Raw genomic sequence first — 144,179 nt, forward strand, 5'->3', positions numbered from 1 at the left:
TATCGCTATGCTAACAAAACGGACGCATTTAAGATAATGACCCCACCGAAACGAACATTATTTTGAGCATCAGATTCAGTGTGATCCCAACGCGAAACTCAAACGCACCGAGTAGTAACGACCTGAAGCTCTATAACTGAATACCCGGTAGGAAATTCTAACTTTGTTATTCAAAGAATATTTACTAACCAGGATTGATTTAGATATTATTTTCCAGCCAGTCACACCAAGATGCGATCTCCACGTGATCTCTTCACGTTCTATGATCCCTCCACCAAGATATGGCGTGGTGCCAACACTCAACCCCTTTTCAACCCAAACCAATCGCTAGGTGCTTTAATCCTAACCACCTTGACTCGCAATCCCGCACAGGTAGTCCAAATCTGCGCAGATACTGGCGTTCGGGTGACCGGCAAAGAGATGCTGGTTCGAACGATCCGCGTAGCACAGAACCTAACACGGATGGGTTATGCTCAGGAGAACATCTTCTCCATGGCTGTCCGGAACGAGGAAAATGTTGCCCCAGTGATGTTTGCTTGCCTTGCGTTGGGGATTCCAGTCAACACCCTGGATGCTTCCTGTAAACGAGATGATCTGAGTCATATGCTCGATACTACGCGATCGCCGGTGGTTTTCTGTGATCAGGACACATGGCCGGAAATGAAAGCTGCACTGGAGATGATTAACCTCCAGCCGAAGGTATTCATTTTTGGTGACAAGGGCATTGAGGGTTACAGTCACGTGGACGAACTGCTAGTGCCGACTGGCAATGAGGATAAGTTTGTGTAAGTTCTATGAGCTCCTTGAATTATCTTAATTACCAATGACTAACTGCTTCACAGGCCAAAGCACATTGAGGACGCGGCTTCCAGAATTGCTGTTATCGTATGTTCCTCTGGCACAACTGGACGATCCAAGGGTGTATGCCTGTCACATTCCGCTATTATCGCCAATGTCATCAGTTTATTAGAAATTTCTTCGATGGATAACATGCTTAGCTTTAGCTCCCTCTACTGGCTATCTGGGTTACTTTTCCTTCTAGCTGGGACCGCCGCCGGCGCGACACGGGTCATCACACGGCACGTTTTCGAGCCAGCACTAGCACTAGAAATCATCGAAAAATTCCGAATAACGGTGGCATTCTTCCCGCCGGCTACGGCCTTGGAGCTGTTGAAACATCCACGGGCTCAACAAACTGATTTCTCCAGTATGCGATTGCTTTTCAGCGGAGGATCTGCCGTGTCCGCAGAACTTAAATACGCACTGGATAAGCTGGTGCCACATTCCAGTTGTCTGGTAGGGTACGGTTTGTCTGAATTGGGAGGTGCTGCGACATTCAGCGATGCCGATACATACAAAGGTGGCTCCACTGGATACCTTAGACCTCTGGTACAAGCGAAGATAGTCGATACAAATGGAAAAGCGTTGGACATTGGGCAAGAAGGAGAGATCTTGGTGAAAGCCGATTATCAATTTTTAAGATACTATGGGAACGACGAGGCTACGAACGAAATTTTGGACGAAGAAGGGTGGCTGCACTCGGGAGATATTGGACGGATCGATGAAAACGGTTTACTGTATGTGGTCGATCGTATTAAAGACATCATAAAGTACGGCAACTATCAGATTTCTCCCAGCGAGCTGGAAGGAGTCATCCAGACGATTCCGGGGGTGTTGAACGTTTGCGTTGCTGGAATACCGGTAACGGGGAACGATCTACCGGCTGCCCTTATTGTTCGAAATACCGGAAAGGATGTCGAGACGAAGGAAATCCATAGTTTGGTAGAACGTAGTCTGGGCACATATAAACAACTTCGAGGAGGTGTGTATTTTACGAAAGAGCTTCCGATGACGCCATCAGGGAAGGTTCAGCGAAGGCAATGCCGAGATATTTTAATCGAATTGTATAATAAAAACAATGGTGGAAATGCTTTGTCAAAACTTAGTGTTGCTTAAATATGAGGTTATAGGAGTCATAAGGTTACAACGATGTCTGGCAATAGTATAACAATAAAACAAATAAAAAATTGAACAAACTATTATACTAGCACGATGATACATTTATGTACAGGGAAGTCGAGAAAATTTTCAATCCGAAAATTCCCTAGACTGGACCGGGAATCGAACCCAGTCACCTTCAGCATGGTCTTGCTTTGTAGCCGCGCATCTTACCGCACGGCTAAGGAAGAGCCTCTTTTATCTATGATACTATTTTGAATTTTGTGTAATCCACACGAAACGGTGCGATTTTTCATTCTTCACTTTATCTACTTTAAATGTTAGCAGTTGTAAATCAGATAAATAAGTAACCATATTGTGGCAGAAGAAAGTAAACATCAAACTGCAGTTTCTTCATCCTCTTCCATGGCTTTATGTCCTTTGTGGAACTTGGTCAGCCTTTCTACATTCAGACGTTCTTTTAGTCTTATCTTAATTATTCATAACCAAACTAATGCCGGAGTGTCCTGTATGAGCAGTACACAAAAGAGGCTCTACTCATAACTGCACGTTTTTAACCAGACTGATAAAAATCCACAAGTCATCTTCCATATGATCAATCCACCTTTCTCGAAGCACACCTAACCTTCTTGTATCTAGAGGATGGTTTTCGAATAGACGGCTATCGCGGCCTAATTAACGTTTTGTAATAGTGGAGGAGAAGACAGCCAGCTGTCATCCAGCGAAAAAATAGAATCTTAGAAATTTCACATGGTGTGGTATAGTAAATGGAGTATATTTTTGTACATTCAAAGTTAATTGCCTATATGCCGGGTATTAAGCCACGCGGAATGGAAATTAATTACTATGTCTGAAACTCGATTATGCATATGTACAACATGTGATAGATTTAGTTCGGAAAAGGTATTGGAGGGTAACCGCCCCTTCGGTGGGCTTTGATCCCACGACCCCAGTACGCTAGACAGGTGCTTTTCCCTACTAAGCTACGAAGGACCTCCGTCGTCCTCCGCAGCTTAGCGGCTACTGATGAAACCAAATTCCCAGCACCAGGTAACAGCCGAATTCTCGCAAAACGTACTAACTATCTCATATGTTTTTTTTGTACACATGCCAACCAAGTAGGATGAGTATTTAGTATTGTCCGTCTCCTACACACTTGCTTCCTCAGCAACGGCGCTCAATGAAGTAGGGTTGTGTGAGGTTGTGCCAGTTGGTCGTCAGATCCCGACCCGACCACACAAGCGAAGAGCGATCGCCACTCGAGTTCAGTACATTCAAAAGGGGCGGTTTACCCTCCAATACCTTTTCCGAACTAAATCTATCACATGTTGTACATATGCATAATCGAGTTACAGACATAGTAATTAATTTCCATTCCGGGTGGCTTAATACCCGACATATAGGCAATTAACTTTGAATGTACTGAACTCGAGTGGCGATCTCTCTTCGCTTGTGTGGTCGGGTCGGGATCTGACGAGCGGTAACAATATTCATGAAGGTTCCAAATTTCATAATTAATAGGATTATTGAGCGTGAACTTAAAGAGAGAACATGTTTACGATGGAGAAATCTAAAGACCCCTAGAGTTAACAAAAGTAAAGGAGTAAAGCAAGGCTGCCCACTATCCCCGCGTCTCTTCACAATCCTGATGCACCACGTTCTCTGCAAGCTAAAGCAAAAGTTCCCGGAGATATCGTTAGCATGGGCGTAGCCAAGGGGGGGCCGGGTATTAAGCCACCCGGAGTGGAAATTAATTACTATGTCTGAAACTTGATTATGCATATGTACAACATGTGATAGATTTAGTTCGGAAAAGGTATTGGAGGGTAACCGCCCCTTCGGTGGGGTTTGATCCCACGACCCCAGTTCGCATGACAGGTGCTTTCCCTACTAAGCTACGAAGGACCTCCGTCGTCCACCGCAGCTTAGCGGGTACTGATGAAACCAAATTCCCAGCACCAGGTGCCAGCCGATCTCTCGCAACGAGAGGTCGTTGTTTAACGAGAGGTTCGGTTGGCAAGGAGGCAATCGGCTTCAGACAAATCACAGAAATTGTTAGTAATACTTTATATCTTATTCTGTAAATAACTATCAATAAATATATTATTTCAGCTTTTTAGCTAATGAATTACAAATATGTATTTTATTTGCTGTAAGCATCGGTTCGAAGCCACCAGCCAATAGCTCCCGCAACAATACATACGGAATTTCTTCCCAAAATTCTATCAAAAGTTTCTTCAAAAATTTATGACGGAAATCCTCCGATTTAGCTCCATAATTTCACTTGTAAATCTATAAGAAATTCCTTCGGAAATTCTTCTAGGAACTTCTCCGGTGATTCCTCTCGGAACTCTTCCTTTAATTCCTACGGGATTACTTCCAGGAAATTTTCCTGGAATTTTCCTCCAAACATTCAATAGCGAAATCATCTAGCATTCCAATCTGGAATTCTTTTCGCAATTACTTCAGAATATCCTTCAAGAAATCCTCTAGAAATATCTTCATGAATTTGTCCTGGAATTTGTCCAAGTATTTCCCCAGAAATTCTTACAGGTATTTCTTCGGGAGTTTCTTCAGGTACTTCTCCAGGAATTCCTTCAGGAATTTCTCTGGGAGATTTTCCGCGGAAGTGTACTAGAATTCCTTCCGGACTTCACTCGGAATTTACTCGGATATCTGTCAAGAGTTCTTCCAGAAATTTCTTCGGAACAATCCGCAGAGATTTTCTTCAGCAATTAATCTGGGAATACTTTCAGGATTTCATCTGAAAATTTCTGCATTAATTCCTCCTGGTATTTTTCTGGGAATTTCTTCAGATATTTTTTCGGAAATTCCTTTAGGAACTTCTCTAAGAATTATTTCAGGACTTCCATGTGGGAATTCCTCCGGAAGTGCTTGTGGGAGTTCCTCCGGGAGTTCTTCCAGGAGTTTTTCCAAGAAATTCTCCGGTAATACCTCCAGGAACTTTACAGGGAGTTCCTGGACGATATTTGGCAGGAACTTCACGGGAAATGGGATTTTGGAAGTTCCTTTAGTAATATTTTTCTCTTCCTCTAGGGTATTCCACCGGATGTTCCTTTGAAGTTCCACCAGTAGTTCCTTCAAGAATTCAATCAGGCTTTCTTCCAGGAATTCATTCAGCATTTCTTTAGGCATTTATCTACAAATTCCTCCAGAAGTTCCTCGGAGAATTTCTCTGGGAGTTCTTACGGGAATTCCTCCGGGAGGTTCTTTTAAGAATTCTTCCAGGAGTTCCTCCTGGAATTCTTACGGAAGTTCCTTTGGGAGTTCATCCTAGAATTCTTACGAGAGTTCCTCCAGGATTTTCTACGGAAATTCTTCCTGTAGTTCTTCAATAAATTCTTCCAGAAGTTCCACCGGCAGTTACCCCCGAGAATTCCTCTGATAATTTCTCCGGAAATTCCTAAAGAAAATCCCCCGGGAGTTCCTCCGGAAATTACTCTGGGAGTTCCTCCGGGAGTTCCTTTTCAGAGAAACACCCGGAGAAACTGCGGGTGAAACTCCCGGAGGGATTCTCGTAGAAACTGCTGGAGGATCTCCCGGAAGAATTCCCGAAGGAACTGCCGGAGGAGCTCCCGTAAGAACTCCCGGAAGAATTTCAGGAGGAACTCCTAGAAGAATTCCTAGAGAACCTCCCGGATGAGCTCCCAGAGAAACTATCGGAAGAACTTCGGGAGGAATTTCCAGCTTAATTTCTGAAGAAAGCCTAAATGATTTCCTGGAATAGCTTCTGGTGGAACTCCCGGAAAAACTCTCGAAGGAATTTTCTGGAAGAATTTCTGAAGAAACTCCCGGGAGAATTTTCAAAGGAACCCCGGGGAAACTACCAGAAGCATTCTCGGAAACAAGAGAATTCATCTTATAGACAAATCTCGTCTAGCTGAAACCTTTGTTGGGGAAATTCTCGGAGGAGCTTCTGGTGGAAAATCTATATAAATTCCTGAAGAAGCCTAAATAAATTCCAATTCTGCCGAAATTCCCGGAAGAATTTTCAGAGGAACTGCCAATAGAACTACCGGAATAATTCTCGAAGGAAATCCTAGAGAAATTCTTGGTGGAAACGCTGGTGGAACTCCAGGAAGAATTCCAGGAGGAATTTTCGGAGAAACTCCTGGAGGATCTCCCAGTGGAAATCTTGAAGTTTCCACCGAAATTCTTTCAGGATTTCATTGCGAATTAATCTAGGAACTCCTCCGAAAATTCCATTGTTGATTTCATTCCTGGAGAAATTCTTTGAAATTTTCACAAGAAATTATTCGAAACATTTCACGGAAAATTTTATGGAATTTTCACAAGAAATTCGAAGATTTTTCGTGAAATTCTTAGGAATGTTTACTAGCAATTCTGCGGAATTTCCACGGAATATTCTTTTTCTTAAAAATTATGGGAAACAGCACGAAATTATTTGAATTATTGCAGGGAATTCTGCAGAACTTATAAAGAAGTTCGTGAAGATTTTCTTGGAGTAAATAATGGTGGAATTTTCAGATCAATTCCCGGCAAAATTTATGGTGGAATTCCTGAAGACACTACCGAAGATGTTGCTGGAGGCATTAATAAAGAATCCCTGATAGGATTTCGGATAGAATGCTAGGAGCAATTGTCGAAGTAATTCCTGGAGAAAGCTTGCATATTGATTTTTCTGCCTATTTTATAATAAATATTACTTCAGAGAGGATTTGTTTAGAAATTCAGATGTATGGTTCTAGTTTTCCTAAACTTATGGAAGAATGCAGGATTTTTATAATAATTGTTATAGCCGATTTAATATTCTTTCTGAATACTAAGTTCGTTAATATTTTTCTCACTTTATTTAAAAAATCTGATGAGCAATAAATCACGCATTTTTAAATCCATTATTGTTTTAATCATTATTGTTTCGATTTGGTTTCATGAGTTAATATTCATGTGTTTTTATAAAACTACTATAAAACTACGATTTAGAAGACCAAAAGATGATATTCTTATCATCTGCAATGACCTAAAGTTGTTCAACGAAATTAGTACAGCCCTAAAGCAGCTATTGGAGGAGGTAGGACTCGAGATACATCCTGGAAAATCGGAGCTATTAGTCCTAAATGCACAAAGTCAGCGATTGAAGAAGCCTTCAGCATCGCAAGCATAGACATGAAAGCACGGCCCATCGTTAGGTACTTGAGGGCATACTGTAATGAATTAAGTTCGATTCATCTTCAATTTCCGACCCAGTGCGCATTTTGCGCGCTAAATATTCAAATATATGATTCGTAACTACTCTCAAACATTCTCACCAAGCAATCGAAACAATGGATTGTATGCGTTCAACGCCTATTTGTCTCCTATTCGTGTTTCGAGGTCAGAAAGAAATTGTCGACTGGCAACGACCTACTCGGAGCAGCAAGAAATCCGCTGAGCTGAGAATAGCCGAGCAGCCGCAGAGCCAAGGTTGAAGCCGGACAATAGGTAGCAGTGTCTACCCAGCAGGAAGGTGTTCGTCGGACTCGGGCAAGGTCGAATCGACCGAGGGCGTGCCAGCGAAGACGGTGGTACCAAAGTCTACCCAGACTGAGGCGGGTACGTCGGGGGTGACTGCTCCAACGGAGCAGACACAAAAACGGGGGAGACAGTCTCCAGGGGATGAGCTCCCTGGGGCCGCTCCAAAACGCGGAGGGTTACTACCCCGAACAAGGGTAGTGGGGCTGGGAAGCTGAACCCCGGCCAGGTACCTCCAAAACCGGGGGAGGAAGGACCTGGAAAGGTCCGTCCACTCAGGAAAGACGGTGGTAAGGGGTTACGGCAGGCTGAAAGTTCTCAGCCGCACCAGACCAGAGAAATAGAGGGGGATGACGCCTCCTGGACCCTGGTCAAGAACAAGAGGAAACCGAAGACGTCAAGGGCCGAAAAGAAGGCCCAGGCGAATGAGGGTAGCAAGAAGTCTAGGGTAGGTCTAGGGTATCACCGAAGTCGAAGAGCTCGTCACGGCACTGCGGCGACAGTGTGAAGTGGAGACGCCCACCGCATCCGTTCGGCTACGGAAAGATCCGGCAGCGACGCAGGAAGCATTGGTTCGGCTATCTGCAGCGGACGCCTCCAAGGTAGTCAAGTTAGGGAGCGTCAAGGTGGGATGGTCGGTATGCCCTGTGGGCATATACGAGCAACCCGAAGTTTGCTTCAAGTGCCTGGAACCGGGGCACAAGCAATGGGACTGCAAAGGCCCTGACAGAAGCAATCTCTGCCGACGCTGTGGATTGGAGGGACATAAGGCACAATGCGACACGAACCCTCCCAATTGTTTGATTTGTTCCAGCAAAGCTGTGAACAGCAAGCACCCCATGGGGGGTTCGATGTGCCCGGCGTTTAAGCATACTGCAAAATCACAGTGCAGGTAACGCAGCTGGCTTGCTCGGCCTCGCCCGATTGTTTGGTGTGCGCAGGTTTAGAGGAAACGGCGGAACACGTGTTGTTCGTGTGCTCACGTGTTTGCGCAATGCGTGACCACATGCTTGCCACATGTGGTCTGGACACTACCCCGGACAACCTAGTTCAGAGGATGTGTAAAGATGAAGTTGGCTGGAACGCCGTTTTATCGGCTATCGCCCAAATCGTCTCGGAGCTACACAGAAGGTGGCGCGTGGACTTAAGGATGGCTAGTTCAGGCGCAAATAAGAGGTGGTCCAAGGTATCGGAGTCGGCTTCATGGGTCATACCGGTGGTCATGCTCTGTGGTCGAACTCGATCCTTTTATCGAACAAGTGGTCGCGCGAAGAACAACATGGTATCGTCGCTTTCGCGGCGTTGGTCAACCGGGCGGGTTCCGAGCCCGAGGACGGAAAGGGGTCCTCGTCAAGGATGGGGCAGACGTAGGCACCGCGTCGGCAAGTCCCTCTGTGTGCTGGTGAATAGGCCCTATCGCAGAAAGGTCAATTTGGGGTGCACGCGGCATCATCATTCTTGATACCAGTCGTGCAGAGGGAAGCAGGCGCGAAGTCGACCCTTCGCACCTTCCGAGGACATAGGGCGTGGTAAGGCCACCTGGAAAGCCGGCAACGCGCTGGCAAGATACCATGGTGTTCTTCTAAAAAAGCGAGTTACGATGTTCGGTGCTGGAAGGACACGCAGCTAACCTCGAGGGTGCGTTGTGCACTGGCCCCCCTTTGAAGCATTACTTTCTGGTTGTACCGAAGGGACTATGGGCTTGGCGGCAATGGAAACGGTTTAGCGGGTCGGGGATGTAGTCCTGCCTCCCTCGGTGATCCCTAACTCCGCACTTCCTGGTCAACCCAGGATGTCTGTTGAGCAGATTCCCCCTCCATTGCTTAGGAAGAAATAAAAGATAAGTCACTCCCAAAGATTATTCATTCATTACTTACTTAATAATGTAACAGAGCGGTTGGTACGAGATGTCCCCGTTCTAAGTCTTAAATGGTCGGGGTTCAGCCAAATCGCACCAAGCGCCAATTACCATTACCCATTTTTCTGCTCAAACCTTCGTTTAGCAGATTTAATCGGTCGCAAATCGTATCGGATATCCCTCAACCACATAACTGAGGATATCCTACTGCAAACGTATGCCTAAATTGATATGAAACTGTTTTCGTTGTCGTTGTACTAAGGGCTCATTCACAAATTACATAACGCATCAAGGGGTGGGTGGGTACACAATATTGCGTTTCAAAATGTTACGGTTTGTCTAGGGGGTGGGTGGGTTTGTTTAGTTCTGCTACGGATAACATGAATAATAAAATAATAGTACTGTCCAACGAGCAGCTCGAAGTAGCTCGAAGTTGTTCCCGTCCTGCTCGTTCTTTTTTGTCAACAAATGGGCATGAGCAGGACAGGGAGAAACTTCGAGCTACTTCAAGCTCTCATTGGACAGCATTAATATAAAAAAAGAAACTTCTAATTAAATTCAAATTTGACAGTATTATTATGTACTATGAAGGAAGTTAAGGAAGAATTCACTAAAAATTCCATTTTTTTTTTTCATTTTTGTGAAATTTTAGTAAGATGTTATGCGTCACAGATGAGGGTGGGTGGGTATGAGGCAAATGTTACAAACGAGTCACGGAGGGGTGGGTGGGGGTTCAAATCTGTGTTTTTTTTGCGTTATGTAATTTGTGAATGAGCCCTAACAAAATATCACAAGTCAGTCAAAAAGTCGCTTGGTGCGGTTTGGCTGAACCCCGACCAAATGTGAAATCAAGTTAAATTGGTTTTCATATGTTTTATGTTTATGTTTGAACTACATCGATGTGCTCCAAACATAAATAATGACAAGAAAAATGATAGAAATAGTCGATTTTATCATTTTCCAGGATTCTTCCAAGTGATGGCTGTGTATGTGTAGACTAGACTAGACTAGAAAATTGTTGAAGTTCTAACTTACTTTTTTTTACTTATGGATCCCGTACTGCCGCTAACCGCAAGTCGAGCATATCTGTATATGGATGCCCATATACTCAACAGATATGCTCGACTTGCGGTTAGCGGCAGTGTACACCTCCGGTGGTGCAAAGGGCCGACTTGAAAGATCTCCATCCTGAGCGTTGTCCAGCTATCGCTTTAACCTGTTGCCAGGTTAGATTTCGGTCGACTTCTTTTATTTCTTGAGGTTGAGGCTTCGCCGCCATGAGCCTCTGGGTCTGCCTCTGCTGCGATGCCCAGCTGAGTTCCAGTCTAATGCTTGTTTACAGATTTCGTTTCCGCCCCTACGTAGAGTGTGGCCGACCCAGCCCCACTTCCGATCCCGAATTTATGTTGCTATTCGTATTTTGGTGCGCTCATTTATCTGCCTGTTTTTCCATATATTTCTCAAACTCGCAAAGGCAGCCCTTGGTTTCTTGATCAGTGCGCCTATGTAGATCTTGGTACCGCCGTCTGACGTCATTTGGCTACCAAGATATTGGAAGATTTCAACATTCTCCACTGGTTGTCCGGCTACTGTGAAATTGGAAGGGGTCACCGTGTTTACATTCAACCATTTGGTTTTGTTGACGTTGATGACTAAACTTGCCTAATAGGAGCGCTCGGCAAGGTTGTTGAGCTTACTCTGCATATCAGAGCGCCGTTGCGCGAGGAGTGCAACGTCATCAGCCAATTCGAAGTCATTTAGATGCTCCATGGTTATAGGCTGCAATAACAGCCCGCGGTTTGGTTCACGGTCAATCGCATCTACCAGAATCTCGTCGACTACGATGAGGAACAGTAACGGTGATAGAATACATCCTTGTCTCACACCAGCTACGACCCGGATAAGGTCGGACAAGACCCCATTGTGCAGCACTCTACACGAAAAGGCCTCGTACTGTGCCTCGATGAGGCCGATGATTTTCTCAGGAACCCCCTTGCGTCTCAGGGCGCCCCACATATTCTCGTGATTGAGACGGTCGAAAGCTTTTTGTAGTCGATGATTACCAAGTAAAGGGACTCTTGGAATTCGTTGACCTGCTCCAGAATGATACGGATCGTGACAATATGGTCTACACAAGATCTTCCGGTACGGAATCTGGCCTGCTACCGCCGGAGAGTCGCATCGATCTTCTCCTGATTCCGGGCTAGGATAACTTTGCATGGAACTTTGAGAACGGTACACAGCAACATAATGCCTCGGCAGTTATCGCATACAGTCAGGTCACCCTTTTCGGGTACCTTCACTAAGATACCTTGCATCCAGTCGACCAGAAAATTTGCGGCGCCCCAGATATAACGAAATGAATGATGCAGTAGTTGAGCGGATGTAATGGGGTCAGCTTTTAGCATCTCGGCTGATATGCGATCGACCCCTGGGGTTTTATTGAGCTGTTTGAATCTCTAGTAGTGATGGAACTTTGGTATTGCCGCGTGTTATACGTCGGATCCTAGGCAGATCATGTCGAGGTGAGCACTTTTGGCAAAAATGTGAGGCGAAGACAATATATAATTTAATTATTTTTTCCACTTACTTGCAAAAATGGGAAATTTCTCCGAATGCTTCCAAACCTCAGTTTATAATTTTCCCACATAAGCCGAGGCCCGAAACCTTCTATCACACATTCTGTAACTATGAATGGGGTTTCAATTAATTGGTCTATCGACGCTAAATATTTGGGACTTCTGCTAGATAAATTAAAGTTTAAAAATCACATTGAAGTCATTCAAGCCAAATGTAACAAATATATTAAGTGTCTATATCCATTTATAAACAGAAAATCAAAATTTTGTCTTAAGAACAAACTTTTGATTTACAAACATATTTTTAGACCACCCATGTTGTATGTTGTGCCAATATGGACTAGGTGCTGCAATACCAGAAAGAAGGCACTTCAGAGGATTCAAAATAAAATTTTGTAAATGATTCTGAAGTTGCCTTCGTGGTATAGTACCAAGTTTAAGATATGAATGCATGTATTAGATAATTATCAAACAAAATTAGTATATAAAATAGAACAAGTGTAAATTAAGTAAAATTTGATAATAATTCAAAGTCGCCAAAAAATCAGTTATGACTGACTTGCTGTGAGTGGCAGTATAGGAACTTCAAAGCTGGGAGCGAATCAGACATCACGCAATGATGTATGGGATCACATGCTGTTATTGTCATGGGAGTTATTCTTTGGACTTGCCCTTTTCCATTGCATTTTGGGAATGTCCATAAATTACGTAAAGTTTATAGGAGTCGATTCCAGAGAGCATTTGGTTCTACAGTTTCAGCGATCATCATATTGAAGACGATAAATGGTTAATATTATTTGCCGCAGTTAATAGACTTCCCTTTATGATTAACACCATGGGTATATTACTTCAAGGTTTATAATTATCCAAGAGACCTCTTGAGCTCTACAAAATTAAATCTCATTATCTCAAAACCGCTATAGTCATTGTCATCTTTTATTCTCATCCCACTTCTACCCTATTATCAGCATACTAAGCAGGTACACTCCCGGTCAAAAGTTTGAGAACACCCTTTGGAAAGCAGGTAAATGTTCTGCGTCCGTATCTCTGCACTGCATTCAATACATGACTCCAAAAGATTAACTCTCACATGTAACCTGCGCGCACCCCTCCCCCACCAAGCTCGAATGACTGATAATAAATCTCTTCGTACACAGGTAAAATATTATTAACTTTCAATGTTTTTTTTTCTGCAAATATTTGGATCATACAAATTGATGCAGTTTTCATAAATTAATTAAGGCAACGCTGGATTGTAAAATTCAATAAAGTTAAATTGTTTGTTTATATCTTTGAACGGAAGAGTTACATTTTTAAATGTCGTTGAATTTCACATAGTTTTTGCTGTGTATATATTTTCTATATATTTTACTGAAATATAGATAACTAAACCTTCGCTTACGGCTACTAAAGTTCTAGATCTCATGTTGAATGTATGGCCAATTTTTCCACAAATTCTTCTTCTTCTTATTGGCATTACATCCCCACACTGGGATAGAGGCACCTCGCAACTTAGTGTTCATTAAGCACTTCCACAGTTATTAACTGCGAGATTTCTAAGCCAAGTTATCATTTTTGCATTCGTATATCATGAGGCTTACACGATGATACTTGTATGCCCAGGGCAGTCGAGATAATTTCCAATCCGGTCACCCTCAGCATGGTCTTGCTTTGTAGCCACGCATCTTACCGCACGGCTAAGGAGGGCCCCACAAATAGTGCGACCGAAATTCGGATTAAATAGAGCTTTCATCATGTACACTTTGAAAGACATTTATGAGAATTTTGAGGAAATTTGGAAGATTATTAAAAAAAAAAATACTTTGGTGTCATCACTCAAAAGTTTGGGGATATATTGAGATACTTTTAGAAAAATGCATTTACATATACTTTTCTAAAAGTGTCCCCACAATTCGGGAACGGGAGTGTATATGGCTGTTGACTCGTCATCATACACATTGTTTGTAGCACACGACCAGATTCAAAGCATCCAGGCAGCGTGTACCTATCACTAAGTAGTAGGTTGACATTGTTTATCACGAAAGATCTGAAAAAAATCTGGCCAATGACAAACAGATAACGTATCGTTCAAGACACAGTGGCACATTTAAACCGACGGCTCTAACAAAACGCTAGTTATTTCGAAAACTACCTCCAGTGAGATCGTGAAGATCAAGACATACCACCTTGGAAAGTTGATCGGTTGATTTCGAATCAGGTTAACTATTAGTGCTTGTAAAGCTGACCATCGATCAGTTGTGTAAACACCGGCATTACGATAAGAGGTGCGTATCTAGTGATTGATTATATGTAATGAAAGTGAAACGTGGTAGTGCATGGATAAAAGTCGTCCTACACGCAGTTGGTGTAATTATATGAGACATCTCGTGTATCCGACATATCGTTAGCCACGGTTTGAAGCTTCAAATTTATGTGAGGTAATCACACAAAACACCGACCACAACACGATCCTCAATTATTTTTATTAAATATCAGACAAAGATCAAAGTGGCCAATGTCATGTGCATTGCAATAAAGTCCTTTCCGGACGATTCATAGACCCATTCAAGAATAATGTATAAACTACCTATCAATAACTATGTTTAACGAACTTGTGTTTGAAACCTTCAGCGTGACACAACTTCAATGATTGTCAATGATTGAAACCAAACCAGTAGTGTGCTGCTTGATTGCGTCACCACCGCTACAAACTCGTGGTGGAAGGCTAACATTGTCCTCTCATGAGCCTCTTCCTATCATGTACTTCGTCTTCGACTAGTCCGATCCGCTTTATTTTCCTCTTCAGTCTAATGTAGGTTTATTCCATCTTCTCAAGGTTACGGGCCATAATATCAATGTCGTCGGCGAAACCAAATGGCTGAACGGACTTCGTGACAATCATACCGCTCGTGGAAATCTCTGCCTCTCGTATTACTCCCTCCAAAGCGATGTTGAAAAGCAGGCACGGAAGATCATCACCTTGACGTAGCTCTTTGCGCGTTTCAAATGTACTCGAGCTACACACAACACCCGAATCATCGTCGCCTTGATCAACCTTCTTAGTTTATCCGGAAATCCATGTTCGTGCAGTAAATGCAATAGTCGATCCCAATCAATAAGGTACCAGTCAAAACGATTAATGCAAGAGATGGCGTTTTTTCAATGGTAGTAAAATCGAAATTTCATCACTATTAGACTGCTAATCAGTGCAAACTATGCTTTACTATGCTATGCATACTTCATTCCTTATCACTACTTTCTTCTAAAACACCACCATTTTCCATAAATTTGCAAAATACTTGATTTTCCCATACATTTTATTGATTTCCAACTACCATTCTTCCATGAGCTCATGGTGAAAATTGTGAAAATCTCAGAACATAGAGTAGCAGGCTTAACAACACAGATAGAAACGCCGGTATCGCCACTCAGTGACGAGTACCGTAAACATGGTGCACGGAAGGTTGTTGTCTTCACTTTTTACGGCTGCTGCACCCTGGTAGTAAATGTCATCGAAGTAAACAGTCGGTCCCTCATTGTATCATATGCGACTTTGATGTTGATGAATAGACGATGTGTGGACACGTTGTTTTCGCGAAATTTCTGCAATACCTGACGTACGACGAACACCTGGTCCATGATAGAGTGTTCGGCCATAAATCCTATCTGGAACTTCCCCACGAACTCTCTGGCAATAAGGTACCAGTCAAAACGATTAATGCAAGAGATGGCGTTTTTTCAGTGGTAGTAAAATCGAAATTTCATCACTATAAAACTACTAATCAGTGCAAACTAAGTGTAGGAGATAATCTTTTCACCTCATACTTCATTCCTTATCACTACTTTCTTCTAAAACACTTCCGTTTTCCATAAATTTGCGAAATACGTTATTTTTCCATACATTTTATCGATTCCCAACTACCATTCTTCCATGAGCTCATGGTGAAAATTGTGAAAATCTCAAAACATAGAGTAGCGGGTTTAACAAAACAGATAGAAACGCCGGTATCGCCACTCAGTGACGAGTACCGTAAACATGGAGCACGGAAGGTTGTTGTCTACACTTTTTACGGCTGATGCACCCTGGAAGTAAATGTCATCGAAATAAACAGTCGGTCCCTTATTGACGGTTCAATCATCGTTAATGAATTATTGGCAGTGGCTGATTTTCTACTCGCCGCAGCCACATCCAGGCGCTATAGTATATGTACAAAATAGCCAGCAAGAGTTAACCGCCAGAAATTTGTATGGCGAAAGACATCTAACGCTGGTTTTCTCAAAATTAGGAACTTTTCATGAAAAACTATTTGGTATCGGTTATGAGGGATGGTGTCCGCTACTACGCCCACCAAATATTTTTTCGATTAAAGTGCTTAATTTTGAGAAATCGAACCTTAGATGCCTTTCGCCATACTGATTTCAGAAAGTTAACTCCTAGTGTGCCGCTGTAAGCACGCTCAAAGCAGTCGATTCATTGCCTTGGTTCCGTGGATTGGACCACATAATGTACATATTGGACAATAATTTACTATGTTCTGAAAACTCATATGGCAATATGTACATTATGTGGAAGATTTTGATTTGTATGTATAAAATGTATTAGAGGTAACCACTTTCCTTCGATGGGACTCGATACACATGTGGAAGTGTTGGCATGGGAAATGGTTTGTGAGTGCGCAATGAATCGCCTGCTTTGAGCATGCTTACAGCGGCACACTAGGAGTTAACTTTCTGAAATCAGTATGGCGAAAGGCATCTAAGGTTCGATGTCTCAAAATTAAGAACCTTCATCGAAAAAATATTTGGTAGGCGTAGTAGCGGACACCATCCTTCATAACCGGTACCAAATAGTTTTTCATGAAAAGTTCCTTATTTTGAGAAAATCCACGTTAGATGTCTTTCGCCATACACATTTCTGGCGGTTAACTCTTGCTGGCTATTTTGCGCATATACTATAGCGCCTGGATGTGGCAGCGGCGGGTAGAAAATCAGCCACTGCCAATAATTCATTGAGGTTTCACATTCCAGACGCGTATTCCACCTACCAGATTTCCTTTATCATTCTTTTTGGTTACTTGGAGCCAGAGTGATGGATACTCAGGACAATATATCACCCAAGCAGCAAAAATAACTTCAAAATAAAATTCACAAAAAAATCAAAGAAAATTCAGATGGTATTTAAAAGCTGTGAAAGTTCAGGTTAACCCAGAAATTAAATAATTTTAACCGCGTAAAAAAATCAATCTGGGTGTGCGATACTTACATATACTCTTTATTTGAATTAGCATTGGTAGACTTGCAACATGAAAAAAATACACTTCAGCACGCTGCTCCTTATTAGAAAACTTGCGTATCCACAGCAGTTCATCCAGGGCCACGAACTCGGGCTCTGTGGAAGATAGTGTAACGCAGGTTTACTTGCAAGTGCCCCAACTAACCAGCCCACCGTCGAACTTCATCAACTTCATCTCCGGCCTCATCTGCTTCGACAAAACACTCCAGATCTCCGTTTCCGGATCCCAGATGGAGGCACAAGCGCTTCGTCGATTTTAGGTACCTCAGTACCCACGGTGCCTCGGTTGGTTAGCACCGATAACTTTTTGCCAAGCAATGATGTGGTGAGGTAGACTTCCGGTCGTGTGTTTGTCCGCAACGTACAGCAAACTGCCCACCAAGCTGAGGTACGACTCATTAGTTGGCAGACCTTCCTCCTCCTTTTGCTTTACGTAAGCTGGGTCGATTGAAGTTTTGGACGGTTTGGCGTTTTCGAGCCCGAACCGCTCTACGGTTTTGTCGATGTACCCGGCCTGATTAGGGGCCCTCCTTAGCCGTGCGGTAATATGCGTGGCTACAAAGCAAGACCATGCCGAGGGTGACTGAGTTCGACTCCCGGTGCCGGTCTAGGCAATTTTCGATTTGGAAATTGTCTCGACTTCCCTGGGCATAAAAGTATCATCGTGTTAGCCTCATGATATACGAATGCAAAAATGGTAACTTGGCTTAGAAAACTCGCAGTTAATAACTGTGGAAGTGCTTAATGAACACTAAGCTGCGAGGCGGCTCTGTCCCAGTGTGGGGATGTGATGCCAATAAGAAGACCCGGCCTGATTCAATGTGTAGTGGCCGTCTTGCTTTTCTATGCGTATTCCCAGGAACAAATGTAGTTCTCTCAGACTCGAAAACTTGAGCAGTTTCGTAAGTGCCCTGGCGATCGCTTAAAATTCCCTTTTCGAGTGACCAAGTAACATTTCAAGTTTTATTCAGCTCTAAGAATGGTTTTCAAGATCAATTTATAAGATCTTATAATAAAACCGAATAATACACGGCAACCTTATGATGACCACTATAAGTGTAAGATATTAGGTTAAAAGACTATTATTCTTCCATTTACTTCCACTATTAACTTTTTTATGTATCAACAAGCAGATACGTATTTCGTTTCCTACTTGGAAACTTCTTCAGTGTTTGTTATCGACTCGTCGTCGATAACAAACACTGAAGAAGTTTCCAAGTAGGAAACGAAATACGTATCTGCTTGTTGATACATATAAAAGTTAATAGTGGAAGTAAATGGAAGAATAATAGTCTTTTAACCTTGAAGCATTTCCCCTAAGACGCTCTAAAATAATTAATCATGTAAGATATTGCCAAGTGGCCCTCTCCAGATAACCACTATAAACCTATTATAAGAGCATTTAGAAACCCTTTTCAAACCACCCGCAAAAAAAGGGAATTTGGCTGCGGCAGCTGTCAAAATATTGCTTTGAAAAAAGAGAAACAAAACTTTGCAGAAAAATAATAACAAAATGAATTGCTGATGAAAATTATGATGATGACAACAAAATAATTATTTTTTTCAGGTTGTTTTTTCGATTCAGTAACATTGAAAAGGAGTGCGCGTCCGATTTTATGGGCAAAGCTGGTGAAAAAATAAGGTTGAACACCACGCGCCGACAATATAACGTAATTCAGGGAAATAAATAGAAAGTATTTTCTACCGCAACATCTAGGATGTTCACTAAATCGATAAGTAGTTTTACCCATATTATTAACAAATAAAATTATTTATCAGAAAAAGTATGATACGCGCTGAAAAATGGTGAAAATATCGTAAAATCATGAATTTCAGTGATATATTTCACCAACTGCGAAATGCTTCTCCATTTTCAATATGGCCATCATGGAATTTGATCAGAAATTTTTTGCTAAAATTAAACACCGTCATAAACTCTTCGCAATACAAACATTCTTATAAGGGTAATTCATTTGACCACGTTATGACCAAAAATTGGAGCTTTATTCGAGCGTTGAATATTGGATTTATTACGCTCTTCATCACAACCATAGATCTGTTCATATGGTCGTCGTATTCCAGCCGAATATGAATACTACAATGGTCAATAGGCATTTTACGTTTGAAGCTTTTTTCAACAGATTTATGAGAGGTTTATTGATAGCAATAAGAGCGCCAATAAAACTGAGCAATTAGCTTGGTGATTACTATCATAAGTCCGCAATAAGAATTAGATAAATCTAAGAAGCATGGAAATTGTTACTTTACTAGTGGCAGTGGTACTAGCACAAAACAGATAGGTATCATAGAACAATCTGCAATTTTCAAAGTAGGCTCTTCGTTTATCAACCCTCAACAAACAGCACTCCCGTATATCCAAGACGATAGAAAAAGACAGCGAAGCATGCGATGCTGCTCTGTCTTATGCGTGTTGTTTAGTAAAGCTTGACTTCCACCGCTAGGTTCGCTAGCGTATCAAAATCCTGGAAGGACCACATTTCACGGCAATGATGCCTATATGTTATGTGGTACTAGCTCCCATGCCTGGTACTCCTTTTATGACTAGATCTCTTCCTCCATCCCTTTCTGCCATGCTTCCTTCTCCGGACATTGAATTGCTTCGGTATAACTTCGTGGTTTAGCCACGAAATTGCTCGTCACGCCGGTGATTTCTCGGTAACGGTCAAGTAGGATTCCCTTCGTGCTTCTCGTGGATCTTCGTAGTTAAATCAGTGGTTCAACGATGACTAGGTCATCGCTGTCGGTAATCTCATCATCTGTCCCACCGACAGATGTACACCAATCGCGTTGACTTGTCCAGGTATCGATAGGCCTACGCGATACGATAGTTCAGCGTTGAATAGAAAGCACCTACTCATCCCGAAAAGGGAGCGGTTTCGTCGCTCCGTAACCCGTTTTTTTTTGTGGACAGTAAGCCACCATGAATTCTGCCTTGATGCCTTCTCGTCGTTAAAACGAACGAAGTTGGTCACTGGTGTACTCTCCTCCTTGATCGGATCGCACCACCTTCGGTTTACGACCAAATTGGGTCTTGGTCGCCTGCACGAACTCGATGATCTTGTCCGGCACTTCTGACTTCTCCTTCAGTAAGTACAAAACGCATAACCTTTAAAAATCATCGATAATGGTTAGGAAGTATCGCTTGTCACTCACTGATGGCCCTTCCACCGGTCCACACAAGTCCGCGCCTCCGAACGGGATTTCGACTTCTTGGGGATACGCGTCGTGTGCCTTTTCCCTTATCATCATTCGCAGGCATCGTTCACATCGCATTGACGGATCTCTAATCCGTCGACCAGGGGTGGCATTGCGCATCTCGACTCGAAACGAGCAAACCATGCAAACTATCATACGAAAAAGCTACCAAAGAGAAGATAAATCCTCTGTCTCCAAACGAACTGTCACACGTGTCTCAAAACGAGCATGACAACACAATTTCAATGAATATATTAAGGGTCTGTTCACAAATTACGTAACGCGTTTGGGGGGAAGGGGGAGGTCCAACATGCGTTATACTTTGTTACACTAAAAGGTGGGGGAGGGGGTGGGTACTATCAAATGTTACGCATAACGCGAAGCAAATTTTTTGTTTTTTTTTTTAATTTGATTTTTTTGAATGAATGGTTAAAGTAGCTACTGATATGTCTTGATCAAGATCGAATTAACTACAAGCATTCTCAGAACGGTAGTACACGAGTTACTCGCAAGTGGGCTCACACCAGATTTCCGAATCTTGTCGACGGATTTTGTTCTTTTGTATTTTCAAAAGGTTGGGTTTTCCAAAATTTCAGAACAGAAAAACAAAAGTTCCGTATTTTAGATACATGGGAGCTGAAAATTGGCTCTACATTTGAGAATATATTATGCTATACCTAAACCTAGCAATGTTCAAACAAATACCACAAGCCCACATGCTTCATAAGAAACAAAAAAAAAAAGTGTTACTTTTTGTTACGTAGGGGAGGGATATAATTTGTGAACAGATCCTAAGGGGTATGATGTCATTGGATAACCTCATCTCAGTCTGCTTACCCGTGTTGTCGTCGGCCAACGTGACGTGCTTGACTTCGCTCTTGTGCAGTTCCAGAAAGAAATCTCGGTTCGCGACGGTATGGCTTGTCGCGCTGGAGTCCACGATCTAAGGCTTTTTTGCGTCTTCAGTTTTTCTTCCGCAGGCCAGCGTCAGAAATGGAAACGACACGGTGCTCTCCTAATTCGGTTTAGGCGTCCCGGTTTACTCGACTTCACTTCCTTCTTGTTGTCCCATTGGTACCTTCTGAATGTTGCCCACCTTCTTGCAGTAGTGGCAGGCCAGCGGCTTCTTATTCTTCCCTGGCACAACTTTCATCGCGGAATCCGATCCGAAACCTTGCATCGTCCAGAAGTTTCCACTCGACAAGCTCCAGGGTGAGTTCGTCGTCCGAACGGCTTTCGAAGTCAGGGTACCGAACGACCTTGGGAGGTTTCTCAGAATGTTATCACCGTGGACGTCCTCACGTCCTGTGGTGCCGACGTCCACACGCCTCGGCCAGCTCACCTTGGTTGCTTTCTCAGGGTCGGCTTTATTTATTTATTTATTTATTTATTTATTTATTAACAATTACCATATAGCAACATAAATAATCACATATTGATTTTCAATGCTTATGCTACTATGCAACATCTAATACCAATAACTACATACTGAATAAGATATTTAGATTCCGCTTAAATAAAGAAAAACTTCTTTCGCACCTATGATTCCTAGGTAAATCGTTCCAAATTCTTATAGCTCGTAGGCGGAAGGAGTCTCTTAAACTGTTTGTGAAACATCTAGGAACGATAAGTAACGAACCTCGCGAAGAACGAGTATATCTGGAAAAATCTCGAAGATAAATTGGAGAGTTGTTAATAATTTTGAATGTTTGGATACAGGTTCTGAACTTTAAATGATTTGTAAAATCAGTTCCCAGAATAGCCTTTCAATAATTGGATAAATTATCAAACTTTTTCAGATTAAAAACATATCGTGTAGCAGCGTTGAATACTTGGTTTAGTTTTTTTCGTGTTTTTCTTAGTTACAAGGCCAAACAAAATATCACCATAATCAAACAGTAGAACTAAAAGAGACCTGACCAGTTGAATCCGGATATGTTGGGGAGTACACCGTCTCAATAATACAAGCGAGTGTAAGGCATTATAAATTTTACTGCACACGGCATTAACCTGAGGTGACCAGTTCAAGTTAGTATCCATCATTAAACCGAGATTTTTGACGACATTAGAATATTCAATTATATCGTTTCCCACTCTAACTGATGGTACATTCGACAAAACGGCACGTTTTGTGTGAAAAATAATCGTTTGGGTTTTTCCTCCGTTAAGAATCAGGCCGTTTTGCTCGCACCATAGCAATATACTCTGAATGTCAGAGTTCATTCGATTTACCATTTCTGATATTGTGCCAGGGACCCCAGATATGTATAATTGACAGTCGTCTGCATACAGGTGGAATCGACAATGTGACAGATTCAATGGAAGATCATTAATGTACATTGAGAAAAGTAGCGGTCCGAGAATTGAACCTTGAGGCACCCCGCTTAGAACAGGAATTAATTCAGATTGTTGGTTGTTGAAGTCAACGTATTGCAATCGGTTGGACAAATATGACTGAATTAATTTTATGGAGAATTGATCTAAATAGAAGTTATATTTTAACTTGTTACACAATTGTCTATGATCAATAGAATCGAATGCTTTACTAAAATCAAGAAGAACCAGCAAAGTGACCATCTTCTTGTCTAACGCTTCTCTAATGTCGTTTTCTATTTTAATAAGCGCGGTTACGGTGCTGCATGATTTCCTATATCCAGACTGGAATGGACATAACAGATCATTGTGTGTCAAGTAGTCATTCAGTTGCTGAGAGAGTAGTGATTCGAATATTTTTGAGAGGGCACAAAGAATACTGATCGGACGATAGTCTCTTTCAGTAACTGGGTGGTCAATCTTACCTATTGGAATTACTTTTGCGATTTTCCAATCAAGTGGGAAATCTGAGGAAGTGATACAACAATTAAAGATATCCCGAATGTATGAGAGAGTAACACTTAGACATTTTTAAAACTTGTAGTGGAATTGAATCATTGCCAACAGCATCACAAGAAGATTTAACAAACTCACTAAGTATTTCGTCATTTGTAACACACCTAAATGAGAAATTCGGGTGTGTTGCAACGTCGTCATTTTGATTGAATGAAAGTGGAGTGTAATGAGCAACAAAGAATGAGTTCAGAGTATCAGCACTTACATCCCCTCCACCCATACAAGTGCTTGTTTGTTTTAAGCCTAATCGTTTAATGTTCTTTCAAAGTTGCTTAGCAGGAAGGTCAGCTCTTAACTGTGAGGTAAAATATTGACGTTTTGTACGATTGACCTCTTGGTTTGTTAAATTACGAAGACAAGTGAAATTTTTCCATTTACGCTGATTCCCTCTATCGCGTTTCCAACATTCATAAGCCTCGGACCGATTTTAATCAATCGATGAATGTGAGTATTGATCCAAGGAGTACTTGGATCTTTAATCGTTTTTTTCTTGAGCGGAGCATGCTTATCAAGAATGGTGAAGAATACATCATTGAAACATTTTAGTTTTCCATTAATCCCCACACAATTGAACACACCATCAAAATTTACGCTACGTAAATCAGACAGAAAAGTCGATTGATTAATTTTGTGATATTCACGTGTCCAGTATACATTGGCACCAGGTTTAGAAAGCTTGAATATGTAATCAATGCAAATAAAATCATGATCGCTAATTCCTCCCACTGATGACTGATAAACGTTCTTCATGTTCTCTGTGCAATTACTTGTGAATAAATCAATGGTGGATGCAGAACCGGGCCTATGACAAGTTGGATGAGTTGGAATCAGTTTAAAGGATAATGCGCTTAAATGATCAATTAGTTTTAATGTCTTGTTAGAGTTCTCCATCATCAAATTGATGTTGAAATCGCCTGTAACCAAAATATTGGGTTCTGTAGAAAAAATTTCAGAAACAATGCAGAAAACTGTATCTAGTTTAGCAACTGCCACGTCTGGGGGTTTATAGACGACTCCACAGACTAAGTTGGCCTGTTTTAATTTGATAAACAAGTATTCAATTTCGCTTTCTTTTCCAGATTTAGTGATAACAGAGAATTTGAGATTTTTTCTCACATAAAAGGCGACTCCACCCCCTCTTGATTTGTTCTTATTATCGCGATCAGATCTAATAATTTTGTATCCCTCAAGTTCAACTGATATGCTCGTATTTGAAGGTTTGAGCCATGTTTCTACAACAGATAGAACATCTAATTTTGAATTAACAACCAAAGAACGATAGTTTTCAATGTTGCTAGTTAAACTCCTTGCGTTGTGGAGAGCTATTTTAATAAAGTTATTGGACCGTTTCTCTAGAATAGTTTTCATTTTTCCATAATCTAGTGAATGTAGCTTCAGTTTCGAATCGTATATAGACCCATCAAACCGCAAAGGAGCTGAAGAAGTATTGGAATCAGTTAGTGCATTGATATTTGAATCAGTTTGGGCATTGGTATTAGAGTTACTTACGCTAATCATTTCGGTACTAGCAGGCTTGGTACGTTCACGTTTTTGGCTGAAACTCGCGAATTTCTACACCTTCTGGCCAATAAAAGGATCGTTAATTACAGCGACAAGATCTTCAGAAACGGAAAGTTTGAACGATACAAATGATAATTCATTAATGTCCTTATTACGCGGCACTAGTTTAACACAATTTAGCGTAGACTGGTCGATGTTGATGGTTTCTCGCAGATACTCGATGATATCGTCTTCAGTTTGTTCGACGTGAAAAGGTGTGACATAGAACGCCTTCATCGTTTCTTCGTTTGATGTTCGACGCACTGGGGGTCGCAGTCTGTTTACCACCTTCAGGCGGCAATCTTGATTTGATGATGGTGGAATAGAGCGGGTGAGATTTGTGCCTTGTGAGTGGTTGCTTGGAGAGGCACTATTTGAAATACGATTCGAGACAGCAGCAACAGCATTGGCTCTCGAGGTGACAGTGGCGTAGGTGGTAGCAGCGGTGGGTGGAGCGGTGGATGGAGCGATGACGGCAGCGACGGCATTGATGGAAGAAGTGGCGATGGAGGAGGTAGCGTTGGAGGAAGCGGTGGCAGTAGTGGCAGTATTCGTCTTTGTGGTGGCTTCAGCATTCGTACCCGAGGTAGACGCGACAGGCAACATGATTTCGGTAAGAATTGGTGGTACATTTAATTCACGGTCACGGTTGTTGTTATCATCATTATCCAGAGATATATCTAAATCTCCCACATCTGCAATTGTGTTGTTCGCAGCGCTAGAACGAAGCGACTGATCGAGGTTGAAACGATCGATGCTGTTGTGAAACTCAGTTGGATCGTGCATTGCCGGACCCGACATCGCGAACTGTTGAAGTCTCGTGGAAAAGTTTGAGTCACGTCGAACCGTTGTGGAGATTGACATTAGCCCATTCAGCGTTTTCAGATTTTCGCCAAATTGACCAACCCGCAGATCCATCGAGTCAACACGCAGCAGAAGATCCCTCATCGTTTTCAAGATAACAGCTTCTCGGTCCATAACGCTCGGATGGAAATTTACTCGGCAGGTTTCACAAAACCAGAGTAAACCAACATTAGCTGCCCATGCTTTGAAGTTTGTAACATTCAACCCAACGCACCCAGGATGAAAAACCCTTCCGCACGACCCACTGCACAAAACACTCCTATCAGACCGCGCAAAATTCCTAGCGCACGCCTTACATGCCTCCATGATTACCAATTATCTTCTACCTCACAGATAAATCAACCCAAAAACTATTTCCCTACGACAACGAAATTAAAGTGATGTCGTGAGGGCAGTTTAAAACAGCAAACACCTCGTGCCCAAGCTCATACAGCGTGTTCCTAAAATCGTCCTTTATCGTTTCGCTTTGCCTTCACTTAAGCCGTTGTTGAACCAGAGCATGCACGTCGATTGAATACTTCGGCTTTTGATACCACCGATCGTACCAAGACACACTACTCTATCCAACTTTCAGCACCACCGCGAATGAAGCGTGTGGATGCGCACTGAATGGACCTCCACCAAAGCGGTTTTCAAAACAGAGTCACGCGCGTCGACTGAAATGTTTCGGCTTTTGAGACTGCCGAACGCACCAGGACCTGCTGCTCTAATCGAAAACAACAGCACCGCTTCGGGCGGGTGAATGCACAGAGCAAAACAAACCGGGGGATTTAGTACTAATCGACTGAGTGGCTGGATCACGTTTGTGAGTGCGGAGATATAACGCCTGCACGATATCACTACTGTTGTTTACGGTACTTACTTTGTATTTGGATAGATCCCGCTGAGATGAAGACAATTTTGGAATCACAATTGCACTCCGGTTTGCATAGAAACAGCTTAGCCTTCAGTTGTGTTCCGTTTAGGAGCAGTGTTTCAGGGTTTACCCGGCACAGTCTAACCGAATGAACGGGGAATACTTGGGAAAAAATAACCGAGAAGAGGATCACCAAAAAAACGTTGCGAATAGCTAGTAGGCGTTACGTTACGGGTCGGCTTTAGACCTCACGGAAGACAGAACAATCTCCTACTTACCTGCCCACCCAGCGGACAACATGCAAGGCCAATTAACTGTGGGAATGCTCTATTTCTTTTAGCAAGAGTAAAAGTTATTAATTGAGTTATTCTACGTTTATTCAAGGGGGGGGGGGGGATCTAACAATTTTGTTTTTGCCTATTCTTAATAAGCAGCTGTTCGTTGGGGCCCTTTGATGTGTTGTCGATGCGAGGAGGAGAAGGATCACATACCTGGTTGCGCACGTGGTACGCAAGTTCGCCATACAATCGGAGCTACGACGATCAGCCGTCTCGAAGCCCGCCGGGCTGTGTTCCACAGAGCCGACGTACGTTGCTGTAGCTGTGGTGGTCAGCTTGGTTCCCGCCGCTGGCTGTCAGACTTGCTCTCATTCGTACTGGGTGCTGGTTTCACCAGTGAGGGGTCGGTCGGTAGACGGCCGTAATAAATGCCGCTAACAGGGCTGTTTTCGCCACGCGTTGGTGGCACGGTTTAACGAATTCTGCGAACCGTTAACGGTAGGTTCGGGATTCAGTGTGTCCGGGTGTATTACTATCCGAGGGCACGCCTGGAAGCGGCGGGGCGTGTTCCGGAGCGTCCCGTTGAGTTTTCGCGCAGATTTTACGGATTCACTCACTATGGCAATAGTAATCCGGACCTTACACATCGAGCGCGTAATTTGCTCGGAACTAGGGAAGAATTCCCAACTTAATCTCGCACTCAACTAGTCAGTAATTCTCACACTTCAACCGTTTTATAATTGTAAGGAACTTTTTGAAAAAACGACTTAATCGCTTCCAAACCCGGACTCGAATCTCCTCCTCCTCATTTTTTCTCATCCCTTCTCTTCTTCCATCGTATTCCTCTCCTTGTCTCGTCTATTCCCGAGCTGCCTCTCTCCGGATTATGTGTTGTTGCATTTTATTTTATCTCTTTTGATAGTAGGTTGCATTTCGCGAGGGGTACAGATTTATTTTTCAGACAAATTTGAATTCAAATATAATTTCACATTCTCCATTAGATATAGGTTTTTTCCTTGCTTTTTTTACAAAATAGGTTTTGTATTCGTAAGATTAACAATAGAGGTAAGATTTAATTTTACTAACAATTCAATGTTTTTATTTATTTTAATTCACAACTTTTAGGTTTTTTTTTTAATTTTCAATTAATGTTCCCAAAATATGTTGAGCCTTATTTATTGTAACCGAAATCGTCGGTAACAAGAATCATCGCGACCATGAGATTTTCCTCCAGTTTCTGTCCGGCTACTGAAGAGCTCCTCCATGCCGAAGATGTGCCACGCCATATCCGAGACCTTCGACGTAGCCTTCTGGTGGTGGTTTTGAAGCACCATCCAAGCTTCCTTCGTGATTTACGACGATCGGATCAACGCGTATTGTTTGTCCTCGATTAACAACCCGATGGTCGCCCTGGCCTTGGCGTCTCCAGCGGCCCAAAATGCATCCGCTTCCGTTGCCGGTTTCTCCCCTGGTGTCACATAGCGTCACAGTTCTTCCCCGACCAGCAAAGTTCTTCCTTGAGGCGCCAGCTTGAGTAATTGGCGTTGTTCAGCTTTTTCAGGCGGTTGAATCGGCTTCCGTTGCGTAGGCCCATAACTTGTTGCAGGTTGCCAGTCAAAAAAAAACGTCTGGTTTGTTTCAATGACTATGGACTAAACGACATTTTGTTTTATTAAAAATTTAAACATGATTGCTTTGATTAGCATTATATGTATATTATATAGGTTGCGTGACATGGATCAACGTATAACATCGACATGAGTATGTTTTATTTTATTATCACGAAAAACAAAAAACGGCATCTCTCATTTAGGCTAATTTAACGGTAGTAGACACAAAAGAATCGCCCCGCACGAATATTCTGAAAATCATTAATCTGGGTACTGTTAATTAATACATATATCCCTGTATACTTTTAATTTCAGCTCAAAATAATACCATGCGATCGCCAAGAGACATCTTTACATTCTACGACCCGACCACCAAGATATGGCGAGGTACCAATGTGCAACCGCTCTACAACCCAAACCAATCGCTGGGTGCCTTCCTACTCACCGTGTTGAATCACAGTCCCCAGCAAATTACCCAAATCTCCGCCGATACAGGTGTTCAGGTGACTTGCGGTGAGATGCGCCTCCGAACCATCCGTGCAGCGCAGAACCTTGCTCGGATGGGATACGGTCAAGGAAATATATTTACCATGGCCGTCCGCAACGATGAGAACGCTGCCCCGGTGTTGTTTGCCTGCTTCACCCTAGGAATCCCTGTCAACACGCTGGATGCTTCGTTCAAACGGGATGATCTTAGTCACATGCTCGCCACGATACGATCGCAGGTGGTTTTCTGCGATCAGGAAACGTGGCCTGAAATGAAAGTCGCTCTACAGATGACTAAAAACGATGCAGTAGTATTCATACTTGGCGGAGACAAGGTTGACGGCTGCAGACATGTTGACGAATTACTGGAAGCAACCGGAAAAGAATATCAGTTTGTGTAAGTCTCCCAAGCAACCAAAAGTTCGGATAAGAGGGAATGTTTTGGCTTAATCAGCTCGCATTTTAAGTAATTTTTTGTATGGTGGGAGTGCAATAATAAACTTTGAAGTTCTGTTAAGGAGCTAGGAACTCAATGTGAACCAAAAGTGAACCAATTGGTTCGGTTAGGGACAAATTTAAGTAAAATTTGAACTTTTGGTTGCTTGGGCTGTCGTAATTATCGCATAAGTAATATTAAATTCAGTCGATATTGTACTTCACAGACCACAGCATTTCGAGGACGCGGCTACCCGAGTTGCCATTATTGTATGTTCGTCCGGTACCACAGGTAGGCCTAAAGGCGTCTGTCTATCTCATTCAACCTGTATCGCAAACCTAAGTACCATATCGGATATCTACTCGTCTGATGTGCTACTCTGCTTCAGTTCCCTCTATTGGTTGTCCGGATTGTTCTTCCTCCTGATTGGCACAACTCTCGGAGCAACAAGAATAATCACACGAGATGTATTCAATCCAGCGCTGGCGCTGAATATCATTGAAAACTTCCGTGTTACGATGACCTTCTTTCCACCGGCTGCAGCACTGGAACTTTTGAAGCACGAACGAGCTCCAAATACGGATTTTACCAGCATCCGAGTATTGTTCAGTGGGGGATCAGCCGTTTCTGCCGAACTGAAATACGCACTTGAAAAATTGATAACGCATGCTACCTGTCATGTGGGGTACGGTTTGTCGGAAATAGGAGGCGTTGCAACATGCAGCGATGCCGATACGTACCGCGGTGGGTCCACCGGATATCTAAGTTCACTTGTGCAAGCGAAGATCGTTGATACGGATGGCAAAGCGTTGGGTATTGGGAAACAGGGAGAGATCTTGCTAAAACCGGTCTTCAAATTCTTGGGCTACTATGGGAACGACACAGCTACGGCAGAAGCGTTGGATGAAGAAGGTTGGTTACACACTGGAGACATTGGACAATTCGATGAAGATGGTTTACTATACGTGGTCGACCGCAAAAAGGACATTATCAAGTACGGCAATTACCAAATATCTCCGAGTGAACTGGAAGCTGTTGTACAAGCAATTCCTGGAGTTTTAAACGTATGCGTTGCCGGAATACCGATACCGGGAAACGATTTACCCGCAGCACTTGTGGTTAAAGGCGAAGGCATGGATGTCAAATCTGACGATATTCATGAAGTTGTAAACGGAAGCTTAGGTAGCTACAAACAACTTCGCGGAGGAGTGTACTTTATAAAGCAGCTCCCAATGACGCCTTCTGGGAAAGTTATTCGAAGACAATGCAAAGAAATTCTAATCGAGCGGTACAACAATATCGGGAAATAGAAAACTTTCTGCTAAAAAAAGGGACATTTTAACAGGTTTTGACTTTATATTTGTTTTTAATTGTCTGTTTATCGAAATTTATCATTATCATTTTGACGTATTCACTAAATACTATATAAATAACTACAATAAAAAGTGTATTGATTTATTACTGCTTTTTGACCCTTCCTTCGGAAGTGTCTATAATTTCACTTTGTATGCGTTACGCAGATGTGTTATGTATTAATCTATCAAGAAATCTCGTGAATTATTAAATAAAATGTATGATATTTGAAACAAATTCACTTTGATATTGAAAATATAATTATAACAAATGATATGATATGGAATTATGCCTATTTTTCTTATTTGTTTCAAAGAAACAAATGATTTTAATTGAGGAACATATAGAAGCATGTACAAAAAAATCTTCTCAGAAAAGCAAAAACGTAAAATTGAAAGGAATTTCAAAATTTCTTCAGTGGAAGCTAGATAGCAAATGTGAGCATGTTTTGAGACACTAATAGACCACTTGTATGCATGTATGTGTGCGTATGTGTGCAAAATCTAAAATTCACTACCATAAAAATCTAGCTCATTTTTAAGGTATTGAACAAGTTTAGTTTTACCAAATTAAGCATCCATAAGGCGGAATATATGTTATTATTGAACGCTATTGAGTTTCGCTCAGATCAATGACTGATTTAGTTAGTTCTGGATTAATTAATATCGAGGTCTCTGTGAATTACGAGTGCAATACCGTGGACCCCCGATAATTTGAACGGTACCTCATTCAAATTAACGGGGTTCATTTTTAATTTGAACTTCTGGTTTGTTTTGATTCTGCATTCCGTTTCACGATGTTCCATTTTTCTTTTCTCGATTCCACGTGTTAAATGACGTTTGAACCATTTTTAATTTGAACGATGTTCAAACGAACGGGGTTCAAATTAAAAAGTGTTCAGATTAAAAGCGGTCATATTACCGGGGGTCCACGGTATATGCAACCAGCGTTACGATTGTTACTAACCATGTCACAATAGTTATTCAATCCGACGAGCTCCTTATAGATAGGCAGCATGAAGTACAGTACGTTATCATTCGTTGAGTTGTCACTCAATCCATGACATCCGCCTTTGGGTAGGCAATTATTTTGTCACTTTCACGGTAAATCGCCGTGGGAAGCTGAGTAGTTTTATCTCGTTTTAAATACTGGAGACTGGAAAAAAATTCCTTATAACTAAGGAAGGGTCAAAATCTCACTGTAGGTGGATTAATCTGGGTTTTTTTATTAATAGACGAATTAGCCTGATCCTGCCGAAGATCCTGCCCGGGCTATTTTATTTCCGATCTAACCGTCAATTGAGTTGATTGTAGCACCCACACCAGATCCATTTCATTGCGAGCTTGACGGCTTTCTTTAGAATTGTATTTGATTGATTGTTCAACCTCCTTTTTCTATCTTTTGATATGTATAAACTCTGCTGATCCCAAGACGAATCTGTGAATATTCAACTACTGCAAGGAATCACTCAACATGGAACATCTCTGGACTACCAAGTATCTTTGCTGTTGTCAGGATGTGAACTGACCCAAGGCCTGACGGTACTGATGTTTTGACGAAGCAGTGCCATGACGCTTGTTGCGATTGTGGAAGTGTCGATGGATGCCGATTCTTCCAGCAGACGAATAGACATCATATGCCTGGGGAAAGCTATAAAGCTATTGAATAAACATTTATTACAGAGAAAAAGATACAACAAAACAATATTAATTACTAATTACTTACTAATTCGGTAACACATTATAAGAAATTAATTTTTTCTATGCGCTATCCTATAGCAGTCAATTAAATGGCTTAGGGCTGTTCAATTTTAAAGCAACTGTACTCTTTTTTGCCACGTTCTAATTGACGCGCATTTTTATGCACAACAACGCTTATACAATCAATCTGCCATCATCGTCCTTATCCATGATGCGCGAGAAGTATGACGCTACAAGAGTATAAATCTTGTATGCACCTCACATCCCCTTTCTACTTAATAAAAAACTTCCATCATCCTCATGAGATTTATGTAATTAACCTATATGTTCGTTTTGTATAAATTTAAAAAGAAAAAAAAGACAGGAACACCGTCTTCGACCATAGGTCGTACAGACTGAACACTTAACACCTAGACAACGGACAGGACATATAACACCCAGCTCGATCACGAAAAGTTTTCTCCTTACCGGGGCGGAATCGAACCCACACTCCATTGCACATGCGTCTAGACGATTGACGTCGCTAACCGCACGACCACGTAGCCCGGATTCATCTACAGAATTTCAAAGAATTTCAGCAATGTAGGTGCCATGTCTCTATCTTAATATTCTCTATTGATCTCTAGTGCGCTCTAAAGAGGCTGCACTCATAACAAAGAGATGAAGTGTCAAAATTGGAACAGCGCATTTGCTGTCAAATCTGTTGTTCCAATCGAGCACGAGGTTGTTAAAGGTAGGAGTATTGCGTCTCTTTGTTTTTAATCCAGGCTCGTTAGTGCGCTCTACTCTAGAGTATTGATCTGTTGTCTGAAGTGCTGCTTACAACAACGGTACTGAAGGAATAGAATCTCAATTCAACGCTGTTTACTTCGATGCGCACTTGGTTTTGAAGTCAATGCCAGTTGATCAATCTGGACCTGGAGCTACTCCACTCAAGGAGAGATGTCGATAAAGCCATGATGATTGTTGATACCCTTCAGGGACGAATTAATTTTTGATTTATGCTGGAACAAATAGTGCTGGAACTTGGACGTGCAGTTAGGTATGCTTCGGAACAGGCATATGATGGAACTATTACTTCGTCGTACAAATTACGGCATGCACGGTACTAGTTGTGGCCTACATTGTCTTTAATGTGATTATACAATTTATCCCGTGATGAATTTTAAATTTATCACATGTTTCTACTACTTTTTCCAAATGTCTAAATCTGACGTAATAATATTTGTACGGTGCAGAAATTTAAGTCGCTTCTCCAGCATTAATTAAGCAAATGATCTTTACCTTGCTTTATCCTTATGCTCGTTATTGGTCTTCTAACTCTTGCTCTTTTTCTAAACGACATATGTTGATCTGCAGTGTCTAGCCATATTTCTCCACGGGGCGGTGACAACAACACTACCGTCGTTTCTCTATGGTAACGTTATTCAAAATATATAAAATACATCGAGAGGCTAAATTTTTATCTGACGGTTTTCAATACATTATATTACTTGGCGGTTTTCATTACACGCCATATTTTCCCTGCGTTGTTATTCACACGCTGATTCTTTTAACCAGCGGTTTACATTGCCCCCCTTTTTCTATATGGCTATTTTATATTCACAATTTTTCCCTTTGCGGTTTTCGTTACTCGTCTTATTTTCCCAGCGGAATATTTTACTCGCTTTTTAACGCTTGGCGATTTTCCAATAATCACCAGCTATTATCCCGGCGGTGTTCATTACACGCCGTCTTTTGCCCCTGTAGCTGAGAAAATATGTTTTCTTTCCCCAGGCTCCAGTTATAAATGGCGGTCTCCCTTACACACCATTGTTTTTCACGACAGTTTTCAATACATGCCTTTTTCTCTTGGCGCTTTTCGTAACTCGCCACCCTTTTCAGCGGTGTTCTTTACACGCCGGTGGTTTTCATTAGGCACCATTATAGGATCCCTAATTTTCATTACGGTTTTCAATACGCGCCTTTTCAAAGAGCAAAAAAAAAAGTTTTTATTACCTGTTTTGCCAATTTCTGATTGTAACGTCTTTCTTTCTTCTTGCACTCCAGAATAAACGGAATAAACACTTTAAAAATCTCCCATATTGAGTGATTCCTCTTGGTTTGTTTACTAAGGCTGTGAACCATTCCACCGGTTCGTTTAACTTTTAGTTAAAATTTGACACTCCGATGGTTATTTTCCCATCGTGGTTAAAATTTTACTCCGAAGCCGACCCATTTGAGTTTTGACAGATTGATAGTTATTCGGAACGAAATGGATTTGGCGCCAATTTTCTCGCGAACAAAGTTTAACTATCGAACTGTCAAATCTAACCATGCTCCGGAGCAGGGTTATTTTTAACCACGGCGAAATAACCATCGAATTGTCAAATTTTAACTAAAAGTTAAACGAATCGGTGGAATGGTTCACAGCCTAAATATATTGCTTAATTTTTTTTTCGTCCTATCACCGTCGCCAATGTGAATATTCAACTACTGCAAGGAATCACTCAACATGGAACATCTTTGGACTACCAAGTATCTTTGCTGCTGTCAGGATGTGAACTGACCCGAGGCTGTTGATGCTTCTTCGAAGTTAGGAGGCTACAAATGAAACCACAGCTGTTCCTTTGCCGAAATATTTCGATACGCCCGTGCGTGGCTAATTGACCGCTGGTTTGTTTGATTCCACATGGGCAGCTAAGGGCCGATGTCCACATAGCGGTTTTGAACTTGCGTGCACGCAGCGTCAACGCAATTGCGGTAGGAAGTACCCAACATCAAATAGAATCATGCACACGCACTTGCGTTAACGCGGCGTCGCCACATGTCTCATTTGCGGCGAGCGTTACCGCAAAGTCACCGCAATTCCCCACAGGAACGCAGCGTGCACGCCAGTATTTTTTTGACATTTCTCTATTCCTTTTCCTTCCAACAAGATTTCTAATGGGAAAATCTGCAGAAAGAATCTGTCAGAGCGAAATCAAAACAAAAAAAAATACTTCTCAAATCAGTTCATTTTGGTTTCGAAAATTAGTTTGCAAATAACAAAAACTTTCAATTCTAACTTCTTTAAATAATAGTACTAGTACGTTCGGAGCGGCAAGTGTTTCTTTCGTTCCTATGTTAATATCAGTCGAGATCAAACCACCTTTGGAAAGAACTGACAAGCAACCATCCCAGGCTGCCGGATAGAGTTAAAGTCAACGAAAATATGTGCCCGATAGTGTAGTGACGTTGCTTGTACCAACTTTATCAGAATAAATTGATTTCCGAACATACGGTGATGTGACAGTTTTGGACTGAATGACGGAGCAAAATTCAACCAACAAAGTGCATTCCCTGTATGGACCAAGGCAGGCGATACCAGTTCCGTAATGAGAAAAAATATTAAATGTAAGTTTGTTACCGAGGTTCCTAGATCGTAGCTTTTCTAATTTTCTATTGCTGATAGATGTACAGTCAAACCTCCATGAGTCGATATTGAAAGGACCATCGACTCATGGAAATATCGAGATGTGGAATAGAAATTTATTGGAAAGCTTTTTGAAGGGACCATCACAGCAGAGTCAATTATATAGAGTTGCGCAAAGAGGATCTTCTTACACTTATTCTGAATGATGCTCTTGTTATTATGTTTGCAACTTTCATTTTTGTTCAACCCTTCAAGTGACTTCACGGGAGTGTTCACTTCTAAAGCTTTTTAATTCGATAACCAAGTCACCCACAGAGTGCAAACACGTGAGTTTCTTGTTGCTACTTTTTTGGGGGATGTATTGAAGTCTTTTGAAGCTGTTTCTAGAACAAATCTAATACATTTCAATTCATGCGTTTCAATTCGCCATAATAATTATTAGGCGATAACAATACTTCCGCCTCTCCAACAAGCATTTGTTTACTTTGCTCGATAGGTAGACGGTTTGACAGTTCAATAGGTAGATTTGGCTTCACTCTTTGCGTAACTCTATATATAATAGACTCTGCATCACAGTAGCCAAGAAAATATTTTTAATATGGCATAATTTGCTTCCATGAGTCGATATCGAGTCATAGAACATCGACTCATGGAGGTTTGACTGTACATGTTTTTAGGAATATGAACGGAAGGATGTCGTCAAATAATGTGGATTGCAATTGCAAAAAATAAACGAGACCAGATGATGAGATGGTGGCGAGCCACAGTAAGACTCCGGGATCAGTGCGACTCTTCTAGTGTTGTGGGCAACGCGATCGGTGTTGCAGTGGAGTGAAAATTTATATTGAGTACCTAATTTGTAGGAGCGGCTGGAGTATCTGACCAAAATGTTTAATGACTTTTTATTCTGGAACAAAATGATTCGTCCCTATTTAGCCGATAAATCGCACTAATAAAAAATCGTACCCCAAACGCAAAAGATGATCGATTCAAGACAAGAACAATTAAATGCCTGGATCCACTATAATTCAAGATTAATCTCGCCCTATGATGTAATAAATTTTAGTTGGAAATCTATATACATAAAAATGAATTTCTGTCTGTCTGACCCTTATAGACTCGGAAACTACTGAACCGATCGGCGTGAAAATTTGTATGCAGAGTTTTTTGGGGCCGGGGAAGGTTCACAAGATGGTTCGAGACCCCTCCCCTTTTTGGAAAGGGGGGCTCCCATACAAATGAATCAGAAATTTCATCATAACTCGAGAACTACTCCGACAATAAATCAATTTTAAGCGAAACGAAGTTCGTCGGGTCTGCTAGTAAAGAATAAATAACATTATGAAATCGTAACAATATTTATTAATTATGAATGTAGAAAATATATTGGGATTAAGTAAAGCAATGCCAAATTTCTGCCTCTCTGTATTAAAAACGTGTTTTTGAACAATCGGATTGTGTGGCCCAATTTCATTTGAACAGCTCTACAATTAATTTCGAAAGTTTAAACTTTTCATTTAAGAAGTAATGGGTGACTTCTAAATCGACAGTGATTAATCTTTCTACCCTCTACTAAATAGCATCACTGGAACATTTTATGTTAGAATAATACTAAGTTACTTTCTCTAGTCTGCCATCATATAGGTATGGTCAAACTCATGACATGTTTTCAATAGCACTACCCATTGATTCTTGTTCGGGGCGATGAGCTTCATTCAAATCAAAATCAAACTTTTATATTTGTAATACTTTAAATATTGCACGTTTGATGTCTTTATGTGGATTGATAACTCGATTCATATTGGAAGAGAAAGGAAAATGACGGACTGACAATCAGCTGGCAGTCGGATGACATTTGGTGTGACAGATAGGTTTGACGGTAGAAGTTTTGCGGCAAATTACCGCTTGTCGTGTGCATTCCCAGCCTGATTCAACGCCGAGTAACGCTGCGTCAACGCAGCTTGAAAAACCGCTACGTGGACATCGGGCCTAAGTAGGCAACTCGGTTTGTGAGATGAAGTGTCGGAGCATTAGACCAGAGATTTTGTTAAACTAAGCTGTAATTTTGATGTCGGGACAGTCTATTGATATTACTGGGAAGGATTGAGGGGAGGATTTACGTGAGAAAGAAGGGGGTTTATAAAAGGGTAGGGATCGATTTGATTCAGCGCACTATTGGTAGCTTTTACTGTTTGAAGCAGGGATTTGCAGGCTCAGGCTTTCGTGCTCCTTACCTCCTTAACTCCTGACCAGCTGAATTTGGTACTCGACCAGTTACACGTAAAAAAAATAATGTTGTTTATTATTAATATTTCTAATACTTTTTTGCCAAAGCAGGCGCTTAATGACATGTATAAGAAAAAAGTTATACATCGCATTAGTCACACACGAAAAGAAATTTTCATAATGAATGTATTCACCAAAACACATACATTTTTGCCATTGTGGTTTCCCAATGTAATATATATCTTATTGTGATGAAAGCTACTTGGTATTGCATAAGATAATCATAACATGAAACTTATACATTTCATGTCGAATGCTAATATGCATGAATAGATTTTTTAAATAATCTTTATGGAGTTAATGCATGATTTTAGTGGGGAAATTGAAATAAAAATCATTAGGTTGATTCATATAGTTTTTTTTGATGTTGCGGATGATGTTTTTTTTTCAAATTTCAAAATAATTCAAAACTCGATATGTGTGCATATTTTGTTTATTACTATAGCTATTGAAAAGAACATCCTTACACATTCCGCTAGATGCTTAGATGATTCTTCTTTAAGACAAACACATGCAGATCCGTCATGAGAACGGAATGTCCTTCGGTGCGATGACCTTTGTACTCTGATAGAAATTTTTCTATAGTTGAGATCGGATTGATGCCGTACACCTCAAGTGAATCGGCTACCAGCTCATTTTCTGTCGCACGACAAGCGAGGTTATATTATTCAAAACTACTCGCATAATCTGGATGGCGTCTAGATTACGTGTCCCAAATCTCAACACCACCGACGAGGCTTCTTTGAATTCAACGCGTTCGGCCAAACCGGCGTATACCGGTTTTATCAAGCTGGAATGAAACATGTTATAATATTATTTTGTAGTATGACAATGAATTTATTTTTCCTTACCATTTCTAGTTATGTGTTTATTGACGTTTTTCGGCCGGATAACTATATAGACTTCGATTGAAAAAGAAAACCTACGGCAGCCGTAGGTTTACCTAATTGAATCCACGTTATGTCCAAACATCCTGCAAGCGGCGTGTTTTTTTTCAAAGCAACTCTGCATCGAAAGTATAAGTTTAGCTTAATACATTTTTGCCATTAAGCAAAACTTATACTTTTCATTGTGGCATGAAATATAATGTATGCACACGCTAAATACTTTATATTCAAATGTGACATGATGATTATTAGATGAGTAATGAAGTTCATGTTTGTATGCGTAATAATGTTTATGAATCAAATTTAATAAATAAAACAAATAAGTATTTTTACGTGCATACATTCGGAAACTTATACTTTTCATTAATTTATGAATGTTATTAGCTTTTTGATATGGGATCATTCATTAGGTGGCATAATGAAGAGTATAAGTGTTTTCGAATGGTTTTTTGCCATAACATATAAGGTTATTTTTTTACGTGTACTCCTCTCTACAAAAACATACCCATTACGTGATTCTCGACCTCGAGGATGGTAACAGAGACGAAAGATAACATATGTCGAATTCGTTTTTAAACCTGGGTCAGTGCCAACCCGAACCCTAAATAAAAAAACATTTTCAGTTCCACCTGTCATTGGATATGTTGGTGTGCGTAGCATCGTGTTTGTTTTGATTCGAAACATATGATCCATGACATCCAGTGTACTGGCAGTGCGTTGGGCTTGACCAGGGATGCCAGATTTGAAGACATGTCTTCAATTTGAAGACATTTGAATCTCTGTGAAGACATTTATTTCATGAAGATATTTTAAAGACTTTTCAAAATATTTGAAGACTTATCTTCTTATTTAAAGGTACTTGAAGGCAATCAATACGCTAGTGATGAACTTAATTTTAAAATTAAAAAATCACTTAAATAAAGGAGAAAAAAACAATAAGCCAGTGAATAGAACATTTAATTTGAATACTAACTTAGAAATTCTGCGACTTCTAAATGCAGAGTATATAAATATTACAAAAGTTATACATAATAAGCTAATGTCCCGGGCATAAAATCTTAAACGCTAAAACACATTTACACTGGCCGGTTGATAAAGTTGATAACTGCAACACATTTTAAACGTCAAACGGTTGGAAGCGGTGGCGTTTTCGACGTGTCTGTTAAAAAGTATTTCGATCATTGCATCTGAACCATTGCGTTCTGAACCAACCGATCTTATTTAATCTAAACGGCAAAAAAGACAGAATTCTACAATGACTTGATTAAATCTATATTTAACTGTTGGACTAGAACCATTTTTTTATTTCTTCATAATTCATCTGATCTTTTCGTATGGGCAAATAAAGGAATTCCTCCAAAATTTAAACGGGAGATTCATGTCAATTTCCACAAGATTTTGTCTAAGTTCTTGTGGGGAAATCATCTGAACTACCACAACGAATTCTTTTTCATTTCCACAAGAAATTTGTAAAAATTTTCGTGGGATGTACTCCGGATTTGTATATTTGAAATTTTAGGGATGTCTCTTCGGATTTTCCATGTACAACATTTTCATAGAAAGTTCTAAATTTCAACAGGAAATATTGTTTTAAATTTTCTCAGTAAATTTTCTTTAGTATCCATGATCGAAAATTCTTACGAACGTCGACAAGAAATTGAAATTGTTCTGGTGTTGGATGGCTATTTTTTCACAATTGCCACGGTAAATAATTTGATGAATAAAATCAGAGAAATTTCATAAACAAATCCGGCAGAGTGTTTTTAAAGACTCAGTAGAAAGTTCAGGGAACACTCCTTACACTTTCTCGATGAATTCTTCCTTGAATTCCTTTGGTATATTTTCTAGAAATATCATTGGACACTTTTCCAGTTTTTTTTTATCTGGGAATCCTTCTAAGAATTTCTCCAGTAAATCCCTCTCTGGAATTATTTCTGAAATTCCTCCAGGAATTCATCCGCAAATTCCTTCAGATATTTTTGAGAAGTATTTCTAGGAGCTTCTCCATAAGTTCGTCCAGAAATTTCTCTGTAAGATCCTAGAAGAATTTCGTTGGAAATACCTCCAGTCGTTTCTCCAGTCGTTCCTCCACAAATTGTTTCTTTCACGACTTCCTCCACCGGTTCTTCCTGGAATGCCTCTCGGAACTCCTGCCGGCATTCGTTCGGAAATTCTTCCTAAAATCCCTTCGGAAGTTTCTCCAGGAATTCCTCTTGATGATTCTCCAAGTATGTTGCCGAAAGATTCTCCAATAGTACCTCTGAAATATACTCCAAAATTTCTCTGTTATTTCCTCCAGCAATTCTTTCGGATATTCCTGCAGCAATACCTCAGGAAGTTCCTCCAAAAAGTTATCCAGATGTTCCTCCGGAAGTTTCTTCGGAAATTTCTTCAGGAGCTCCACTGGAAATCCTTTCAGTAATTGCTCAGGAAAATCCTTCAGGAATTCTTTGAGAAAATCCTTCAGTAATTCCTCCAGAAAATCCCTCCTGAATTCCTCCTGAAAATTCTTCTGCAATTCCTCCATGCTAATGGAACTAGCATATCACTCGGAAGTTCCTTTAGAAATTTATCTGGAAGTACCTTACGAAAATCCTTTAGATGTTCTAACAGCAATTCCTCCGTACCTTTTAGGAGTTTCTTTAAGAATTCTTCCGAAGTATCCATCAGGCAGAAATTTCTTCAGAAAATCTTGTGGAAATTCTTCCGAATACCTTCAGGGAATTCCTAAAAAAGAAACTCAGAGGAATTCCACATGGAAATTCAGTTAGAAAAATCCGTTAGATTCATTAGAAAATCCAAGGGAAATTCACTGCCCTTATTCGTGAAGATTTGAAGGAATATTCTCTTGAATTCTAACAATTTGAGTGTTAATGCTACAAAAAACAAGGAGATGCTTGAAATTACAAACCTGTTGGATTTTGAAATTTCTCATTGATAATCGTAATTTTGATATTGAAGACATTTGAAGACATTTTTACTCGACTGTGAAGACATTTGAAAATATCCCCTGGAATCCCTGGGCTTGACTAATCAGATCATTATAAATAAATATGTTTAAGTGCGTGAACTGATTTTTGCGGATAGTGGAATTTACTAAAACAAAGCAATGGAAAGAAATTTGGATTGTTTATTATTTTTGTAGTTTTTTTCAGCAATGAGCACGTATGTTGACAAAAAGAGGCGACGAAATTGGTGCTGTATTTCTTTGTTTCCCGATGAGATGAATATATGTTCAGTGAGATGGAGATCGGAACAGTTCACCTATATAATTATATTCAATAATCCCGTGCACATTTTTATACCAAGAATTCCGTATAGAATTCATGTAAAAGTGATTTTCCATTCTACAAAAATTCATCTATTTCTGCAAAAGTTTTTTTTCGGAGAAAAAAGAAGAATCATGTAATAAAAATTCTCCAGGATTCGCTAATTTTTTTTCTTCGCTACCTCTCCTGATAAAGGTAGCCTCACACGTCGGGAAAATTTTCCGCCGGATTTTGGGCCCCGTGCATTTTCAATTTTCAAGAATCTCCCGGAGGAATTGCTCAAGGTACTTCCGGGGAAACTTATGTACGAGACTTGCGGAGCAATTCCAGAAGGAAACTTTGAGTAAGTTCCTGTATTCCAGAAAGATTTCCTGAAGGAATTATTGTAGGAATTTTCAAATTAATTCCTGGAGTAACTTCCAGAGAAAATCCTGGAACAGTATTCAAAGATATTCCTAGAAGAATTTCCAAAGGTATTCATCTCGAGAGGATCCCTTGGAAAATATATGGAGGAATGCCTGAAAGATATCGCTAAAAATTCAAGAAGAATTACTGAAAGAATTTCTGAAGTAATTTTTAGCAGAATTCCCGAAGACAATTCTGAAACGCACGAAAGAATTTTTGGAAGAATTTCAAAAGAAATTCTGCATAAGAAATAATTCTATTCGGTATTCCTCAAATATATTTTTCTGACAATTCTTAGCGGATTTTATGAACGGGTTTCAAGGGGATTTCCCAAACTACATAATTGCATCCACCGACCTAATTTAGGACACAATCAGTAAGGAAAACCTGAATAAACTTATGAATACATAACTTCCCTAATAATAATTTTTAAAACTGAATCTAGACAACAGTACCGGATTAATTTCATTTGAAACTACAATAACAAATATCACAAAATTATCGAAATAACATATTTTCAACGCGCATTTTCTTTTTATAAACCGGCAGTTTCGTTTCTCCCTTCTGCTTGTTTATTATAAATTCAGTAGAAAACCGAATTATAGCCGCTATCAAAATTGGATTTTTTTTCACAATTCATACGTTAAACCTAATTTCGGAAGTGGTGCGCTGTATAGCACATCACCAAATGAAAACAGCGCACCACTTCCGAAGTGAGGTTTAACGTATGAATTATGAGAAAAATCCAACTTCATTAGCGGCTATAATTCGGATTTGCACTGAATTGATAATATTCCGACCAGTAACACCCACCCACCTGGTTTTGACAGTTGAAGTACAGTTGTATTGGTGAACCCGGTGCGAAACCGTGAAACAACACAGTGCGAACCCGACAGCTTTGGGGTTGGAACTAGTGCGAACCTAGTTCCAACCTGAGCGAATAAAAAAAAACACTTTGACAGCACTTAGGTTGGGACTGGTTCCAACCTAGGTTGGAACTTTTTTAAAACGAATTCGACAATAGTTTCGTTATGCCAAACGTATACAGCATGATTACTTTCTGGTATATGATCAACGAGCGCAACGATTGCAATATCTGCCACGGCGACGTCACCATCTTTTAAATCCTTTGATTTATGATGATTTTATTGATTATATGGCACAGTTTAACCTGGGAGCTGCGGACTCGATCGAATCCAATTTTCAAGATATTTTGCTTGAAACTCTCAAATTTCCTCTCAGTGTTCACTGTACACGTTACGATTTTCTCATATTGAATTATCATTATGTTTATCTTTAAAAAAATAATTACAAAGATTTCGTCAATTTACAGCATCGTATAAATTAACGTGTCGAATGGTTCATTAATTCATACCCTCCACTTATGTGGAATTCGCCGTTATATTTAAATTGACGCCATATAATTGAAATTTGTTCAAAATGAGCTATATTTAATATGAGTTGATTTATACGTGTCTCTCTCTCTCGTCTGCACTCAAAATGCTCAAAACTCAAGTGAATGTCGAAAATATTTTGCTTGGTCCGAGTCAGAAAAAAAAATTCAAGTGTATATTCGATGGTTGCCCTGGCTATGGCTTCACAAAAGACCATATCGGAAACTTTTCTCGGCACATTTCAAACAAGCATCCCGATATCGCACAAGTATTTATCAGCTGTCCTGTTTCTTGATGTTGATGATAACCATATTTTTAATTGCATATTCATTGATAAGGTACTTGGCATTTCAATCAAACGCAAGCCAGGAGCTCAAGATGACAACTCTGTTGCAAGAGTGGTGAAAAAGGTTATAGTTACTTTGGATCCAAATAAGTTTCGCTCTGGGATTGTTGAAATACCGGCCAAGCAATCGATATCATTTAATTTCTTCAATTCAGAAGCTTGCAATAAGACGATTGGTCCCTTGGCTAAAGCACTCGGAATAACAATAAACTCATATTCGGTATCCACTGAAGTAGTAAAGGTAGCTTCTGAAATAAGAAACATAATTTCTGAAAGAATCAAAAACCGGATGATATGCCTCAAATGTGATAGTGCATCAAGGCATGAGAAAAAAAAATCGGTTTTAATGCACAATACTTACATAATGGTATTGTGCAAGTTCAAACGCTGTCAATGCTTGAAATTAATGAAAGGCAGACTACCGCTAAATTGAAAGAACGAATCCTTCAAGTTTTGGAGCAATACCAAATCAGTGTGCTTAATATCTACGCAGTTGTTACAGTAGATAACGGTTCAAATATGATCGGATGCGTCAAACGACTTGGTGCTGAGCAAGCACTTGCACTGAACGTTTTCGATGAAGAGGTAAATATGATATTTGATGATGTACCAGATGAGAACGACTTTGAAAATTCAGAAGCAGATATTGACGAAGATTGCGATGATAACATCGTTGATGATGAAATGCAGTTGAAAGACATCTTCTCAAGCGCTGTGGTGCTCACACTATTCAGCTTGCAGTTAACGGTGCGATCAAACAAGATATATTAGCGAAAATATCTTCAATTCGCTCGAAGCTGAAACTTATGAAAACTGCTCAATATCGTTCGTTGTTCATGGTAGCGAATGTTCCTCTACCGAAGATCAGTGTAGCTACACGTTGGAGCTCCAAATACAATATGTTCCAGAATGTGAAGCATGAAACATTCTATAGAACTATCGGAAGTAGCGATGAGAAGATCAACATTACCGAGGAAGAATGGATCTTAATTGAACAGTTTCTTGAAGCATTCGAACCAGCAAACATTCTAACGAAAGAGTTACAAAAGCAGAACCTTATCGTTGGAGACATGTTTCGACTTATCAAAATCTGCCTGCACAAATTGCAGATTATTGAGAGTAAAGGAAACCCCTTGGTGCCTGAACTGAAACATAATTTGGAGCAGCGAGTGCATCAAATTTTTACCAGCAAAGCTGCCAAAGCTGCTCTTTTCTTTGATCCTAGATGGAATTTTATGGACTCTCCTTTCCTTACCAAAGACGATAAAGCAATTGCAATAGTAAGTTTTTTTTTCGTTTTCCATATTTAAGAAATTTTAATCAATTTTTATTCAACAACTTATTTAACATCAACAGGACCACATTTTAAAAATGGCAAAGATTTTGAAAACAGTCCAGGGAAACAGTAAAAATCAGAAAACTCATGAAGAACACAATCAAGATTCGCAAGACACAACCGTAGGAGATGAAGATTTCGAGAAAAGTCTGGAAAGTGAATGCATTAATCACATATCATCCACAAATTCGCCAAACGTCGATCTTAAAATCAAGCTTTTGAGTCTCGCAAACTCCAAGCAACGCATGGACTCGAAAACGGATGTATTAAAACTGTGACAATCGAGGCGATATGACGACCCTGATCTTTATCTGCTGGCAATGGTAGCATTAGCTGTTCCTTGTACACAAGTTTCGGTTGAGAGATGCTTCTCAGGCCTTAAGCTATTACTAGAAGACCATAGATTAAGATTAGCCTCATCGAAGTTAGATGATCTTATGATTATTAGATTTAACATGAATTTACTTTCCGAAGCAATTATTAGACTAAGTAGGTAATAAGGATTGCTCATCACAGATATTTGTTAATAATGAATCACTGATTATAATAAAAAAAATGTAACAATAACAATCAAGGAAAAAAATCTTATTTGCAATATTTTGTAGTTTTTGCCTTTCTCGTACAACAAAGTTGTACCGAAAGGCTATCATTTCACTCTGGAAACGAACTTTTTACAGGAACATCTGATAGTAAAGTTTCTTATACCATTCGACTCAGTTTGATGAATCGAGGTGATGTCTGTGTGTGTGTGTATGTATGTGTGTGTGTATGTTTGTGTGTCTGTATGGTCACTTTTTCAACCTCAAAAACTCACACGATTTTCATGTACTTAGACTTAACTGATTTTATCGCAACAAGTTGCATTCCGCAGAGCCACTCTTCTAATTTCATGCTATTTAATTTCATCAAGATTGATTAATGCGTTCGCAGCTGACAAGGAAAATGGTTTAGGCAGTTTTCCATTTTTTCCCATATAATCGGGACTACGAGCATTGAGCAGCTACCATGCTATGCACGCTAAAAATGAACTACTCAAAATTGAGTCGAATCCGACTCATTTTCATTAAAAACGGGACAACTCAAAATTTGAGTAAAAGATACTACTTCAATAAAATGATGATTTCGCGAAAGTTAAGCTTGGCCTTCCATCAATTTTTAATACGACAGATGCGAATCAAGTTTATCTATCTATCTAAGTGCATTTTACGACAAACAGACTCCTAGTTTAAGTGCAATCATCATTTTATTGAAGTAGTATCTTTTACTCAAATTTTGAGTTGTCCCGTTTTTAATGAAAATGAGTCGGATTCGACTCAATTTTGAGTAGTTCATTTTTAGCGTGTGATATAAATTACGTTCGCTCGATGGGTTAGAATCCTCGCTACGGCAATATCGATAACGCTAACGCTAACTTCCCCAGAGCTGTTAGCCAGTATAGTAGAGGGACTGTTTCCGACACATGAACCATCGGACTGGCCCGCTACACCGTACGAGTCAGTCGACGTGGTACCGCTAGTGACTAACGAGGAGCTTATCGTAGCCGCAAGAAAACTTAAGCTCAATAAGGCGCCAGGCCGGATAATATTCCAAGCCTGGTCCTTAGACACGCTATTCTTGCTGATCCAGATATGTTCAGGAGCTGCCCCCAAAGATGCATAGACGAAGGAAACTTCCCAGATCGATGAAAACGGCAGAAATTGGTGCTATTACCGAAGGGGACTCTTCGGCATACAGACCAATTCGCGTACTCGACACAGCTGAAAAGCTGCTAGAGAGGTCATTCTGAATAGATTGTCGGCCTATACAGAGTGTGCTGGTGGCTTATCTAGCAACCAGTATGGCTTCCGTAAGGGCCGTTCTACCATCGAAGCAATTCGAGCGGTAACGAATACGGCCAAGATAGCGAGAGGTCTAAACAGAAGAGGTATTAGGTACTGCGCGTTGATTACACTCGATGTAAAAACGCGTTCAACAATGCTAGCTGGGCAGCAATTGCTGACTCCCTGCACCGATTGAGAGTTCCGGATTACCTGTGCAGGATACTGAAAGCTATTTTCAGAATAGGGTGCTGTTATACAACACTGATGCCGGTCAAAAGTCGATCGTAGTGTCCGCGGGTGTTCCACAGGGATCGATCCTCGGACCGGTTCTGTGGAATATTATGTACGATGGAGTATTACGCCTAAGTCTTCCGGCCGGAGTGAAGATAGAAGGCTTCGCGGATGACGTAATGCTAGAAGTAGCAGGTGACACTCTCGTCGAAGTCGAACTGAAGGCTTCATACGCGATTGGCAGAGTGGAGGAATGGCTCAACTCGAGGCGGTTGTCCCTTGCACATCACAAGACAGAAGTTGTGGTAGTGCATAACCGTCATGGGCTGCAACAGGCGAGGATAAGAGTAGGGACCTGCACAGTTAACTCCGTGAGGTCTCTCAAGCATCTGGGCGTGATGATCGATGATAAGCTCAATTTTACGAGCCACGTCGATTATGCATGTCAGCGGGCTTCATTGGCGATAAAATCTTTATCACGAATGATGTCCAACAGATCGGCGGTGCATAGTCAAGTGCGTAGGCTGATAGCTGGCGTAGCATTGTCTATCATCCGTTATGGCGTGCCGGCATGGGCCGTAGCACTTAAAGCCGAGTACAATGTAAAGAAATTGATCAGAGTACACCGGCTGATGTGCTTACGTGTCGCGAGCGCATATCGCACCATATCATATGAGGCGGTGTGCGTTATAGCTGGAATGATGCCGATAGACACACTCCTAGAGGAGGATGTGGAGTGCTACAACGAAAGGGACTCGGTGCAAGTGCGACGTGTCAAGAGAGCAGCTTCGTTGCTCAAATGGCAAAGAGCATGGGACACCGCAGTCAAAGGTCGTTGGACCCACAGACTGATTCCAGATGTGTCCAACTGGGTTGAAAGGAAGCATGGTCAAGTCAACTTCCACCTAACACAGGTGTTGTCTGAACATGGCTGCTTTAAGAAATTCCTACACAGGTTTGGCTTCGCAGATTCTGCGGAGTGTCCTGAATGTGTAGGTGAGGTAGAATCGGCAGAGCATGTGATGTTCGCATGCCCGCGATTCGAGGTAGAACGCAATACCATGCTGCTTATTAGTGGTATGGATACAACCCCGGACAACCTCGTCGAGAGGATGTGCCGGGAAGAAGCTATATGGAATGCGGTGAACACAGCATCTCAACAGATCATGTCGAAACTGCAGCGGTGGTGGCGTCTTGAACAAAACCAACGAGTGCAGTAAGGGCACCTGTGATGCAGTGAACACCTTGCTCACCCCGACAACCAACATGTCGCGGGTGGGCTGCGGGGACCTCAGTATGTAGATATAGAGGTCATTGCGGTTCACGCGCGGTGGTTGATGTCGGGGTGCTCGTCTCCAACGTGAGATTATGATACGGACCGTTAGGTTACTATCATAGCTTGCGATCGACGGGTGGTGAGGTAGCCACCCTTGAAGTCGATGTTGTGTGTATTGACGTCAAGTGCGTTAGCATAGGCGTGAGCGTTCTCAATAGTCCCCCCCTGATGTATTGCTTAATTGCGGGCCGGGTTTTGGTTTTAGTGGGTCGGGTAAGAGTTACATGACATACCCATCCCCACACTACCTGAGTACCTCCTCAGGTGTCTGGTTGCAGATTTCCGTTTACCCTTGCTCAAGAAAAAAAAAAAAAAAAACGCAACGAGCAAAGCTTTTCAAAGCTTGTAATGTGGAACGTGTTGAACACGAAAACTAATCGAAGAACAACGTACGCCTTTTAAGTTTAGAGCCGATGATCTTTATTGCCATTATACTTTATCGGAGCATTCGCACCAACACATAGTTGTAAGTTTCATCGTTGGCAACAGAAATTGCACTCGATAACGACACGATTAACTGCTGGTTCGTACGCTCGTGGCCATGGTGGTGTTTGCGTTTGTTTTGTGTCATACATTGGAAGGGGAAAAAGAGGGGTTTCATTGATGCTTCAACATGCTGTTTGCTTTGGGTGGTGTGGAGTTATGGTGAAGTTTGGGTGATTTCAAGGGCAAATTTGAATATAGTTTTCGTTTTACACATCTCCATATTTCCATATATTATATTATGTAGGTAGGCGGTTCGTTCAAAAATGGCATCGGGGCCTTGGCGAAGGGGGTGGGGGTGTCGTTGGTTAAATAATCTTAAATGTATTTGACGTCATATTCTAGTCGGTCTTGAGAATAATTGGCTTAATTTTCAAAATGTTCGTGTACATTTCACTCCGAAATCGAACCTTTTATAGAAGTCTTGGAGACCCATGATGTTATATACCAACCCGACCAGTTAGTCATAAAAATTATATCAATATGTGTTACAAATAACAATACTGGAAATAATTTCTCTTTCAAAAATGGATGAAAGAAAATTTCACGATCGTCATAACTTGATTATAACATAATGTATTAAGCTTATTTTACAGAAAAACAAAATTGCCAACATTTTTGGTAGATAGGAATTGGAAAAAAACGATTTAATCAGTATATCTAGATTTAATCGAGAAAGGCATCGTCACCGCTAGGTGGATTAATTTGGGTTTTTTTTTCTATTTGTGTATTTATTAGGCTCATTCGTTTACTACAAAGATCTATGAATTCGGTAATATGAATATTTGGTCGGGGTTCTACATAATCGTGCCAAGCTGCGTTTTGACTGTGATAATTTGATCGCAGAAGGATAACGAAGCTTAATTTATATCACTTCATGTCCGGATTTATTGTAGGACATGCTCAGTTATAGGGCTGAGGGTTATCCTATACGATTCACGATCAATTAAATTTACTACACGCAAACCTGAGCAAAAATGCTCTTGGTTGACGCTTGATGCAGAATCCCGGCCATTTGTTGGAATTGCTTTCTGGATTACTTTTGCCACTTCTTCTAGCTTCTTTGCTTGCTCATTATACTGAGGACACACCTGTGGTATTTGTACCATGGTACAAGGTGACAAGAAAATATGTCCAAGACTATCTTATATGAAAGACAATCACCCTTATTCTTGTTTACGGACGAACGAATGCGATTCGTTCGAACCGTTTCTCCATTTGATTTTGCTGGCGTAAACGAGAATGCGCTTCAACTTTCGTTCGAAAGCGCGTTCGTACGTAAACAAGAATATGGGTGAATAATAGATATGGCACTAATTTCAAGATTCTTGTACCATGGTACGAGTACCACCAGTGTGTCATTAGTATTACCCTGTGAATTCCGTATCTGATGTTGGGGCCTTTTTATGTCCCCAAAGACCGAAAGCACTTGTCTTTGAGGGCGTCATAAAACATCCATCCTTTGTAGGCTATGACGTCTGTCATTTAGTGGAATATACGCACTGTCCAAGGTCGACTCGTCGAGTCCAAGGTATTGAACCTGAACCTGAAAACTTTAACAAATAATGTGATTACCTTTTTCACTAGCGCCGATAACACATAAATCATCACCATTGAGCTTCGGTGGCAGATCAAACACGCGTACGTACCGTTACATTTGCACTGCCGTGAATATGCATTTTTTATTAGCGCCTTACTTTTCCAACTGTTGCTCTCGACAATAGCATCGAGAGATCTAAATATGTTGTCGTTAATAAATCAATAGTTTCAATGGAATTGGCAAATTGCTGGAGAGTATACGAGAAGAATTATATTAAAATCTCAAAAATAGATCGAAAGGTTAAAACGCTATTAGCGTCCAAAATCTTGCCTAAACTTGTGAGGTTCCGACTTGCAATTTTTCGTTTTACACCTCCCTGATCGAAAAGGAGCAAGTTTGAAATGATTTAAATCAATGATGCAGTATTTTCAATCAAGTGTGCAAAGGAGTAATTAAATGTTGATATTCCCAAGATGAATACACAGCTAGGTGTTTCAATCTGCCCAATTTATGGACGAGAAGAAGGCGGGGGTGAAAAATTCATTTTCGGTGCAAAACATAAACAAACCAGCTGGCTCTCCCATACTAAAATCCAAGATGGCTGAACCGTGAATTTGGCAGATTGGAACACCTAGCTGTGTATTCATCTTGGATATTCCAGTGCATCACACAGTGAATCATTTTTTCAAAGCACACTCAGGAAAATCGACACATACTTTATGGCAAAAATCCATGTATTTTGAAATATGAATATCATGCGTCGGCACATACTTAATTGCATACAAATTCACACATGGATACTATGATCCACATGGATAGTATGTGTGAACACTCATGCAATGCATGTGGGCGCATGGAATATATGTGTCGAAAATATGGAATCTATTTCGCTACCCCCATTGCAAAAATCCATGTGTGAACTCATGAATATAATGCGGAGTTTTTTGTGAGTGCATACTTTTGTGAATCCTTCGCAAAAAAGGATGCTCTTTGAAGACTGGGGTAGTATACACCGCAACCATGTCGTTGATGTTGGCGTACATTGAGATATTCTTCACAAAACCAATGAATGACAATTCTTTATGGGTTTTACAGTATGGCTATGTTTCGCTCATACTCTGACAGATAGCAATGGGTTTTGCTATAGGATGAAGAGAACTAAGTTCCAATTTTTTTTTCAAACGTCTAATAGGTACTTATCACAAAGTTGTTTATAAACTTGATAGGTTTAAAATCTATCTCTTCCTATATGTGATATATCATATGGATAAATAATAAGTATATTACTAAGGACAAGCCTCCCGGAATCCAATACTAAATTCACTCGCGTTTTCATAAGTACCTACATTAGGGTGGTTCAAAAAATCGATTTTGCTCCACAGTGCTCATCTGATTCATTAGCATGTTCTGAGTGTCCTCTGAAAATTTAAGCTCATTTAAATTAAAACTGATTTAGCACAAGCCGTTTCAAGTTTGCATGCAAATTAGTATGGGGAAACTTATTTTTTCATTATACTCTTATTGACGTTTCCCCATGAGGCGCAGGTTAAAAGAAAACCTACATAGCTAAAAGGAATACTCAACAGCTTTCACCCAATGAAAACCGCATGTTGATTAACCGCCCCAATAATTAGTAATCGATTTTAGGACAGGTTGCGAATCTTTAGTCATGATCGTTAAACTTCTTTGAGGGCATCAGTGAAATGTGCAGTGCAACATAGTAGCCTGAATTTGTGTGTGCTATCTTTCGCGCCACGAGCAGCAATGTTGCCTGTTGATGAGTTATGCAATTAGCTCCAGAAAACCACGGTATAGATTAAATTCGATTACTAATTATTGGAACGATTAATTGAGATGCGGTTTTCACTGAGTGAAAGCTGTTGAGTATTCCTTTTAGCTATGTAGGTTTTCTTTTAACATGCGCTTGATGGGGAAGTATAATGAAAAAATAAATTTCCCCATACTAATTTGCATGCAAACTTGAAACGGCTTGTGCTAAATCAGTTTTAATCCAAATGAGCTCAAATTTTCAGAGGACACTCAGAACATGGCAAAGAATCAGATGAGCACTGTGGAGCAAAATCGATTTTTTGAACCACCCTAACCTACATCATTCAATACAATACATCGCAGCATGCGTGAAATAATAAACTATCAGTTATGTGCTGCTTCCGTATTGAATGGGCCCTTGAAAACGCGAGTGCATTTAGTTTTGAATTCCGGGAGGCTTGTCTAAATAAAAACACAATTCATCTAGTCATCCCAATATACATTATCCGCATCGTATTCCATATCTTGATGAGGTTCTGACTCATCATCCACTTCCTTCTCGATCGTAGGATCCACTTGATAGTACTCCGGATTCCACCAGTCCAGCACTCGAACCTTTCGAACGGGCACGAACAATATCTCGTCCACCACTCGCTGGCAATAGTTGGCCATCTGCAGTCGCACCTTGTAGTTTGTGAAACCTTGGGCCAACGTTTGCGTAAAAGATTTTACAGTCAACTGTTCATGGTACTGCGGCAACAGATGCATGGTCTGCGTCGTAATTATCAATATCTGACAGCCTTCTTCTGCATTTGCATACGTGTCTTGCAAATACTGCAAGGAATCTTTTTGTTTCTGCATTCGAGCGGACTGGTCCGCTCTACTGCCTGGGATTAATTTGGTTTTCAGCTTGAAATAATAGTTCCAAGTTGCTTTACACTTTGTATACCAAGAAAATATGAGCAGACGGCCTGTTACTCGGTGGGGGTCGGTAAAAGCGGTAGCAGCGATCCGATGCGTAAATGGTTCATAACAGTAATACAGAGATCGGATGGTGCGTGCGCGAAGGCCTTTCAGCATCAGCATAAAATCCGGTTGAAGCCTCCGCGGGAGATCTACAGTACGATCGTAGTGCCTTCGATAGATATGGTGCCAAAATTTGTCTGACTGAACCACCTCTGCTGTTTTCCGACAGATTAACGCAAAGCGACCAACATCTTCCGGTCGAACGAACTCCGATATAATAAACCATATATCGATTGTGTAGTCCGAATAGACGCCTTCCTCCTGGACACTGGGTACCAATTGTTTCCCATTTTGATTCCCTTGGACTGGGACCATTTCGTCATCCATTGCGTCATCAGCTTCGCAATCATCGACGGCAAGAACGTTGGCTTTTGGCCGACGGCCTTTCAACTGCCCTGAGTGGGCGAAATCGTAAATTGAGAAATCTGAAAAGAGAAATTTATTTCAAGGTGTGCCATGGAACAAACTTCTAATCAAGCAACCTACCTCTAGAACTTCCAAAGGACCTGGATTTAATTTTCACAGAAACGGCCATGCCGATATTGGTCTTGTTCAGGAGGAACGATCTGCTCCAAGTACGAATGTCCGGATAAGTTGTGAACTTGGAAGATATTTCATAATATGATTTGGTGCTTCTAGAAGTGTCTGAACTATGATCTTGAAAAATCGCTGTTAAATGCGCGAGCGGTCGAAGTGCGCGAGCAGTCAACTTCACCATGAGCAACAAAAAAGGGGGGCAGCATGAAAGTGCGCGAGCAAAATAAAGTGCGCGAGCAGTTGTGCCCGAGCATAGTATGACTTGCATGCAAGATGCTCGCGCAAATCTTCAAATTTTGCCGCAATGTTGAGCTAATTAAATCTAATAGGTATGTTTAATTAATAAAGAAATTAATAAATAATAATAAAAATTGGATGTAGTACAATAAAACTGAAACCCAATCATTCTTTTCTATATTATTCCTACATTTGGATATGACTGATCCACAAAAAAAATGATTGACCTTCCGGGACTCGCATAGTCCTGGATCACTCATGCAGACCTATGCAGACCGCCCCTCTTGTGAACGATAAGCGAGCTTTTTTCGAAGGTGTTGTACTTTTTACAACGAAGCGAGTCCCGGAAGTTAATCCACCCAAAAGGTGATAATGTCTTTCTCCGCGCAGCTATATGGGAAGAGGAAGAAACGACAAACATTATATTTTGTTTTAAATTTAGAACGATTTAATCGAAACAAATAAATCCAAAATACTATTAAGAATAGAAAATTTTGCAGTGATACATAGAGGTAGCATACTAGGAGTACCCGAGCAGGAGTGACGACCTCGATAGCAGAAGTTGATATGAACTAGCATTGCATAAGAGGTAAAATACCAAAAACTAATATGCAAACTACTTCAGGCATAACATGCTAAGGTATTTTAATACCCAACGAATAATAAATTGTTATATGTTTGGTATTGTAATAACAGAGTATGACTGAAGTATTCTGCCTATTAATTTTTGGTATTACTGCTAAGTGGTCATCAACATCACCATGAGCAAAAGTACTAAGTATGCCAAATCAGATTTGGATACTGTGGGATACACAAAACCAGTTTCACAGATACCAATGACCGCCATGAGTTGCGAAATTCAGACAAAAGTGCACATCATTTGTGGTCACAATCTGATTTCTTACAAAGTTGTACACTTTTGTGTTAATACCGTAGAATAGTCCTAAGACCGCAATAAACATTGGCCATTGGAACCCAAACCTGATTTGACATCCCACCTAAGTATTTAGACTTAAGTATTATTCGCAATCGATAGTTAGAGCGTTTTAGGCACTTCAGTCACCCCATGGCCTCATCAAGGGAAACACTATGAAGGTCTCAAGTGGTTTAGTTTACCGGGCTAGGCCTAAGGGGCTGAGAAATAGTCGCATAATTGACATAGCACTGGTATATGGAGATAGGACAACTATTGCAAATAATCAATAGTTAGAGCGTTTTAGGCACTTCAGTCACCCCATGGCCTCATCAAGGGAAACACTATGAAAGTCCCAAGTGGTTTAGTTTACCGGGCTGGGCCTAAGGGGCTGAGAAATAGTCGCATAATTGACATAGCACCGGTATATGGAGATAGGACAACTATTGCAAATAATCGGCAGTTAGAACGTTTTAGGCACTTCAGTCACCCCGTGGCCTCATCAAGGGAAACACTATGAAGGTCCCAAGTGGTTTAGTTTACCGGGCTAGGCCTAAGGGGCTGAGAAATAGTCGCATAATTGACATAGCACCGGTATATGGAGATAGGACAACTATTGCAAATAATTGATAGTTAGAGCGTTTTAGGCACTTCAGTCACCCCGTGGCCTCATCAAGGGAAACACTATGAAGGTCCCAAGTGGTTTAGTTTACCGGGCTAGGCCTAAGGGGCTGAGAAATAGTCGCATAATTGACATAGCACCGGTATATGGACATAGGACAACTATTGCAAATAATCGATAGTTAGAGAGTTTTAGGCACTTCAGTCACCCGTGGCCTCATCAAGGAAACACTATGAAGGTCCCAAGTGGTTTAGTTTACCGGGCTAGGCCTAAGGGCTGAGAAATAGTCGCATAATTGACATAGCACCGGTATATGGAGATGGGACAACTATTGCAAATAATCGATAGTTAGAACGTTTTAGGCACTTCAGTCACCCGTGGCCTCATCAAGGGAAACACTATGAAGGTCCCAAGTGGTTTAGTTTACCGGGCTAGGCCTAAGGGGCTGAGAAATAGTCGCATAATTGACATAGCACCGGTATATGGAGACAGGACAACTATTGCAAATAATCGATAGTTAGAACGTTTTAGGCACTTCAGTCACCCCATGGCCTCATCAAGGGAAACACTATGAAGGTCCCAAGTGGTTTAGTTTACCGGGCTAGGCCTAAGGGGCTGAGAAATAGTCGCATAATTGACATAGCACCGGTATATGGAGATAGGACAACTATTGCAAATAATCGATAGTTAGAGCGTTTTAGGCACTTCAGTCACCCCGTGGCCTAGGTGGTATAGGTGAATAATCCGCTGGAAAAATCTGAAAAATCTTAACAAATTTGGCTACGCTTCGACCTACCTTACTGAACGACGAAAGTATAATATTTTTCCCAAGTCACAAGAGTAACAATGCGATCTTGTTAAGCATTCAAAAGTTTATTTTTCAGAAAATCATTGGAATGCTTAAAAGTTAATCTAAGGTAAATTTATTAATAATCCCTTTAACAATTAAAATTAGTAAAAGCTCCAGAAGGAATAAACAGTAAGCTAACTAGCTTTTTTCATTTTATCCGTGTACACTGCTAAAAAAGTTTACACACAAGAGACTTTGAAGTATGCTCTTTTGACTATAAAGTATTCAATTATGACTTCAAAGTACGCTCTTTCGTGGGAGAATGGGACTACACACAAAAAGGAATAAATATCATGCACAATTATGACTATCTTATATTCACAAATGAATAACATTTATGCATAAAAACAGGAAAAGTGTGTAAAACTTATTCTTTTTATGCGTCAAATTTTACTCCTTTTGTGGGTAGTCCCATTCTCCCGGAAAAGAGTGTATTTCTGCCCAAAAGAGCATACTTTCAGCTGTGCGTGTATAGAACCCATACACAGAAAAAAAATCCATGGTAACAATTACTATTTTGTAGACTACGCCATGTTTTTAAAACAACCACAAATTTTCAGTTAAATTAATCATGCATTCGGACAAATTCACCACTGATTTAGTTCATGTAACAACATACCACCAGGACCACAGTTGATTTTTACTGCGCGCATGGTAAAATCAAACGGGTTTGTTGTCTGCTGAAAATCGTCGGTGCGTATTCTTAAATTACCCCCGGAATGGTAGTTTCAATCGCAACATTTTTTCGCGTGTAGCCTCTAATTATTTTTAAAATAAAAAACAATAATCGAAAAAGTCCTTTTTATAAGATTGGCCCAATTTTAAACGAACATCAGGTGAATTTTTCAGGCCAGTTATCACGTGCAGCACTTTTTCGGTTTTTGTTTTAGATTTTAAAAATAGTTAGAGGCTTCAAAAAATATGGGTTCTTTGGGAAAGTTGACCTTCACTCACAAAAAACTCCACATTATATTCATGAGTAGTAGTTTATAGAAAAGAAAATTTCCACAAGATTAAGTTTGGATTTGCCAGCGTGTGTAAAAAATGTAAATTACAAGGTTAAAAGACTATTATTCTTCCATTTACTTCCACTATTAACTTTTTTTATGTATCAACAATCAGATACGTATTTTCGTTTCCTACTTGGAAACTTCTTCAGTGTTTGTTATCGACTGAAGAAGTTTCCAAGTAGGAAAACAATACGTATCTGATTGTTGATACATAAAAAAAGTTAATAGTGGAAGTAAATGGAAGAATAATAGTCTTTTAACCTTGTAGCATTTCCCCTAAGACGCTCTAAAATAATTAATCATAAATGTAAATTAGTGTAACAGTCCGCCAAATCGATCAGCCGAATGATCGATTACCCATAGGCCAATACGTGTCTCCGCATCGCGTCTGCACTGGTTTTTATAACAGTCGAGACTCAAAAGCTTAAAACTGTTATACCGCTCAGTTCTATTTTCTGCAGATTTGAACCACAAATGAATCACGAGATTCAAATATTTTTCAATTGTTTTGGTGTATGAATGCGTCATTTTATGTACGGATCAATCCACTTTGCTTTCTTCAGTGGCAACATAATCATTTCATTTAATGAAAAAATAATCAAACATGAATAGAACACTGCTGTGGAAGCCTGTGAGTTTGTTCTATTTTGGCTCATATATGTAGAACAGTATTCGAAAATTTGCAACTAAACTGAATCACTACTGATTTCACTCTAAGCCGTATTTTAACGATTCACGATTCACCATGAATCCCGAACGAAACGAACCGATGAGCCAGAAAATCCCGAAAATCAGACAATCCATTCACAAATTCATAGACACAAACGGGTGTCCACGCATTTTTCTACAGTAAAGAAGTTTTCGATTTATCAAAAAATGATCTGAGCGCCCTGGCTTAAACTCCGTGTATCACTCACGTCACTCGCGTAGTCCGGGAATACCTTTGATTATGGACCTTGGAGGTACATACGCGATGCGCGTCCAGTAACTCAATAATGCTGTCCAATGAGCAGCTCGAAGTAGCTCGAAGTTGTTCCTGTCACGCTCATGCCCGTTTGTTGACAAAAAAGAACGAGCAGGACGGGAACAACTTCGAGCTACTTCAAGCTGCTCATTGGACAGCACTAATAAGTCACTCTTTTCTGTGCGTGATTGTCACCTTCGCATGAAGATTGTGCCGCTGCTGATCAAATCTAGTAAAAATTGCTAAAATACGGTAAGTTAACTTTCAAAATCATAATTAAAATGCAGTTCCAGCCACTTGGCAACCAAAATAATCATATTTTTCTTTTCATCCACTGGAATAAACCAGCAGAAGTCGACTGAAGATTGAGCGCGTTGTCAGCTAATAGTCAGGTCTGCTGCACAAGCTCCAAACAAAAAACAAACATGTCGGTCGCCTACTCTCAGCAGGTTAGTTTATTTGTTTGAGCAATTCAGATTTTTCAAAAATGTTGCAATTTTATGTGCTATCACAGGGTGACTTATAAATAAAAATTACTCCTGTTATTTCAGCAGCAATCTCAACAGCCCCCGAATCCGGGGAACCGAGGTGGACCCGGAGGTCCGATGAATCGGGGCCAGGGCCCTCCGCCTAGTCCGATGCACATCCAGAAAATATTGGATGAAAACGCCGGATTGATCCAAACTATTCAGGACTTCCAAAATATGGGCAAAGCGCACGAGTGTATGTCCTATCACGTTGCATTGCACCGGAATCTGGTGTACTTGGCCAATCTGGCGGATCCGCAGCATAACATTCAAGCTTTGTTGCCGGTAAGTCGTATAGGTTCTTTTCCGCAATTATGACGCTATGTTATTACATCTTTTATCTAATCAGTATCCAGTAGCACGTCCTCAAAAAAAAAAGTTCGATTTTAATTAATTTGGTCTATAAAACTACTTCATTTTTGTAATAATCGACAGCGTTAGACAGAAATCCATTTTCCCTTTCTTTTTCAATGGTTCTACATTCCAACTGGAACTTGGCCTGCTTTTCAACTTTATGTTCTATTAGCATTTCCGCAGGACTAATTGAATGTTTTTCTTTGCCTGTCATAATCAATGCACTATGCCAGGGAGTCAGAAATAATTCTTACCAAAACATTACCATCAAATACATTTAGCTCTATCCAGGATAAGGGTGAAACAAATCCTCTGCTTGTCACTTTTATTTAACTTTTTCCCGCAAATGGGGTCTGCAGAGAACCATCAAATTTTGCACCTTCCCACCTTCATCGATTTTTTACAACAAAAGTAATATTTTGTACACCTTTTGGTTTCATTAAACTGCTTATATAATCAATACTGTGTAAAAATAGTAAAACAGTAGGAAAGAATCAAATTATTGATTAACAATTAAAAACTTTGTTTTCGTGTTCCTCTAATTTTGGCTATGCCAAAGGGCCACGGATGGTAATCTTGGTAAGGTCCAATTCCCGGCAGACTCAAAAACCAAAGACAGAAATTACTATTTTGTCAAAACTCAAAACTGTGTGCTCAATTGAGAAATTACGATGCAGTTGAACCGAAACATAAAAATGCAATCGGGACTTTAGGGGGGTGTGCCGAAACGCAAAAGCCTGCCGGTAGTTCCTGACGATACCCTAACTTTTGTTGTATTATTTTTCTCAAAGATGTTTCCTCCTATTGAAATCTTAATCGGGGGTTGGAAGGGTTTAAAGAGGGGATGTTGATGACGAAAACTCTCCTGCGACATTCGCTTTTTTACCAGAAAGAGCTTGAATTCATAAATTGATATTTCCACAGCCTCCCCATGTATTGCAACACGGTAGTGGTCCTCCAATGCATGGAGTTCCTCCTAGTGGTGCGGCCCCAGGGCCAATGCCAGGTCACGAAGGCGATCCAACTCATGGCCCACAGGCCCAAACACCGGGACCGAACCAATCAGCTGCTCCGGGTGGCGCGCTTCCAGTTGGAGCCGAACAACCGCCGACAGTTCAACCAGGTGTTCAGCCACCACCTCAACCACCCACTAGCCAAGCTCATCCTCCTCCACCGAATCAGCAACCAGGCTATCGTGGAGGTCCTCAAGCGCCTCCACCAACATCTTCCGCAGGACAAACTGCCGCCAATCAGGGGCCACCGGCTCCCGGACAACCTGGAAGACCAGGCGTTCCACCGCAGCAACCACCCATACCACAACAAAACCAAGGTTATCCTCCTCAGCGCGGTCCCTATCAACAGCATGGCCACTATCCCGGTTATCCTCCACCGAATCAACCATACCAAGGCCAACCAGGCTATCCACCATATGGACCACCCAATCCTGCTCAAGGCTATCCTCCTAATGCTCCCCAATCATATCATCATGGTGGAATGCCTCCAACAACTTCTGGTTCGGCACCTCCACAAGGATCTCCGTATCCTACCGCAGGACCTCCACAGGGGCCACAAGGTGGGCCACAACAAGGAAACTACCAACAAGGGCCGCCCAATTCTCCAGCATCACAACCGCAAATGTATGGACCGCCCGGACAGTATCCACCACAGCCTGCTGGAGGACCACCGATGCCACATGCTTACCCCGGTTATGGAAGCCCAAATCCTCCGAATGCTTATGGACAGCCACCGTCAGGGTATGCACCGGCTGGTGGTCAACCAAGCTATCCTCCGCCACAACAATATCCTTCCAGCTATCCATCAAGCCAACCTGTTCCTCATGGTCCTCCAACGACGAGCGCCCCAAGTCAACCAACTTCGGCAAGCGCTCCTTCAACCCAGACGAGCGGCGCACCAACTTACACCAATCAATCAAGTCCAGCACCTGGTCAGACCTCTTCGCCCAGTCCGAGCTCGAACGCCCCTCCTGCCAGCGTTTCGCACGCCTCAATGCCACCAACCACTTCCACAGGTTATGCAACGGCAGCTCCAGGAGCCCCTGGTCCCGTACCTCCCCAAGCATACACATCTCCTCCGGCGGCAGCTGGCCAACATCCCCCACAAAGCAGCTATCCTCAACCACAGGCTCCCGGTCAACAGCCGCCGGGCCCGCCACAGTCCTACAGCGCCACGCCACCATCCACTCAGCACCAACAACCACCAGGCAGTTATCCCCAAGCAGCTCCAGGAGGGCCCCAAGGACAAGGACCACCCCCAGGCCCGGCTCCGTATCCTCCCCATGGCTACCATCAGCAAGGTTACTCTCCGATTCCTCCACCCCAGGGTCAATACCAACAAGCGGCCCAAGGTTATCAGTATCAGCGTCCGCCAGGTGGTCAAATGCCTCCTCCAGGGCCACAGGGCCCTCCGCCCCAGGGAGCCTATGGCTACGGTTATGGACAACCACCGCAGTAGAAAGCCGGCAGATAATCGCTAAGAGAATCTCAGCTCTGCAGAAGACTAAATTTTACGCAACGAACAACGCAGTGCGGCATTCGACAGGATACGAACGGGGATAATAAGTTCGATTCTCTGGATAAAGATAGGGAACGTTTACTTTTAATGAGTTTTATCATGTTTTTTTTTTTATTCTTTACAAGGACAACGTTGAGCGGAAATCTCCAAAACTTCGACCATAATGTAAGAGTTTTAGCACAGACAAACAGACATAACACGTAGAACATTCAACGATGACAAAACGACCTCTGTTGTTAACGTCGACTTACACCCTCATTTTGATTTTACTCACCAGTGATTTAAATTGTATTGCTGACTCTTTTTTCCCACGGAAAATTTTACTTTTCATTAAAAGTGGAACTACTAAAATTTTGAGTAGTTTCACATTCAATAAAAAAGTGAGTAAAACTTCGGTGCTAAAAAAGAAACGGCAATTCAATTTTATTCACTATTGGGTAATAAAATATGAGGATGCAAGCGAAACACGAACCATGTGGCATGGCGGAAGAGGGCGGTAGTAAGCAAACATGAAACCCGAGCAAAATTGAGGCGCGCTACGAATGGTTACTTGATCACAACGAACCACTATTCGAGTCGACCAGTAGATCGGTGAACGATGAAATATTTTATGAGTGCTATATTGTTATGTCTGTTTGTATGTGCTATTAGGTAAACAAGTTTCACCTATCCATTATTCCATGTAAGTGCGTATGATCGTATAAGAATATAAAGTGTAATGTTGGAATATAATATAGTTAAACATTGTGTATGGAACAAAAATGTATTTTGAGAATCAAATAAAGGCAGTTGAAAAACTGGATATTATGATTGTTTGATACTCCGAATACCCCGTTAGGGAAGATCCTTAAATTACGTAACGGAAAAATTGGTCATTTTTGACTCCATCCTATGTAACACTTTTTGTATGAATCATTTATAGATCTATCTTAGAAATTAGGAGTACAAATATTTGTTGATTGCAATGTTACACTCTTAGTTACGACTTTATATCTGAAATCTGGAAACCTTGAAGCATAAAAAGTTAACTTGTACTGATTAACGAGTCAGTCTTATTCCGAATCTACCATTCGCTTATAACATAGATTGCATTAATTAGAGATTTCATGAGTGGCCGTTATATTTCGCACGTGCTGTATGTACACTTGTGTTCAGAATAATAGCAGCGGAAGCCGTTTTCCATACAAAATGGTCAATTTTGACAAGCTGTAACTTGGTACCCCGTTGACCGATTGAGCTGAAATTTTGGCAGTGAACTAAAAATATGATGAAATTTACACATACTACGTATCATTTTTTTTTTCGAATGACGCGTTCAAAAATTACGCACTAGGTCAAATTGTTAAAAAAAAAAAGCAGTTTTAATTTTTGTTATATTGGCCAATTCATGTGAAATCCAACAATTTATATTTTTTAAATTATAAACTTAGTGTCTCGCAGCACCTGAATTCAAATTGATAACATTTCAATTAATTGTTTTTCTGATATTTCCAAAACAAAAACTGCAATTTGACCTAGTGCGTAATATTTGAACGCGTTATTCGAAAAAAAAATTTTACTTAGTATGTGTGAAATTCATCATATTTGTAGTTCACTGCCAAAATTTCAGCTCAATCGGTCATCAAGGGGCATAGTTACAGCTTGTCAAAGTTGACCATTTTGTATGAAAAACGGCTTCCGTGGCTATTATTCTGAACACAGGTGTACCGCCGCATGAACTTATGCTAAATAATTATGAAAACTGTGTCCTACAAAAGACCTGATTAGCTGTGATTATCAAAATTGAAATCTTGAAAAAAAATCGTGATTCCACAGAGAATGGCTCATATGCAAAATTTCACCTCAATCGGACTTCGTTAGGGGTCGTACACTTATTACGTAAGCAATTTTTTGGGTTAGTGCTTAAAGTGCTTAAAGCAGGTGCTTAGTGCTTAATGCTTAAAACAAGTTCAAACGTATGGTTAAGCACAGATTACGAGTTAAGCGGAGGTGAAGAAAACAGCCCTTAGTCATCTTACGAGTCATCAATAGTTGATTCCAAATTGTCAGTTCTTTGAGCTGACTTAATGAAATCAGAAAGTTTGTTCTAGAAATCCCGAAAAACTGTTAAGATGTTTTGTATCATTGAGTGAAATGGCCGATTAACATAAACACTGGAAAATCCTGTCGCCGCAATGCCTTAAACATGAAGTTTCGTAATCAATTTGCACTCAAATAAAGCATGTCGCTACCAAAGATCACAAAAAAGATTTTTTTTTTTGCTATTTTTGGCGATTTTTAGAAAGTTAATTAGATTTCCATACTAATACATATCATAAACTTAAACGTCCCATTTTTTACATGCCAACAAAAAAAAACTGACGGGAAAGGTCAATTGGTTTGCTGCTTTATTTTATTTCCATTTGCGAAAATTTGATTTCCAACAGGAAGATGCATAAGGAATGTTCTAATGTTAATAAGCCCGTAGTCCACTATTCGTCACAATGACAAATATTCTCAAGTTCCTTCAAACATCTATCTAACGGTTTAGATATGGGGCCGTACACTAATTACGTAAGCATTTTTTCAAGATTTTTCAATCCCCCCTCCCCCCATGTAAGATTTTTCCTATGCAAGTTATTTTTTAGCGTAAGAAAATGGCAGACCCCCCTCCCCCCATAAGCGCTTACGTAATTAGTGTACGACCCCTATCGACAAGTCTTAACACTCTTAACAAATATTTGTTATCAGTGGCGTAGCCACGGGGGTGGTTTTGGGCATAACCCCCCAGAGACAAAATTTTCAGAAGAAATTTTTTTTTCCAAAAAAAAATGTTCAGAAAACCCCCCCAGACCAATTTTCTGGCTACGCCACTGTTTGTTATTGATGATGATGATGATACAACCATCTATTGTAGCAAGGCACCTGCCGATAGCACTGGCCATATCTGACAAACGATTTGATCATGATTATACTATTGTTTGTATTTCATCAAACTCCTGTATGAAGGGCCAAAAATGGGTGGGGTGGTTCCATAAGCAGAAACACTTATGCGAATCCACGGGATAAATAGAGAATCTCCTTCCAGAAGAAAGTTCGTACATACAATAATATAATCTAGCCCTCATTTCCCAGATTGACCCAATAGATGGGGAGAAGAGCCCGCCCTTTATCCACGAGATGTTAACAATAGGAAGTTGGCGATTCCACTCTTCCTATCCAAATCGTTTCAATCAGGTGCCCTGCTGGTTATTTTTTTATAATATGATTTTAATACAATACAGTTTGGTCAATATATGTATATAATGGAATTCTCTCACCAAGTTTCAATTAGCATGTCCTGGATGTCTTTAACACCAGCTAGTTTTAAAAAGATGCTGTCTTCAGAGATACCAATAGTTCGTCAAGAAATGTCCTGTTTTAAATAGGAGAATATTCATCGTTCTGGTTCACAAATTGACAAATAAACTTCTAGATTTCTGAAAAGATGAAATAAAAACACGGGTGGCAGTATCATACATAAACATATGTTTGATTAAAATGAATATGTATCCTGTTTTTTTCTTGTAATATCCAGAAGTTAAAAGAGTTGGCTATAAGATTGGTGAAAAACCTGAGTGAATCGGTTGAAAAACAACTGAGATGTAGCCATTTTCAGAACGGATGAATCCTAGTGTAAATCATATAAATTGATCTGTATGATGTCACTTTATGGTCTTTATGGTCAGAAGGTAAGGGGTATGTGTTGGTTGAATCATTTTGTTTAACAAAAACTGTGCGGATAACTTTTCCCAGGCAGAAGTCATGAACAGATTAACATTGGTATAAGAGATAAAAGAAAAGGCAACAATATCAAAAATTTGCACCGAAATATTATTTAAAAATCAAGATATATTATGGATAAGAACAAACCAATTGCACATTATATTGATAACTTCTTACAAATAGCATAACTTGATCTCCTCATGATATTTTAATGCAAAATCTAATTTAATTTTATGATTGGGCTTATATTGGGTACAGGAAAAATTCGAAATCAAAATTTTTTTTTTTGGTGCCAGGTGTCTTAGAAATGCATGAAACGTCAAGATCTGGTGTTACCTCGAAAAAAAAAATGGAAAAAAATGACTGGGACTTTGGAAAAAGTCCCACAAAGTCAATTCCTTCCAAATTTTTTTTTTCTTGATGACACCAAATTTTGACGTTTCATGTATTTTTGAGACATTTGGCATCAAAAAAAAATTCCAAAGTTCAAAACATTTTTAAATCCTAAAAAGTAAATTTTCCTCAAAAAAATTTAGCCTAACTTTTCAAAAGGACCTAAGTAACATTTTTTTCATGAATTAATTTGAATAGGGTAATCAACAGAACATGAAACATGAAAGCTTTTGATTGCAGTACTCAAATTAATTAATGAACAAAATGTTACTTAGGTCCTTTTGAAAAGTTAAGCGAGAATTGTTTTTAAGATAACGTCAGATCTCGACGTTTCATATAAAAGATATTTTAGTTACTAGATAAAGATTGTCGCTTCGGTTCCCTTTGTTCTGCTGTCCGGAACATGTTGGGTAGCAAGCTGTCAAATCGTATGGATTTTCCTTCTTTGCTATTTAGCTCCCCTATCCTCGCCAGCAACGGCGGCCCTCCTTAGCCGTGCGGTAAGATGCGCGGCTACAAAGCAGACCAGGGTGGCTGGGTTCGATTCCCGGTGCCGGTCTAGACAATTTTCGGATTGGAAATTGTCTCGACTTCCCTGGTCATAAAAGTATCATCGTGTTAGCCTCATGATATACGAATGCAGAAATGGTAACTTGGCTTAGAAACCTCGCAGTTAATAACTGTGGAAGTGCTTAATGAACACTAAGCTGCGAGGCGGCTCTGTCCCAGTGTGGGGATGTAATGCCAACAAAGAAGAAGAAGAAGATCCTCGCCAGCAAAAGATGTTCCGGACAGCGACGACAGCGACAATCTTTATCTGGTAACTAAAATATCTTTTTTTCATATGCATTTCTCGCTTAACTTTTCAAAAGGACCTAAGTAACATTTTTTCATGAATTAATTTGAATACTGCAATCAATAGCTTTCATGTCGTTCTGTTGATTGCGCTATTCAAATTAATTCATGAAAAAATGTTACTTAGGTCCTTTTGAAAAGTTAAGCGAGATTTCTAAGACATTTTGCATAAAAAAAACGGTTTCGGATTTTTCTTGACCACCCCCCCTTCCCTTGGGAAATTTTCGTGTTTCAAAATAGTCAATGCCCGCTTTGGTCAAACACTTAACGAAGTCCGATTGAGCTGAAATTTTGCTTAGGGACTTTTTCCAAGAATGAAACTTCTGAGCACTACCCGTTTTTGAAATTTGATGGTAAAATTTCTCCCACACGTGAGACGACCGTGTAATTCAAATGAGAGGTATCGACAATTGTAATCGAAAAATGTCACTTCATTCGAAACGCCTCACCTCATACGAGACGCAGAATAAGCATAATTGCAATCGCTTAGGTGGCCAACTAACCGATAGCAATGCCGCTCACTTCCACACCTAGGAAGCTTTGAAAATACCAGAAATTCGTCATCGTACTCAAACTACAGTAATATCCCGATTTTACCACCCCCCCTGGTGAATTTTGGGGTGATAAAATAGGGCTTGTGACAAAATCGGAAAAAATATTTTCAATTTTTTAATTTATTTTTCAAATATGAATCAGTTCATGCCTTGGAAAGGCAAAATGCGTGAACGGTACTCGTTATTTTTATGTCGAAAATGCTTGTTTGCGGTATTATTTACGAAAATTGAGAGAACGACTAAAATTTTTGGGGTGACAAAATCGGGTCGAAAACGAGATAAAATCGAGGATAGACAAAATCAGGGAGTGACAAAATCGGGTCGACATATATCAAATATAAAGTAAAGCCTAACATTCAAGTAATTCAATACAAAGCCGGGCCATTTCAAATAAATAACGTACCCATAAAGGATGTTCGGATCCAGGAAAAAAAAAACCCTTGAGGCGGAAATTTGTTCCGAAATGCGACCATTTATTCCGCATTTTCCTCATTGATTTGAGACCACCCAACAATCCTTCGCACTGTTGTTCCTAACTATAGTACCATTCATGCTCAACACGGAAAAATGCGGCACCTACTTGGTAGTCTCTGCTCCGGCTGCAACTGCTGCTGCCTCATCCGCTTGCTGCTGACTTCGGCTTGGATCGTCCGGTTTCATGGCCGGGAACAGCAACACCTCCTTGATGTTGTTGTTATCGGTGAGAAACATGGTCAATCGATCGATACCCATACCCCAGCCGCCGGTTGGCGGAAGGCCGTACTCGAGTGCCGTGCAGAAATTCTCATCCACTAGCTGAGCCTCGTCGTCACCGGCGGCCTTGTCCGCTGCCTGCTGCTCGAAGCGCTCTCTCTGGACGGCCGGATCGTTCAACTCGGTGTACGCGTTGCAAATTTCCTTCTTCATGATGAACAGCTCGAAACGTTCGGTCAAACCGGCGGCGCTACGGTGGTACTTGGCCAGCGGGGACATGATTTGCGGGTGGTCACAGATGAACGTCGGGTTGATGCAATTTTCCTCCAAGAATTCACCGACCAGTTTATCCAGCAGTCGGGCGGTCGTCCGTGGCGGTGGACACTCGACTTCGTGTTTGATGCATAATTCGCTCAAAAACTTGTTCGTCTCCGCGGTGTTGAATGTTTCCGGGGCGGGGAATTTGACCTTGAGAATATCCTCGAGCGAACTGAGCATAGAAATACGCCTAAAAGGAGGGGTGAAATCAATTTCGTATTCCTTACCCTCCGGTCCTTCCGGATGGTATTTAATCTTGTAGGAACCGTGGATGCTCTTGACCATGCCAGAGACCATCTTTTCAGTGAGTTCAATCACATCGTTATAGTCGGCATAAGCCATATAGAATTCACATGTCGTGAATTCCGGGTTGTGAGTCAAATCGATGCCCTCGTTACGAAACTGGCGACCAATTTCATAGACACGATCCAGCCCGCCTACGGTCAACATCTTCAAGTAAAGCTCCGGGGCAATTCTTAGGAACAGATTCATGTTCAAATCGTTGTGGTGCGTAACGAAAGGCTTAGCGGTCGCCCCTCCGGCAATCATATTCATCATGGGCGTTTCCACCTCAAGGAAACCCATACCATCCAAGAACTGTCGCACGTAGCTGATGATTTTGGCGCGTACCTGGAAAATATTGCGCACGTTGCTGTTCAGAATGAGATCCAAATATCGCTGGCGGAAGCGCGTTTCCTTATCTTTTAGTCCGTAATGCAAGTGAGGCAGCATGTGCAAGCAAGGTGACAGCAGTTTCAATTTTTTAGGGATAACAGAGAGCTCGCCCTTTTTAGTCTTTCCAGGATAACCCTGGACGCCGACTATATCTCCACGTCGAAGACGAGATGTGTCTTCTACAAAAGCCTGGAAAAGAATTAACAATGAATTAAATAACACTAGTATGTACTAATTTTTGATTGTCATTAAATTGAACCACTCACAGCCTCACTCTCGTACAGCTTAGCGTTGGCCATTACTTGCAGCTTGACGCCTTCACCGCGCAGATCGTAGAAAATCAACTTTCCACCCGACTCCCGAATGGCGTGAATTCTTCCGGCCACCGAAAGCGACTCCTGCTCCAGCATATCGCCATCCTTTAGCTGGCTGTACTTTTCGATGAACGACTCCAACGAGCTGCTCACGTGGAACTTGTGCGGGTACGGATGGGTTTGCTCCGACTTTTTCAACTCCGCCACGGCGGTACTCCGCAACTTGAAATACTCGTTCGGTGAAATTTCCTCCTCGTTCAGTTTGGCTTCGGCTTTGGGCTTGGCAACTGCACCGGAATCTCCGGTGGCCGCCGCCTGTTTATCTTTCTCTTCCTTCTCCTTGGCCTTTTGTTCCGCCTTTAGTCGGCGTTTCAGCTCACTGAAAATAATTGACAAAAATACGATAAATAAAATTTTATGGGATTCAATGGTGATTTTTTTTTTCTCATAAAATTTGGACACCAAGATGCAAAATCTGTTGGAACCCTGCCGGATCCACCCAAGATGACAAATTACGTACGCTTTTTGGCGTGTTGATTTGAGTCGCACGATTTCGCTGGAGGAGAAAATCGATGTCACACATCGTTCTATCGTATTTGCTTTGTTTACTAAACAATACGAACGAATTATTCGTCTAAAAGACAACATAATTCTAAAATTACAGTTTTGTAAAATTTATCTAAATAAAGTTATCAAAATAATTAGAAAACCAGCGTATTTCAAAGCAAAACACGTGCACTTTCAACTTTTTTTCTCACTGATTTTGTCTCTTGTTTGCATCAGCAGCTTTCTGCTTGTTCCTCCGCACACTTCCCGCACAATCGCAAGCAACCCTCTAAAAATACCAACACATTCCGCTCGACGTGGAAAATTCAACCCTTTTCTCCACCTCACAGCTCCAGAAGTGAAACTTACTTTTTTGATAGCTTTTCTCCTGCTACTTCCGACATAGCTCACCAAGATTGCAAATTTAGACACACTTTCACTTAAACCTCGATAATTTCTACCGATTCCGGAAGACACTTCGTAAAATAATTTTACAACCAGCTGCTGAAAACTGCGTGCAGTCGGACTTTGAAGAAAAAAAAATGCGGCTTGAGCCTACCTGGGTTGCGTTCGCAAATTTTAGCACTGATTTCTATAGACGAATCCAAGTAAAAATAAGAAGAAGACACACGACGGTGTTAACTTTGACAGATCCTACAGCTCAGCATAGGAGATCATTTTAAAATGCTTATAATAAATTCTAGACAAAATGTAATTAAAATCTGATTGATGTATGATACGGAAAAAGTTCCGAACTGTATGATAGATACGTTTTGGAAAAAATCAAAAAATTGAGATAAGCTTCCAGATATGTAATTCGGAACTTTTTCCGTACCGTACATCAATCAGATTTTAATTACAATTTGTCTAGAATTTATTATAAGCATTTTAAAATCATCTCCCTATGCTGAGCTGTAGGATCTGTCAAGTTAACACCGTCGTGTGTCTTCTTCTTATTTTACTTGGATTCGTCTTGCTTCTATAGAAAATAACAGCTAATTTGAGTGCGCGATGATTGTATATGATCTGCAGATCATGAGTGATTTAATGACTGTAGGCTCCGTTCGCCTATTCAATTTTGACAGTTCGTTAGAAAAATAATCCTCAAACGTGTTTTGTTTAACTGCGACTTTGCTTCTTGTAAAGGACTTTTACATATTTTCTTAAAATAAGCCGTGTTTTATGGAATACTATTGAAAATTATTATAACGGCAGCAACATGAAAGTTAAAGTGATCAGCCGGAACCCGGACAATTATATGCGGGAAACCAAGAAGGATATCCACAAGGTGTTTCGAAACTACGACACGGCGCTACATCCCTTCGAGGGAGCTCGTGAGTACGTCCGGGCGCTGAATGCCACCAAACTGGAGCGGGTCTTTGCCAAACCATTCGTGGGCAATTTGGATGGCCACAAGGATGGAATCTCTGCGCTCGGTAAGCATCCGCAGAGTTTGTCCCTGCTGTTGAGCGGCTCCTACGACGGGGAAGTTAAACTCTGGGACGTTCCGAACCAGGAGTGCGTTCAGAGCATCATGTGTCACAGCGGGTATGTGCGAGGGATCGTGTTCTCGAACGATGGGTCCAGGTGAGTGTCTCTCCAATACCCGATTAAAATATTATTTTAGATTAGGCTGATATTTTTTATTAAAAACTACAGAGCCGTTGTTGCGTCTTATGTTCATCAGCTTATTCAGATTACGCCATTTATGGTTTCAGTAGAAAACCGAAATGGGCGATTAGCGAAGTTGGATTTTTCTCACAATTGGTGGCGCACCACTTCCGAAATTAGATTTAACATATGGATTGTGAGAAAAATTCAACTTCTCTGGCTGCTAATTCGGTTTTCTACTGAACTAATAATAAATATCATGATAAAGAGTTTTTTCTTCGAACTGACTGAAGGGATACAAATGTAACCAACAGGGTGTCGTATACAAATAAAGCACAATTACAAATACAAACTAACTTGATGCCAATTTTGAATGTATGGAATGGTATTGTCTGTCCACAGACAAACAGACATAACACTCGTCAAACTTCCATCGTTCACTGATTTACTGGTCAATTCAAATAATCATTAGTTGGCCAATCGATCACTCGTGGCGCGCACATCGGATTTGCTCGAGTTTGACGTTTGCTCACTATCGCCATCTGGTTCGTGATTTGCTCAACTAACTGAAATCAACAGATGTCGTTAGTGTTTTAACGACGATGAATTTGATGAGTAAATGTTCAATGTGTTATGTCTGTTTGTCTGTGGTCTGTCTATTATATGGGGCACACACTTGTGGTATTCGTACCATGGTACAAGGCGACAAGAAAATAAGTTCAAGGCTATCTTTAATGAAGACAATAATTGATATGGCACTCATTTCAAGATTTTTGTACCATGGTATGAATACCACAAGTGTGTCCCCCATATTATTTAACATTATTATAATAAAAGGCGTAAGCTGAATAGGCTATAATGATCTCAACCGTCTCAGACGAGTTTAGTACTTTCCATTTAATTCCAGTGTTTGTTATCTTTGCAGATACATATTTCGACCTCAACAGCCGTCTTACTTAAGTCGAGTCAAGTACAAGACACTGAAGCGGGTCCAACAGTTAAGGTCGAAATACGTATCTGCAAATATACCAAAAACGTAGTGGAATTAAATGGAAAGTACTAAACTCGTCTTAAACGGTTGAATACATTCTACTATAAAGAGCCTAACATATTTTTTTCTGTATAACGGTCTGTTCAAATATACCCTTATCCAGCTTTCCACGCTCGGTAATGGCGGCTTGTCGGTCGCTGTACTGTTTGACACTATTGCTGAAGGAAAACTCACTGTCGAAAAGGCCTTTTTTCCCTTCCCCTCACCCATGAACGCCAGTGGGCTTTCCTCCAGCTAGTGTCAAACAGTACAGTGACCAATTGATTTTTACACACCGATAAGCCGCCATTACCGAGCGTGGAAAGCTGGATAGCCTATTCAGATTACGCCATTAATGACATAATAATTGGCGTTTCAGGGTAAATACGCTTTATGATGTCATTATTTACGTAATATTCCATATATTAAAAGTGTTTCGGATGATTTCGGATAAGTTGCAATTTCCGAACAAGATTGAATGAATTTCAGGGCTAGTCACCAGCAATTTGGTTCTATGCTTCCTGAAGATTAAATCAAGTTCTTCAAAGGCAACTGTGAGCAACGGAATTTTCTCTTGAAGAGAAAGAAAGTGATTCACTTGATGGATAATAATGACTACCTTTATTTCCCAAACCGCTAGTACTATTTATACATGATTTGGGAATAATTCTTTACATATACATATTAATTATCCTACACGTTCAACCAATTCTAATTGGTATTCTAAATTCTTATTGTAAGAAATTCTAATACAGATGGCACTCTTATAATTTAGGTGCCGACCTCTAAAGGCACCTAGCTAAAGGACCTGCTATTCTAATTAGAAGTGCCTCAAATTGCATGCAACATTTAATGCAATTTCTCAATATGGCGACACCTATCGTGCAAATACTTATGAATGGTGCCATCTGCTTTCTTTTAAGGGTATAATTTAACGCAAGTATGCGACACTTGCAAGCAAAACGAATCGAGTGGAAAGTACTAAGTAATAAAACTGCATCTGCATCGTGGGAACGTTTTTCCTACCTCCCCTGAGCAAGCGTTAGACAAACATTCCCAGCCCGATATAGCTCTTCCAGGGAGGTAGAAAAACATACGCCATATGGAGTTTTATTACTTTGAAGCTAACATAGAAATCTAATCTTAGCCTGATTATTTGAAGCTGAACATAGAAACCTAATCTTAGGAAAACATTCCTTGCTTGATATGGCCCTTCCTGGGAGACAGAGTAAACATATGCCACAGGAAACATTTTATGGTTTTGAACTAAACATTCCTAATCTGTTATTTATCCTGGCACATGGCTCTGATGAATTGAACAAATCTTCTCTAGGAAAAATGATATAATTTGAACATTAATGTAATTTATTTTTAACATTCTTGCCCCTGTAAATTTATTTATAGATTTACACCTTAATGGTTGTTCAAATTGTTTATAATAGGGTATGTCGGTTTAAAAGGGGTTTCTGCTTCGACATCTCTTATCTGATCTAAAGGAGCACTGAGTGGTGCTGTTGGTGATACCAGTGCAGGTTGCTCTACGTCGAAATCCTGGGCTGTCGGCCTTCTAGTAGCATGACGATGCGATAAAAATTGGTGAATGAATCCCACAATGAAGCGATCAGCTGCCATCCAAATCCATATATATCGTAAAGTATCCGTCCATGAATTAGCGTGTCGATGATGAACTTCAGAATCCGCAATATAAGATATGCTCCTAAGACCGTCGACGATAGATGTCCAAACCAGTGGGACCAGGTTAAAACTTTTCCCAGTATTGGCTAACGATTCCTTCCACCATGTGTTCCGCAATCAAGGCTTCGAATCGAAATCCTTGATGATTTGGGTTCTGGTTTGTCAAAATCCGATGTATAACTGATGATGCGATACGTCGGTCTCCTTGCTCATAAATCATGTTCTTCATCTTTCTGACACTGTCCTCATCGTAAACGCCAGATTTCATCAGGTTTGGTAAAGAGGTGTATGTCCAACTAGTTACAATTTCGGTTGATAACTTTTCCGGAGCGGTTGTTTCCCGGAACTTTCCGTCCGTCGTATACCATCTTCCTCCAAACATAAACTTTGCGGGAAGCAAAGGCGTACAATCAATTTCTGTTCCTCTTTTCTGAAGTACTCGAGTAACAGGCGCAATAAATACTGATTCGTTGTTGTAGTTCGCTGGAATCTCCTGATAGCACCTATTGCTTGATCGTGGTAGCACATATACTGGTTTACATTTTAAGACATGCAAAACTTCTCCAGCTACTACGGCCGTAAATCCTTGTTCCTTCGTAATCGCTGTAGCAAACTCAGTGGGGTTGAGTCTCGCAAGAGTGAGTTTGGTTTCCATCAAGGATTTATCCAACTTGCAAATTTCTGATATGATGGAATAGTACATATCATTAATTTTTTGTCCAAAGTAGCTTTCCACAAACGTAATTTTCGAATTGAAGTATGTGAAGATGTCGTAATTCTTTGAAGAGGTTACTTTCCTGGTGAACGGCGATCTTATAGTATTGGTTTCCAATATTAGGATACGATGGTGATCAGTCGTATAGCCGTTGTATCCACAAATTCTCGTAGCATCATTAGCTTTTATTGAAAAAAGGTGAGAGTCTGAGATTGTACTGTAAACGGTTATGGAACGGTGATTTGGCTTGTCGAATTTTTCCTTTGTCTTGTTGACAATTCCTTCATAAATCACCTCAAACTCTGTATCTTCGCATCGCTTGTTTAGATCTACGTCCCATGTTAAGTAGCCTTCTTCTGCGTCCAAGCATTTTCCGGTAGAGTATGTGCAAACCAATCCTTTCCGAAGCAGGATCTGATCAAGCTCCATATCAATGTTAGCTGTATAATCGTTTAGCGTAATTTCGTATCTATAGTACACTAGAGCCTTTGTCCACGTATATGCTGGTGTTCGGTACGTCTCACCATTGCAGTTACTTCCATGCACGCTCCCGACTATCAATACTTCTCCTCGTGTAGTGCTGTTCATTTTAGCTCCTGAATAACTGCTTGTTCCGAGAGAGAAATGGTCGCCAGTTGATGCGCTCTAATGCACTCCTCCGTAGTAAACTCCTTTACTATATACGCATATCCATGTTCATAATCCGATATATGGGAATGCATACCACAATGTCGTATGAAACGCTGTATTATCACCTTACACTGCGTGACCTTGGTAATAGATTTCGCATTCCGTTGAAGCACTTGAATGGTTTCCTCGGTGGTTATTAGTTTAGAGGATGGAGGTACGCAAGATGCAACTTCTAACAATGAATAACTTGTCAGGTTGACTCCTGGATCCGCACAGTCGTAAGCTATTAGTCCAGATGATCCTAGTCCGAATGCAGCGCCAAGTAAGAAGAACAAAAGCAGGATTTGCAGCATCAGAGAGGGCGTGAATGATATTCGTCTTACTTTGCTTGATTTGAGTTCCGACGCCTCTATTTCTTGTTGTAATTTTTCCTTTTTCCTTGACCTTGTCTTCATTGACTTGTTGTCTCTTGCCCCAGTTTGGAAAACTCAAATCTACTGATTTTCGTTTATCCTGTTTCGATATATGCAATATGGACTTACTGGACTTGCCATCCTTGGTTTCGGAATAGCACAAATGGCACACTAATTGCTGTAGATTCGTTTCCATTACTGCTTTTCGTTTCATACTCTTTATTAGTTGTGAACCGTAAACTGTTCTGCTTATGATTTGCCGTGGTTCTTTTAATTTTGTTGTCTCTCTTTGTTGTACCAAATAATCACAAATATCTGCTCTGCCTCTATCGAATACAACTCGTGAATTCGGCGTAATGGAAATTTCATTGATCATAAAATCTCGTTCAATCATTTCATAATTATGATCAGAAGCATATTTTGATTTGAAAGCATAGTTCGGAGCGCCATGATTTTGTGCTCCAGGTATCAACAAGTTTTTCTGTGCTATATTTATGCCGTGGCATATAAATGCATTCTTAGCTCGTTTCATTTTGAATACATCACTTCCATTTACAATGGACTTTTTGAACTTCAGGCCTCCCCTAATAGTTCTTAATTTATTACCTCGCTTTTCAATATTAATGCTTTCTAATGTATTACTTCCAGTCGAAGATATTTCATTTTCGCTGAACTTGTTGCCAAACTCTTGCAGATTATTCGCTGCATATGCGTCATATTTCTTGTGCTGTGACGGGATAGCACAATTTGGTTTGACAGGATCTACTTGTTTCTCCTCTTTGATCAAATGTTCACAATTGTTGATGAGTATCTTTCTCTTTTTACTCTGCTTTGACTTCTTGGGTGCAGTACATTTGATGTCATTTCTGAATTATTGTTCACCTTCTTGGAGTTGTTCGAAAAGAACAGCTAAATCCTCAGATTCCGTAATTGATTGTTCTTCTGGTAGCTCATTTGATACTTCTTGTTCCCGATTAGAGATGTCGTAAAATCCCGATTAATCGATTAGTAACTAATCTATTACTCTCGATTCCTGTCGATTATTGAATCGATTGATCGTTGGATAATAATCGATTCAAAATTAATCGATTATTACAACGATGAATCGATTAATCGAAGTAATCAATTAATTTGCGACATCCTTATGATGTCGTAAAATCCTGATTAATCGATTAGTAACAAATCGATTACTCTCGATCTCTCTCGATTATTGAATCGATTAATCGTTAGGTAATGATCGATTCAAAATTAATCGATTATTACAACGATTAATCGATTAATCGAAGTAATCGATTAATTTACGACATCTCTATTCCCGATCCGGAACAAGCTTATCTCTATCGATAAACCGTTTCCCTGGTTCAACTCTACTGAGCTCGGGATCCTCATGATTACTTGATTCAAAATATTCCGCTCGATACCGATCTGGTATGCTGCATCTGGCAAGAGGGCGACAGGGTCTCTCGTTCTGATCAACTTCAATTACGCAGGAATTGCCATTATCCATTTTACCATTTTCACTAATTTCATTAGTGCATTGAGCGTCTTCTGCTCCATTCCAATCGATTAAATTTTCATAACTTCCATTGAGATATTGCTTTAAGGCATTCATTTGCTTCAGTTCCTCTGCATGTGGCTTGAGCCATGCATTGAACACATCCAATGTGGGAACAATATCTACAGATGGTTGACGAATATTTCTTGCAAATTGCGCAACAAACTTCCAAGACTTTTGATTCAAATCCGTTGGAAACTTTTCAATCAAACATCCGAATAGGGTTGAATTACAATATCGGAATGGATTGAAGCTATATTTATCCAAATAGCCTAAGTTGACGACCAGCTTATCCAACTTTTCTGATATTTCTATAACATCAGAATCTGTCGATCCTTCGACATTCATCAATTCGAGTCGTAGCTTCTCTACCTCGAATGATATTTCTTGCGGTGATGTCGTTGACTTGACCTCACATGATAATTGTTGAGACAGAACTTTATTAAGTTCTGCCAATTTGCTTTCCAATGCAGATATCTCGCTGCACTTAGCGCATATCCATTGATATCCTTTGTTCGGTTTATCTCTAATACCGACACAACATAAATGGAACTGTGCCATGCACCTGTTGCATGACACCATGTCATCTTTTTTATCCATACTTGTACACAGTGGGCAACGTCCATGTGGATTCATAATGTAGTTCATTGACGACATTTTTATTGATTTGTATTTCTCCGATACATCAATCAATCTTCACTGAATTAGCTCGTAACGGCCGATCCGTTTGTCCGAGTCCTAATTAATTCAGTGTGAAATCATTTTCCCGCCTTACTAAGGCGATCAGATTTCATAAATTACCCAGTTTTCCTTTACTGAGTAAACGGTTGATGACAGTTCGATGACAACTTGATGACAATCGATGATCCCGTTCTGCGACGCTACGACTTACGCGGCCAATCCTTCGATATAATTTATTCTAACATCCTCATTGAAAGAATAATTTTGTCACTCGATGATCCATTTAAACACAACGTCACTGATCCAATAAAGCTCCTCGTTGGAATTTTCCGAATTACAATCCGCGAAACCGTGAGTCACTTTCCTCTGTTGTCGTAGGCGCCAATTCCTTTAAGGCGGAACGTTAATCGATGATCCCGATGCGACGCTACGACTTACGCGGCAAATCTCGATTTGTTCCTATCCTTTGATGTGGTGTAATCAGCTCCAATTATCCCGAGCTGATTCCTATTGAGGCTTCCTATCTTTCCTCCTCGTTGGTCGTTGGCGCCAATTAGTAAATTCACTTTCCGATCCTCCTTTCCTCCTTGGAAAGATTTCCGAAATTCCGATTCGATCCGTTCCGCGAAGGTGTGAGTTAATTTATCCTCTCTGGAGGACACCAATATTAAAAGTGTTTCGGATGATTTCGGATAAGTTGCAATTTCCGAACAAGATTGAATGAATTTCAGGGCTAGTCACCAGCAATTTGGTTCTATGCTTCCTGAAGATTAAATCAAGTTCTTCAAAGGCAACTGTGAGCAACGGAATTTTCTCTTGAAGAGAAAGAAAGTGATTCACTTGATGGATAATAATGACTACCTTTATTTCCCAAACCGCTAGTACTATTTATACATGATTTGGGAATAATTCTTTACATATACATATTAATTATCCTACACGTTCAACCAATTCTAAATTCTTATTGTAAGAAATTCTAATACAGATGGCACTCTTATAATTTAGGTGCCGACCTCTAAAGGCACCTAGCTAAAGGACCTGCTATTCTAATTAGAAGTGCCTCAAATTGCATGCAACATTTAATGCAATTTCTCAATATGGCGACACCTATCGTGCAAATACTTATGAATGGTGCCATCTGCTTTCTTTTAAGGGTATAATTTAACGCAAGTATGCGACACTTGCAAGCAAAACGAATCGAGTGGAAAGTACTAAGTAATAAAACTGCATCTGCATCGTGGGAACGTTTTTCCTACCTCCCCTGAGCAAGCGTTAGACAAACATTCCCAGCCCGATATAGCTCTTCCAGGAGGTAGAAAAACATACGCCATATGGAGTTTTATTACTTTGAAGCTAACATAGAAATCTAATCTTAGCCTGATTATTTGAAGCTGAACATAGAAACCTAATCTTAGGAAAACATTCCTTGCTTGATATGGCCCTTCCTGGGAGACAGAGTAAACATATGCCACAGGAAACATTTTATGGTTTTGAACTAAACATTCCTAATCTGTTATTTATCCTGGCACATGGCTCTGATGAATTGAACAAATCTTCTCTAGGAAAAATGATATAATTTGAACATTAATGTAATTTATTTTTAACACCATACATTTTGCGCTGTCAAAAGATACTCGCTAAAAAGAGTCATAAAGAATTTATTACGAACAATTATTACGAGAGAGCTTTTGTTCTAAGTGGGATGCAGGGAGAAATTCAACAAAACAAAACTGACAAGCGTCACGCTCTCTTTGCCAGAGAGAAAATTCTCTCTGTTTTCATTTCGTTTCGTAGTTGACAGTCATGCTCTTTCTGTCGCAGCAGGGTCGAATGCATGTTAGATGGAAATCTTCTGAGCGCTGAAGAACAACTCGGATTGTGATGGTTTTGTGGAAAGCATTTTATATGATGAAAAATAATGATGATAATTATTTATTCTCCACTTATTCAACATGAATTGTTTAAAAACAGATGCTCTCTAGAATTAACATGAAGTATTTAACTTAAACCTAGATTTAATAGAACAAATCGAATAAATTTTCAAAGTTCAAGGGCCAATGTGGAAGACAATTTAAAACGTAGGAATGCTTGTAAAACGAATATATTTGATGAATAAACATGATTTCATAAATTGTTTCAATTCTGCTCCTTGAATGGCTTAATATACTTTGGATTTCAACATTTCTCACGTGGGACAACTGTACGATTTGAATGGGATGTATATATAAAGTAGAATAACCTTAAATCGACAGGGTTGTTTCATAAGGGCCAATGTCGCAAACGTAAACAATGCCTTTTCCTGCAAATTTCTCCACAACTAGGACCGCTCCCAGCTAACAACCACTTGGAACTGGTGGCGCTCCGTGCCTTCTATCGAACGGAAGCGGAAAATACCGCCAGAAGTCTCTAATCTTCCTGAAATCAGCAGAAGAAGTCAATGTTTACGTTTGCGACTTTTGCCCTTTTGAAACAACAATGTCGAAATAAAACATGGATTGGTAATGCATTAATTCATCCAAAATCCATTTTAAATTATATCACATTCACACGATTCGATTTTGTTAGAAGCTGTATCATTGATTGTCGAGTAGAACGCAATGGTTCAGTTTCCATTTTGGAAAAAAAAAAAATTGCTGAGTTGCCCTTCATACATGGAGATACTGGTGGAAATACATTTTAGTTCGATAATATTTCTTGAAAATTGGTCCAATAGTCCTTTTTTTATTTATTTGTGAGAATTCCCAAAAGAATCTAAATGTTTGTATCAAATCTCCGTTCGATCATAGTACAGAATCAAAATACTTTTTAAACTTAAAAATAAATTGAGGAATAGTCTGATTCCCCGAAGAACGGCGCACCCAACTAATGAATGTAGCTTCGCTCATTATCCTTAATGAGAGCTTCAAATGTTCTTCGAAAATCCCTTTTCATATATTTTTTTTATATTTTTTTGTTCGTCGAAACTTTGTTTAGAAAAAAATGTTCGATTGTCGCCACACAAATGCTTGATTTGGCAAATTAAATTTTAAAACTCTCCTTGAATTCAACCCTGTATTAGCGTGCAAATGAGAAAACATGGAAACGTTAAGGCCCGATGCTCACGTAGCGTCTTTTCAACGCTGCGTGCACACGGCGTTAAAAGGACGCATGTGTGCATCGGGAAAAAGCGGTAACGCAGCGTCGCCGCACCGATGCACACCTGCGTTTTTTCAACGCCACGTGCACGCAGCGTTAAAATAACGCTGGTGTGCATCGGCGTGGTGACGCTGCGTTACCGCTTTTTCCCGGTGCACACCTGCGTCTTTTTGACGCCACGTGCACTCTGCGTTGAAATGACGCTACGTGGGCATCGAGCCTAAGATATATTATCTTGCTGCAGTCTGAACACCTCGTAATAATTGGATACCCTCTCACTTAACAAAGTCATAAATAGCCCAAACTGAATAGGTTATTACGTAACGTAACAAAAACATTTTTGATGAAAAATCTCAATGTTATTACAATTGACTTTTTCCGTCAAAAATTAAATCTCATTTTTGTCTCAGTTGATTCTTTGACTTATTTAAGGTCAACTTTCCCAAAAAAAAACATTTTTTTAAGCCTCTAACTATTTTTAAAATCAAAAACAAAAACCGAAAAAATGCCGCACGTGTGAACCGGCCAGAAAAATTCACCTGATGTTCATTCTAAATTGGACCAATCTTAAAAAACAGCACTTTTTCGAGTGTAGTTTTAAATTTTAAAAATACTTAGAGGCGTCAAGAAATATGGGTTCTTAGGGAAAGTTGACTTTAAATAAGCCAAATAATCGATTGGGCGAATAAAAATGTTTGACGGGAAAGGTTTTGCTGGTTTTGTCGCGTTGGTCTTCACTGATTGTTCTGATTCATGTTCTTATTTGAATATTTGTTGCTTAGCATCTTTTATGATGTTTTTCATTAGTGGAGAATTATTTAATTTTATTTATTTTGTTATTGACAGCGCTGCTTACATTTAAAAAATGTCATAATTTCTTTGTTACAGATTTTTCACTATTGGAGACGACAAAGCTATCAAAATGTGGGACTCATCATTGGTGGATAGCGACGAGGACTCGCACGAACCACTTAACACCATTCTGGGCAAAACAGTAATCACATCTATTTCGCACCACTATGAAGAACCATTCTTTGCAACCTGCGGAGAAACTTGCAACATCTGGGACGAAACTCGCAACTCGCCTATCAAAACGCTTCAGTGGGGTGTGGATACCTTGTACGACGTCAAATATAGCCCTGTGGAGACTTCTCTGCTGGCGGCTTGCTGCAGTGATCGTGGTATCATCTTCTACGACCAACGAGAGGTGAAGCCACTGCGCAAAATCGTCATGAGCTTGAGGCCCAATCAACTGGCTTGGAATCCTATGCAAGCGTATTACTTCACGGTGGCCAGCGAAGATTACAATCTGTATACGTTCGATACCCGTCGGTTGAAGAACCCGTTGAAGATTCACGGTGGGCACACGTCAGCCGTGACTTGTGTTGATTACGCCCCTACAGGGCGTGAGTTTGTTTCCGGATGCTACGACAAGACCATAAGAATCTTCGAAGCCCACAAAGCCAACAGCAGAGAAGTTTACCATACCAAGCGAATGCAGCACGTGACCTGTATCGGGTGGTCATTGGACAATAAATATATCTACTCCGGCTCAGACGAAATGAACGTTCGCCTTTGGAAGGCCCGTGCTTCGGAGAAATTGGGTGCCCTCCAGCCCCGCGAAAAACAAGCCTTCAAGTACAATGAAGCGCTGAAGGAGAAATTTGCAGCGCATCCACAGATTCGACGCATCGCCCGGCACCGGAACGTGCCCAAGGTGGTATACAATGAACGCCGCAAGCAACAGGAGCAGAAACAGAAAATCAAACGAAAGGAGGAGAATGTGCGCCAGAATTCGAAACCAGGCAAGGTACCTTATATTCCAGAAACTAAGAAAAAGGTGTTGCGAGAGGAGCATTGAAGGGTTTGATATTTCTTTGAAATTTCTATGACTTTGTGAAATATTTGTTCATTTTCCATCGTATAATAAAAACGTTCAGTTCGACATACTTTTTTGTTACGTTCACGTATAGCTGTTTCTGATATCACTTCCATAAATTGTGTGTGGTTCCTTGTATCATTTTGTGTTACTAATATAATATTACGTTATAAAGCTCGTAATCTGACGGCTATAAGCACGGATGGATTGGATACATTTAGCTTACAGCGTACCAGGCGAATATAGCATTATGTATATACTTACTTATTTTGATATTTATCTGGATATTTCAAGACAATAATTGGTATGGCATTCAATTGATCTTTCTCGTTCTCGTCAAACATTTTTATTCGCTTAGACTACGTTCAGACAGGTTCAGACTGGTGATATAGTTACTTGATATAGGGAATCTTGACATGAGATGTCATATCCATTATTTGCAGAGAAAATAAGGTATGTGAACTTTGATGTCAAGCTACTCTATATCAAGTGATATAGCAAAAGATATTTTAGTTACTAGATAAAGATTGTCGCTGTCCGGAACATCTTTTGCTGGCGAGGATAGGGGAGCTAAATGTCAAAATAACCGTCGGTTGAGAACCCGTTGAAGATTCACGGTGGGCACACGTCAGCCGTGACTTGTGTTGATTACGCCCCTACAGGGCGTGAGTTTGTTTCCGGATGCTACGACAAGACCATAAGAATCTTCGAAGCCCACAAAGCCAACAGCAGAGAAGTTTACCATACCAAGCGAATGCAGCACGTGACCTGTAACGGGTGGTCATTGGACAATAAATATATCTACTCCGGATCAGACGAAATGAACGTTCGCCTTTGGAAGGCCCGGGCTTCGGAGAAGTTGGGTGCCCTCCAGCCCCGCGAAAAACAAGCCTTCAAGTACAATGAAGCGCTGAAGGAGAAATTTGCAGCGCATCCACAGATTCGACGCATCGCCCGGCACCGGAACGTGCCCAAGGTGGTGTACAATGAACGCCGCAAGCAACAGGAGCAGAAACAGAAAATCAAACGAAAGGAGGAGAATGTGCGCCAGAATTCGAAACCAGGCAAAGTACCTTATATTCCAGAAACTAAGAAAAAGGTGTTGCGAGAGGAGCATTAAAAGGATTGATGTTTCTTTGAAACTTCTATGACTTTGTGAAATATTTGTTCATTTTTCATCGTATAATAAAAACGTTCAGTTCTATATACTTTTCTGTTGAGTTCACGTATAGCTGTTTCTTATATCACTTCCATAAATTTTGTGTGGTTCCTTGTATCGTTTTGTGTTACTAATCTTTCTTATACAGTCGCCTCTCCACATCTCGATATTGAAGGGACCATCGAGATAAGGAGCGATCGAGGAATGGAAGGAAAACTTAAATGGGTACTAGATTGAAAAAAGCTCGTTGCTATGAAAAACGACAACAAAACAAATGTCATCACTTGTTGTTCATGTGTTTGTTATTGTCCAAAAATGGTCTAGTAGCCTAGAAATATGAATATATCGACATAAGGAGAGAGAATCCTGAACAAAATATCACCAGAACACATCGAGATACAGAGATATCGAGATAGGGAGGTTATCGAGATGTAGAATGCTCAAATGTATGTAGATTGAAGGGACCGAGAAAACCATCGACATGGGGAGAGATATCGAGATATAGAACATCGAGATGTGGAGAGTCGACTGTATATAAAAATGAAATGGTCTGTGTTCGTATCCGCATAACTCGAAAACGGCTGGATGGATTTTCTTCATTCTTTCAGCAAATATGTTCGTTATCGTTTCCGACGGGTTTATATGATATTTTCTCATGCGAAAAATCATGAAAAACTAAAATTAAGAATCGTATGGAAATTTCGCATGGGTAGTTCACAACGCGCATTTTCGCCTACTATGCAGGACAACGTCTGCCGGGTCGACTAGTTACGTTATAAAGCTCGTAATCTGACAGGCTATAAGCACGGATGGATTGGATACATTTAGCTTACAGCGTACCAGGCGAATATAGCATTATGTAGGTATACAGTAGACGTTCGATAACTGCAAGTCATTTAACTGCAATGCTTTTTAACTGCAATTCGATAGGTGCAACAGTTTTGCAGTTATCGGACCGCTAAACTTCAAACTGATGTCAGACTCAATGACAGCTGCATTGCGCTGCACATTTATTGCATCTGACGTCGATTGACAACCGTTTGACGTCTAGAATGCATTGCAGTTATCGAACGGCATTCGTTAACTGGAAAGTAAACATTTTGCAGTTATCGAACGGCTACTGTGCTTACTTATTTTGATATTTATCTGGATATTTCAAGACAATAATTGGTATGGCATTCAATTGATCTTTCTCGACAAACATTTTTATTCGCTAGGGGTGATTCAAAATTTATGGCATGGTCTGTGTAAAAAGCTGGAATAGGTTCTGAAATCCAGAATGTTTTTAAGACTCACTTCTTCGAGACATATTTCGATCCTGGCCATGACCGGAAATACGCTGACAATCCGGTATTGAAAATTAGCTTGATGTCCAGCATATGGAAATCGAAATAATCCTCCGCCTCGTATGCTGCTCCACCCCCTGTCGAAAATATCGGAATTTCAGCGACTCATCGTTCTTATGATTTCCTGGACAACGGTTTTCCGAGCATGCGAGCACCATCCAAAACAATTCCTTCCTTTCCGAAACAGAAAATTTAACAACATACCTATTTAATATGAAAGAATTTTTTTTATCACACACGACAACTCCGACTTCACTGATGGAAAAACGGTTATGAATAAAATATTTCGACGAGAAAGCGCGCGAGCAACTAATAGCCTATTCAGATTGGGCTATTTATGACTTTGTTAAGTGAGAGGGACCAATTTTCAAGAAATATTATCGAACTAAAATGTATTTCCACCAGTATCTCCATGTATGAAGGGCAACTCAGCAATTTATTTTTTTTTCAAAAATGGAAACTGAACCATTGCGTTCTACTCGACAATCAATGATACAGCTTCTAACAAAATCGAATCGTGTGAATGTGATATAATTTAAACTGGATTTTGGATGAATTAATGCATTACCAATCCATGTTTTATTTAAGGTTATTCTACTTTATATATACATCCCATTCAAACCGTACAGTTGTCCCACGTGAAAAATGTTGAAATCCAAAGAATATTAAGCCATTCAAGGAGCAGAATTGAAACAATTTATGAAATCATGTTTATTCATCAAATATATTCGTTTTACATCCATTCCTACGTTTTAAATTGTCTTCCGCATTGGCCCTTGACCTTTGAAAATTTATTCGATTTGTTCTATTAAATCTAGGTGTAAGTTAAATACTTCATGTTAATTCTAGAGAGCATCTGTTTTTTAAACAATTCATGTTGAATAAGTGGAGAATAAATAATTATCATCATTATTTTTCATCATATAAAATGCTTACCACAAAACCATCACAATCCGAGTTATTCTTCAGCGCTCAGAAGATTTCCATCTAACATGCATTCGACCCTGCTGCGACAGAAAGAGCATGACTGTCAACTACGAAACGAAATGAAAACAGAGAGAATTTTCTCTCTGGCAAAGAGAGCGTGGCGCTTGTCAGTTTTGTTTTGTTGGATTTCTCCCTGCATCCCAGTTAGAACGAAAGCTCTCTCGTAATAATTGTTCGTAATAAATTCTTTATGCCTCTTTTTAGCGGGTATCTTTTGACAGCGCAAAATGTATGGAATATTACGTAAATAATGACATCATAAAGCGTATTTACCCTGAAACGCCAATTATTATGTCAATAATGGAGTAATCTGAATAGGCTATAAACCGGTTCGACTGTCGCGGGCGTATGACTGTGTGTGGTGAACAAATACTTGCAAAATTCGTTGACTAAAATATGTACTTGATTCGTGTCCAAGATGAAGTTAAAGCCGGACTAGGATGGTTTGTGTCAAATTTAGGTAGCTTCCTGTTCGCTTTTAGACATCCTTCCGAGTGGGTTTTATCTCGTTTTGTAGGGCACTGCACGGAAAAATCTTTTCCTTATTCGTTCTTCATAAATTTTGACATTTACTAGCCTTGTTGTTACAGCAACCAAATTGAGAACCGAAAATAGTGACCGATACGGAAACGAGTGACAAAACTAAAATGACAGCGCTGCGCACGAGGCTGCGCGGGTGATTAAAATGCTCGCGACCGATAACGATGCTATAATTTCTTTGTAGCGAGAAAGAGAACAAAGCAGCCCGTGCAGTGCCCTATTGTCTCAGTCCATTCTTTGGCTTATTTAACGTCAACTTTCCCAAAGAATCCATATTTTTTGAAGTCCCTAACTATTTTTAAAATCGAAAACAATAACCGAAAAAGTGCTGCACGTATGAACCGGCCTGAAAAACTCATCGTCCGTTCAAAATCGGGCCAATCTTAAAAAACAGCACTGTTTCGATTTTTGTTTTAAATTTTAAAAATACTTAGAGGTGTCAAAAAATATGAGTTCTTTGGGAAAGTTGACCTTGAATATGCAAGAGAATCGATTAGGCCAATAAAAAATGTTGAAGGGCGAGGTCGATTGACCTTTCCTTGTCCAAAATTTTATCTCGGTTCATTGTCTCAGTCGATTCTTTAACCCAACTTCCTCAAGATCCAACTTTTTTTCGAAGCCTCTGACTATTTTTAAAATCGAAAACAAAAACTGAAAAGTGCTGCGTTTTGTTGTCTCATGTCTATATTCTTTGATTCATTCAAGAAAAAAAAACATTTTTTGAAGCCTCTAAAGTCTGACGTTGCAAACAAATCACTCGCAACGAGCATTTTGCTCGCAGCACTGACATCTGTTAAAAAATTGCACACGGTGGTGCAATCTGTTCATTTTGTAGCGGCAGTTTTTGCTTATTGATTGGACTTTGACAATATTAGCAAGAAAAATTTGGAATCCTGGAAAATTCAAAGCGCCTCCAATGAATATTTTCCGCGGGCTAATGATCAAAGACAGCTAATGTAAAATTTTCGACGTTTTATTTATATTTATATTTATGACATTTCTAGGTACACGTGTAAACACAAAAGATATTTTAGTTACTAGATAAAGATTGTCGCTGTCGTCGCTGTCCGGAACATCTTTTGCTGGCGAGGATAGGGGAGCTAAATGTCAAAGATGGAAAATCCATACGATTTGACAGGTATGTACCACACATGTTTCGGACAACAGAACAAAGGGAACCGAAGCGACAATCTTTATCTAGTAACTAAACTATCTTTTGTAAACACGCTATCCAGCATTTTACGAGCGCTAATGGCCGCCACAATCAAGCTCAGTTTTTGGTAGGGTGGAAACAGTTTGAAGTTTGGCTTGTGTCGTTTGACACAAAAACGATAAGTTTCCATCATCAAAATGATTGAATCACGATGATGATGATTGCTGCGATGTCAAACGACACAAGCCAAACGTCAAATCGATTGCACCCCACCAGAACGTGAGATAAATTGTGGCGGCCATTAGCGCACGTAAAATGCTGGATTCAACTTATTGGGCTTTATGACAGTTGATTTGATTTGAATTCAACGCACACTATGTATGATTTGTTTTATGCGGGGATTGTCTTCTGCGTGTTATTTCCGCGGAGCCATAAAAATTATTCTTTTTCTCCGTAATAACGAGACACATTTAATTTTGATGTGCTGTGTGTGAGTGCTAAATGAGCATTTTCAATGAATTCATATTAGTGTGCATTTAATCGCGTCACTCTTTTTCTGAACTTATGAACGTGCATCAGATCTCTCAATTCACTCACAAGTTCCGTTTCAGTCACAGGGCGCAGAGCGCCATTTTTGAAGCCACTCTCCAGTTCAGCGAAAATCGCGACAAACGATCGTCAAAAACTCGACACCACAACGGAAAAAAAGTTGTTGATTTAAATATTCGCAAGTAATAAAACAATAAAAATTGCATTTTTGTGTCACAAACCGTAGAAAAAGAAGTATTTTTGGTGCGCAAAACCACCAATAGTAATTATTGGTAATGATTGAAGTGTAGTGTCAAGTGCAGAGAAATACATTTCCGTTGGCGTTAGAAACAAACATGGATGGATTCCGCTGGTCCCGAGTCCTGCTGCAATGGGTAAGAAACAATGGAAATTAGATTAAAATGATGACTATTAAACATATTCTACGAATCAGGTGAAAGATTCCGGCCTCATTCCATGTGAATGTGCAACAATCGAACAGTGCAGCGTCGATGATTTCTACCAGCAGTTCCGATCGCGGATACATCAAACAGTGGCCCTTCCGCAGGATGGCATTATCAGTTTTCTCAAGGAACACTTTCCACATTATGAACTGTACCTCACGGAAACGGGCCAGATTGCTGCACCCGATCATTTTTACATTTTTTCCCTGCTGCTGTTTTTCTCGTGCGTCCGACACCCGGAACGCTTTTTTCAGCAGATCTGCAACGGATTCGATAAACCCCAACAATATGCCGTCACAGCGTTCCTTAAATCGATGCTGGAAGGCAGCCACTTACGCAAGGAAATTGACCGAATGATGATCCGGCGGGCAATTCAGGACGCTATACCGCAAACCATGTTGCCTCCGAATTCGCCTCCGTCGACCCATCAGCAGCAACTGCTGCAGCGAGAATCCTCGCTGGTGAACATACCTTCTCGTCTTACCTCCTCCGCCAGCGGAGGTGACACCATCGACGGGAGTCCACTGCGGTTGGGCAGGCAACCGCCGAGAATTTCCCCTCCGACACCGAAAACGATTATTTTGGACGAACGAACCAAGCAGCTGAAGGAGCTCAAAGCACAACTGGAGGCGGAACGCTACGAGAAAGGTTACCTGGAGGTGCAGCTGAAACAGCTGCAAGACAAGAACGAAAAATTTTGTAAGTATTGGTTGATTTGCAGGGTTGGTAACGGGTTATTTTCTTTAGATTTAGTATTAGAAGATTTTTATTTCGATTCATTAATGAACAGCAAGAAACGAGTTTAAAAGACAATTCATACATCATTTTGCAAGTACCTTTATCAACAAATTTCGCTGAAATGGAGAGGCTCCATTGCGTAGCGTTTTGGTTCATCGAAGTAAATTTATGAATTTTAAATTCATTATAAACACCGTTATGAGTTAAAGTAAAAAGAGGTTATAAATTATAGAGAAAGATTGTCGCTTTGCGGAACATCTTTTGCTAGCTGGGATACACTCTGAAAAATCTTCACGTCATGTTTACCTGAAAACAAATGTGGTTCTCATCCACCACACTTTTCACGTAAGAGTGACCTGAACGGCATGTAACCTGAACAAAACTTAGCTTAGGTGAGTTACGTGATTTATCAAGTGAATCTGACTGGATTTTCCAGTACTAATGACGTGAAGTTTGAAAGTAGTTACGTGTTTGATCAGGTGAACCTTACGTGAATTCTACGTACCGATTACGTGAACTTTTAATGAAAGCTACATGATATCAGGTATGCTTTGAAATATATTACAAAATTGTTTTGTTTTAAATGAATGCAAAATAAGTTAGTAACTGCCAGCAGCCGTAAATAGGAAACCTCTTCGCGTTGCTGATGCGCTTGATGCGTTGAAATGCATTTGATGCAAAATGATGTATTTAATATTAGACAAGGAATGCTGTCAATCGGCAATTGCGCTTCGGAGCTACAACACTGTTGGAGAATAAATCAATGAATGTCGAATGAAATTTATCAGATTTGGACAGAAATTTTGAAACTAGATTCTTTCTCAAAAATTGCTGCTATTTCCGATGTTGAACCAATCAAAAAGTACTCCATCCTTGGACGTTAAAATCTGAAATAAAAATTTTATGCTAACGCTACCGAAAAACTGTAGTTCTGGACTTCATATAGCTTAAACTTCTTCCAAATCACTTTTCTACGAATCTTCTAAATTTCATGAGACGTTTCCGTTGATATTTTTTCCAAGAAGGGAACTGCAGGTTCGGAAAATTCTCGCCTAGTTGCACCTAAAATATCCCTGTGCCTCTGCGAAGCCTAACTATGTTTAGGTTATGTATCATTCATTCTTACGTGATTGTCAAGTCACTTCCACGTGAAAAGTATGGTGGATGATAAACACGTTTGTTTTCAGGTAAATCTGACGTGAAGATTGTTTACAATGCTGGTTTTCCGTAAATGTCGAAGCTGCAATCACACTAACACAATCTCACTTGAGTTGTTTACGAGTACATACAAACATATTCACTAAGATTTTTAATAAAAGTTACGTGAATTTCAGGTGAGCATTACTAACGTCACGTAACAATCGTCGTTTGTTCAAGACAGTTCAGTTACGTGATTTTTCACGTGAATATGACGTGACGATTTTTTAGAGTGTAGGCACAATGATAGGGTTGTTACGACTACGCGGATTTCGCGATTTTCGCGGATTTGGCGCGGATTTACATAACGATTTTAGGGCTTCGCGCGGATTTAGTTTTAGGTAAAAATTTATTTGAAAATTAGTTTTATGTCAATCTAGATGGGCTTTTTTTTTCGTTAGCAAATGTCGTTGAGAACAAAATTTTCGTTTAAAGAAAATTACTCACGTTATTTTTCGGATATTTACATTATTAAACGCCCTTATTAAACGCCATGATTACATTCTTGAGCATTCATTAAACAAATGTTATGAGGAGAGGGGTGCCACTTGTCATTTTTGAACCATTCTAAAGCATGGCGCATACAAAACATGTCTGCTGAAGGACATGAACACCCAAGATATGTGTCAGTCTCTGATTCATTATCTTCAAAGGGATCACATAGCATGATATATCATATCATTTTTCGAATGTTTTTTCGTCAGGAATTCGGATATAGTGTTGGACATTTTATATTGCTTTCATTGTATTCATCAAAACGAATAACAACAAAAATGTTCCTTAATTTGATGTAGATGCCTAATTTAAATAAGTACTTCAGCAGAAATTCGTTCAAACATAAAAATGTAATTTTCAAAAGGTATTTCTGAAAAAAAAACGCAGTAATTCTAGGAGCATTTTTTTTGCGATATTTTCAGAAAACTCCGATGGTTATTTCGCAGGAATACTCACCGAAACATAACGAAACCTCCTGAAGAATTTTTACAATAAGGAATTTAATGAATATATTTACGCAGCCTAAAAGGGATTTCTTCAGCATTTTAAAACAAAAAAAAATATAAAGGAACTTGTTGAGGAATTTCCGCGGAAATTCTTAGAGCACTGACCACAGGAATTATTGTGAAAAATCCGCTGCAATGCCATCTTGAATTTTCGAAACAATTCTCGGAAGGTTATCCACAGGAATTCACCAAAGAATGTCTGCAGAAATTTCCAAAGCGATTTCCACAGGAATTCATGAAGGAAGTTCCTGTATTTCCTGAAGAGTTTTTACAGATTCTGAGAGAAATTTCCGCAAAAATTCACGTTGCGATTTTCTCAGAAGTTCCTGTAGCGATGAACACAGGAATTTCTTTAAACAATCCTCAAATATTGCGTCTAGAAAGATTTTCCGGAAGTTTGTCCGCAAGAAGTCTCCAATTATGAATTAATTCCTGCATGACCATGACCAAAGCGATCTCCGCAGGAATGATTGAAGGAATTTTTACATGTTGTCCCTGAAAATGTTCAATAGGTTTTTTTTGCGAGTATTCCCGAATGAATCTACGCTTAATTTCCCAGGAAAAAACTTTTGCAAGAATATCCGGAGGAATTTTAACAGATGTAAACAATTTTGGTATGTCTTCTGCAGAAGTTGCAAGAGCAGTTGGAGTACTCACCGTACATCATTAGATACCGACAGAAACTAACCATGTACTAAAAAACAAGTAATTCGGTTGTAATGCGCTCGAGTAATGGACGTTGCTGAAGGGAGAAGGGAGTGCTGCCCAAATGGTTCTAGTAAAAGACGACACAGGAATTCTTGCAGGAAAATTACGAAAAAATTGGTGTTAAAAATGTAAATTGGCGGAATTTCCTTCATGAACTCCTAGACAAACTTGTCACTAGAATTGAAGAAGGACTTTCCGCACAAATTCCGGACTAATATTTGCTGGAGTTTGTGTTAATTATTCTACAAAATGCCCGAAGAAGTTTCTGCTGATTTTTTTATTTTTTGTTTCTTTGATACAAATTTAAATAAATGAGATTATGCTTAGTTAATTGTGGTAACCAAAATTTATATTTCACGTATATTTGAAAAGTCAGTTCTGGGTCGCGCGGATTTGGCGCAGAATTGATTTCATGTCGCGCGGAAATGGCGCGGATTTGATTTAAGTCGGCGCGGATTTGGCGCGGAAAATTTTTTGAGATCTCCGTAACAACCCTGCAATGACAAAAAATAAATCCATGCAATGACAGTTCTGTACATGTTATAGGAACCAAAGCGACAATCTACAAAAACTATGGATTATACCCTCTCTGAATAAAAGATTCAAATTGGCCCTGACGAAAGTGAGAAAACAAAATGGGGGCCGGCTGATGCTTTTTTATTTCACCCAGCAAGGGATATAGGACGTCAATTTTAAAATGCTTATTAAAGCGTTAAAACACATTTAAACCTAAAATTGCTTACTTTTTTGGGTTAGAAATTTAATTTACTTTTATATAGGTAACATGAAAGTTGAATTATTTTGATTAAAAAAAACATGTGTAGATAAGGAGCCTAGCATGTAGTTTTTCAAAATTCTAACCCTACGTATTTAAAAGTTTTCAACATATCACTGTTAATAACATTTTAAAAGCATTTTAAAATATACTTCCTATACTTCACCATGTTAAAAAAACAGTGATTTCACGCACACGTCCGTCGCCGCTAGATGGCAACAGCGCGGCTGCGTCAAAGCGAATTATATAAAACAAAATAGTTGCCTATTTTTCGGGTATAAGTCACCCGACATAGTCATTAATATATCTCAAAATTGAGCGTACAGCATGGATTAGACGAATATATTCGAAAATTCCAAAGGAAATGTAATTGTTGGCTTGGTTGTTGCCTTTCTCGTACAACAAAGTTGTACCAGAAGGCTATAATTTCACTCCAAAAGTGTGTATGTGTGTAGCCCATAAATATTTTTTTGTTAAACGTGTTTCATATAGAAGGGCTTGACAGATTCGACAGTTGCACACTCATTCGACGGAGTAAATTTCCTAGTTGGACACTATTGTTTTTGTTTTTTAATAAATCAAGCAGTTTGGATTATATTTTTATTTTTTAATCAACATAAACACAAATGCACATTGAATCATTGATCATTTTAGCCGTGGCGCAACCCACGGTAAGTAATTTTTAAGCAACGTACTAGAATCGCACCAAATCTTTTTACCGCCGAAATGTAGGCAATAAGCACTGCATTTACAACATTATTTCGAATTTAACATATTGAATCGAGAAAGGCATCATCACCACCGGTGGATAAATTTGGGTTTTTTAATACATTTCAATTTCCATCTCTTCCTTTAATGTATGCGTACATAAAATGGTTGAAAATTTTTCTCCAATGTTTATTTGTTTGAAAATAATCTCAAAATACGCCTGTTACAGGTGACAAAATTGAGCGTACAGCGAATGTTTTTGTCGCGGACGAAAGGACTAGTGTACTTCTAATTTGGACACCACCGATGTAGCGTCCAAAAGAGTAATTGATGGTTCAAGACACGACTAACGTCGCGTTAAAACTTATTCGCGAAGGATGACCTTACGTACCGGGACTTTATAAAAAATGGAATTCGCGTAGAGAACTAGCGCCTTTACAAGCGACAAAATCCTTTCCTCTTAAGTTTTAGAAGGAAGTTTAAAACTTAATGAGATTACCGTCAAACGGGGTGACTTGCAACACTTGGGTTTTCCACAAGTTTTTGATTTTTTACAACAAAAATATACCCAAACATCGACCTATGTCGTTACGCATCCCTAGTTTACATTGTATTTGTTGTGCCTAGTTGGTATTTAGATGAAAATATAACTCATTGTTGTTTTTTTGTATTATTTTGTGAATCTGTTTCGTTAATGGAAAGTCGAACGTCGAAAATCGTAAGTTCGTGTAGCAAATTAAAAATAATTTCACCAAAATCGATCCCCTCTCTAGTTACAGTACCTAATTAGTTATGTAATTCCGCAAAAACTATAAAATAATAAAATTGTTTGTTTTTGAAGTATCAACTTTTTTGAAATTTGCCCCCCTGCGGGGTGACTTGCAACAGTTGATACACGATAGTTTATTTTCCAAAAACTGCTGATTCAGTTTTTAAACATTTTTTTTACAAACTAGCATTGATTTTATGTTACAGAATTCCTTTATCATGCCACGAAACTACAAGAAACTTGCAGGAAGTGGCATGTATGCTAATTTTTCAAAGAAAACTTTGATGAAGGCAGCGACAGAAGTTAAAAAACAAATTGTTTATCTGGGAAGCCGCTTGGCGGTACGATTTGTCCCTAACAAAAATTTTACATGATCCTAATACAGAAAACAGTGAAACTAAGACTAACGGTGGTCAAGCAGTGTTGTATCTCCAAGAAGATCCAACACTTGTGGATGTTTTACTGCTTGCTGCGAAAATGCTTTTTCAAAATAATGATCTTAACATAATCGTGGTAATTTGGCGGGGAAAGAAAGGAAAACCGTTTTAAAAACAACTAATGGTGCACACCATTCTTAAACCGACATAAAGCACTTTCAAAACGGAGACGTAAAAATATCAATCGATCCGTTGAAATCGTAAAAAAATCGGAATGATAGGAGGGGGGGATCCCTCAAGTAAGGCCCCTGCATTGACAGTGTTGAAGAATGACCCAGGATGAAAAATCACTATGATTAAGTTGTTCTAAAACATGTTAGGATTGAATTCGATAAAGTGTTGCAAGTCACCCCGCAGTAGGGGTGGCTTGCAACACCCATCATTTTGATATTATTTTCATATTTTTATTATTGTTATATGTCTGATTATATGTCTAATCACTAATATTAGGACACATTAAAAGTATCATGTACTAGCAGAATGAATAAATCCTTTTAATTCAGAATTATTGAGAGAGAAACTTGAAAAGTGTTGCAAGTCACCCCGTTTGACGGTATCTAATAAACAATAAACACTGGGAAGGGCCTGAGTATCGTCTATGGAGCGGTGTCAATATCCTCTTCCGAGAGTGTTTGCAATTTACTTGGATAATGCAGTCAATCCTGCATATGACATAAGTACTGGAAAGGACCTGTTTACCGACTATAGAGCGGTGTTAATATCTCCTTTCAAAGTATTATGCCAAAGGCTAAGGAAGTGAGACTTAAAGAAATGAGACACGTTTAGATCCAACGCACTACAAAGTCTGGTAAAGTCTGTTTTATTCAATGAAATGATTTTCCTTATATACCTAGGTACTAGATTGAGTCCCTACTGGGCTCCTCTTAACTCTAAGGCTAGAAAGAGATGTCATTTCTGACGTCTCAATTCCTAAAACTATCTCCCCTGGAATAGCTACCAGAATAGAACACGCGTTCCAATTTTATTACTTTCTTAAGTCACGGAGTCTAATCGAACCTGAGAAATGCATACACGGTACTTCATTTAAATTCTCAGTTGCACCCAACAGCAGTAAGGCATATTCTAGCTGCATTAGGAACGGGAATTTTATTACCCTGCCGGGTGATCGTCCCTTGGACTGACGGTGCATTTTCTCGGGCCCCGTTACATGGAACGGTAGCACACAAGATCAGTTTGTCCCTTATAATAAACTTGCGGTGGCAGTTGTTTACTTTCCACCAAAAACGAGACGTACCATAACCTCCGACGCAAGAGTAATTATGGTCGAAAATGTATGACCCTTTTTTCCTTTCCCATCTTCTTATGCGCTAGCCGCCTAAGCAAAGCAGGCCCAATGCCTTGTATGCACTTATCAGCTGGGCGCAACCGCTCACGCCTAAGCTTGTACGTGCTTGTTGTATTGCAAGCGCATTGCATTTCTCCTACGATCTCTCCCTATCGTATTCCACTCGAAGTGGTTTAAATGCCGTCACCCGGTAGCTATTTCGGGGAAGGATGAAATTGAACCTTTTTCCTTAGCACAAATTCTAGCGCACTTGTTGCGCTCGTGTAAGATATGTCCCTTTTTTTGGGATGTGGAGATTTGGGTTGATGACCTTTTCGTTTGTAATAAATCAACCCATAGAATTTGCGAAAAGGAACGCTGTGTCGATAACAGTTTTTCTATAAAATTCCTTATTATAAAGGCGATTAATGTAATATAATGTTAGTTTTTCATGGTTATATTTATAATAATAAATATCCGCTACTTAGGCTCTGTCTCATTTCCCGAATCAAATTTAATTTTACTTAAAACTGACAGTTCGAAAATTTGAAATTCAGCCGGCCATAAGAATGGCTGCGTGCTACCCAGCAATTCCAATAAGACATCGATCAATAATGATTCGATATCTGTCAAAAGTAATCCTGCTCATCCAGCAGGGTTATTCGATAATTTTTGAACTGTCACTTTTAAGTTTAATTTGAGTTTATTTATCCAATTGAGACAGACCCTTAAACATTCAATGTTTTGAAATTAAACCATGTTTTGGTCAAAATTACGAAAAAATAAGATATATAAACAATGCTATTTAACAATTCAATGCTGCTGGGCAAAATAGATGCATTAAGATATGGACTTCACCGGCATCGTGACTTATATATGATAGATATTCGAAATCAAGCGAGACAAACGATAAATTAGGGAAAATTCAGTCGGTAAATGATGAAAACAGATGAAAACATACAGAAAAAACGACAACTGTTGGGAATGGCACAAATCAAATTAAGTATAACTTTATTTAAAAGTCGATATATAGGTAGCTTATAAGCTCAGGACACTCATTAACAATAATATTATTAAAAGAACAGCACACGGATACATTATAAGATGTCATTTTATATTTGAAGACTCAGTCACCGTAGGATCAAATTGAGTTGAATCATTTAAACTCACCAAGATATCATTTAATAAGCCGCCGAACTCTTAAAAAAGCTTATTTTTACTCGCCAAATGGAAATCATCCAATTGAATCCCTTATGGTAACAGATCGTGGAGATTAATCCAAATTTAACTATGAAATTACGATTTTAGGCTATCTTTTCCATATTAAATCAAAAGTGCTCTACGGGGTTGACGAGCTGTATTTATGTTCGGTACCGTAAGATACATCTTGTACTTTTGTAATATGACTGTGAATGATTGGAATCAATAATATTACTCTTAGAAAGACCTGACAATAATCGAGCTTTAAAACAAATTTAAGCTAAAGACATACTAAATTTGATGTATGCCATTCCCAACATTTTGTCGTTTTCTCTGTATGTTTACATCTGCTTTCATCATTTACCGACTGAATTTTCCCTAATTTATCGTATGTCTCGCTTGATTTCGATTATCTATCATATATAAGACACGATGCCGGTGAAATCCATATCTTAAAGCATCTATTTTGCCCATCAGCATTGAAATGTTAAATAGCAATGTTCTTACCTCTCACTTGTTCGCCATTTTGACCAAAACATGGTTTAATTTCAAAACGTTGAATGTTTAAGTAGGGGATGTTTATTATTATAAATATAATCATGAAAAAACATTATTAAAATACATTAATCGTGTTTATAATAAGAAATTTTAGAAAAAAAATCGATGTACGCTCAATTTTGTCACATCCAATAGGCGTATTTTGAGATTATTTTCAAATAAATAAACTTTAGAGTAAAAATTTCAACAATTTTATGTACGAACACATTGAAGGAAGGGATGAATATTGAAATGCTTTAAAAACAACCGAGCCAACCATTTAATTTCCTTTGAAATTTTCGAATGTAGTCAACTAATCCATGGGGTACGCTCAATTTTGAGAGTGACTGTACAATGTTCTGAAAAACTCGGTAGCGGTTACTGAATGATCCCGATATTTGCAAATCGGACGCATAGTCGAACCACTCATAATCCATTTTCCAAACCACACATGTGTGTAGTACACTTTCACATTAGAGTGAAGGTGAGTATTTATTTTATTTTGTTTTGTTCTTGATGGAAATAATTGTTTAGCCATTCGATGGTATGATTTCCAAAAATTGGCTGTTCAGGATGTTGGCATTCCTGGAATAACGGGAGGTCTAATGATTATAGTTGGGGCTAATACTTACCTATATATCGACCTGAAATAAGAAATACCGCCATCGCTTAATTTCGGTAGCAGTAAAGGACGAATATATTACGACGGTCTTCAGGATGTATGTTTTCTTTGCCGGGCTGCGGGTCATCGGAAGGATTCTTGCCCATAACGACAATCCGGAAATCCTACAAGCTTTAAAACCAATCTCATCTGAGTACATACCTACGTTGGGGTTGTGTCTGGAGTTGTTCTAGTTGATCATGACTCAGAATGCGCGGATAAGATCATTGAACAATTGGAGGAAGATAAACTAGTGGAACCAATGGATAACGCAGCTAAGTAAAACTTAGGCCCGACAGGAAGAGGAGATCTTTATAACGAAAACAAGGTGGATGATACTGAGGCAAGGCGAATGCCGTCAGCCGGTTACCTCACAGATTCGGAAAATTATGAAGATGTGGCAGATGCCGACCTTCAAACGATTATGAACCCACATACGAACCAACGAAAAGCCCTGTTTGCATCTTCTGGGGGCAATTCGAGTTCGCGTTCTAGGAAAAAAGTCTGTCGAAAATATTTTTGCCTTTCTCGTACAACAAAGTTGTACCGAAAGGCTATCATTTCACTCTGAAAACGAACTTTTTACAGGAACATCTGATAGTAAAGTTTCTTATACCATTCGACTCAGTTTGATGAATCGAGATGATGTCTGTGTGTGTATGTATGTGTGTGTGTATGTTTGTGTGTCTGTATGGTCACTTTTTCAATCTCAAAAACTCACACGATTTTCATGTACTTAGACTTAACTGATTTTATCGCAACGAGTTGCATTCCGCAGAGCCACTCTTCTAATTACATGCTATTTAATTTCATCAAGATTGATTAATGCGTTCGCAGCTGACAATGAAAATGGTTTAGGCAGTTTTCCATTTTTTCCCATATAAACGGGACTACGAGCATTGAGCAGCTACCATGCTAAAATATAAATTACGTTCGCTTGATGGGTTAGAATCCTCGCTACGGCAATATCGATAACGCTAACGCAACGAGCAAAGCTTTTCAAAGCTTGCAATGTGGAACGTGTTGAACACGAAAACTAATCGACGAACAACGCACGCGCTTTAAAGTTGAGAGCGGACTCGATGTTGATTATTGCCGTTATACTTTATCGGAGCATTCGCACCAACACAGTTGTAAGTTTCATAGCTGGCAACAGAAATTGCACTCGATAACGACACGATTAACTGTTGGTTCGTACGCTCGTAGCCATGATGGTGTTTGCGTTTGTTTTGTGTCATACATTGGAAAGGGAAAAGAGTGATTTCATTGATGCTTCAACATGCTGTTTGATTTGGGTGGTGTGGAGTAATGGTGAAGTTTGGGTGATTTCAAGGGCAAATTTGAATATAGTTTTCGTTTTATACATCTTCTCATTTCCATATTATATTATGTATGCGGTTTTGTTAGTCTTCTATTTATATTTAGGAATCGTTCAAAAATGGCATCGTTGCCTTGGCGAAAGGGGGTGGGGGTGTCGTTGGTTGAATAATCGTAAATGTATTTAACGTCATATTTAAGTCGGCCTTGAGAATTATTGGCCTAATTTTCAAAATGTTCGTGTACATTTCACTCCGAAATCGAACCTTTTATAGAAGTCTTGGAGATCCATGATGTTATATACCAACCCGACCAGTTAGTCATAACAATTATATCAATATGTGTTACAAATAACAATACTTGAAATAATTTTGTTATAAATTCTTTGTCAAAAATGAATGAAAGAAAATTTCACGATCGTCATAACTTGATTATAGCATAATGTATTATGCTTATTTTACAGAAAAACAAAATTGCCAACATTTTGGGTAAATAGGAATTGGGAAAAAAAACGAAGTTACCACCTTCAGTATATCTTGATTTAATCGAGAAAGGCATCGTCACCGCTAGGTGGATTAATTTGGGTTTTTTATTTCAAAACAATATTGCAATAACAACAAGACTTGCGGCTCCGTGGAGTTTTTTTTATTAAACAAATGAGCCTTATGAATAAACTATTGAAAAAAAATACATTCTTGTATATTTAGCTAAGATGGTTGTTAACCTGACAGCAGTGATGTTTGGGTCTGGTTCAGAGATTGGAATTAATTTGTTTAAATATATTTGAGATTCTGCATCCTAAATATAATTTTGAAAAAGTCGTCGGAACCAGTCTTCGATAAGATCGATTTCAGCTTTTTCATGCAGGTCGTCAGTGGCGTGTGGATTTTCATGCGGTGAGTGTCAGTGCAGGTGTACCACGCTTGAAAACCATTGGTTAAAATTGGTCAAAAGATGGTTTTGTACAGAAGCAACTTGGTACGGACATCGAGGGCAGATCGGCGATTAACTAGTGGATACAACGCTTTCGTTAGTTTGTCGCCTTTTTTCAGGCTGTTACAGATGTGTTGCGAGAAGTTTAGTTTGCGGTCCAGTGTAGCACCAAGGTATGTAGCAACTTCTGACCAAGGAATTGGTTGACCATTTGCTCTTATTTCACGTTGGGGAAGGTTTCGAGGACTGCGTCTCCGGGTAAATCTCCAGTTATAAAATTATAACATGCTTCACAACATGGACTTACCTAATTCACAAAAAAAATCTGGAAGTTAGAATGTTTGCCCTTGCGATTTCTTTTTATTGACGTTGAGGTGTGAACTGATTTCAGGATAAACTTGCCTAACAAGTTACCGGTTCCATTCAATCCACTGATTAAAATGGCTAAATTTTAACGCCTTTGGAATAAGCAGAAAAAAGTCATTGAAACTAAACTGTCCGTTGTCATTAACTGTTAAAAACCTTAAGAAAAGTCGATCCATGCAAAATACATAACGGTTTAGATAGCATTATTTTAAAAGCAACACTAATAACATAACATCTTACACTTTTTCAATGGGTTTCGACCAATTTCTTTGTATTTGGTTTTAGATTCCTGCCTAAAATATTGAATTTGTTTGAATAATATTTTGGAGCTCTTTGGAAGAATCAATGAAAAACGGGACAAATTGAGGTTTTTCTTGATTACGACGGGACAGCACAATAAGGTCTAAAAAACGGGACTGTCCCGTTAAATACGGTACGTATGGTCAGCCTAAAAATGAAACAAGAAAAACTGTCGAGAAACAAGTTGTCAAAGGGCAAAAGTTTGGACGCAGTGCACTAGAGATCAAGGGAAAGACAACTACCCTGGTCACTACCTCCGACAAATATCCGCTCGAGTGAGGTACCCAATTTCCACTGGCTGCCAACGCAATCAAGAAATCTTGCCTTACGGATGATGCATTTAAGCAATCAAGTAAGCACTATAGTAGCATTATACTGGCATTGCATATGCTCCATGTGTGTGTGTGTGTTATTACAATCTAACTCCCACTGTCTGGCAGTGGCATTATGGATAGAATATTCGTGCAACTATCAAAATTTAATATAATTGCAAGAATCTTAGATCCGGGAGCTAGAAGGTGATAGCCCATTTCAAGAACGCAAGCATTCCGAAGCTATAGTCGTTTGCAATAAGCCCTACGTGTTTACACTCACATATCATAAGGATATCTGAAGTGCATTCACATTTCCTGGACCAAAATTTAACTTTCTGATCCTGGCGCGTATTTAGTAATGAAATTAATCAATATAAAAAAGGCATTTATGATTTATCATAAATTACTTACCATTTTTTCAACAGTAATAGTACACTAACCATGTTTGCACATTTACATTTCTTGATCACATTATTAGTAAGGGCATTGCCCGTGCTAACAATCGATCACTCAGAAAATGAGAAAAGTTTAGTTATAGTAAAAAGAAGAAACTAAACAGACTAAACAAACTAAATGACTTTTGGTCACTACACTCCTAAAAATAGTGCAAAAACTATACCGAATACAACTTACGACTCAACATTGAAACACGTTAAAAACCAACATGAAACTTGCTCACCAGATTAACATCTGCATCCACAAAGTTCAAAGCCAGCAGGAACAGTCAGGCATTGCATATGCTCCATGCCAGAGCTTCCCAAACTTTTGGGTATGCAAAATTTTATATGTCTCGCGACCCACCTATGAAAAATGCATTTTATCAGGTAGTATTAAGCATTAATTGAAACAGAATGTCATCTGTTTCGGGTTCTTCAACGGTTTGAACTTGGAATTATGTTCCTGACAAAAATGATCAAAAGGTTCGGCATCCGAGCTGCAATTAATATTTGTTCTACGCGACCCACCAACAATCCGCTCGCGACCCCCCTGGGGGTCGGGACCCACAGTTTGGGAAACCATGCTCCATGCTGTAAATAAGCATTTTGAAAACCTGACTGTTTTAAATAAGCATTCTCAAAGCAATCATGAGAGGCATAGTTATATGATAGCATTTTGAATGCACAATGTTGTTTTTCGTTAAGTGCAATAGAACAGCTACATTAGTGCCACTCTAAGGCCTGTAGTGATCATACGTCAAACGTTTTCCAAAATGGAACAATAAAGCGAGGCGAGGACTATTTGTCCAATGAACTTACATTTGAGAATAGAAATCGGTACGTGCAGAATGTTTTTTGCATTCCGACCATTGACAGGAGTACTTGTCGTTAACGTAACCCTTTCACCTTTCACTAATTACATAGTTGAGCTAGAGGCCTGAATAAGAGAAACGCGGATAGGTATGTGCCGCCAATCGAACTGTCAAAAAAACAGAAGCCAATCGAGCAGGAGGCCTGTCAAGCAGCCAATATATTGGCTCAAATACTGAAAACGGCTAAATTCGATTTTATACCATTTTTGAATAAAAAATGTTAAATGAATTTTACATTAGTTTGCAGTAAAATATGCAAGTCATTTATAGATTATGAAATAAAGGGTTTAGGGTCATTTGGCCGAATGCCGTTTGGCCGAACGCCATTTGGCCGAATGCCGTTTGGCCGAATAGTTGAAATACGTTTTCTTACGAAGTGAGTAGTGAGAAGCAAGAAGGAAGAAGGAAGTAATAAGAAAGAAGGAAGAAGTAATAAGATGGAAGAAGGAAGACGGAAGAAGGAAGAAGGAAGGAGCAAGAAGCAAGAAGGAAGAAGGAAGAAGAAAGAATAAAGAAGGAAGAAGGAAGAGGGAAGAAGGAAAAAGGAAGAAGGCAGAAGGAAGACGGAAGAAGGAAGAAGTAATAAGTAATAAGAAAGAAGGAAGAAGGAAAAGTGAAGAAGGAAGAAGGAAGAAGGACTACTCGTAAATTGATATCAAATTTTTTATAACTATTCGGCCAAATGGCCTGACGACACCAAATAAAGTTACATTGTTTATTGGATTTTGTTGCGGATCAAGCAATCGTTGGTCACTAAGGGTGACTACCAGTTGTTTATACCAACTAATAACTACGGACTATTTTTTCATTCCAATTCAAACCGTTAATCCCAACACACGTTCATAATAAAGAGCTGTTCCAAGTTACAGAAGTTTGGTCTTTTCTTGCCTGCAAAGTTCTACGGACGTCAATAGGTTATGGGCGACAGCAAGAAAGAAGTGACCGTTCACGGAATCCCTCAGTTTTCTGGAATTGGCTACGATACCTGGAAGTTTCGTGTTCAAGTGTATCTCGAAGCCTCGAAGGTGTGGGACGCTGTGGTGAAGGATGTTCCAGCAGCGGCTGACGAAGCTGTGAAGTTCAGGGAAATGGACTGTAAGGCGAAATCCCTGCTGGTGAGCTTGGTGTCGGACGAGTACTTGGGATGTATCCGAGAAAAGAATACGACCAAAGAAATGTGGAAGATTCTTGAAGATACGTTTGCCAAGAAATCGGCCGGAAAGCAAACGGTAATTAGGAAGCAGATCGCTCGTCTTCAATTGAAGGAAGGGACATCATTGCGCGCCCACCTGCTAAAGTTTGAGGACCTCATTCGACAACCTGAGTGGCCGGCTCAAATCTTGAAGAAAGCGATGTTTGTGCAGCCTTAAGTTTAACGCTTCCGGAGTCGTATGACCCCCTATAACCGCTCTTGAAAATCTTCCGGAAGATGAATTGACATATGATGTGATGAAGACCCGGTTGCTTAGTGATGAATCGAAGCGTTTGGATCGAATGCATAGTTATGAAGAAAAACCTACTGCATTTGCTGGAGATCAACGCCGGAGACATGGAAGCGAGAAGTTTAACGGAAAATGTCATGGCTGTGGCAAGCGTGGTCACATGAAGAAGGATTGTAGGAATAAGCCCAAAGCCAATGCAGCGAACGAATCAAGGTCAGTCGTGTTCATGGCAGACAGTGCGATAAAACGGAAGAGCTGCGGTGAAAAGCTCGAGTTTCTGCTGGACTCGGGGCCAGCGATCATATGGTTAATGCGAAGCACCATTTTTCAACTGTAGAAACCTTGAAGCAACCAGTGTACATCGACATAGCTAAGAATGGCGAATCCCTAGTGGCTAAGGAAGCAGGTGTCATCCGTGGAATGAGCAATTATGGCGTACTGATGCACGCGAAGGATGTACTATACGTTCCGACTCTCAGGGACAACCTCATGTCGGTGAAGAAGTTAACCAAGGCTGGTGTTGAAGTTGTCTTTAACAACAAGATGGTGATGCTGAAGATGAACGGTAAGACTATTGCAACGGCGCATCTACGAGGAAACCTTTACGTTCTTGATATAGCGGTACAACGAGCTAATGCTAGCTTGGCTGAAGTGGAGTGTGCCGAACTGTGGCATCGTCGGCTTGGTCACATCAGTGAAAGCGGTATGGCTACAATAGTGCGTGAAAATCTTGCCCTTGGTATATGTTTCAAACCGGAGAAGTTGAAGTTCTGTGACGTGTGTGTCCTCGGTAAACACAGCCGGGAGCCATTCAATGGTGCAAGAGATCGGGCAACTCGACCGTTGGGACGTATCCATTCTGATGTGTGTGGACCGATTGAACCTATGTCTTGGGATGGACACCGCTACTTCGTTTCGTTTATTGACGATCATTCTCATTTTGCTGCCGTATATCTGTTAAGAAAGAAATCAGAGGTATTTCAAGTATTTCAAGAGTTTGCGGCGATGGCAACAGCAGCATTTGGTAACAAGATCTCAAAACTTACGGTAGACCAGGGACGTGAATATTGTTCGAATAGCCAGAAGCAGTATTACAAAGCGATGGGAATCCAGATTGAACCTACGGTAGCCTGCTCACCGCAGCAAAATGGAGTTGCGGAGAGATTCAACAGAACTTTGATAGAAAAGGTACGTACTATGCTAATAGGATCCAATTCTCCAAAATCGCTGTGGTGTAAGGCCGTGTTGACGGCCGTGTACCTGCTAAATCGAAGCTCAACCTCTGCGTTTCCAAGAAATGTCATACCGGCTAAACTCTGGTACAAGAAGCAGCCAAGTCTAGAAAAGGTTCGAGTTCTTGGTTGTCAAGCTTTTGCATGGATACCGAAACAACACCGAAAGAAATTGGATGCGAAGAGTCGCAAGCTGTTCATGGTCCACCCAATGGCTACCGGCTATGGAACGAAGAATCGAAACAAATTGTGATTGCTCGTGACGTCAAGTTCAATGAAAACTGTTTCCCCTGGGCCAATGATGGAGAAGATCGTGCTAATGAAAATCTGGTGGTTCCCATAGTCTACGAGCAAGAGGGGGAAGAGCAAACCGAGCAGTTCGATGTGCAAATTGAAACTCTACAGCCTGATAATCAAGTCTTGCTCGAAGATGGCACTGATGATGCAGAAGTTGAAGATGTAACGGAATACGATGACCCTGCGCTCCCTTCGCATTCAGATCTGGACATGTCTTCTGGCCCAAGTGGCGAGCAGTCCACGAGGCGCAGCGAACGGGAGCGCCGATTTCCCGGTAAGTTTCTCAACTATCTTACTGGGTTTAGCGCAAATGCTGTTGGTTTTCCCATCCCATCAGATGCTCCCGAAACTTATAATGAGATTGATACCCGTGAGGATCGTGCCCTTTGGTACCAAGCAGTACAGGACGAGCTGAACTCAATGAAGGCTAACAATGTGTGGAAGCTGATGAAGAATCCTGGCGGTGTGAAGCCTCTCAAGACAAAATGGGTCTTCCGGCTCAAAGAGGACGAGGCTGGTCGCCCGATTCGATATAAAGCGCGACTGGTGGTAAAAGGGTTCCTCCAACGTCCAGGAATTGATTTTGAAGATACGTTTGCCCCAGTAGCCAAACTGTCAACGGTTCGTGTGGTGTTAGCTGTTCTCTACATGGAAGTACCCCAAGGCGTAGAAGCAAAAGGAGGTACGATTTGCAGACTTCAGAAATCCCTATATGGCTTAAAACACTCCACGATGCTGGAATGACAGGTTCAATTCAACGCTGTTCAAACTAGGGTTCCGTCGATCAAACCGAGATTACTGCCTTTACGTGTCCACCGCCGAAGGTGATGAGGTTTATCTAGTGCTTTATGTAGATGACCTCATGATAGCCGGAAGAAACATACGAACGATCGAAAAATTGAAGCACTGCCTTACAAAAGAGTTTGAGATGACCGATTGTGGCGAAACAAATTTTTTCTTGGGTATGCGGTTTGAATTTAACTCGAACCGTACTGAACTGAAGTTAACTCAAGAGACAGCTGCTTTGAAAATCCTGGAAAAATTCGGCATGGCTGAGTGCAATCCAAGCAAATCCCCGATGGAAAAAGGACTCCAACTAAGACGCGAAGGATGTTGTACCTCCCAGCCTTACCGGGAGCTTCTCGGGAGTATGATGTATCAAATGCTGTGTGTGCGACCTGATTTGTGCTATCCGGTCAGCTATATGGGAAGATTTCAACAAAAACCGACGGATAACCATTGGCAGGCACTCAAGCGCATTGCCAGATACCTAAAGGGATCAGCTACCATGGGTCTACATTTCACAAAAAACGAAGATAGTAAACCAATCGTAGGATACGTAGACGCCGACTGGGCTTCCGATGCAGAAGACCGCAAGTCAGTTACGGGATTTCTGTTCAAAGTTTTTGGATCAACAGTATCCTGGGCAAGTCGCAAACAAGCTACAGTTTCCATGTCGTCAAGCGAAGCCGAATATGTTGCACTGAGCGCAGCAGTATCTGAAGCAATATGGTTAGCTGGACTTCTGGAAGACCTCAACTGCAAGGCACTGTCGGATCCTGTTCTAATATATGAAGATAATAGAGGGTGTATAGGACTGGCCAAGAATGCTGAATCAAAGCGAATCAAACACATTGATATCAAGCATAATTTCATCAAGGATCACGTGGCTGCCGGGAACATCAAACTAGAATCAATTTCTACTACCGAGCAGCAAGCAGACCTATTAACCAAGTCATTAGACGTTGGACGATTCCAGTTTCTTCGCAATAAAATTGGAGTCACCGATTGAGAGGGGGTGTTGCGGATCAAGCAATCGTTGGTCACTAAGGGTGACTACCAGTTGTTTATACCAACTAATAACTACGGACTATTTTTTCATTCCAATTCAAACCGTTAATCCCAACACACGTTCATAATAAAGAGCTGTTCCAAGTTACAGAAGTTTGGTCTTTTCTTGCCTGCAAAGTTCTACGGACGTCAATAGATTTTAATGTTTCGTGATGTGGACACATTAAATAGCGGATTGTGAGATGTTATCTACATAAACCATTTCTTTCTTTTCATGTGTTGGTCTTCGATGAAGAAGGTTGACTGCAGTGTTGGCAGAGTTATATTTTCTATTCGCGTTTCTCTTATTCAGGCCTCTAGTTTAGCTACATTTTATTACTCCATTGCACTATTTTCGATGGATGCATTAAAGCAGCACTACTGTAGCTGTTTCATTACAACTGGGTATGACGTTTGTGACGGTTGCTTTCGGAGATTAGTTAGATTAAGTTTCAATGTTCCTGAAGGGGCGTAATGTTTATGTTGGCAAAATTATTCCCACTACTATCTCTCTCTTATGGGCCAACTGGTAATATGTAAAAAAAAATTAGAAAAAAATTCCATTAAAAAAACCTTTTTTCTTGTTTTTAAAATTAACACAGCAAAATTTCTACTTTATCGATAAAGTAGGATTGAGCATTTAAGCAGCCAGTAAAGGTGCATATAATGCCAATTAAATGCTTTAGATATTGCTTACTGGTTACCTAGGTCTGCCAGATGCAATAGAGTTAAAGAATCAGATAGTTGGTATGCTGGAGAGAGGGTGCTTTAGTGTACACAAAAATCGAATTCTCAGGAATTGTTAGCAGATGTTCCGGAGCAGCAACGAGAACAAAATGTTAAGATCGAGGATCCTAGCATTAACGTTGTTATGAAAACACTATGTATAGTTCGGAATCCTGTGAATGATCAATCGTTCTTCTAAATGAGGATTGAACTTCACGGTTTTGCGAAATTAAACTTGCTGATGCGTCCGATCTTGCATACGGTGCGTGCATCTACACCCGACTGAAGCGTGCAGACGGCACCGCAGAAATGAAGTTGGTATGCAGCAAATCACAAGTGCTCCCACGGAAGACGAACAAGCGAAAACATATTACCACACCATGGGCAGAGCTATTGGCGGCAGTGTTACTATCAAGACTGGCGGTGAAGATATTAGGATCGCTTGAGATTGGATTCAGTAGTGTTACTTTGTAGAGTGATTCTCGAATTGTTCTAAGCTGGATACAAAAATCGCCTAACCAGCTGGCGGTGTACATCGGAAACCGTGTTCGAGAAATACAAGGCGCCAGTTCTGCCATCTGGCGATATATTCCATCAACTGAAAATCCAGCTGATTGCTTATCTAGGGGAATTCCACCAAAGGATATGGAATCTTTTTTTCTATGGTGGAATGGCCCACCTCTGCTTCATGTGACTGATCAAATCATTGAGGAGCTGCTTTCTATGTTGGACGACGACAATGTAACCAACTTTGAGGGAGCCAATAATGAATTGCATCGCCTTGCTGAATTATTTCGTGACGAATGACATAAATTGGGTCTTGATGCATTTTGTACGCAGCGCGGGATAACCTTATGCTTCATTCCACCTCGTAGCCCACATTTCGGCGGGATTTGGGAAGTGAATTTGGCACAATCTTTTTTTGGAGAAGCTTTCTACTGTGCTCACACAAATAGAAGCCATTTTGAACTCGCGCCCCTTGACTTCTGTCTCCGATGACCCGAATGATGTCCGTGCTATTACTCCTGTCCGTTTCCTGATTGGACGGGAGTTTCAGGCAATACCGGAACCGTTCAATTCTTACAAGATTTGAAGCAAAAATTCTGGAACCTCTGGATGACCCACTATTGACATGAACTTCAGCAATGCCAGAAGGATTTTAAGATTACCACTTTCAAGGTTGGTGCGTTAGTGTTAATCGTCGATGAGAACGTACCGCGAGTTTTTTATTTGTCCCAATACAGTCCATTTTTTATCCGAACAGCACAATGCCTTTAAGGTTTCAAGACGATTTAGGGACCATTTTATCATTTTCGCCCTTAAACTTGCTTACTTAGGCTTTGATTAGATTTTTCGTTTCAGCGAAGAGGACCTTTAGCGAATGTTATACAAATAAATGAACATAATGAACTGACAGCCAAAAGCAACATAATCTGAAATGAGTAATAGACTTAAACTGAATAATGTAGGAAACATTAAATAACTAGACAGACAAAGTGATAGGTGAATTGAATGCGGCAAGACGACACTTTACAAACCATTTGACATAATTGACTGATGGAATGCTAAGATTGACCTAGGTTCTACCACAGACGTAAAGATCGACCATAATACTTCCCAAGCCCAGCATAAAACTGAAGCTCATGTAATATTTTAAAACTTATTACCTGTTGAATCTGGTTTGAAGACGATTCCGATGATGTTGAGACCATCATAGGCACACAGTGATAGTATTCGCCGTTTTCTTGAAACGAGCTTCAGAATATGTAGAGGCTAAAACTGTAAGTTAAGAATTTTTGATGATTGTTAGGTACCTAACCGGTTTTGAACAGTATCGGCTTTGGCTTCTGATTCAGCTTCAGATCCTTACACTAAAATAATCTTCAAAATTCGAACTGATTGATATAAAAATACGTTTCCATTAAAGTTTTCTACTCCATCAGCAGCATTATATTAAGACTGACTCTTGCGAATTGATAAGGTTAATTTTTGAACGAACTTTTTGAGTTTTTTTTTTGTTTGATGGTATTGGGAATATAATTCAAACACTACTAATGGGGAAACTATAAATTTAAAAAACTACTCCGGCACAAGACCTAACTGTACTGCAGTACAGTATGTTCAAGTGGCCATCATAGGCTAGTCCATTGTGGGTCTGTGTTGTAGTAGGGGGAATGTAGGGGAGGGTTCAGCCTTGCCAAACTAAGCTACCAGGAAGTTCCAACTGAACATCCTATAAAAAGAAACTTCACCATCAACTGCTACATGATACGTCCTGCACTTAAGAAAACAGCGTATGATTTTCGTGATAGCTATTGAGAAATTGCCCTGTTTCATTTTGTGGAATATGGCTTCTTACCATACCGAGTCATAAGCCTTTTCCACGCCAAGGAATAGGCTGAGATATTAACGTTCAAAGTCTGTCATATTTTCGTGACGGCCTCCGATTTCGAGTGTACCCCAGCCTATGTCAAACAGACTTCCAATTTCGCCTAACGACTAATTCTGTTTTTTTTTTGCAGTGGACGACAAACGTAAATACGTGAAGGAGATCCGTGAGTTGCGCACAGAACTTCAGGTATGCAACCTCGAGAATGAGTCACCGAACAAACAACGCGGTACGGATCACAAAATGGCCCGTATCGAAAGGCTGCTTGCGGAGAAGGGCGAAGCGTTGGATAAGCTCAAAATCGAGATGGAAACGGTTGCTGAAAACAATCGGAACTCAACCGAAATGGTAAATCATTCATAGAATCAACAATGTTTCCTGAACGGGTTGCTGTGTTGACTGGGACCTCTCATTGCGCAATTCGACTCGATGGCACATTTTGATATGCTGGGTTCGAGTCGAGATGCACAATGTTGACGAACCGAAAATTATGACAACTAATTTATTCCTTACCTTTGCCTTATACTCTCAAACAGATCAACTTCCGGAACGTGCAGATTGCCAAACTGAAGGAACAAATCCGAGAGTTGGAAACCTCGCTCGAATCGTTGTCGGATTGCATCGCAGAGAAGGAGGAGATGATCAAGTGCCTGCGCGAAAACAACGATGAACTGCAGCGTTTCATCGAGGAGAGCCGCTTCAAGCAGAACGGCCCTCTGGCGGAGAACTTAAACACCTCTTTCGATGGAATGGTGGACATAAGTTCCGGTGGTAGCAGCAACGGGACAGGGAAAAGCTACAGTATTACCCCGGAGAATATGGCCCACGCTGTGGTAGATTTACAATTGAAGGAGAGGGAAGCGGAGAACTGTCTGCTGAAAAGATCGTTGGAGATGATTGAGCAGGAGAAAGTTAGGGTTTCCGGCTTGGTTGGGAACTTTTTCCGTCTCTACGGAGATGCAATCGGAACGATGCCGTACGGAAGTGCGAATCCACAGGACGTTGGATTTGTGGAGAAAATGAACATCTTCAAGGCGTGCTACGAAACGCTATTCGAGGAACTGGGGAAGTTCAAGGAAGGTAAGGAGATGCTGGAAGCGAAAAGCGACGCACTTGAAGAGGATGTTAGGCAGTTGAAAACGGAGCTGGTGGCTCGGACGGAGGTGCTGGAAAAGCTAGAAAGGTATTCGGTGGATATCGAGAGGCAGCTGGAGTTGACGAAAAAGACCGCCAACGAGTATCAACGAAAAATCAGCATGTTGGACGAAGATTTGAATAAGCAAAAGCGAGATTTGTTGAAACTGATCTCGGAGAAAGATACGCTAGGAAAAGAGAACCTTACGTTGAATGTGGAGTTCAATAGTTTGAAAGGTGAATACGAATCGTTGACGACAAAGATCGACTACTTGATGTTGTCGCTGAACGAAGACTACGAAGGTAGCGATTATTCTTCATGGTTTGACAAGATGGATGATCTAAAATGTCACTTGCGTACGTTGAAGGAGGACAAGGAACGTCTAACGGCGATGAATATGAAAATCACTATGGAGAAGGTAACACTGGAAAAGGATATCAGCGTCAAGGAGATCCAGCAGAAGGAGATGAAGGAACATTTGGAGATCAGAGAGAAAAAACTAGAGCAATTGAACATTCAGTTGTCGGATTGCGAAACCTCGTTGGAGGAGAAAGATAAACAGGTTGCTTCGTTGGAAAGTTTGAAAGCCGATCTCGAAGAGAACATTCAAAGCTTGTCTGCAGAGCTTGTGGATACGCAATGCAAACTGAGCGAGGTGTCCGATGACTTCCAGTCGTGCGAGGAAACCCTTAAGAACGTTAGAGATGAGTTGGCTTCACGGGATCAAGAGTTAATGAGCGCTAATCATGCTATCACAGAGCTGCAAACCAATGTGGCAAATCAGCAAGATGAGGCTATTAACGAGAAAGAGTATTTCCAAACTAAACTCACCGAAATACAACAGAGTTTATCGGAAACAAACGATTTGCTTCAAACGACTACCGAAAGTTTGGACCATGCAAACCAAGAAATTCGTAAAATATCTGATGATTTAAATCGTGTTCAACATGAAAAGCTTGCTTTGGAAGAAGTTCTCTCAGACCAGCGTAATGAGTCGAACAAGAATATCGAAAGGGTGCATAACCTAGAGGCAGAGGTACAGAACATGCAGCAGCTACTTGACAAACAAACCGAGGAGTCAATGGAAGTGCAACAACGCCTTAATGACCAAATTGTGGATCACCAGAATCAGTTCGAAGTTGCACGAAAGGAGCAATGTATTCTATCCGCTGCAAATCAGTCACTCCTTAGTGGTTTAAAATTGATTCAGGACAAAATCCGTCAGCTAGAGGATCAGTACGTTGGCAAGATAGACAACCTCGAAGCGAAGCTAGGAGAATTCGCGGCGTTACTTGCCAAACTATCCACCTGCCAGTTCAAAATGCGTCTGGAGAAAACTCAATTGGAGGATAACCTTGAAAAGGTAACACGGCAATTCAATGCGTTGCAGGCGGAGAATAATAAACTCCTTGAAGCAGAGCACACGTTGCAGAAGAATGTTCATGAGCTACAAATCGAAAAGTGTGCTATAGAAGAAAGAAGTATCGATCTGAAGGAGCAACTTACTAAGTTGGAAGTGGAACTCGGTTCCAATGGCAACAGAATCAAAGAACTTGAAGAATGTTGTGCCGAAAGCGAAAAAGAGAAGAACCAATTGATCGATTATGGAAAACAACGTGAAGCTGAGCTCAAACAGCAGATCGAAGATGCTTCAGTGAACTCGGAAAAATTACAACAAAATATCCATCAGATTAACCAATCTCAGACCGATCTTCAACAGAAATTCAACGAGAAGCTGGAGCAGTTCAAGAGTGTATCTGACGAACGTGATGAGATGGAAGTTAAGTGTGCACGGCTAGAGGTCGATCTGAAGGAGCTTCAGGCAGATTTGGAAGAACAGAAACAACTCACGGCTCAGGGCTGCAATGAGAAGACTATGCTCGAGAGTCAACTGATAGAAGTGCGTGCAGAATTGCTTCAACTGGAGCAGCACAAATCAGATTTGGAAGGCAGTTTAATGGAAAACATTGCAACGCTTGAGGAACGCACCGAAACCGTTTCACGACTCTGTCGAGAGAAGGAACTGTTGGAAGAGAAGATCCAAGAGTTGGCAACAGTGCTTGCGAACGTTCGGCACACTAAATCCACCATGCAACGAACGCTGGAAGAAGAACAGGAAAAATCGGAAGAGCTGTCAAGTCAGATCGAGGATCTGAACACAAAACTTTTGGCAGTCGCGGAAGAACTCGCTCAAGTTGCCCAAGAGAAGGAAGAACTTCAAAATAGGCATAATGTTGTTGAAGCAGAGAAACAAGAACTTGTAGAGAAGGTTGAAGAATTGGCAGAATCGATCGCAATGGCGGAAGAAGATCGAGATACGTTGCGCGAGGAGAAATGTCGACTGGAAGCAGAGGTCGAGCGTATCGATCACGATAAAGGATCGCTGGACGAACAATGCGGAAAGTTGCTCAAGCAACTGTCGAAAGAGCGCGAGGAAGCTGCCACTGAGAAAATGCAGCGAGAAGAAATCATTTGTAGTGCAAACAAGGAACGTGAAGAGTTACTGAAACAGCTAAAAACGATCGAAGAAGATCGAAGTATTCTGAATGAAAAAGTGGCGGAATTGGAGGAGACAAAGAAGGGGCTAGAAGGGGCGCTCTGTGATAAAGGTATTGTAGAAAGTAAGATTGCTGAGTTATCGAAATTGGTAGAAGAATTACGATCGGAGAAGACCAATGTTGAAATCTTGAACATTAGATTGTGCGAAGAACAAACCTCCAACACGCAGGCTATAGCAGAACTGAAAGCAAGCTTGACCTCTTTGGAAGAGGTCAAGGTAAGTCTCCAGAATCAAGTTTCATCAGTCGAAGAAACAAACAAAAAGTTGGAGAAAAATATTGGAGACTTATCGAAGGATCTGCAGGCATCAAATCTGGAGGTTCAGACTTTGGATGCTAAATCTAAGCGATTGTCGAATGATTTGGCTCAGTCGAAAGATGAAGCAAAGAAACTTACTGCCGAGATCGAAGAAACAACTAACCAACTAGCAGAAGCGAAAGAAGCTTTACAAATAAAAGAACGCGAATCGGCCATGGTTTCGGAAAAACTTCACGACCGTACTAAAGACCTGGAGTTGGTCCAACACCAAAAACAAGAAGAGATCCTGCAACAATCGATGAATATTAAAACTATTCAAACAGAACATCAAGAAACTGCAAAACAATTGCAACGTGCTCTAGAAGATTTATCAACTTTGGAAGCTAAGGTTCAACAAATGAACGACGAGTTGAACAGTCGAACGCAGCAGTTGGAAGATGTTGAACAAGAGTTACAAATGAAAGAGGAAGAAATTCGATTCACAACTGAGTCGTTAGCAGCTTCAGAAGCAAAGTGCTCTGAATTAAGTATTACTATAGATCAACTCAATGAAACGAGGAATTTGCTCGATGTACAAATTCAGAAGCTGCAAGATGATCTGACATGTGAACGGGAACTTTGTCAGTCAATGCAACAATCGTCAGAAGTTATGAAAGAAAGTCTTTGTGAAGTCAAGGAGTCCAAAGCCCGCCTCGAAATACAGCTGCAAAATCTTGAAACCGATCGAATGGCCGCCGAGGCTGTCAATGAACAACTTGTTCAACAACTATCCGACCTGAAAGTACAAGTTGCCAAACAGCAGTCCTCCATCGATGCCAAGGACACGGAAATTACCCAACTGACAGATGGCTTGGAAAAGGTCAAACGCATCCAGTTGCAGCTGGAAGAAAAGGTTACCGATTTTGAATCGGTTGTCACCGAAAAGGATGAGGTCGAAACGCAGCTGATTAAGTTGCAGAATGAGCTGGAGCTTGTACGCGACGACAAGAGAAAACTCGAATCTGAGTTGGATACGGTAAGAGAAGAGAAAGCCGACGTAGATCGACGGTTGGTTCAGCAACTGCAGGATTACGATACAATCAACGAGGCATATCTGAACGAGCGCGATGGCAACAAGGAACTGTTGGCGAAACAGCAGGAGAAGGAAAAGCAGCTTCAAGAGTTGCTTGAGGAGAATGATCGTTTAACAAGAGCTCAAGAAAATTCATCGTCGTTGTTGGCAGCTAAAGAGAAACGGGTGATTGAACAGGAGAAACAGATGGAGAAATTGAAGCGTGAAATGGAGAACCTGTTCGGTAAGAATCAACAGATGGATTCGTTGACGCATGATTTTATGCAGCTAAAGATGGAGAAGTCTGAGTTGGAAGCCAAGAAGGAAGAGCTGAACGAAGCAATCGAACAAAAGGAGATCGAAGAGAAGGCGATGCAGGAGAATATGAATCATCTGAAGGAGAGCCTGAAGATGAAACAACAAGAGCTCGATTCGCTGCATTCGGATGTGACGTCTTTGAAGGAAACGCTCCACACATTGAAGATCGAAAACAGCAAATTGAAGTCCACACATGAACTCCATCAAACGAGGATGCTCAATTTGGAGCTGAAGAACACCGAGCAAAGCAAGAAAATTGAAAAATTAGAGGAATCATTAAATAAGACCGAAATCAGCCACCTGGAGGATAACTCGAAAGCAACTTCCCTGTTGAAGCAATTGGCAAAGTACAAAGAGTATGAGGCGAAGGTGACCGAGCTGGAAGAGCTGCATCAGAAAGAGCGTGAGATTAACGAGAAGTGCAACATGGACAACGACATTCTGCGGGCGAAGCTTATGAAGCACAGGAAAACGACCGAAGATAAGGAACAAGAGTGGAAACAGGAACGCCAATCGCTCGTTCAGAAGCTGAAGGACGTGGGCAAAGATGCGGATGATAAGGTGAAGGAAGTTCGGATCGAGTATGAAGGCAAACTGGAGAAGATGAAGGATAAAATGGTGAGTATTTTTCTGTTTTTAAGTATATTGTGCAAGTGCTTCATCCTCAGTTATCTGCTAGCAGCAATAGTAGTCATTGAACATCTGGAATTAGTTATTTCATTCCCCATTCAAGTACATTTTCATTGCATGGTAGTCTTACTGTAGATCCCAGTTAAGTCATTTCGTGAAACTTGTAGTAACCATCACGTCTTTGACTCTCTCTTCTTCCTTCCAGATGATTCAATCTACTATTGTGTCTAGTACTAGTGACGATCATCCTGAGGGTGAAGCTTCTTTACCGCAAACGGCATCGGAAGCTGCTATTGTTCCTAGCGAACCTGTAGCTGTTGCAGCTTCTGAAGAAACGTTGAATCGTCATTCCTCTCTGCTAACGACCAACGTACTATCTTCTACAAACTCGGGTGGAAGTCGTTGGAGGCGAGCGTTTTTCAAAATAATCAAATATCCTCTGATGGTTATTGTTGTCAATATATTGCTGATCGGATACATTAGACGATCGTTGAATGATGCTGATTTGGAGATCAATATCAAACCTGCCGTACCACCGTTCCACTGACGAGTGGAATATTTTGTATAATAGCTTTATATAATTGTTTTATATTTATTGCATGACTGATTTTTAAGTTTTATTAGAATAATGTTGTACGATTCTACAAAATATGGTAAAATATACAAATAACTTGATACGTTCATTTCTTTAATGGTATGCATTTGCCCGGAATAAGGCAAAAGAGTAGATAACTCCTTCTTTAGAAGTATGCATTTGCCCGGAAGAGGGCAGAAGACTAGATGACTAATTCAAAAGAACGCATTCGCCCGGAAAAAGTCGAAGCGTATACGATTTCTTTTCTACCCGTGGGATCGGAATAAGACAAATGATTCCATCTTTTAAAGCACACAATTTCTCCTTATAAAGCTTGAAAGAATTCTAATGAGTAAATCATTCGTCCATTCGAAGCACGCATTTGCCTGTAAAATAGCCAATAAGTACATTATTTTTTCATTTAAATCACGAATTTACCCGAAATTAGTCGAAAAATAATTACTCCTTGGAACACGCATATACCCAGAATAAGGCATGATTTGTAAAGCACTATTCTACCAAGAGTTTATATAATTATTTTTTTTATTTTCTATGTCAAATGGTTTTTATGTTTAGGTTTTATATATTTTGACTCATTATGCCATCTGGGATAGCCCCATTTTCCCGACTGATATTTGCAAAACAGATTCGACAGGATCTTCCGAAGAATGTTCCTGAAAATACCAATAATTTTTTTGAAAATTCCATCCGACGAATTTCCCTTGAAAACCGATAATACTCTCGTTAAAATCCTAAGCAATATTCCGTGATATTTTTTTGTTAAATATCTTGGCTGTGCATATGCACAGCATATGTTTCGAAATGGACAAATTGATATGAAATTTGCGAAAAAGAATCCACGTGTCTTGGAGGGACTCGAACCCTCAACCTCCTACTCTCTAGATAGGCGTGATAACCCCTACACAACAAGACCACTTAAAGGTCTCGTTTGCGGAGAAGCCATCAGAATCCGAGTACCAACCTCCACCGCGGTTAGCTCTCTTTTTTGCAAATTGAATATCTTTCGGATGCTTGATTTGTCCAATCTCCACATGTGCTTTACTGTTGTATATCCACAGTCAAGCGAGTGCACATTGTTTATTTAACGAGAGGATCGCACTCCATGCCCAGATATTTAACAAAAAAATGGTTTTCGTACGGCCGAGTTGCCGAATAATATGCAATTAATTGTAATCAAGTGTCGGTCTTTCACCGTCATTAGTCGTCTGAGTACACGTGACCGCTTACGTAAGGCAATCAAACTCGTCAAATGCTTTAGCCAAGCAAGCCTTTGGCACAGCAGAGTGCGATTGATTCGCATTCTATACCATCCCGCGCAGTCCGTTGCTGGGGGGCATGGAGTGCGATCCTCTCGTTCAATAAACAATGTGCACTCGCTTGACTGTGGAATAAAGGTTGCATGAAGAAGAAGAAGTCTAAGGATAATATGGTCGGGGTTCAGCCAAATCACACCAAGCGCCAACGAAAAATTACCGATTTTTCTGCTCAAACTTTCGTTTAACAGATTTAATTGATCGCAATTCGTATCGGATGTCCCTCAATCGCATTACAGAGGATATCCTTCTGCTAATGTACGCTTAAATTGATATGAAATTATTTCCGTTGTCCTTGTACGAGCAAAATATCACAAGTCAATCGAAAAGCCGCTTGGTGCGGTTTGGCTGAACCCCGACCATATTTGAAAAAAAAAAAACAAATGCACGAGGAAACATACGGAAAGTTTTTTAAAATTCTTCTCAAAAATTTTAGGAGCAATATGATTAAAAACGGTTAGCAGTATCGGACTGGACTTTCCTTCTACTGCATAATAAACGCAATTTTTCGATTTCAAATTTTATTTTGTGATATCACACTTGTATGAGAAAAGTCAAACCCCGTACTGCTTTCCGTTTTAAATCAAACCTTCTAGACATTCCACTAAAAGAGCTTAAAATAAGCGGCCGTTAGCGCTCGTAAGATGCTGTAGATGACCACAATTATCATTCAATTTTGACAATTTAGGGATGCCTGGACCGGAAATTTAATATTGTTTCACAGTATGTTTACAGGCCCGGCTAAGGTCCTTCGAGAAATAAGTTTATCAGAATCAGAATGAAAACAAACATTAATGTCCTTCTCATTTACCGAAAAATTAGGGTAACGAACTTGATTTGCACCCCTACATATTTTGGACCCTCCTGTTGACATTTTATTGATATCTGAACCGCTGCTGAATCCCGCATGGTCTTTATGCAAATAAAATTGCTGCGAATGTGTTTAACTAGTTTCATGTGCGAAAATAACGATATTTGGATGAAATGTTGATGTTTCTCTTCACTGCGAAAAAAAGAAAACGCGTGGACTGTACTTGATGTATTTATTTCGACTGACTTTGAAAAAGAAAAAATAACAATAATAATAAAAAGTGGAATGTTATTCTGGACAGCGTTGCCAAATGCACCGATTCGACGAAACATCCTCCCGCGCCATTGGATTTCCGGGAAATCAATACTACGTATCCGCCTTCTCCCTGTCGTCCAACGGAAGCAGTGCAATCTTGGCTGTTGATCTCTTATAAACCCCTACTGGCGTCTTCACAGTTACTACTCGCGTTACTGCATCTGGACCTGGGTGCGTGTCCAGCACTCTGCCAAGTTTCCACTGCATAGGAGGGACGTTATCTTCCTTGAGTACCACCAAATCACCAACTTTGACCTCGGTGTGCTGTTTGGACCATTTGCGGCGCTGTTGCAATTCGGACAAATAGTCTGTGGACCATCGTCTCCAGAAGTCAGCACGCATCTTTTGAATATGTTGCCACCTAGACAATGTTCCGGGTTTGAGGTGATCATACGACGGCTCGGGAATAGCTGTGAGAGGACGGCCAATTAACAAGTGACCGGGTGTTATAACGTTGTAGTCGTCTGGGTCTGCTGTTTGCGGTACAAGAGGTCGTGAATTTAGTATCCCTTCAATTTGCGTCAAGAGTGTGTTACATTCTTCTTCGGTTAGCTTCGCATCTCCCGCAGTGCGCTTGATTAGGTATTTAGCCGATTTTACGCCAGCCTCCCATAAGCCACCCAGGTGTGGCGAGCGAGGAGGGATAAAGTGCCAATTAATCTCCTTGGGCAGGCAAAACTCTTGAATGGCTTCCAAGGTTAACTCTTGTCTCAGTAGATTGTAGAGTTCGTGAAGCTCTGAATTTGCCCTGCGAAATTTGTAGCATTATCGCTGTACATGTCTGTTGGAATGCCGCGTCGGGCAACAAATCGTTGCAAAGCTGCTACGAATGCTGCCGTCGTTAAATTAGAAACAAGCTCAATGTGAATGCATTTGGTGACCATGCATACAAATAACGACACATATGCCTTACAGTACACTGGCTTGCGCGGATTTCCCTTGCGCACAAAAATTGGCCCAGCAAAGTCAACGCCCGTTCGCTCAAATGGAAGAGCCTGGGTTACCCTGCAATGGGGTAAATCTCCCATGAAAAGTTTAGTCTCTGGAGGATTGACTCTCAAGCAGCGTAGACATTTTCGTAGTTGTTTGCGAATCACACTTCGTCCATTGAGTATCCAGTATCGCTGCCTTAAAACCGAAAGAGTTCCACTCGGGCCAACGTGTAGATTTTCATCATGGGTAGCTTGAATTAGTATTTCCGTGACGTGATGATCGGCTGGTAGTATTGCCGGACACCGTTGCTCATATGATACGTTCGCATGTTTGATTCTTCCGTTAACCCGTAGTATGCCACTACTGTCGACCCATGGATTGAGGCTTCGTAGTCTTCCGATGTATCTTTCATTTGTGCCTTGCTTCTTTCGAACTTCATGAATATCTTGTAGTAGTCGTTGTTGTTGCATCACGTAAACTATAGCTTGCAGCGATGATCGTAGTTCAGCAACAGTAGGACGTACTTCTTGTGCCGTATTAGGGAATCGTTTACGAGCTCGGTTGACAAAGCGAATCACATAGGCGAATATTCGTTGCAATTTTCGGAACGAACTGAACCTTTTGAAGATTCGATCGTACTCTAGCTGACCACCGCAGCAACCTTCACTTCCGGAAGATCAATCACCTCCTGTATTGTTTCTTCTTCGTAGTTGCATTGCTGCAGAAACTGTGGTCCATGCCACCAGAAGGAATTTCCAATCAAGTTTTCCGGATAGAGACCGCGTGAAACAAGGTCCGCAGGATTGTGATTTGTGGGCACGTACTTGTACTCGTAGGTTGGTCTAGGTGTAAGTTCTTGAACGTGTGCCACTCGATTAGCAACGTATGTGTTCAGCTGGTTAGGAGATTTCGTCAGCCATCCTAGTGTGATTGTAGAATCCGAATACAATACTTTACGATCGAATTTCATCTTTAGAGCTTCGACGACCCTTGTCACCAGCCTTGACATCAAACGAAAGCCGCATAGTTCGAGCCTTGGTATTGTAGACTTTGGTGCCAAATGAGATTTACTGACGAGCAGATGAACTTCAACAGTGTTGTCCGCAAGAATACTTCGCACGTAGACGCATGTGCCGTAGGCTTCCTGCGACGCATCTGAAAACGAGTGTAATTCCAATGCAATTCGGCACGGCGCGATGACTCGACGATCGATTCGTAGATCCATCAATGTTTGTAAACCTTCACGGAACTTGTTCCACTTCACCACGATGTCATTGCTGAGTTCTTCGTCCCATGACACTTTGCTTCTCCACAGCTGACGCAATATGAGTTTAGCAGTGACACAAACCGGTGCCTGTAGACCCAATGGATCAAAGGATTTGGCAATTTCAGACAAAATGTATCGTTTCGATACCGGCTGCGTTAGCTGAGTGGGGGCTATCCGAAACAACAGTTTGTCACTTGTAGGGTTCCATAGTATGCCAAGGGTCTTAATCATGTCGTTCACGCCATTTAGTTCGTATGACACTCGTTGCTCTCTTCGATCTTCTGGTATGTTATCGAGGAATTCGACAGAATTTGAGCACCATTTGTGCAGTTGAAATCCACCCTTGTCTAGTACCTCCTCCAATTCTACGCGAGCCAACAGCAATTCCTCCAGTGTATCGGCACCCGAAAGTGCATCGTCGATGTAAAAATCATTTTTTATTATTTTGGCAGCGCGCGGGTAGGATTGTACTTCATCGTGTGCTAATTGGTTCAATGTGCGGGTAGCCAAATACGGTGCTGATGCCGTCCCATAAGTGACGGTCAATAGTTCGAGTGTCTTGCATTGTTCTGTAGGATCTGATCGCCATATTATGCGTTGGAATTTAGTATGCTCGTCGTGCACTCGAACCATACGGTACATCTTAGAGATGTCAGCCGTGAATACGAAGGCGTGTGTTCGGAACCGGAGCACTATATCGATGAGCGGATCTTGAATGGTAGGGCCCACCATCAAAGTATCATTCAAGGACAGACCGGAACTTGATGGTGCAGAAGCATCGAATACTGTTCTTAGCTTGGTTGTAGACGAACTTGGCTTGAGTATAGCGTGGTGGGGTAGGTAGAATCCACCAGCCTCTTCTTCAGATGAATCGATCTCTCGGCAGTGACCTAATTGCTTGTATTCTTCCATAAACGCACAGTAAGCCATCTTGAGTTCAGCGTCTTTGGCAAATTTTTTCTCAAGGTAAGAGAATCGGAGTAGAGCGTGCTGCTTCGAGTCGCCAAGTTGACTCACATTGTCACGGAAAGGGAGCTTCACTGTGTAACGACCACTTGCGTCGCGACTGTAGGTTTGCTGATAGAACTTTTCACACGCCGTCTCTTCAACTGACAAACTTGAAGCGGTTGGTACCGCCTCGGATTCCCAAAAACGTTCGACGAGATCGTTTAAATCCGCTTCCCGTACCACAACGTTGCAGCGGTTCACATCGTACCTCCTGCTAGTAGTGTCGGCTAGACCACCAACCACCCAACCAAACACTGTCTCCTGCACAAACGGCAAATTCTCGGCTAGTTTGACTCTACCCGATTTCAGGAGACCAAAGAAATGGCCAACACCAATCAGCATGTCCACCCGCTGAGGACGGTGGAAGTCCGGATCAGCAAAAATCATTTCGGATGGTATTGGCCATGTGGTAATATCGATGTACTTTGCTGGTATTATCCCAGTGATTTTGTTGATCACCAGACACTCAATGATACTTGTGTAGTTGTAGTTACGTGCTTGCACGTTGACGTGTACCAAGGTCGTGACCCGACTCGCTGTACCATCCACACCTGTCATTTCAACGTTGACATTTTGACGCTTCAATCGTAGTAGAGAAGCGAGTTTTTCCGTTAGCAGGTTTACTTGCGAGCCACAATCTAGCAGAACGCGGCACGGCTGAGCTCTTCCGCTATCATCATATACATTCACAACCGCGGTGCAAAGCAGCGCCTGTTGCTGGTGAATTGTGCAAGAAGCACTGATAGCGTTCGTAGTAATAGGCGTCATAGAGCCTTCCTTCGATTGTGCCGATGGCACCGTAGTAGCAGTCTGTTCGGCAGCGACAACCATAGACGTAGAGTTCACATGTAGAGTAGAGTGGTGTCGCTTCTTACAAACCTTGCAGGACATGGTAGAGGAGCAATGTGCAGTGACATGCCCCTTCCGCAAACAGTTGTAGCAAACTCCGTGTTGCTTTGCCTTCTCGTAGCGTTCTTTCGGATTAAGTTTGAGAAAATCCCCACACTGATGGTTAGGATGGGATTTTTCACAGAAATTACACCGATACTCGATGGATGTTGCCAGAGATGCTGCTTTCAGCGGAGGAATTTTCGTGGTTGCGATGCTGCTGAACTTTTTGGGCTTGCTTGTTGGCTCGATTCGCTCCAGCACTTGACTCCGGGAAGTGAGGAACTTGATTGTGTCTGAATACTGGGGAATGTCGCCATGATCGATGCTGCTTTCCCACAATTTTCTCGTCTCTAAGTCGAGCTTTGACGCCAGGATGCTGACGACAATTATATCAGATAGTCCGTCCATTTCAAACTCATAGAATTCGAGTGCATCCACGTGCCGCTTACAAGTGTCAACTAGCTCCCGTAGCTGCTTGCCACTTTCGGATGTCATTGATTTGAGGCCAAGAATGCCACTGACGTGAATGTCGACAATCTTCCTTTTATCTTCGAAGCGTGCTGTTAGATGTTCCATGGCAGCTGCAAAATTGCCGTCGTTGATTGTCTGTTGATCGATTGTTCCGGAAGCTTCGCCCACCAAACATTTGTCGAGGTGGTAAAGCTTCGTCGCATCCGATTCGCCACCGTGCTTGCTCATGACATCCGTGAAAATTGCCTTGAATTTGAACCAGTTTTCTGGTTTTCCATCAAACGTGGGCAGTGGAGTGTGTAATGGAGCGGATTGTACTCGAACTGGTTGGGATTGCACCGGAGCTGTTTGGACGATCATTTGAGAGTGATGCTTTCCTTCTTGTTTCGCTCCTTCCAGCAATCTGCACACCCTGGTTCGAACATCGTTGTAAAGCTCCTCGAATTCAACGTATTTATCTTCCTGCTCCGTAGCATGAACAGGCGAAAGTGCGTAAATTTTGTTCTGGAACTGGTTGAATTCGTCGTAGGCAGCGTCAATCGTCTTCAACTGGGTGCGCAACAAAAACTCATCAGGAACTGTTTCCGATTGTTCGTGCCGGAACAGAACATTTCTGATCCGTGTAATTTTGCCCTTGACGGCTCCGCGTTGTAGAACAGTTGCTTGAAATTCTTCCGCCATTTTCTTTTTCTGTTGCTGGCGTTCCCCGATTGGCGTGCTAAACACTTCCACTTTATTTTCCGGTTTCTTCACGGGAGTTGACGACATTTACCCATCCATTCGACCGGTGGGTCCTTCCGCGATTGTGACGACCGAAACCACTTCGAAATCCGGCGATGTAGGACCAAAATGTTTCTCTTCACTGCGAAAAAAAGAAAACGCGTGGACTGTACTTGATGTATTTATTTCGACTGACTTTGAAAAAGAAAAAATAACAATAATAATAAAAAGTGGAATGTTATTCTGGACAGCGTTGCCAAATGCACCGATTCGACGAAACAGTTGATAAAATCAATTTTTTCCAGAAGGCAAGCGTTACCATGCGTTACGCTTCAAAGCATACATCATTGAATATCTCAGAACGAACACAATCAGCTCATGTTGAAATTGTAAATTTAAATCGCTGCAATCTTCTCATTGATGCATGTCAATCGAAAGATAAGACTTTGATTTAGCTCAAATGAACTGTGCAAATTGAAAATTCATTTTTGGACAGACTATGTCCAAAATATGTTGCACTCTAAAACGAAGAATATTTTCTTTTCAGGTAGGAGGAAAGACGGCTTTGGCAGGTTTTGTTCTATTATTGTCAGGGGGATTTTTGTCGACCAAATTCAATGAAATTTGGCCACAATATTCTTTGACATGCAAAGAATGTTGACCCAAAATTTGAGCATAGTCAGTCATATAAAACCCCCCTGCCAATAATAGAATAAAACCTCCCAAAGCCGTCATTCCCCCTAGTTAAAAATCTCAGCGATTTATAAACATCCGATGCCCATTTCAAACTTCCTTTTCAAAAATTTCATCTATGAAATTTTGTGATTTTAGCCTGTATCACACGTCTCATTTGAAAGATATAAGCGGATATAGCACTTCCTCTAGGGATCCAAAATGCAACATTTACCCTAAACTTGAAAGTGCCAGTTCGAAGATTTAAAAAATACCCAGTCTTAAAAAGGCTGGTGCACCTCCCAAAACCATTAAAACGTAAATCTATCAAAAGTAATCTTGCCCTGCAAGCAGGGTTATACGATAATTATTGAACTGCCTCTATGAGATATGAGACAGCAACTACTTTTCAGTTGACGAACTCAATTCATCTATTAGACCTTGACGCATTAACTGTTTGGTTACAAACTTGAGCTCACTATAATGTGGGCGTCGAAACTAAGATAAATTAATCTACTTAGGACCAACTTCTTCCCCTCCGCTTATCTCTTAAACGGTGCTTAACCATACGTTTAAACTGGGTTTACCGCCTAAGCGGGGTGAAGAAATCGGCTCTTAGGGCCAATTTCTTCACCTCCTCTTAGGCGCTAAACCAGGTTTAAACGTATGGGTAAGCACCTCTTAAGAGTTAAGCGAAGGTGAAGAAATTGGCCCTTTGTCATTGTACGTGTTATCGACAGGTGTTTTATGAAACACTATTGGAACCTTTTTGCTTTACATTTGATCTCATCCAACTGGAATTGGATGTCGTATTGTGGATAAGATTTTGCTTTAAACTGGACCATTTGTGTGTTGACAGAATAATAGTTTTTTGAAGCATAATGGACATAGCGTTAAAGTCATGAGACTAAAAATAATAACTATCGAGCTGCCAATGATCATGCACCGGAAAAAAGTTCGACGAGGTACCTAACCATACTGCTCATGTCGCAAATGTGTAACATTCGACTTTTGGTTTATTATGAGTTCATCTTAAGAATCCTAAGTAACCTAAGAATAAAATCAGATTAGTAGTGATTCAAATTGTTCTGCTGCATTTAATTTTAATATGAATCTGAAACATGCATTCTCCCAGCAGCTGCCTCAGATTCATTTAAGTTCAGATTCAAAAGCTCAAAACTGTTGCACAGCTTTGTTCTATTTTCTGCAGATTGTATCACGAGATTCAAATTTTGTCTGTTTTGGCGATTAAACGCGTTATTTTAACTACGGAATTTGGATCAATGCACTTTGCAATTACGCCGCAATTCTGAGCAACAAAATAAATATTTTTTTTTATTTAAACAAAATTTAAACATGAACAGAAAACTGCTGGAGATACCAGCGTTTTTTTTTTGCTTCAGATTCCAACGAGAATAGTGTTCTTAAATTTGGAGGAAAAATAAATCACTGCTGATCAATTAGTTAATTGGTTTGCAGTCTTATTTTTTCTTCTTGCAAAAATTTGTTTTTTTTACAGAACAATGCATTAGAAATTAAAGGCCCACTCTTTACCACAATGCCAAATATTGTCTATGCGAGTCATCGCTGGAACGTCGCTGAACCGTCGCGTTGCTCAACCAGCGAGCGCTTTCCAGTTTGGTGCTGCGGCGACGCATTAAATTTGCCTGCGTCGCTGGAGCACTTACTGGAAAGGGTCACCAGCGACCAGCGACGTTTCAGTCGAGCGACGTAGTTGAGACAAGTTCATACATGTTCTTGATTTCATCTGTATCGACAATATTTGTCAAATTCCTTCAGACATCTATCAAGCCGTTAAGATATCGACATAGGTATCAGGCAGACTTGACAAATTTGTTGTTATTAATAATTTGGTATTTGTTACTGTGACAAATACAGTGCTGATAACTTTTGCGCTATAACGAAACATGTATATCTGAAATTAACGAATCAGCTATAGAGATAATTGCAATACATTAATGAAACATATTTTATTCGAATTAAATTTCATCTCGAGCGATATTGTCGCATGCGTCACTGTGTTCCGTGCTCAAAGCCACTGCTTGACAGCTAGCACCAAGTTTAGCACTAAGTTTTCGGCTTCAATCATATTTTATGCAGATGACAGCCGTTTCAGGGGGCTGGTTTAAACGAGCGGTTACGAAAATTGCTGAACTTCCTTGTGTTGAGCCTCAACGGGGGGAGAATGAATTGTTATGTTTGCGATAAATTTGCATTGAAGAACCCCTTGATATTATCTTGAAATAATTAATTTTCTTGCCTATTTTTATGTATTTCCTGTTTGCCAACCATGCTAACGGGCTTGGTGGTCATATGGCTACCGCTTCTGCCTCATACGCAGGAGGTCGTGGGTTCAATCCCAGGCCCGTTCCATTCCTTCTACTTTGTATCTTTTAATATATTTCTCATGTTCTAGAAATCGCTAGAACTGGAAATGGGCTTTCATACCATTACCATCATCTATCCCTATACCTACAACTTGTTTAGTTCTAGCAGGTAACTGTTAGAATTCGAAATGAGCGTAAAAGTTCGTTTCGGCATCTAATTAGAATACACTACACCACCCTTTCATAACTATCACATTGGCAACCCGTTAACCAAGACGAACCTCTGCCATAAAACCTTGTCCCCAAGATTCCAATAAAATTCCGCAGGTGTTCTCGGCTTGCAGTGGGCGAGTGACTGCATCATCAATTCCTTCCCATCCCCGATGACCGTGAGGACGTGGCCAGCGCCGTTATCGACTATCCAAAATACTAGAGCTCTCGGACTGTGCACATTGAGGTTGGAGAGCAAATCCCATGCTTCCATCTATTGGTTCCCTGTGCAATTGCGATTGTTCTGATCGATCACGGAGTAGCAACTACGAAATGCACGGTCATCATGCTCATGCTCATGCTCATTTCCTGTTTGCCAACCATGCTGTAACAAAAAAGCAGAATAAAGTTAGATCTTGTATAGGACAGACGTGTTCAAGTTTTTTCTCTCGCGAAAACCATTTTTTTTCGTCAACTCATACTGAGTCGCCATAGCTATCGAAGACAGACCATTTAGTCGAAAGTTTATTCGCTGAATATGCGATTTGGCAGGAAAAACATAAGGGCGAAACCCATCTAGCCGAATATGTTGTTTGGCCAAAATTGTTACCAACAGCAGCGAAGGATACCGATACTCCAGCAGGGCAATAAGTTCACAATTGTTTTTATGCCACATGCTGTAAAGCTAAAATTTATCTTTTTTAATATTTACATAAAATAATAAGTAGCCTTATACTCACATCTACGGTTTTTTTCGCTTCGGAACAGGGAACTGAGTGTGCTGTTGCTCTGATTTTATTGCTTCTTTGTAATAGCCGTCAACAAGCACGTCACTGTGAAGCAGAAATCCACCAAAGATTAACAGTCACAAACAATATCGATAGTCCGACAGTTCGGCACATGTTCACAATCGCATCCTCACGTAACAGCCGAAATGGTTGTTTGGTAAAAAGGGCCATTTCGCGAATAAGTCGCTTTTTTTAATCATACGTAAATGTTATTTTCATCTGTTGATCTGTTCAGTTGAACGACAATTTCGGTCAAAATGTATTTACGGCCAAATGATCTGTTAGTGCAAACGACTTTCGCCCAAATTACCGGTTCGGCTGTATGTCCCTTTTGGCCGTGTATCGCTGTCCAAACCATCGGTTAAATATGTTATTCGCCCCAAATGACATTCGAACAAATACACGTAGAGAAAAGTTTCTTAAACTCAATGATATTTTGTATAAAAACAACAAAAATAATTATTGTTCCCGGCTTATTTCTTTTTTCGTTGAATTCCACAATAAATCATATTTGATTGAACGAAATAGTAGTTTGTGCAAATAGTTGCAAAAATATGATTTTTTCAGCACGAGTTGTACGTTTATCCAACGAGGCTTGCCGAATGCGCGTAGCAACCAAAACTGCTGTCTGATTGCAGAAAGAAGCCCAGCCGGTCCAGCGTGCAAAAGTTCGTGGTTCATTTCTCGGATCAGGCGACGTGTGACTGGACTTGCGTCCGGAAAAATCAGCTGGTGCTTCGATTCGTCGGATGTGTTAGCACACCATCATCGGTGTAGATCGGATTGAGATTTCCGATGCGTTTGCAAAGTATTTTAGTTTTCATTCGCTGGATTTCATCTCATAGTTCGATGTGCTGAACCACGCGTACGATGACCATCGTCGACCGTCGAAGTCTTCTGGTGATGCGCTTCTTTGTAGGCTTGGGCGCGTTGTTCGAGAACCGCATTACCCATGCGATTATTCGTTGAATCCGTCGGAAAGAACTGCAGGTTTCAAATATTTCCAGCTGCTCTTCGATGAGCGCCGGCATTGCTGCTACATTGGGCTTCAGTTCCGTTAGATCCTCGTCGAGCACATCATTCACCACCTCAAGACTAGTAACCGGTGAGTTGATATACTTGCAACCAGTCCAGAATAGTTCGCTAACCATAAGCTCGCATGGAAGCATACCTTCTTCTTCTTATTGGCATTACATCTTCACACTGGGACAGAGCCGCCTTGCAGCTTAGTGTTCATTAAGCACTTCCACAGTTATTAGCTGCGAGGTTTCTAAGCCAAGTTACCATTTTTGCATTCGTCTATCATGAGGCTAACTCGATGATACTTTTATGCCCAGGGAAGTCGAGACAATTTCCAATCCGAAAATTGCCTAGACCGGCACCGGGAATCGAACCCAGCCACCCTCAGCATGGTCTTGCTTTGTAGCCGCGCGTCTTACCGCACGACTAAGGAGGGAAGCATACCACGAGATACAATTTCTGCTGATTCGTGTTGGGAACGAACATAATTACAAAGGATCGGAGTTGGCTTGAATCTTGCTTACACGATTACATACGAATGTTTGTAGCTGATAAGGATGATTTTCAACCACGTCAAAACTATTTCATTGTCGGAATATAACTACCACTACCTTTCGTATGTTGATGGTGAGGGCTGGGAGCACCTTGTAGACTGGATGAACGAGTAATAATGATGTGCACAATTCCTTGCGTGGAATCGTAAGTGCTTGAAGTTGTGCCACCTTCGATTTGCTGATAAGCAGTCTGGATTTGACGGTTCCATCATCCATTATGCTTTGGATGTAAACGCAGGCTCCGTATGCCGCATTTGACGCATCTGCAAATCCGTGCAGCTCGTAACAAACAGCATCACGAAACGTTACTTGGCGAGGGATTTTTACCAGCATCAGTTGAGGAAGCGCAGTCTGGAGGTTGTTCCATTCCATTTGTGTTTGGTCGTCAACGGGTTCGTTCCAATCCAGTTTACATTGCCATAAGCGTTGTACCAGTGCAGTAGCTTTGCTAATAGGATGGAAAGTGCGAATAATCCTAGCGGATCGTTCGCTACCTCCGAGTAGATTATTCGCTTCGTAGCTGGTAGGTCGCGATCAGTTGGCGCCTTTGCGCATTCGGCAATTAATAGTCCATCGGTGATTAGCTCCCACAGTATGCCGAGAACCTTGATGACATTGTTGACATGGCGTTGACAAGTAGCTCAGGTGAATTGGAGCATCACACTGAGGATACTGGTCGTCAGATTTTCATACGACCAATCTTATGAGAATCTGTTGGCGCAATAATCAATCGGTCGAAGCGCTGTTACGTTGTTATGGGAGCTACATAGCAACACAAGTAGCTTGTTAGGAAAAATAATTTCCATGCTCATTCCTATCTTGAACTTGATCGTCGATCAATGTCAAGAAGTATGATTTTAATTTTTGACTTTGTAGGAAACGGATGGCGAGTAATTTTTCCTTGCAGACACGGTTCACAGGTTTTGTTATGTGCACAGTTACCTGCCGCGTAATGCCGGTTGCTGTCGAGGATGCGAATAGCATTGATGTCTCTGTGTGCTAATCTGCGATGCCATTCGTGAACACAGTATTTGCCACAATTATGCTCTAAAGTTGCGCTTGTGTGTGTCGGCAGTGTTGGTAAAAACTCAAATTCTCAAATCTCATACACGATTCAAATCAAGCGCGAGGCATACCTCACCCGACTCATGGCCCAGAGAATCGTCCGTGATTTGACTCGCGATTTGCATCATGCGTGATTTTTGCGTGTTTTCCATACGTAAACATAAAAATACGCATCAATCGGGTATTGACACTTTTTGGAGTGTAATTATTTTCGGACAATAAGCGAAACGATGCGATTCTGCGTGGAGAACTCATGCGCAATGCTCTCCATGCAGAAGCGAGTCAGCTCGCGTATGAGGCTTCGGACTTCGGTGAGTGAGATTTGAGCATGATTCTACCAACACTGGTTGTCGCTCACCTTTTTTCTCATTCGTCAAATGTTTACAAAACCGCCTCTTATATCCCACCTTTTTACAATGGTGACACACAATATTCTTCTTGTTTAATTCCGACTTCATAACGGCGGCAGCTTCGATCGGTTTTCTCATTTTTTCATCACCTCGTTAACGATTTTTTCTTTGACCAGTTCCAAACTCATATAGTCCTCCGAGCGGTTCTCTAGCGTGGTCGTTAACGCGTCAAACGAGCCTAGACTGCGGAACACAAGGATCACGTGTAGTTAATCGTCCAACTTGGTGCCCGCATTTGTAAGCTTCTCAAAACGATCCTCGAACTCTTGCAAAGTGCTCAACAATGTCGTCTTCCTCACAATATTAAAGGTTACAAATTCGTTTCAAAAGTTGAACCTTTGAAGTCAACGTCGTTTTCTCGTGCTGCTTCTTCAAACTGTCCCACTCAGCCTTAGCGGACGTAATGTTCCGAATATGTCCATGTTGACTCCGAGTTATCAGCAACCCGATAGTAGCACGCGCTCTTTGATCTGCATTATCCCTGATCGATATTCGCACCGAATCGTACTTCCACAGTGCTCCCCTGACGAGCAAAAACTCTATGCTTCAAGTTTCCATGAGTTGTAATTCTCAATGTTCAATTTTGCAATGCCGGTTCTCTCCATTTCCACTTAAATTCCATAATTTATATGAATGCACGTAATACAATTTTGATCCGAAAGAAAAAAATCAATACCACATTGATTTTTTCTTTTGAATCGAAATTGTTTTGCGTGCATTCACACAAATTACGGAAAAAATCAGAATGGCTGACACCGGCCCGTAATTGGGATTCTATCCAGACCTGGTGCCTTGTTCATCTTTTTTTTCAGCGACACTAAGTTCGTCGTTAATCACTAGCGGTACTACGACAACTGACTCGTATGGTGTAATGGGTCAGTTCGATTAGTTATGCAACGGAAACCTTCGACGATCCTGGCTAACATTTCAAAGAACTTTTCAGAAGGTGTGCTAAGTCCTAGCCACCTTTATCCTTTCTGTATGCATCCCCTTATGAAGTGTCATAAGTCATCCTACACACGTGCTCAAACCAGTCTCTCTCACTACGTTTGATCTCGTAGTTTTTTAGAGCTCTGCTTGCTGTCTTGAACATCTGGAGTCTTTCGATCGATCCTGTCCACCTCGGTTCTAGCACGTCGCAATATTCTTTAAGTTCTAAGACAGGTGCTGCGAAGATCAGCACATATGTTGGCTTAGTCGTCCTTGGCGTTGTTACGTCACAAACTCGTGTCAAGACATCGGATAACTCGTCGCCACTCAGGCCAAGAGTCCGACTTTTCTTTTATAATGATTCCTCTAACAGTTTCGAATTGAACTGCGAGGTACGCCATCCTAGGTCAGTTGTATTGACCCGCCTTGTAGCCATCCATAGCCATTCGCAAACCCTAAAGTGAATCGTTCGTTACTTGCAAGGTACGAAGAAGCTGATGTTGCAGTTCAAGTGGGATCAATGGATGACTTATTAATAGAATTTTTAGATGCTGAATAGACGTCCGACCCTGAAGATTGGAAGTCTATCAGTGGATACATTTCTCAAGAGCTTTTGTACGGTAGCCGGGTGCAGTAAAAACAGATCACTGTCAACACTTAATCAAGCGAGGAGAAGTACTCTGGCGATAGAAGTAACGCATAAATAGACATAAAGTATCATTTTGTACGTGGCCATATGGCTTCATGGACGTTGAAGATTTTACCCAACTGGCAGATATTTCTGCACAGGCTTTGACTTAAACCGATTTGTCTCCTAATATGGAACTAGGATCAGCACCTCTTCCGGAAAATACTTTTCGTTGAACTACCTACCTACTACCAAATCCTCTTTCAAACGAATATTGATGCCTATTCTCGTTTACGCCAGCAAAAACAAGTGGGGAAGTGATTCGTTCGTAATCAAGAATACGAGTATAGGGTTACTGCTCCTGGACTTCATCTCATAGCTCCGATATTCATCCCATGAAAAACAAAGCAATGAAAAGGTATTTGGTTTGTTTCTTATTTTTGTGATTGCTGAAAGTGAGCCCGCATGTTAGCCAAAAGAAACGAAGAAATTGGTGGTTCTTTGTTTCGCGATGAGATGAATATATGATCAGTGAGATGGAAAACGGAGCAGTTCCCCTATATAATACCGGTCTCAATCCCTAGTCCTAAGTCCTAGTCCTCAAATCTAACAGTAACATGTTTATTATGTACCTATATACTTCTCTTTTCAGAAATCGTTATGCAACGATGAAATTCAGAAAACCAAGACCAAATTCGAGAAGGATTATTTGGAACTCAAAATGGAAATTCAGCAAGAGCAGAAAAAGGTAACGCATCATGGTTTCTAATTCGAGCTAATGTACTACTACGAGCTACTACAACCAACATTTTGTTTTTCACAGTTCACCAAAATGGAAATCCACGCTGGCAAATTACAACAGCAGATTGCCAATCTAAATGAAAAAAATCTGGACCTGGTAAGACAGAACGAGTTCATCCAGTCCAAACTGCGTATCATGGAGGACCTACAGAAAGAGCGCAAATCCCTGATGCCACCACCAGCACACGCTCGGCTTTGTAAGTTTCTTTTTCTGAATTTTGTCATGCGAATTCACTCGAAAATTAAAATTGATCGCTTCTGATCAAACAGTATGGGTAGACATAATCCACGTGTGTCACTCTTCTCACCAGGTGCCAATCTCAAAATGGAAGACGAAGAGGGTGAAATATTCAACAACACGTACCTAACGGATCTGAAATCGGGCCGCATGTCGCCGCCGTTCGCCGGCCGTGATTCGATCCGGTACTCGGAACTGCAGCAGCGCAACTCGATGGTTCCGCCCCATTTAAAGAGCAGCTATCTGCCGCAGTACGTCGACGGGAACCTGACGGACGAGGACAATCGAGTAAGTACGGCAGTACCGATCATCCGGAAACATTGTGGCGTTATATTTGAGGAGGATGAGTTAGCCGGCCAAACGTCTGCTTGATTCTTGATGAGTTAAGTTGGTATCTGTGATGTGCGTGTGCTTGTGTGCGTTTCCTTGTTTGGTTTTTGTCCTCTTTGTGGGTTGACTATTCCGTTCCTAGGTGAATGCTAATTTTCAATTTTAAATGCAGGATCTCGCCGCCGGTAACCTGGACGACAGCAGTACAAGCTTGATTTCACGTAAGAAACTAGGTGGAACAACTTCCTACAAACGGCCGGGGCCTCCGACTCCCAGCAAGAAAGCCGGTCGCCTATCGTTCGGAGGATCCTTACCGACGAACGATTTCCAGTACAAGGAAATTCTCAAGGACAACAGCAATGGTGGAACCTCCAGTGGTGGAGTATTCGGTGGTCGTTTGAGTTTCGGCGGTCGGAAGAGTAACGTGGATGCGTCCTCGGCGCCACCCGCAGCCACTGGCAACAACAGTGGCAGTATTGCCGATCTGAATGCTCGCCGGAAAACTCCCGGCAAGTTCAAGCAGATGATCAGCTCGTCGCACCTGTTCAACTCGCTGCAGCCCCTGCAAAGGGACGAGGTAGATAATGAAAAAAAGTTTTTCCCTTTCTATATCTAGATGTTGTGTCGATGGGATTTAGTGGATGGAATCGCTTGCTCTTTTTATTTGTTTATATATATTTTATTATATTTTTTTATTTGTATATATCCGTACTATTGCATCGCTCTGAATACTCAAAATACTAATCCGTCCAACCATTTTTTTAATTCTAAATTTTTTGCATTGTACAAAGAGTGGGTGGGAAAGAGTTAGTTCGGATAATGAATTTAGGAAGTTTGGCTATGTGTCTGGTAGTTGGGCTGAGCTGTGGAGGACGTAGGATGTCCTTCGTAGCTTAGTAGGAAAATCACCTGTCTAGCATACTGGGGCCGTGGGTTCAAACCCCACCAAAAGAAGTGGTTACCCTACAATACATTTTTCGAACTAAACCTTTCACATGTTGTGCAATTGCACAAATCGAGTTTTCAAACCTAGTAATTAATTACCAATTCGGTTGGTCAATACCCGGAAAATAGGCAATTAACTTCGATTGTTCTAATTTTTTTGTTTATTCGATAGGTCACGCTACTCAACGTGAGCTGGGAATATGATAAGCGTCGGAATCGACGCCGCGTTGTTACTACTCCTGTAAAGTAGAATATTGAATTATTGTTTTTAAATTGTATTTTTCCAATGGTTTGTTAATTAACAATAATATATTAAGGTTTGATATTATTAAAGCTGCATTTCGGCGTCTCATATACCTACCTAATACGTTCACATTACGGAGTAAACAACCTTACCCCTATATAAATTATTTGTAAGAGGAATGCCATCAATATAGCTGAATAATATGTTACTCGTAGACCATACATAGTATTAGGATTAAAGATATGAAGCCGTCCATTCAGCTCGATGGTATTTCTTCTCTCTCTTATATTTATTCGATCACGTTGTGGATTGTTTCACACAGTCGGGTTCTCTCAACTTTTAGCAATTCGACCAGAATCTCGTCACTCTCAGCGGTCTTACCGTTCGGTAGTTTTCGAGAACCATATCTTCGTTTATTTTGCAGCTTTTCTTGTCTTTTCATTGTACCACATGTGACGCCAGTTGACCTACTAGTACAGAGACCCACTCATTTGTGCTCAAAGCTGTGGACAGCTGAATTTTAGCTCCAAATGTCAACAACACACATTTATGAGGACAATAGGCCTTTTTTACATTTACGCAAACATACATATTAATCACGAAATTGTTTGACAAATTGTAATTTTTTTCACGTTTTGTTAGTCCTTCGTATGTCTTCCAATTGTCTAACGTCAACTGTTTGTTGCATGCTTTTCCTTCCGTACTTGTCCTTAATCGCTGAAACTTATCCAACATTCGCTGACTACTCTGCAAGACTCCTAAACGACATGACCTTCCCCTGATTCGACACCCGCTCATCACGAAAATCAACTCCAAACGTGATGACACCGATACGGGAAGCTCTGAACTGGACGATCCACGACTCCGACGACGTAAATCAAGACTCGCAACAACAACTAACAACCAAGCCAGCAAAACACGTAAAGAGCGTAAGAATCTCCACTTCCGAAAAGTAATTACCCGGTTCGACAGCAACCGCCGTCTAAGCAGTGCGAACAATAGTAGTGGCAGCGCAGGAAGCAGCCCTTCTAGCATTTCCGCATTGCCCGACGACCCATACGGAGGATTTTATTACAAGGAAACCACCGGTCCGATTCGTAAAATTGACATCAACACGATGCCAGTGTTCGGACGAAGCGATTCCAAGCCCGAACTCATAGTTTTCAACGGGGATAGACTGAAGGATTTGAACAACAACGATAGCGAATCACCTTTGGAAGTGATCACAAGGATCAGAACTCCCAGAAAGATCGATTCAACTATGGCAAACCGGGACTTTCAAACCGATAGCACATTCGTGCAACGGCTGTGCACCAACCGGCGGGACAGGCATCGCCGGAAGAGCCGTGACCAACGCAGACAGTCGTTCAATCGCCTACGAAACATCGACGGTGAGGCAATCGGTCGAAGATCGCCGCAGGATGACTCCTTCGAGGATTACGGAACTCGATCGGATGAGTCCGGCAACGACCACTCCAGAAGCAACTTTGAAATGCTCCTGGAGGAAATGGTGCTGGACCGACCGAGCGAGATACTCCCATCCAGTAGGATGCTGTTGTACCGCGGAAGCATGCTCGACCCGTTCGAAGACGTGGTGAGCAGTTCAACGTCCGGAATGAGACCGGTGAATGTGCCGCTGTTGGAACGGTTTTCGGAAATTTTCCGGATCGCCTCCCTCCAGAGGCAGCAGTCCAACAATAAAGCCTTGGGGGACGGTGTTTCGAGCGAAAAGAAATCTCTCGAAAACGGTACAGAGAACTGGAATCCGTTGGTTTTGATGTTTTTTGTTGGATTGAGCTTCTCGGCATTGGTTTTCGGTATATACCTGTACTATGTTGGATTTCGCGTGGGGAAAGATCTATCATGATGGCGTAAATATGAGAGTATGAGCACAATGATTCCATCCACTTGTACCAATTGTATTATTTTAGTCTGTAGTGAATGTGTGTTTCGTAGTTTATAAAATCAGTATAATGTAACAATATTTCAATGTTTGTGATACATAATTTTCTAAGCTAGGTTTTGTATTCGTGAGTTGCGAAATAAATGTTGTAAATGAGTATATATCAAACGAGTAATATTCGATGTGTTTTTGATTTGCCATTTATCAGTAGAAAGAGAAGTTTGTTTTTGTAGCTGGTTTTGGTTCTAATAGAATTGTTTGTAGATCTTAATTGTGGTGTAATACATAGTGTAGAAGAAGTAAATCAATATTATTTTTGCAATTCCTGATCATAATACTTGGTTAGTTCGTCTTTGAGTGATACTTTTCCATACCATGGGTGCTTTAATGATTATTATGCAACTCAAATGAGTGTTATAATGGGTGTAATAATGAAAAACCAAAATTAGTACAGTAGTTACATTACTACATTTTGCTGAATTAGCTTGGGAAGGTGTTCAATTAGTATATTCTCTGCGTCGCGTAATAAGTGAAATAGTTCGATGGCCATGACATCTTATTTTTCCAACGCAAGTTCATCTATCGCTTCAAGGCTTGTCGGGCTATGCCATGTGTCACGATAACATAGAATATGATTGTTCTCTGCAGTAACATGATTTTCAGGTAATTCATGCGTATTAGGGTGACAATGTAAATCGCCTTTTCGAATTTCAAAAATGGGTAGTGCTCAAAAGTTTCATTCCCTCGAAAAAAGTCCCTATGCAAAATTTCAGCTCAATCGGACTTCGTTAAGTGTTTGACCATCAGTGAACAATCACATTCCGATCAGACAAGTCGCTTTTGTTCACTCGCAGCTCTGCTTACTTTGTATTTGATCGAATATACACATTTTTGATCGAAATGTCGAGTGAAGTTCCAGTGACGAATACGCTGGAGTTTGTGTTTTCCGTAGATGCCACGCCTCCAACAGTAGCAAATATGGTTTGTTTTTATCAAATCGCTCAACGGTGACCGATCAGCAATGGAGACGGACGAGAAGTCCGTTTTCATTCGTTTCAAGTCCAATGAGGCAATGAAATACGTGATTGCGAACAACGAGAAATCTCTTCCTTTTCGCTATACAAACGGAAAGGAAGTGATGGTATGTAGGTCCGGGAACCACTCGATACGTGCGTGTGTTTGATTTGCCACCCGAACTATCGGATGCCGATTTGGTGTCAGTGCTATCAGTATATGAACCCTCCTTAGCCGTGCGGTAAGACGCGCGGCTACAAAGCAAGACCATGCTGAGGGTGGCTGGGTTCGATTCCCGGTGCCGGTCTAGACAATTTTCGGATTGGAAATTTTCTCGATTTCCCTATAAAAGTATCATCGTATCAACTGTGGAAGTGCTCAATGAACACTAAGCTGCAAAGCGGCCCTGTCCCAGTGTGGGGATGTAATGCCAATAAGAAGAAGAAGAAGAAGCTATCAGCATATGGTAGGATTAAACGTGCCGTGCGGGAACGGTTCCCTGCTGAGTTTCTCTTTATCGATTTCCATATATCGGAGTTCGTGGTTTATATATGGAAATCGATTAAGTGATTCCTGACATCCTGTATTTCCGCAACAGAAAAGGCCGAGTATTTTATGACGGGATAAAATTGAAATGTTTTGCTTGCTAGTCGGATCAACATTTGAGAAAATGTTGTCCCAAAAGAAACAGCAATCAACATGTTCTACGGTCGCACTTGAAGTTGAGATCCTGGAAGAACTGGGAGAGTCTGAAGCAATGGAGAAAATAGTACAAAACAACAGCGGCAAAACGGAGAAGAAGAACAAGAAGAAAGCAGATGCCAAGCGACAATGGTCACCCGATCTAGCATCGGACTCTGCTGTAAGCACGACAGAAAAGAAACCCAACAACACGGCATCTAGCGAGAGTGGAGATAGCATGATCACGGTACCAGAGATTTCACCCAGAAAGCAGTACAGAATTGCAACCTATGACTAGCTGAGAGACAAAAGCGAACGAAGGCTAATAATTGAAGGTATAATAGCGGCAGCCGTCGATATATCGATAGAACAAATGGATTTCTATTATGATTAGTTTTTTGCATTGTTATTTATTAGCTCTGAGGTGCTAAATTAGATGTAATTGATAATGTACAACAACAAAAAAAGCATTCGGCTCCCCAAAGTGTTTTTTATATACGACTGAGCCTTATTCAAATAAACAAATTGGCAAAAAAAGTGTTTGACCAAAGCGGCCAAAGTTTGACTGTTTTGAAACACGAAAAATGGTGGGGGTACGAGAAAATTTGGAAATCAATTTTTTTTTATGCCAAATGTCTTAGAAGTGCATAAAACTTCGAGATCTGATGCTACCTAAAAAAATGACTTTTTGGGACTTTGAAAATTTTTGGAAATCGATTTTTTTATGTCAAATGTCTTAAAAATGCATCATCTCGGTTTTTTTTTCAAAGGGACTTAACGTTTTGGGACTGTTTGAGACTTAAAATTTTTCTCGAAATAGATTTTCTTATGCCAAATGTCGTAGATATGAAACGTCGAGATCTGGTGTTATCTCTGAAACAAATTTTTGACGTAAACTACGTCTAATGCTACGTACACACCAGTCAAGCAGTTCGACGAACATTGACTCCACCCCCAAGAAAACGCTTCGGTTGCTGCTTTGTTGGAACGTGTGTGAAGTTGTTCGAACAACCATTTGACAGTTGGCGGCTCGGTTGGGAAAAATTAAAACGGTTTGATTTTGGTTTGAGTTGTCGGGGGTGGAGTCAAGGTTCGCCGAACATGTTTGAGCATTTGTAGTGAAGTTGCACAAACCCCCATATATTTTTTGATGGTTGGTGCTCGAGTTGGTGCTTCGGTCGTTCGTGTGTGATATTGTTGGTCGAATAAATTGATTGTTCGTGTCGGTGTTGATAAAAATTGATGAATGTTTGAATAAACGGGAGGTGGAGTCAATGTTGGTCGAACTGCTTGACCGTGTGTACGTTCCATAATGCAACGTACACACCAGTCAAGCAGTTTGACGAACATTGACTCCGCCCCCAAGAAAACGCTTCGGTTGCTGCTTTGTTTGAACGTGTGTGAAGTTGTTCAAACAACCATTTGACAGTTGGCGGCTCGGTTGGAAAAAAATAAAACGGTTTGATTTTGGATCGGGGGTGGAGTCAAGGTTCGACAAACATGTTTGAGCATTTGTAGTGAAGTTGCACAAACCCCCATATATTTTTTGATGGTTGGTGCTCAAGTTGGCGCTTCGGTCGTTCGTGTGTGATATTGTTGGTCGAATAAATTGATTGTTCGTGCGGCTGTTGGTAAAACTTGACGGATGTTTGAATAACCGAGAGGTGGAGTCAATGTTGGTCAAACTGCTTGACCGTGTGTACGTTCCATAATGTAACGTACACACCAGTCATTAGCAGTTTGACGAACATTGACTCCGCCCCCAAGAAAACGCTTCGGTTGCTGCTTTGTTTGAACGTGCGTGAACTTGTTTGAACAACCATTTGACAGATCAAGATGAATACACCACTAGGTGTTCCAACCTGCCAAATTCACGATTCAGCCATCTTTGATTTTAGTATGGGAGAGCCAGCCGGTTTGTTTTCGTTTTGCACTGAAAATGAATTTTTCACCCCCGCCGTCTTCTCTTCCACAAACTTGGCAGGTTGGAGCACCTACTATTGTGCATTTAGACCAAAACTGTTTATATGACGCTGATGAACTGGCAGCAAGGCCCACTTCCGACAAGATTCGGACGGAAAAATAAAATAAATATGCAGCACTGCACGGTGTTATCTGTCACAAAATCGAGCTTGTTTTGTCGCTGACAACGTCGCTGGCACCAAATTGAAGTTCGGTAGTCGATTTCCACACTTCCAAACGCTCTTCCGACAATGTGTTGATAGCAAATTCAAATTTTGTTCTGTCGTTCATGATGTCGGAAGTAAGTTCGGAAGTAAAACGTCGGAAGTCGGAATACAATTTAGTGCTGGCGACACAATACTATATTCATCTTGTGACAGATGGCGGCTCGGTTGGAAAAAATTAAAACGGTTTGATTTTGGTTTGAGTTGTCGGGGGTGAAGTCAAGGTTCGCCGAACATGTTTGAGCATTTGTACTGAAGTTGCACAAACCCCCATATATTTTTTGATGGTTGGTGCTCAACTTGGCGCTACGGTCGTTCGTGTGTGATATTGTTGGTCGAATAAATTGATTGTTT

At 40.7% G+C, this 144,179-nt stretch overlaps 7 protein-coding genes and 1 long non-coding RNA gene across 20 annotated transcripts in view; 6 read left to right on the forward strand and 2 right to left on the reverse strand.

Annotated features, from left to right (window-relative positions):
- Nucleotides 1–2,031, forward strand: part of LOC134214184 (probable 4-coumarate--CoA ligase 1) — a 9,047-nt gene extending 7,016 nt beyond the window's left edge. For 2 of the 3 annotated variants that reach the window (XM_062693604.1, XM_062693598.1), the window contains 3 exons: nucleotides 1–147; nucleotides 204–785; nucleotides 843–2,031. The exon at nucleotides 1–147 is cut by the window's left edge. In XM_062693604.1, the coding sequence (XP_062549588.1) occupies nucleotides 232–785; nucleotides 843–1,956 (1,668 nt within the window). In that variant the 5' untranslated portion in view covers nucleotides 1–147; nucleotides 204–231 and the 3' untranslated portion in view covers nucleotides 1,957–2,031. The remainder of the gene's footprint in view (nucleotides 148–203; nucleotides 786–842) is intronic. The other variant, XM_062693613.1, reaches the window with a different exon arrangement.
- Nucleotides 2,032–13,869: 11,838 nt separating this feature from the next.
- On the forward strand, nucleotides 13,870–30,967 carry LOC134214209 (luciferin 4-monooxygenase-like). 2 transcript variants are annotated; one of them, XM_062693626.1, is made up of 4 exons: nucleotides 13,870–14,174; nucleotides 14,726–15,009; nucleotides 28,771–29,338; nucleotides 29,604–30,967. In XM_062693626.1, the coding sequence occupies exons 3-4, from the start codon at nucleotides 28,785–28,787 to the stop codon at nucleotides 30,685–30,687; spliced, it is 1,638 nt and encodes a 545-aa protein (XP_062549610.1). In that variant the 5' UTR covers nucleotides 13,870–14,174; nucleotides 14,726–15,009; nucleotides 28,771–28,784; the 3' UTR covers nucleotides 30,688–30,967. The 2 variants fall into 2 exon arrangements, with proteins under 2 accessions (XP_062549610.1, XP_062549606.1); XM_062693622.1 differs by lacking the exon at nucleotides 14,726–15,009.
- Nucleotides 30,968–34,483: 3,516 nt separating this feature from the next.
- On the forward strand, nucleotides 34,484–37,259 carry LOC134214230 (uncharacterized). Its single transcript, XR_009979713.1, has 2 exons — nucleotides 34,484–35,805; nucleotides 36,502–37,259. It is a non-coding gene; the product is annotated as an uncharacterized LOC134214230 (long non-coding RNA).
- A 15,068-nt stretch (nucleotides 37,260–52,327) lies between these two features.
- On the reverse strand, nucleotides 52,328–55,281 carry LOC134214233 (transmembrane protein 183-like). Of its 2 annotated transcripts, XM_062693643.1 has the most exons (3): nucleotides 54,440–55,281; nucleotides 53,429–54,378; nucleotides 52,328–52,402 (listed from the first exon to the last, which is right to left on the reverse strand). In XM_062693643.1, the coding sequence occupies exons 1-3, from the start codon at nucleotides 54,756–54,758 to the stop codon at nucleotides 52,343–52,345; spliced, it is 1,329 nt and encodes a 442-aa protein (XP_062549627.1). In that variant the 5' UTR covers nucleotides 54,759–55,281; the 3' UTR covers nucleotides 52,328–52,342. The 2 variants fall into 2 exon arrangements, with proteins under 2 accessions (XP_062549627.1, XP_062549635.1); XM_062693651.1 differs by lacking the exon at nucleotides 52,328–52,402 and having other exon boundaries at nucleotides 53,328–54,378; nucleotides 54,440–55,278.
- Nucleotides 55,282–59,183: 3,902 nt separating this feature from the next.
- On the forward strand, nucleotides 59,184–63,301 carry LOC134207602 (basic proline-rich protein-like). Of its 4 annotated transcripts, none has more exons than XM_062683310.1 (4): nucleotides 59,184–59,338; nucleotides 59,438–59,535; nucleotides 59,638–59,898; nucleotides 60,892–63,301. In XM_062683310.1, the coding sequence occupies exons 2-4, from the start codon at nucleotides 59,512–59,514 to the stop codon at nucleotides 62,437–62,439; spliced, it is 1,833 nt and encodes a 610-aa protein (XP_062539294.1). In that variant the 5' UTR covers nucleotides 59,184–59,338; nucleotides 59,438–59,511; the 3' UTR covers nucleotides 62,440–63,301. The 4 variants fall into 4 exon arrangements, with proteins under 4 accessions (XP_062539294.1, XP_062539296.1, XP_062539295.1 ...); XM_062683312.1 differs by having other exon boundaries at nucleotides 59,641–59,898; XM_062683311.1 differs by having other exon boundaries at nucleotides 59,185–59,338; nucleotides 59,435–59,535.
- A 5,196-nt stretch (nucleotides 63,302–68,497) lies between these two features.
- Nucleotides 68,498–71,141, reverse strand: LOC134207604 (lysine--tRNA ligase-like). Of its 2 annotated transcripts, none has more exons than XM_062683315.1 (3): nucleotides 70,961–71,141; nucleotides 69,998–70,424; nucleotides 68,498–69,920 (listed from the first exon to the last, which is right to left on the reverse strand). In XM_062683315.1, exons 1-3 carry the CDS (start codon nucleotides 70,993–70,995, stop codon nucleotides 68,622–68,624), a joined length of 1,761 nt encoding a protein of 586 aa, XP_062539299.1. In that variant the 5' UTR covers nucleotides 70,996–71,141; the 3' UTR covers nucleotides 68,498–68,621. The 2 variants fall into 2 exon arrangements, with proteins under 2 accessions (XP_062539299.1, XP_062539298.1); XM_062683314.1 differs by lacking the exon at nucleotides 70,961–71,141 and adding an exon at nucleotides 70,566–70,819.
- Nucleotides 71,142–71,667: 526 nt separating this feature from the next.
- On the forward strand, nucleotides 71,668–84,005 carry LOC134207605 (DDB1- and CUL4-associated factor 13). Its single transcript, XM_062683316.1, has 2 exons — nucleotides 71,668–72,178; nucleotides 82,945–84,005. Exons 1-2 carry the CDS (start codon nucleotides 71,811–71,813, stop codon nucleotides 83,915–83,917), a joined length of 1,341 nt encoding a protein of 446 aa, XP_062539300.1. The 5' UTR covers nucleotides 71,668–71,810; the 3' UTR covers nucleotides 83,918–84,005.
- A 5,747-nt stretch (nucleotides 84,006–89,752) lies between these two features.
- Nucleotides 89,753–144,179, forward strand: part of LOC134207606 (early endosome antigen 1) — a 61,454-nt gene continuing 7,027 nt past the window's right edge. The window contains exons 1-9 of one of the 5 annotated variants that reach the window (XM_062683318.1): nucleotides 89,755–90,043; nucleotides 90,103–90,811; nucleotides 112,717–112,931; nucleotides 113,120–118,522; nucleotides 136,136–136,231; nucleotides 136,307–136,481; nucleotides 136,596–136,810; nucleotides 137,025–137,429; nucleotides 138,796–140,121. In XM_062683318.1, coding sequence (XP_062539302.1) covers nucleotides 90,005–90,043; nucleotides 90,103–90,811; nucleotides 112,717–112,931; nucleotides 113,120–118,522; nucleotides 136,136–136,231; nucleotides 136,307–136,481; nucleotides 136,596–136,810; nucleotides 137,025–137,429; nucleotides 138,796–139,908 — 8,370 coding nt within the window. In that variant the 5' untranslated portion in view covers nucleotides 89,755–90,004 and the 3' untranslated portion in view covers nucleotides 139,909–140,121. Of the gene's footprint in view, nucleotides 90,044–90,102; nucleotides 90,812–112,716; nucleotides 112,932–113,119; nucleotides 118,523–118,739; nucleotides 119,210–136,135; nucleotides 136,232–136,306; nucleotides 136,482–136,595; nucleotides 136,905–137,024; nucleotides 137,430–137,969; nucleotides 138,712–138,795; nucleotides 140,122–144,179 lie in introns of those variants that run through there. The other 4 variants (XM_062683319.1, XM_062683321.1, XM_062683320.1 and 1 more) reach the window with 4 other exon arrangements.

Source organism: Armigeres subalbatus, chromosome 1 (assembly GCF_024139115.2).
Source record: "Armigeres subalbatus isolate Guangzhou_Male chromosome 1, GZ_Asu_2, whole genome shotgun sequence".
NCBI lineage: Eukaryota > Metazoa > Arthropoda > Insecta > Diptera > Culicidae > Armigeres > Armigeres subalbatus.

Bases quoted from the DNA above. Each gene is read 5' to 3' on its own strand.
- LOC134214209 (XM_062693626.1), top strand. From the start codon at position 28,785: ATGCGATCGCCAAGAGACATCTTTACATTCTACGACCCGACCACCAAG. The intron at 29,339-29,603 runs GTAAGTCTCCCA...TGTACTTCACAG, and splicing joins GGAAAAGAATATCAGTTTGT to ACCACAGCATTTCGAGGACG.
- LOC134207605 (XM_062683316.1), top strand. From the start codon at position 71,811: ATGAAAGTTAAAGTGATCAGCCGGAACCCGGACAATTATATGCGGGAA. The intron at 72,179-82,944 runs GTGAGTGTCTCT...TCTTTGTTACAG, and splicing joins TTCTCGAACGATGGGTCCAG to ATTTTTCACTATTGGAGACG.
- LOC134207602 (XM_062683310.1), top strand. From the start codon at position 59,512: ATGTCGGTCGCCTACTCTCAGCAG. The intron at 59,536-59,637 runs GTTAGTTTATTT...CTGTTATTTCAG, and splicing joins CGGTCGCCTACTCTCAGCAG to CAGCAATCTCAACAGCCCCC. The intron at 59,899-60,891 runs GTAAGTCGTATA...ATATTTCCACAG, and splicing joins ACATTCAAGCTTTGTTGCCG to CCTCCCCATGTATTGCAACA.
- LOC134207604 (XM_062683314.1), bottom strand. From the start codon at position 70,693: ATGTTGTCTTTTAGACGAATAATTCGTTCGTATTGTTTAGTAAACAAA. The intron at 70,425-70,565 runs GTACGTAATTTG...AATTATTTTCAG, and splicing joins AAATCAACACGCCAAAAAGC to TGAGCTGAAACGCCGACTAA. The intron at 69,921-69,997 runs GTGAGTGGTTCA...ATTCTTTTCCAG, and splicing joins AGCTGTACGAGAGTGAGGCT to GCTTTTGTAGAAGACACATC.
- LOC134214233 (XM_062693643.1), bottom strand. From the start codon at position 54,758: ATGCAAGTCATACTATGCTCGGGCACAACTGCTCGCGCACTTTATTTT. The intron at 54,379-54,439 runs GTAGGTTGCTTG...TTCTCTTTTCAG, and splicing joins GTCCTTTGGAAGTTCTAGAG to ATTTCTCAATTTACGATTTC. The intron at 52,403-53,428 runs GTATATTGGGAT...TATCACATATAG, and splicing joins TGGAATACGATGCGGATAAT to GAAGAGATAGATTTTAAACC.